Source organism: Heterocephalus glaber, unplaced genomic scaffold (genome assembly GCF_053883595.1).
Source record: "Heterocephalus glaber isolate CG9 unplaced genomic scaffold, H.glaber_assembly_v1.0 deba00000546, whole genome shotgun sequence".
NCBI classification, from domain to species: domain Eukaryota; kingdom Metazoa; phylum Chordata; class Mammalia; order Rodentia; family Bathyergidae; genus Heterocephalus; species Heterocephalus glaber.
The window spans coordinates 22,406,480-22,514,568 of NW_028258147.1; the positions used below are offsets into that span (position 1 = coordinate 22,406,480).

The window sequence follows — 108,089 nt, forward strand, 5'->3', positions numbered from 1 at the left end:
TGCCTGATATGTTTAGAATAGAGTAAAACACAACCATCGGTTAATGCTTTGTGTTTTGAGTGACATCATAGTTGCCACATAACCCATCAACAACATCCACTCCACCTTTCATTTTGTTGTAAAATGTGCCCATTTCTGGTTTCATTTGTGTTCAGGAGTCACTATCAATTTTTATGTTTGTTTGAGATAGGATCTTGCTAAGTAGTCCAGGCTAGCTTTGAACTCACTATGTAGCACTTGCTGACCTTGAACTCACAGTATCCTCCTGCCTCAGCCTCCCAAGTACTGGGATTACAGGTGTGTGCCATCAGGCCCAGGCTCAATCTTATCTTGTAATGTTGACAGTATCAATATCACTTTGTTTTTCTTCACCATAATGTAGTCCAGCCTAGCCTGTAACTCTTTATGTAGCACAGGCTGACCCTGAACTCACAGGATCCTACTGCCTTAGCCTCCTGAGTACACCACCATGCTTGGATTCACTATCAAACTTATTATCATCATGCTACAGTGTTGACAGTATCAATACTACTTTGTTTTTCTTCACAATGCAGGAAGCCAAAGTTATGTCTTTCTGAATGCCAAACGTACTCACATTTCTCTGTTGTGAACTTGCAACATTTTTTCAGGAATCTCTGCTTTGTTCTTATGAATAGTACCTGTGCTGGTCAACTGGTATTCTTTTAGCAAATGTAACATTGTAAGACCGAGGGCCTTACCAAATGCTCCAAGGAGCTGACTGCAGCAATGAACACCTGGGAAGGAACACACCAGACAAGTTGAAAAATAAAACAGACTTTTATTAGTCTGACCAGATGGCACTCCCAAAGCAAAGTAGCTAAGAGAGGCAACTGGCTCAGAGTCCAAGGCTGTTTTATAGGGGGTTGAGGGGAAGTTAACATGTAGATTTTATGAGAAAAGGAACAAAGGTTAGTGGTCGACTGTCATGTACTGATGGGTACTGATGGTCAGCAGACACATTGATGGATTGTTCTACAGATGGTGGGCCCAGGAACATTTATTCTCCGGACAAACAAGGGGTTGAGTAATTTACTTAGGAACTTTGTTTTGTTACAGATTTTATCTATTATCCCAGAACTAACAAGCACATTTTAACCATTAATTTATAAGTACAGTAGAGGCTAGGGGAATAGTTGATTTTGGAATCATGCAGTCCCACATTCCCCACTGATTTTCTGTAATCTAAGTAATCTTACGCATAAATGTAGGCATCCATTGTATACAACAGCATGATAATAATAAGCATATACATATGATTATAATGGCAATGAATAGTTGTCTTAACCATTGTAAATTGGGCAGCCATTTGGTTAGCCATTTAAACAAATCTCTGCCATCCTCATCATGTACCTTTTGAGCCAGATCTTCTAATTGTTTTATCTCCTCCTTAATCTTTGGACCATTATCGGTTAGACTGAAGCAACACATATTTTTAATTTTCTCGCAACCTTGGTGATGGAAGAGCAATAAATAGTCTATTGCTGCTCTATTATCCAAGATTGCCTGTCTCTGTTCTTGTAGTTCTTGGTTAATTAATGCCAAGGCTGATAGAGTAGCATTTAATCCTTTGACCACCTTGCATGCTAATTTTTGTACTGCCTTTTCAGCATGGACTCCTATAGAAGGCAAGGCCACAAAAGATGCTATCATAGTTATCACTTCGGCATCTGTTAATAGACCTACATCATCATCGCACCCTGGCACAGTGTAAGGTGACCACTGTCTAGTTCTATTAGGCACAATCAAATCAGTTTTATCTGGCAATCCTGTGGGGGGCCTTGCCCCCCCCCGCTAGAACTCTTGAGTGCCTTTTACGGGCATGTCTAAGCCTGCTGCAAGTCTACCCGGCAACAAGGAAGTAGCCCCGGAACCCTCCCCTTGCTCCCTCCCTCTAGCCCTACGGTATATATGCTGTAGCAGCTTCCGCAATAAGACTTGATCAGAAACCTGTCTTGTCTCCATCTCTCCTGTCCCCTGTCCTTTGTCATTCTCGCTCCCCCTCTAGGGTCTCCGTTGACTTACCCGCGGGACGGGACACAATACTACAGCTAGACAATTCAAGCAGCAACGAGTCTCGGTTAAGTTTGCTGGGATATAGTTGAAGGTTACTCCTTCACAGGTATAAAACCATCCTATTGGCAGGGAGATATGGCAATTATTATATACAATCTTTTGATTTACACGGCAGGGCATTTCTTTCAGTTCTTTCATTTTCAGACATTTAGTTGTACATCCTTCATATACAGCACATTCAGTCTTATTTGACATAATCACTTTCGGCGCATATAATTTGACAGCATTTTTAGGCTTATGGCACGTGACAGGTCCTCAATTATAACTATCCATATAAGTAAGTTTTTTCCCTGGAATATCCTTAAATAGAGTATAGGACCATATTAATTCTAAAGGGGTGCACATCAGGATAAGACAACTTCCCAGCACATAATGGAAATTTACATCAACATTTAAACAGAAGTCAGATAGGTTAAGTGAGTTTACCAATTGAATCCATACATTTTTTGTATGATCTAGTCCTCTTGGGGGCAATACTGCCAGTGTCCCAGAGAATATTATCAGGAAGGTGAAACATCTCCAACCTGCTCCAATCTTAGCTTTTGGTCACCTGGTTGGCTGATAACCTTCCATCTGTCCTTTCCGACGACTGCGGGGGGTCCTGCTTTCAAATGGTTGTGATATATCCAGGCAGAATGCCCAGCCACCTTCACCACCAAAGGAGTTGACAGGACAACAGGAGCTGGTCCTTTCCAGCGAGGTTCCAGGGTCTTGGAGTCAAACCTGCGAATAAAAACCAAATCTCCCGGCTTATAGGGTAAAGGTTGTAAAGGTTTTTCATTTGGACTAGTCATTTTCTTTCGTAATGTCTCATGTAGCTCTGACTGAAGCTGATGAACTGCTTTTAAGGATTTAAGGAGTTGAAGGTGGGAAAACTTTTCCTTTAATTCTACATCTATTAATGGAATGATTGGGGGAGATCACCCATAAACAATCTGGAAGGGGGACAAATGGAGGGGGGCCTTGGGTGTGCACCTCGTTCGGAGGAGGGCAAAAGGGAGAAGCTCTACCCAGCCTAGTTCAGTCTCCAAGCATAATTTAGTCAGAATCTCCTTTAAAGTTTGATTTGTTCTTTCTACCTGTCCTGAACTTTGAGGCCTATAGGCACAGTGTAGATTCCACTTTATTCCAAGAATATTACTAACTAATTTAGATATCTTAGCCATAAAGGCTGGACCATTGTCGGACTCCAGAGCTAAGGGCAAACCAAAACGGGGAACTATTTCTGTCAGGAGCCTTTTAACTGTTACTTCAGCTGTCTCCCTCTTAGTGGGGTATGCTTCTACCCATCCTGAAAATGTATCCACAAAAACTAGCAGGTATTTGTACCCATACATGCCTGGTTTCATTTCAGTAAAGTCCAATTCCCAATGTTCTCCTGGAGTTAGTCCTCTGTGTCGGACCCCAGGGGGCCCGGTTACCCGATTTGCATTTACTTTGAGGCAGGTTGGGCATCATCTCACTATGTCCTGGGCCTTTTGGGCTAATCCCTTGCTGACGAAATGAGGTTGCAGGGCAGCCATCATCCTTTTTTCACCAAGGTGGGTAGACTCATGTAGTTCTCGCAGCAATGTATCTGCTACAGCGTCTGGGAGCACCACCTTTCCTTCTTTAGTCATCCACCATCCATGTTCTCCTTGAGTCCAATGTTTCCTGTTCATTTCCTTTATTTCTTTTTTTTTTTTTTTTTTTTTTGCTTCTTAATTTTCTTTTTTTTTATTAAATTCTTTTGTTGGTACATTGTAGGTATACAACACAATTACATTTCTCATTGGGAATTGTACCTTTACATGATGCATCTTGGTTCTTTTTTTTTTTTTTGTATTAAATTCTTTTATTGGTACATTGTAGGTATACAACACAATTACATTTCTCATTGGGAATTGTACCTTTATATAATGCATCCTTTACTTCTTTATCTGTGTATTCCGGTTTTTCTGGGAGCATTAGCATGGGAAGCAAAACCATTTGCCTCCCCATTGATTTTTGGGCAGCTTGTTTTGCTGCCTGATCAGCAGCATTATTACCAATCGTCTTGGGGCTAAGCCCCCTCTGGTGCCCACTGCAATGGATGATTGCGACCTCTTGAGCTAACCAGATTGCTTGCAGCAATGCCAATATCTCAGTCTTATTTTTGATTTCCTTTCCTCCAGAGGTCAATAGTCCTCTATTTTGATAAATTTCCCCGTGTACATGAGTGGTGGCAAAAGCATAATGGCTATCAGTGAATATATTTATCCTTTTTCCTTTTCCCAATTCCAGAGCCTTGATCAAGGCAATCAGCTCAGCTCTCTGAGCTGAGGTCCCTTGAGGTAGCCCCTGTTCCCATTTCACCTGTTGGTCCTGGTTGACTACTGCCGCTCCAGCATATTGTACACCATCCCGAACGAAACTGCACCCATCACTATAGAAAGTTACCTCTGCATGGGGGAGGGCTTGGTCCATTAGGTCCAGACGTCCTCCCCTCAAATTTTCAAAAGTCTTGAGACAATCATGGATGGGCATTTGTTCATCTGATTCTGGGAGTAGAGTAGCTGGATTGAAGCTAGCTGTGGTGGCAAACTTAATGCATGGCTGTTCTAACAGGAGTCCTTGATACTGTAACAGCCTGGCATTAGACAGCCATTTGCTAGGTGAACTATTTAGCAAGGGCTCAATGGCATGGGGAGTAATCAAAGTCAAATCCTGTCCAAAGGTCAATTTATCAGCCTCTTGGGTTAAAGCAGCAGCTGCTGCTGCTGTCCTCAAACAAGTAGGCCACCCTCGGGCCAGTGGGTCAAGCCTTTTTGAGAGATATGCCACAGGCCACTTCCATGGCCCCAAAAGCTGAGTAATCACTCCCTTAGCTACCTCGTTTTTCTCTGCCACATACAGGGTGAAGGGTTTGTTTAAGTCTGGCAATGCCGGGGCTGGTGCCAATGCAAGTGCAGTCTTAAGCAATTGAAATGCCTGCTGGCAAGCCTTGGTCCATTTGAGGGGTGTATTTCCTCCCACAGTGGTCTCATGCAGGGGTTTGGCAATCTCAGAAAAGCCAGGAATCCAAATCCTGCAATATCCAACCACCCCTAGGAACTCTCACACCTGTTTCTTTGAGCCTGGCTTCAGAATCTGGAGAATTGTGGATACTCTTGATTCTGCCAGCCTCCTCTTTCCCTTTTCAAGAATATAACCCAAGTAGATTACCTTGGTCCAACAGAGCTGAGCTTTCTTCCAAGACACCCAATATCCCAAGTCCTGGAGGGCTTTCAGGAGGCCCTCGGTGGCTGCAGCACAGTCTTTATCGGTCGAAGTCACCTCTAGGAGGTCATCGACATACTGAAGAATAGTCGCCTGGGGAAGCAATTTTCTTACCTCTTGCAGATCTTTGCTGAGAGCTTCTCTGAACAGAGTGGGGCAGTTTTTAAATCCCTGCGGCAATCGGGTCTGTGTCAGTTGTCTGGTAGTTCCAGTGTCTGGGTCAGTCCATTCAAAGGCAAAGAGGGGCTGGCTTACAGGTGCTAGAGGCAGACTGAAAAATGCATCCTTGAGGTCTAATACCGACTACCACACATGATCAGGAGGAATGAGACTCAACAGAGTATAGGGTTTGGGTACCGTTGGGTGACCCATCTCCACCTGGCTGTTTACTTCCCACAAATCCTGTACTGGTCTGAAGTCTGAAGTGCCAGGTTTCCTCACAGGTAGCAGGGGTGTATTCCAGGCTGATTGGCAAGGGACCAGGATGCTGGCTTCCTGGAGTCAGTGGATGTGTTTGGATATTCCTATTTTGGCCTCCAGTCAGAGGGGGTACTGACGTACACGGGCAGGGGTGGCAGAGGCCAGCAATTGAACCACCATAGGGGCATGGTGTTTGGCTAGACCGGGTGGATTTGTTTCAGCCCATACTCGGGGAAACTTCTTCTGAAGATAATCCCACTTTTGTTCAGGAGGTTCTGAGCCCTCTTTTAGCAATTTGAATTCATCTTCAAGGGGAACTGTTACCATAATGGTAGAGGGTGGTTTAAATTCAAAAGTCCCTCCCTCAGGCTCTAAAGAAATAACGGCCCCCAATTTTCATAGCAAATCTCTCCCTAGCAGCGGGTAGGGGCACTCCAGGATAACTAAGAAAGAATGAGTAACAGTGCCTTTTCCCAGATTTACAGTTCGTTTAGTGGTCCAAGGATAAGAGGCCGACTTCCCTGTGGCCCCATTGATGGAGGACTTTAGGGAAGAAAGAGTGCCAAGGGGGGTCTTCAGGACAGAGTGGGCCACACCAGTGTCCACAAGGAATTGGACATCTGTTCCTCCTATTTCTAAAGTTACCATAGGCTCGTTGGGGTCAAGCAGCCATGAGCCCTGGCCCCATCAATCTTCTTCATCTACCAAGAGAACTCCATCTCTTTCCTTTTTAGTTTCTTTCTGTCTCTTTTTTTTTAACTTTTCACAATCCTTCTTATAATGGCCCTTTTCCTTGAAATATGCGCATTGATCCTTTTCTAGTGAGGGCCATACTTTATTTTTATCCTCCTTTTTGTTTTTTCCTTCCTTCTGGACAAAACCTCCATCTGCCAAGGCAGCAATATTTGCCTTTCCTATCTTTTTGGCCATTCTATCCTCAAAAGGATCTCTGTTATTAAACACCTTCATTGTCACACTCATCAACTTTTCTCTGTTTTCTCCCTCAAACCCCTCTATTCACTGTAATTTCTTTCTAATATCTGGGGCTGACTGAGTAACAAAAGCCAAATTAATTGCCTGTCAATTTACTGGGGCATCTGGGTCAATTGGAGTATACATACGGTATGCTTCCAACAGATGCTCCAGAAAGGCAGAAGGGGATTCAGGTCCTTGAAGGACCTTGCTTACCTTGCTCAAATTGGTAGGCTTTAGAGTGGCTGCCCTCAAGCTGGCTAGGAGATGCTGACGGTAGTTGTGGAGTGCTTCTCTCCCGCCCAAGGAATTAGCTTGCCACGGCGGATGGGTGGACAGAAGTTGTGCCTCAATGTAGGCCTGCTGTTGTTCATTGAGTGGGCCCTCTGATCCTCCTAACACCGATTTTATGGCCTGTCTTCGAATTCTTTCTCTTTCTTCAGAGGTAAAAAGGGCTTGGAGAAGTTGCTGGCAATCATCCTAGGTTGAGTCATGGGTATGAAACACAGATTCTGGGAGGGAGATCAAAGCCTGGGGTTTTTCTGAAAATGGGGGATTTTGATGTTTCCAATTATACAAATCACTGGTAGAGAAAGGGATATAAACATAATGACCCTGTTCTATTTCCCTAAGAGGCAGAAGAGGAACTGAACTAGTCCCTTCAGTGGGAGCCCTGCTGGGACCATAAGCGGCTCCTGTTCACGTGTGAGAAGGTAAGGTTACAGAATCTGGAGATTTTTCTTCTTCAGGAAGAGGAGGATAGGAAGGGTTTCGAGATCTGGGGCTGATTTTATCAGAGGAGGAGGATGGCTCTGCATAAAGTGGAGGTCTTATTTCAAGATCTAAGGGGTCAGGATCTTGTGAGAGCACCAGCTTGGGAGCTCAGGCTTTGGCCTCTCAGAGTTTACTTGGGGTCATAACCAAAATGCGAGAGCTTGTTCATAGGGAACAATGCTGCAACCAAGCTGGAGGCTCCTGACAAGCCTGAACCCAGATATTTATATATGGAAACTGATCAGGATGGCTAGGGTGTCCAGTGACCTTCTTCCATACTGCTTGGCAGAGGCTCGGGTCAAAGGAGCCCTCTTCTGGCCATCCAACTCCACAGGCTGGCCACTCCAATTGACACAGGGAGCGAAGTTTTCCAAGAGAAAATTTAACCCCTTCGTCCTCCTGCTTGGGGGAAAAAGCCAATTTAAAATTAATGAGAAAACAGTCCAACGGAGTATTCTTGGAGCAGGATCCTCCCATCTCTGCCCTTGATGATTTGGAAAGAAATGCAAAATTAAACACACAATGGACAGGACACTGACATATGACGGACAAGACGAACAGGTGCCACAACAGAAACGAAACTGAATCTTCCCTTGTTCCTCGTCAGGAACCTTGGGGTCAGGGAAGGCTTACTGGCCTGTCAGCCACCTCTCTCCTGACAACAAATGGTTGCAACCGGCCAAAAAACTTACCTCCGGAGGTTTTCTGAGGTCTGTGCCTGAGAGTCTCCTGCTGGATCCCGCTACAGAGTCTCGGCTGAATTGGGCTTCCTTACCCAGGGATCTCGCTGGGGCCTCCAAAATGTAAGACTGAGGGCCTTACCAAACACTCCGAGGAGCTGACTGCAGCAATGAACACCCGGGAAAGAACACACCAGACAAGTTGAAAAATAAAACAGACCTTTATTAGTCTGGCCAGATGGCACTCCCAAAGCAAAGTAGCTAAGAGAGGCAACTGGCTCAGAGTCCGAGGCTGTTTTATAGGGGGTTGGGGGGAAGTTAACATGTAGATTTTATGAGAAAAGGAACAAAGGTTAGTGGTCAACTGTCACGTACTGATGGTCAGCAGACACACACACTAATGGTCACGACCATCACATACTGATGGTCAGCAGACACATTGATGGATTGTTCTACAGATGGTGGGCCCGGGAACATTCATTCTCTGGACAAACAAGGGGTTGAGTAATTTACTTAGGAACTTTGTTTCATTACAGATTTTATCTATTATCCCAGAACTAACAAGCACATTTTAACCATTAATTTACAAGTACAATAGAGGCTAGGGGAATAGTTGATTTTGGAATCATGCAGTCCCACAACATCAATGGGTAATTAGTGAATTGTTGAATGTGATATTTGGGTTATTTTTTGAAGTAGGTGCAACAAGTCTGTTCATAATGTCATACGGTTTATTACTGCACAAATAAAGACCTGGAGGCTGAGTTCCAAGATAAATTTCTAAATTCAAAGTGTAAAATGTCTTCACATCTATCAGGGCATACATACATTTTTATGGCATATTTGGAAGGTTTATTTGGCATATATTGCCTAACCCTTCAACAATGAAATAATATTTCTACTTCTTTGTCTGAGAAATGTCTGTTAATTTCAGATGCTCATTTTCGGATTGAGTCTTTAAATTTTGGAGGCCTGATCTTTTTAAGTTCTTTATAGATTCCAGGTAGTAGGTCTTTGTCCAAGGAACAGAAGGTGAAGATTTTTTCCCATATTGTGGGTTGTCTCTTCAGATTGCTCATGGTTTCTCTTGTGGTGAAGCTTTTTTTTTTCCCATTAAGTTTATTGGTACATTTTCGGTATAAAATACAGTTACATTCATCATTGGGATCTGGTACCATATTATCTACACATGAAAAAAATGTTCAACATCAGTGGTCATTCAAGAGATGCAAATGAAAACAACACTGAGATTCCACCTCACTCCAGAAAGAATGGCTGCTATCATGAAATCAACCAATAACAAATGCTGGTGGGGCTATGGGAAAAGAGGAACCCTGCTCCACTGCTGGTGGGAGTGTAGACTGGTGCAACCACTGTGGAAATCAATATGGAGATACCTCAAAGAACTAGGACTGGAAGTCCCATTTGATATTCTCCTGCTGGGTATCTTCCCCAAAGAATTAAAAGAATCATACCACAGTGATATATGGGCACCCATGTTCATAGCAGCACAATTTGTAATAGCTAAAACTTGGAAGCAGCCCAAATGCCCATCAACTGGAGACTGGATAGAGAAAATGTGGGGGTTTTTAAAAATAAAATGGAGTACTACTCAGCCATAAAAAATTAGAAATTAAAGACATTCATCTCTAAGTGGATGCACATTGTGGAGATACTGTTAAGTGAAATAAATAGGACACACATGTATAAATACGGAATAGTCTCTCTAGTGTGAGAAACTGAAAGTGTAAATAAGGACTAAAATGTATAATAGATACTGTGAAATAAGTAAAGGGGGAAAGGGGAAGCGGAATTGGGAGGGGTAGGGCAAAGAAAAGAAGGGACTGGAATTAATATGAGAAAATAGAAAAATGGAAACAAAATCTTTGTAAATAGGGAGGGGCATGGAGGGGTTGAAGGGTGGGCAGGGGAAGGGGGAAAAATGAGAACCAAGAGAGATTATGTAAAGTTGCAAATTTCCAATCATGAATGTCATTATATTGTATATCTAAAATCTACCAGTGATTAGAATAAATAATTGATAATGTGAAATAGGAAGTAAAGGTCCAAAGAGATAGTGGAAGTGGGAGGGGCAGGGGAAAAGAAAGAAGGGAAAGAAAAAATGATGAGAAATGGAAAAAATGGAAACAAAGTCTTTGTAAATAGTGAATGGTGGAGGGGGTGAAGGGAGGGCTGGGAATGGGGAAAAAGTAAGAACCAAGATGCATCATGTAAAGGGACAAGTTCCCAATGAGAAATGTAAATATATTGTATACCTAAAATGTATCAATAAAAGAATTTTTAAAAAACAATGAAATGATACAAGTCGTTCCGCAATTGTCATGTATTTGGATGGTGTATAAATTTCTTGACAGAAATAATACTCTCCAAAAAATGAGCCAATGGCAGCCAAAATGTCAGATTTTTTTCTTTCTTGGTGGGTCTTTTTGTCATCAAAATGTAGATGATTTTGAAGGAAACCAAATCTCTTGAGTGTCATTATTGTTCTAAAAATATCAACATCTGTCACCTCTTCATAAATCCTTTAGATTCTGACAATTAGAATGATAAGGCCCTGCTATGAAGGCTTTTAGTTCAGATAATGAGGTGTCATGATAAATATATTTTAGAGTATTACTGTTGATACATATAGAGGGTTTTACTTGTATCTCACTATTAGTATATTTCAAAGCATCTTGCAGCATATTATCCATTATAAACAATTTCTAATATTGAATCACAGTGTTGGCCTTCTGTCCAATAGGTTTCACTCCTGGCAAGAACCCAATAACATTTTCTGATTTGGTTCTAACATTGGATTGTCCACATACACGTGATCATTTTGCAGCATTTTGACTAGTCAAATATTTATTTACATTATTGTTTTCTTCCTCATCTGAATCAAGGTCTTCATTCTATACTTCTCTGTTATATCTTGCTCCATCTCACTGTTACAACTTCTTTGACTTAAGTGACCCAAGTCATAATTGGTAGCTGAATCACCTGATGATTCACTTTCAACCTCTTCTCAAAGTTGTAAAAACAGATTTTCATGCGACAATGTACTGAATTGGGCTAGTTCTACAAGAAAAATCAAAAGAAAACATTTATTATGACAAATCATAAATACACAAAAATGTAACACTGCACATAACATGGATGAAACTCACTTGTTGACACTTTGGCACACACCTGGATCCACATGAGCATACACCTGCCATTTGTTGTACCAAGTGAGTGAACACAAACATTGCTTACTGTATTCCCAAGTAGAGCTACTGAGATGCAGAGATGAATACAATTATGCTAAAGTTCATATTTTCATTAGAAAAGTATGGTAGAGGTATCTGTTACCCTTATTCCCACATCCTATGGAATCTTTGAAAGAGAATATTAGTCCTGAGCCTACCATCATACAATACTCATTACTTAGTAATTACTCAAAAAATGATTTAGTAAATCCAAAATGCTGTAGGGGAAAAATTGCTTCTGAACTGTAAACGTTCATTTAAATATTTTGAAATTTGAATCTTGAGTTAGCATAAAATCAAGTTATATCTTTTAGTTGCATTGTGTACATTATATATGCTCAACATAAAAACAGGAAAAGATATTTACTAGAGAATATACTTAAAGAGAAAAGATCTATACATCTTTTACAATATCTCAGGAAATTTTCCTTTTTCATTTTTTTCCTCTCATTTTTTTCATAAAAATGAATCTCAAACATGATTAGATAGAGTAGCATGCAGAGTCATCCGAAGATAGCTTTGCTACTCACTAGGTAGAGACAATGATGCCAAAGAAGATGAAAAAAATAGAATCTTCATGTTGATCCATCAACCCAGTTTCAAAAGGTATCACTAGATAGAAAAATCAATGCTTTTCCAGTGAAAATTTGTTTCACCACAATTTATTTAGATCAGGATGGAACTTGAAATACTGTAACACAGATTTCTAGCAATTTAACATCATATTGGGCATAAAATTTGCCTTTTCAAGGAGAAAAAAAATGACCTTTCTAAAATTAAATCATCATTTAGAATACTGTCATTTGGGGTATCTGCTGGGAGTGTGAGTAGCACAGCTGAAAGTGACGCTTCCACATGCTAGTCAGGGCTAACTGAGGAAAGGCAGAAGCTTTTCCCCGTGGGGAGCTTGAAAGGACCACCCATGGCAGAACTACTGTAGACTGAGACATCACAATCCTGCCCACCTCGTATGCCCATCCAGCTTCCTCCCTCCACAATGGGCAGTTTCTGACACTTCCCAGGGAACTTTCGCACAGTTCACCCTGGTCTATTACTAGGAATCTGCTCTAGAACATTGAACAACCCACATATTTCCACTCATCATAGAGGTTTCTCCATCACTCTAGAAAGAAACCATTTACCTTTTGGGAGACTGAAAAATCTCTGAAAAACTGCATTTTCTGTCATGTTTTAGGCAGACATTAAGAGTTAGCTAAGTTTTTTGGCAAAAACTAACAAAAACATTTCATTAGTATTGACACTATTGTCAACATGTCAGGAATTTGCTTCTTAGCATTTTGAAATTAAGCAACTTTGGAGAGTATCTTTGAAGCAACTAAGAAATGCAGAGCAATAGCATACTCAGGAGATTATATATAAACTTGCTAATAGTGTTCATCAAACTTAGGAATTACAGGAAGACTGCCTAAATACTTTAGAGATTCTTACTATAGTGCAAATCTGATCTTTTATTTTCTGTGCTGCTTATAAATTTCCTTTTACTGTATGTCATACAGCCCATAACGTTAGGTAAAATACTAGGCATTTGGGGTTTCATTCTTATTATGGATGCACTGCATTTATATACAGGTGAAAATAATTTGGCTATGTCTTCCAGCTATTTCAGGACCCTATCAGCTCAGCACTAAATGACTGCAGCATCACAATCCTTTAGCCCACAAGAGGCAGGTTCTGGAATGCAAGATGTTCTGGAAGGCAAAGAGACTAAGGGTTGTTTGTGGTCTGTGTATATTTATTTTCCTAGGAAAACAAATAAACAAATGTTTGTCAACCAGACCATTGCCCGCACTCTTCTCAAAGGTCCCACAACTGGTTTAGCTTGCTTCTTTGCGAATATCCTCTCTCTACCCCATACACATTTTTACCTATACTAATATGGTTATATAGCCAATTATTTTCTCCATTATTATCTTTTAATTTTATGGATCTTAGCTTTGCTTCTTGGTTCAGTGCTTTAAAACTTAATAGTAGCTAAGATATTTTACATTGAAATATCATGCATGTTAATATTGCCCATATTCTATTAAGATATTTTTAAAGTTCATTTCCCCAATTTTCTAATTTTACTTTGCAGGGTTGTTGTTTGTTTTTGTTTTTGTTTTTTTTTTTTACTAATTTTAGCACTTGTATCTCATTTTCAAGCTCATCTACTTAAGTTTCTTCTACAGTTTTACCAGATCCTTTAGTTTTTCTTCTTCACAATATTGTATAGTTCCAGATTTCCTTCTTAGTTTAAATATTTACTTTAGGCTCATCTTAACTTTTTACCTTGCTATAAATTTATCAATCTTTAGTTGTTCTTATATGAGTCTAAACTGATCCAGATTTCAGGAGCTCCAACTCTGTAGGACTGATTAGGATAAGGTAGAGGCAAATTCTGTCTCAGCTAGTGACTCAGCAAGTCCTCCAAGGCCAGCTCTGCAGTAGGATGTCTATTCCCTCCTAATCAATGATCCTCTCACCTTACAGGAGGTTTTTACAGAGACCTTCATCTCTGCATACTCATACTCTGGACACCTGTTTTGCTACCTCTCTGGTGGGAGTTGGTCAAATGAGAAGGAGGAACCATCCTGTCAGAATAGATTTAAGAAAAGAAAAAAGTAATATCTCTATAAATACAAACCATCAACTTTTTCCTCATGATTCTTAATTCAATCATTATCACATAGTGATGAGTGCTTCTATTTACTTAAATTCTATCTGTTCCCCTGTACTTCTACTAGGAGGATAGGATTCATATTCCTCTTTATTATTATGAATACTTCACTCAAGGTTTGGTATAAAGTACAAGAGCAAACACCTTGTTAAATGGATAAAGAAAGAAAAATGGGTAAGGAAAGAAATGAATAAGCTAAGTGTCAACTGTCTTTATTAGGCCATAAAGATGCTTTCTCACCTATAAAATTTCTTTTATTGCTTTTGACTTTTAGTTGACACAAAAGCTGCTCCACTTAGTAGTTCTGTAGAAATACTTATAGTGTAATGGAATAAAAAATAAATTGAGAAAAACTACATAAGTAAGGAAAGTTTTATTCAAACTTCAAAAATAGTTTCTCCATATTTAGATTGTTCACAATATTATCTTGGTCTGATAAGTGTCTATTCCTTATCCTAAATTTGTGGTGTTTCTTTTTTCTTGTTATATTTTCTATTTCATTTGTAGTTTTTAAAAATACTTAAATGGAGAGTCAGACATTTTCTAAGTCCAATTTTGGGTGAATACTTACAAATACGTTCTGTTTACTCTTCTCTCCTACAAACATTAGATATTTTAAGTTTGAATATCATTTCTTCTTGACACAGCTATAGAACAAACTCTTAATTAAAAACAGAGATCTTGGGCCCGGGATTTAGCTCAGTGGTTTCGCCGCCTGCTGCGCAAGCACAAGGACCGGAGTTCGATCCCTGGTACCCCCCCACAAAAACCCAGAGATCTTCATGGTAAAAACTGTAACTCTTTTAATTCAGAACAAAAGTAAGGTTTCTGTTTTCAGAACAACTTTAATTGGACACCTGAATGCCAAGTAACTAGTATGTTTTGTGTATTATTGTTTATAATTTAAATCTTTATTGTTAGATACAGAAGAATATTTATAATAACTCTTTTCCAGGGAACCAAACCAGAATATTATGTATTTGAATTTTTTTGAAACATAGTTGAATAAGATTGCATACTTGTTGCAAAAAAAAAGTTTCAAAAGATATTTTCCAAAAAAAGAAATGAGAAATTTTTACATGAATTATTGAAAATAGCAGCCTATGTGTACTGAATCTTATACAAAAACCCTTCTCAATATTAGTTGATAACTATTAATAAAAGTAATATCTATAATATAATAACTAACATATAATCTCTTCCCTACAAATGACTAGACTCTCAACATTTAAGAGGAACCAACAGTAGAAAGAAACTATTTTTATGTTTGACCACTTTTGTCCATAAAATGTAGGTTTGGGTCCCAGGTCCCCTATAAATTTCCTGTTGTATTTATGCCCACAAAGTCCAAGCTTGCTCAATAACACACCCTTTGCTTTGTCACCATGTATGCTCTGGAACTCTGATTATACTGATCAGCAGCCATGCTGGTTTGGTTAGCTCAATAATCAGTTATAGGCATAAACTAGAAAAACTTATGATTTCAGGGAAATGATTACATTTGAAGAGGCTGGAGGAAGATAGGGATTTATTTAAGAGTTTCTCAAGACAGAAACTCCAAACAAAACTACTCTCCCTGTCTTTTTTCTTTTTTAATTTCTATTTTCAATAGCTGAGCATCTGGATTTGGATTAGGATGTTACAACTCAATGACTTTTGTTTGAAATAGCAACAAAAAAATCTTGTGTGGAGGCACAAAAATACCAATGGCTACTATTTGTTTGTATTTTTAGTTTCCAGGATAGAGTTTCAGAAAGAAGAGAAAAAAGTGATACAAAACAAAAATGGAAGGGGAGTAAAAAATTCAAAGGGAAATGAAAATACTGCTAAATATTAGAGTAGTAACACCATTACATAAACTATTTCTGGCCCTCATTATTTTAGAATAGGTGCCTTATAATAATTTGTAGTTCTTATGTATGTAAGAAAGTTCATATTTTCTAAAGTATATTTTGATAATTAGAGTATACTGTCAAAAATTAAGTTATTATAAACTCAATATGATTATAATACAAACTTATTTAAATGAATTCATACCTCCTAAACTATTGAATAACTGAAAAATATGCACTGTCATCTTATGACATTTGTAGCATTAAAGTAAACTTATACTAGGGGGAGTTAAGCAGGTAAGAAAGACTACTTAGGAATATTGCAATGGGGGGTAATGATTAATACAGTGAGAGAGAGGTTGAACTCTAAAATAAAAAGCTGGAGAGTTTTTATATACTTGGATGAACTAGATGAAAAGTACAAAGGGACAGTAGGTACAAAAGTTGTCAGTGTGATTAAACCATGCATATCTGCTAATTGGGCATAACTGAAGTTCCACTCCCACCTTCCTACAGAGATGGGGATAGAGGCTCCACTTCCTTGGTGATTGCCTTTCAATGGGGTAGCTTCTTGAGAAAGGTACCCTTGGATATTAACACTGCAAAAGAATGGGAGTATTTTACACCTCAAGATAAAGAATTTACAAGTGCAAGTCTTCTAAAGTAAAAGATCTAAGGAAAGGAAAGTCAAGGACCTATAATCAGGAATAAATCTATCTAAAGCTCAGTATGCTGAGGAGAACATTAAAGGCCATTTTGGTCAGCAGATAGAAAGAATATTGCAAAAGAACCTGCAAGTTATAAGAACACATATTTGCAAGAATCAAGGACAACTCATAGATACTCTATAATTCAGGGCTGTGTAGGAATTCTCTCAATTATATCTCAGTAATTCTTCCTAGTGATTTCTGAAAGTTGGTTCCATGAAACTCCTGAACGAAGGGAAGTTAAACGTCAAACTCAGCCTTACAGGGTGTATCACCTGGGGTTCAACCAAGAAATAGAACGAGTGGGAGATATATGTTAAAGTATTTGTTGTGAGCTATTTATTTAACAGGATTGTGGGAACTGACTAGATAGGTCGGAAATCTATAGGGCAGGCTGTGGGGAAGGGCAAACTGGAACTGGGAAGTCATGAGCTGAAGCTGCCACACAGGAAAAATTCCTTCTTTTTCTGAAAAAAAATTCCATTCTACTATTAAGACCTTTCAATTTAAGGAATCAATCCAGCAGCATTATCTAGAATAGTATCTTCTACTGAAAATCAATTGATTATGAATATTAATCCCATCCCATCTCCCATCTCAGGTAGTAATATTAATACCTTCATAGCTATGGGACCATGGCTTAATCAAGTTGCCACTAATCATGACATAAGCTGGATTTAGGTGTTATCAGAGAGCTCCCAGAAAGAAATACCAACCCTAATCAAAACAAAGTGGGCCATCCTAAGAATGGTATTTGGTTTATACATGTAGACAAGTTTAATACTTCAATCCATCACTTTTAAGATTTGAGTACATATTTGTCAAAAAGTTTTTATTGATTCTTGGGCTTTATTCCCTAGGAAAAAATCACACACTAATATAATATAAAATATCACTGTCGTCTTCAACATACTCAATATTATATATGATTATTATTAAACATATATTTTATTGCTAAAAGTCTAGAGTATCCTAAATGTTCAGAATTTTGTAATGTTTTTATCTATACCTCAACTACAAAAAAATAGTATGACATCTAAATAAAATCTTGCAAAAATTATTTATGAGTAGCTAGTAAGACATAATAAGAAAAATTATATCCATCTTTTACTTTAGAGCAGTATTCAAAACTGTTGAACAGTTTTATATATATATATAACAGAATAAACATTAATGTTTATTTATCCTCTAATAATAGCAAATTACTTTAAATGCTATTTCTCAACCATATTATACAACTTTTAGGAGAGTTTGGTTAAAATATGACCATTTTCGTCGTTTTATATTTTATTTTTGGTACCATTTTTCTAATATAACTTTTAAGATTTTTGAAATATAAAAATATGACTGAATTGGCATTTTATTTTCCTTTTATGTGTTTTTAAGTGTTAAAAGCTAAGAACTATTAGTAAAATAAAAATCACAAAGAAAAAAATATCTGTATCTGTGAGCTACTCTTCTTTTTCTCAGTCTGCATTACTACACTATAATCCCAATACTCCATAATTACACAGGCAGTTCTGATACCCGTGAGACCTAATAATAAGAACACGGCCAAGATGTGTTATTTAATCAAACGCTCTTGGCATGCAAGAAGTGTTATCCTGTATCTCCCAGATTTTACTGTTGGCTTCAGCATTCTTATCCAACTCATTCAAAACCAAATGTTTTATTAGCTAGATTTCAGTGAATCCTATTCTTTCTTCTTGCCTAAATGTGAAATTTGCCATTTTCCATGAGCTAAAGTTAATTGTCACATTTTTGATAAACAGAACTGGGACTTCTTGCAACCTCCTTGCATTTCCATTTTATATTCTTTAGTTGAAAGCATTGCTGAGCCTCCAGATGTGCACAGAGAAGGAACAGAAAGGTGTTGAAAACAACATACACACACACACACACACACACACACTAGGGAAATAGGCTTTAGAGATGGGTGAGGAAGAGGGCCAGCTCAGGTAGGATGGAAGCAAATAATCAGCCATATGAAGGAGATGAAAAAGGTATATGTAAAGCTGAGGTTGGGGTCCTTCTTACCCTCCAATGTCTGAAAGTTACCAGTAGAAATGAGAAAATTCATCTGAATCACTTTAAACCTCTCAGAGGAAATGTGTTGTAAAAATGACAGTGTTGCCATAATTAAAGATACTATTGCCAAGATTTCTCATAAATGCAAAGTCAGGAAGAGGGGAGGAGCCTAGTAAAGAAATCAGACAGATGATGGAGAGGAAGACTGGCCATTATCATTCAGAGAGGTAATGAAATCCATAATGTCTGACCCCTACAACTCAACTGCTTTGCTACACTCTTTCTTAGATGGTGAGAAGAAGCAACTTTTAATATGAATGCAGGCATTTAAAAGAAATGACTACATCAAAGGGTTGGATATTAAGCTTAGTTCTCATATTATCTATGCTACAATATTATATGTACAGTTTCCATTTAAAGAGAGCATATAGAGGGTGTTTGAAAGTATAAACAAACATCGTGCAACTAAAACTAAAATCCAGTGTATCTGTCCACTGTAACTATACTAAATTCACAGTGTTTAGTATATACATTTTTAGTATTAAACAAAAAAATAGATAAAAATTAAGAGCACAAATACTGTGTTTGAAGATTTCATTCTTAAACACCCCTGAGAGGGAAATTGAAAGGCAAAGAAAATATTTAAAGTAAATAAAGAGGGAAGTGAATCGCACTGGGCTACGGGTTCAGACTGGGCTAGGCTTGTGAGATAGAGCCAGCGCAGAGAGGAGGCCTTTGCTGTGGGTCGGGATCCGAGATAGGTCCGCTTCCGGACTGTGGACGTGGATGAGTACGATGAGAACAAGTTCGTGGACGAGTAAGACTGGCGTGACAGCCAGGCAGGGCCCAACCAGGGCAAGGTGAACTCCTGCCTGACGCAAGGAAACATGACAGCTAGTCTCCAGGCAGCTCTGAAAAAACACCCTATCAACACCAAGAGTCAGGCAGTGAAGGATCAGGCAGACAGCATTGTCTTGAAGGTGCTCATCTCTTTTAAAGCTAATGAAATTGAAAAGGCTGTTCAATCTCTCGACAAGAGTGGTGTGGGTCTCCTAATGAAGTATATTTATAAAGGCTTTGAGAGCCCCTCTGACAATAGCAGCGCTACGTTACTACAATGACATGTAAAGGTACTTGCTGCTGGAGGAGTGGGATCCATTGTTCGTGTCTTGACTGCAAGGAAAACTGTGTAGTCCAAAAGGAACTTGCTATCCGCCATGCGATTGGAAGATGATGGTACAAAGACCAAAACAACCAAAGGCCACCACCGCCCTGTGGGTAGCATCTGTTTCTCTCAGCTTTGCCTTGCTTCCTTTTCATATCTGTAAAGAAGAAAATTACGTATCAGTTTTTTCTTTAATGAAAATTGTGACAATGTAGAGGAAATTTTGTTTCAACAAGAGTATTTCACCTTCTCATAATCATTTCAATGATGTGTATACCAGTCTATATATAATATAATTTACATTCAACTTTAATTGTGCAATTTTTAACTCATATTGGCTGGTTTTTCTGTTGTTTTATATTATTTTTAATTAATGTTGAGAGATTTGATCAGAATTTGAGGCCAGTTTCCTAACTCATTACTAGTGAGGAAATGATTATTTTTAAGTATATATGCAAGACTGGCAGCTATTAACATTAGCACAACTGGACCACATTTCCCTTATTTAAGCAAAATATGTTTTCAGAACAAGTGGTGGGTAAACACCACTACTAGTTTCCAGCTTTATTTCTGTTTGCCTCCAGATTATCTATGCTGAGTTTAAGTATGCTACTACTTTTTAGCATCCAATTATCATGGCCTTTCAATTAATTTGTGGTCACCCAGGGTCCAGAGCAAGAAGTCTTGTTCTATACAAATATATCTATAAAATACTAGAGCCTGTTTGGCAGGAACATCTAACCTTTCTTCCCATAATATGGCTCTGTTTGGGGAAACTACTCCAAATCAGAAAGGATGCAGAGACTATGCTGTAATTCTAATTCTGGGCAGCCTTTGAATGAAATACTATTTTCCTTAGAAATACAGTAGCTGCCTTATGTATTATATGGTATATAATAAGTATTTAATATACCTTTTGATATGCCCTATAGCTGTCTTCAGTATTCTTCAGGGTAATTGGGGTCTCAAAGGATTTGCTTTGGATCCAAATAAATACAGTCTGTTCGTCTGCTCAGTGTTTTTTGAAAAAGAAAATGCCATGCAACAAAAAATTGTTTACTTTGTTGGACAAACCAAATTGGTTTTCAAAAAATGACAGGTGCTTGTAAAAACTTGTTAGTATTCAGTGGTTCCAAAATAAACTACCTGAATGCATATGACCAAGAGAGAAATCAGCCTGTCTAGTATTTACACTGGATACCAGTTTCATAATCACTGACTTATGTGAAAACTGGTGCAGAAATTCTATAAACCCTCTGTTGTTTTTAATACCTGCTTTTTATTTTGTTTTGTTTTATAAAAATAATAAACTTCAGAAAATAAAATGTCAGTGTTGAATAATTTAAAAAATAAAGTAGGCTCCGCCCACTGCACGATGAGGACCCTGGTGCGGCTTAGAGCCCCAGCTCCGTCCCCGTGCACCACTTAGCTGTGTGGTCACCTGCAGGGGCCCAGTCCCACTCCCCACCCCACTCCCCATCGTAGTCATCGTTGTCGTCTCCCCTGCCTCTGGCCTCCTAGCTCTTCTGCTACCTGGTTCCACACCACAGAGGCACAGGGGATTATAAAGGCCCTTGTCCTGATCGCCACAAGATAGAGCAGAAGCATAAAGAGGGCCTCTCTCAGGCTCCTCCATGAAAACTGAAGCTCAGAGGAAAAGTAAAGAGAATCGCTACAAAGGCATACCAGACCACCGTACTTGGTAAGTTGGAGGGATCATCATCTCCCATTGGAACTTGTACTATCCTCAGGGGAAGAGAAACTGGAACCTGCAGTAGAACTTTGCAAAATTCAACACTGCAGGAGGACAAGGAGCTCAACTTGGGACTAGCAGCCAGAAATCTGCCTGAATCTCACAGGTCTGCTACTGGCTTGCTGAGAATCATTGACTTGTACCTACACACAGCTGCCCATGTTGCCTACAGTGACAGCAGAGACATACACTGAAGGAGGCCCTTCATTTTTATTTTTTCGTTATTTGCAAAACAGAAAACTTTTTTCTCTTATTTTTAATTCTTAATTTTTATTTTTTTCTACTCTTTTCAAACTTTTATTTTTCTCTTCATTTTTTCTTTACTTTCTCCTCTCTCTCTCTCTCTCTCTCGCTCTCTCACTGGTTCTCTCTCTCTCCCACATTGCTCTTCATCTCCCTTTTGTTCCTTTCTGGACCGAATTCAGATTTCTCCTTTATTTTTCTTTTCTTCTCTTTTTCCTTCTCTTGATTATCATTAGTTTTAAAGGAAAGTAAATACAGTATCTAGGCTCCCTATTGCTGTTAGGTGGTTCTGTTCACATCTTTGTTCTTTCATTCTGCCGTTTCCTCTTGCCTTCAACAGTTTCTTAGAGTTTGTGTGATCTTCCTGTGTCTTCTGGCCTCACCAGTAATCTTTCCTGATCTTTCTACCTATCTGTCCTTCCCTCCCCAACTACTTCTAATTCCCCATTCTGAAGGGTAAAGTTGCTATATTCAAGAGTTTATTCACTATTAATATATGTTGGCTTGGTCCTTGATTTTTATTTAATTCACACAGTTAAATGTGATAGATTAATAACTACCACAAATTGTTATTTTCTAAGCTGTGCTTGATGCTATGGTGTTGCTGATTGTATCACTTGGGCTAAGATGTTGTGATTGATCTAATCAGTTGTCCTTCCTGGTATAATGAAAATGAAATAGTCTCAGAGTCATTAGAGTCTCAAAACCTAAAGACCAGCTATATCTGGAAGACACCTCTGAAAAGCAATCATTCCACAAGGGTTGTAAACACAAGCAGCAAAGATACCTATAATAAGCAATTTTGAAATATCAACCCAGGAATTAAGCCAAAAACAATACCAAAGACAAAAATGAGAAGACATTCAAGCAAAGCACAAACTCAGGCTTCCACCCCACAAAAGGCAAATTCTGGGAGAAATGAGGTGGAAAAGTCTGATAATCAAACACCTGGACACCCTGAACTGATAGCACAGGAAGTAACAAAACACATGAATGAGGCTCTAGAAAAATTCAAAAGAAAAATAATCTCCCGGATAACTACAGAGATGGTGAGCAGAGTGAAAGACATGATTAGAGGCTCTAGAACAGAAACAGATAAAAAAAAATAAATGAGATGAGAAACATGATTGAAACCATTAATGTCCATCCTGAGAAAGAAATGGAAACCATGATCACCCAATATAAGAAAGAAATGGAATCCATGAAACAGATTGAAACAGATATTCAGGAGATTAAAAACTCCATTGAAAGCATGCAGAGCAGATTAAGAGAATCTGAAGATAGAATATCAGATATAGAACACAGGATTGTGGTTAAGGACCATGAAAAGAGACATTTCTTAAAAATAGTGAGAGACCATGAGAAATCAATCCAGCAGCTGCGAGTTGATGCAAAGAAAAAATAACATAAGACTGATAGGAGTCCACGAAAAAACAGGAGAAAGTACAATTGACATAACAAAATTGTCCACAGAAGTAATAGTAGAAAACTTCCCAGACAGAGGTAGAGAATTGGACATACAGATAAGTGAGACATATAGAACTCCAACTAGCCATGATCAAAAAAATTCTACACCTACACATATAATAGTCAAGATCCCAGAAACCCAACAGAAGAACAAAATCCTACAGGCAGTTAGAGAAAAGAAACAAATCACCTACAAAGGAACGCCCATCAGAATCAAGGCAGACTTCTCAACACAAACCCACAAATCAAGGCAAGCCTGTAGTGCAGTATTTCAAGCCCTAAAAGAAAATAACTTCCAACCTAGACTGTTGAATCCTGCAAAATTATCTTTCAAAATTGATGGAGAAATTAGATACTTCCATGACAAAGAACACCTGAGGAATTTCATAAACACCAAACCAGCACTCCAAACAATTTTAAGCAATATCCTAGAAAAAGATAATGAAGGTCACAACTCCATGAGGCCCAACAGAGGAAAGCCACCAGGCAAGGCAAGAAATTAAATGGAAAGGGGGGAACAATGAGAAATAAAAGAGCCAACAACAGTAAAACATCATGACAAGGATGAGTCAATATCTATCAATTATAACTATCAATGTTAACGGCCTCAATTCACCAATCAAAAGAAATAAACTGGCAGAATGGATTAAGGAGCAAAATCCAGCAATATACTGTATACAGGAAACACACCTAACTCAAAAAGAAATTTATAGACTGAAAGTAAAAGGATGGAAAACTGTTCTCCATGCAACAGGAACCCAGAAAAAAGCAGGTATAGCAATCTTATTTGCAGACAAAGTAGATTTCAAACCAAAGCTAATTACGAGAGACAAAGATGGTCACTACATCCTTGTGACGGGAACAATCCAAGAGGAAGAGGTGACAATCCTAAATATATATGCACTAAATACGAATGCCCCCAACTATACATAACAAATATTAATCGACATGAAAAGCCAAATGACCACTAATACAATTGTAATGAGTAACCTCAATATCCCACTATCACAAATAGACAGATCATCTAGACAAAAAATTAACAATGAAGTTCTAGAACTGAACCAAGCTATTGAACAAATGGACTTAATAGGTGTTTACAGAGTGTTCCACCACACAAAATCAGAGTACACATTCTTTTTGGCTGCACATGGGTCACTCTTCAAAATAGACCACATGCTAGCTCATAGGACATGTGTAAGTAAATATAAAAGAATTGAAATTACCCCCTATATATTATCAGACCAAAGTCCAATAAAATTGGAGGTCAATAACATAAGAAACCACAAAACCCTGACAAACACATGGAAATTGAATAACACCCTCCTGAACAACCAATGGGTCACAGAGGAAATTAAAGAAGAAATTAGACAATTTCTACAAGTAAATGATAATGCCAGTACAACATACAGGAACCTATGGAACACAATGAAAGCAGTTCTACACGGGAAATTCATAGCAGTGAATGCCCACATTAGGACAACAGAGAGAACTCAGATAAATAACCTAATGCAGAACATCAAGCTCCTAGAAAAAGAAGAGCATAACAAACCCAAAGCTCATACAAGAGAGGGAATTACAAAGATCAGAGAGAAATCAATGCAATGGAGACTAAGAGAACAATACAAAAAATTAATGAATCAAAGAGTTGGTTTTTCAAAAGAATAAATAAAATTGATAAACCTTTAGACAACCTTATCAAAAAAGGAAAGAAAAGACACAAATACATGCAATTAAGAATGAAAAAGGTGAAGTCACAACAGACTCAAAAGAAATCCAGAAGTTCGTCAATACCTACTTCGAGAACCTATACTCTAATAAAATGGAAAACACAAAAGAAATGGAGAGATTCCTAGATACATATGAATTGCCAAAGTTAAATGAAAACATAGAAATTCTAAACATCCCAATTACAATGAGTAAAATTAAAAATGTAATAAAAAATTTACCAACAAAGAAAAGCCCAGGTCCTGATGGCTTCACTGCTGAATTCAACAAGACATTTAAAGAAGAACTAACACCATTACTCTTTAAACTCACCAAGGAAATTGAAAGGGAAGCAAGGCTTCCAAATTCTTTCCTGGAAACAAGTGTTACTTTGATTCCAAAACCAGGGAAAGACACAACCCAAAAGGAGAACTACAGGCCAATCTCCCTAATGAACACAGATGCAAAAATCCTCAACAAGATACTGGCAAACAGAATACAGAGGGTCATCAAGAAGATCATACACCCTGACCAAGTCAGATTTATCCGAGGAATGCAAGGATGTTTCAACATCCATAAATCAATAAATGTAATACACTATATTAACAGAGTCAAGGACAAAAACCATATGATCATCTCAATAGTTGCAGAAAAGGAATTCAACAAAATCCAACACCCATTCATGATAAAATCCCTACAGAAAATTGGCATAGAAGGGCTTTATCTCAACTTGATTAAGCTATCTATGAAAAACCAATAGCCAACATCATACTAAATGGTCAAACACTTAAAACTTTCACGCTAAAGTCAGGAACAAGACAATGATGGCCACTATCACCTCTTCTGTTCAATGTAGTTCTGGAAACATTAGCCACAGCAATCAGAAAAGAGAAAGAAATAAAAGGAATAAAGACAGGAAAGGAAGAAGTTAAACTGTCATTATTTGCTGACAATATGATACTTTACATAGAAGACCCAAAAAACTCTACCAAAAGACTTCTAGACTTAATTAACAGATTCAGTAGAGTACCTGGATATAAGGTCAACACTCAAAAAACAATAACCTTCTTATAAACAAATAGCAGACTCATTGAGAGAGAAATTAGGGAGACAATTCCTTTTACAATAGCATCCAAAAAAATGAAATATCTAGGAATCAATCTAACAAAGGAAGCAAAAACCTCTACACTGAAACTATAGCACTCTGAAAAAGGAGATCTTGGAGGATATAAGAAAATGGAAAGACATCCCTTGTTCCTGGGTAGGAAGAACCAATATAGTGAAAATGGCCATACTTCCAAAACTACTATACAGATTTAATGCAATGCTGATTGAAATTCCAACAATATACTTCACAGAACTAGAGAAAACAATCCAAAAATTCATTTGGAACCAGAAGAGACCTAGAATAGCAAAAGCAATTCTGGGCAACAGAGACATGGCAGGGGGGTATTACAATCCCCAACTTGAAACTATACTACAAAGCTACTGTGATAAAAACAACATGATACTGGCAAAAAGCCAACCCAAGGATCAGTGGAATAGATTAGAAGATGCAGAAACAACTCCAGACATACTCAGCCACCTCATCTTTGAAAAAGGAGCCAACCACCCTCATTGGATAAAAGATAGCCTATTTAATAAATGGTGTTGGAAAAATTGGATTTCAACCTTCCAAAGATTAAAACTAGACCCATACCTATCACCATGCATTAAACTAAGATCGAAGTGGATTAAAGATCTAAATATTAAGACAGAAACAGTAAATTTGCTGGAAGTTAAGTTAGGTAGAACTCTTGAAGACATTGGCATAGGAAAAGACTTTATGAACAAAACCTCAGTAGCACGGGAACTAGCAGAAAGAATCAACAACTGGTATCTCATCTTATTAAAAAGCTGCACTGCAAGAGAAGCCACCAACAGAACTAACAGACAACCTACACTGTGGGAAAAAAGTTTTAGCAGCTATACTTCAGACAAAGGTCTACTATCTAGAATATATAAAGAATTGAAAAAAATTAGACCCCCCATATTCAAAGACCCAATTCAAAAATGGGCATTTGAAATGAACAGACATTTCTCACACAAAGAAGTAAAATAAGCAAATAAACATATGAAAAATGTTCAACATCACTGGTGATTCGAGAGATGCAGATGAAAACAACACTGAGATTCCACCTCACTCCAGAAAGAATGGCTGCTATCAAGAAATCAACCAATAACAAATGCTGGCGGGAGTGTGGAGAGAAAGGAACCCTTTCCCATTGTTGGTGGGAGTGCAGACTGGTGCAACCACTGTGGAAATCAGTATGGAGATACCTCAAAGAACTAGAGCTAGAGGTCCCATTTGACCCAGCTATTCCTCTACTGGGTATCTTCCCCAAAGAATTAAAAGAATCATACCACAGTGATATATGTCCACCCATGTGTATAGCGGCACAGTTTGTAACAGCTAAAGCTTGGAAACAGCCCAAGTGTCCATCAACTGGAAACTGGATAAAGAAGATGTGGGTTTTTTTATAAAATGGAGTACTACTCAGCCATAAGGAATGAGAAACTAGAGACATTTATACCTAAATGGATGCATATTGAGGTCATATTCTTAAGTGAAATAAATAAGACACACGTGTAAATACCAGATAGTTTCTCTAGTGTGATAAACTGAAAGTGTAAATAAGGATTAAAATGATTAAAATGAACAATTGATCATTTGAATTAGGAAAAGGTCCAAAGGTGTAGTGGTGGTGGGAGGGGAGGGGGAAAGGGAAGAAGGGAAAGGAAAAACTATGAGAAAGAAAAAAATGGAAATGAAATCTATGTAAATAGGGAAGGGGGGAGGGGGTGAAGGGTGCACAGGTAATGGGGAAAAAAATAAGAACTAAGATACATCATGTACAGGTATAAGCACCCAATGAGATATGTAAACATATTGTATACCTAAAATGTACCAATAAAATAATTTTTTAAAAATTAAAAAAATAAAGTAAATAAAATATAAGTATAAACATATATATGATGACAATGTGAAGACACAAGGACTAGGGAAGAGAATTAAATCACCAGTCTTACTCATGTAAAAATATGTGTTCAATAACTTCTCAAACAAGGTTTTCTTGTCTGTGAGTCAGTCTCAGCCTCTCTCAAATAATTAGATTCCAGAAGGGGGTCCTAAAGGTGTAAGATAAAATATGTTTTTAGAGAAAAATTTTGAGAGTTTAAATCACCAATTTACCTATTTACATTTCTTCCTCTAGCAAAATTTTTTCTGGTTACAAAATGAATAAAATTTACATTACTCACTCACAGTAAATTTCCATTTCTAGGTCACTTTATATCTAAACAGAATGTACTTGCTCATCAAGGCACACTTTGAAGAGCCTTGCTGTAAATAGTGAAAGAGGCAGTTCATCAAGTAAAAGAACAAGCATTGGAATCAAATTCTTGCTCAACACTCCAACAGTGGAGATCATGGATAAATGTATTATCTCTCTTCCTCTGGTAGAATAATTGCAATGATGATAACTTCATTGTGTGTGCCTTATTTTTTTCAATATATTCTTCCAAAATATCCAGGCCTCATTAATGACTTCCCCTCCCTGAATCCACACCCTTTCCAACATAACTTATGGGCTCCCTTTAGTAAGAGGTAGAATCTGTCTCCCCCTCTTTATATCCAAGCTATCCAAATGGCTTACTTTGGCCAATACAAAGAATATGGCAGAAGCATTTAAAAGGCTTCTCACATTCTGTAAACTTCCCCCTGCCCCATCTTGGCTAGCCTGGTAGAGGACCATAGCCATGTGGAGGACAATGAGATAACTCAGCCAATAACTTTCATCTGGCCGTAGATGCATAATGGAGCCCAGAAAATACCAGACCATCCAGCTGAATCCAGGTTGCATTGCCAATGGACAGAATTAATGGATGAACCAGCTGTTACAGTTAGCCTCAGTCTCCTCAACTATTTTTATGAGGACAACATTAGGTCTCTAATGGAGATGTTAGAATCATGTGAGATAACATGTAAAGAACTTATTACAGCATCTTAGCTTACTAAAAGAACTCCATAAATAGTAGCTTCTTACTACTTTTTAAACTAAACGACCTGCACTGTCTTCTGGGTTGTTCCTCATACTACACTGGGAGAATGGTCATGTGCAATGGATACAACCTAATCTACTTCAGCTTTTGAAGGAAAACCAAATAGATGTGACCATGGTCTCTTGAGCACTGTACTTAATCAGGCTGAGCTAATAGGTTCCAGATGACCTTATGATTTTATATATACAAGATCAACTTTAAGTACTTAAATTCTAAACACTGAATGTCTCAAGCTGTGAGCTCCCTTACCCTTAGACCTTTACATGTCTTGGACCACTATAAATAATATTCTCTTTTCCCATCTCTCCTGCTAGTCCCACACTTAACACTTTCTCATTTTAGATGTTGTCTTCTGCTACACCTGTCTTGGCCCCTGGGTCTGGGTCAGGTCAACTTTCTCTATGCTTATGCTTCCCCTTGTCAACCAATTACAATTTATTTGTGTATATCTCCATTAGACTATAAATGTTATGTCTCATTCACCACATCAATAACTTAATAGAGATTTGTTGAATTAATAAAAATATTACTTCATATTTCATATTACTTCACATTTCTCTGAATTTCTCACAGCACTAATTTTCTACCAACACACTTCATTTATAAGCTGCTTCTCTCCTTTATTTGGTTGCGTGACTGGAATATTCTAATTTCTTGCTTATTACTTCATTGTATTATCTTGGTTTTCCCAATATGTTATTTTGAAACACCTTTTCCTTTTTAAGTCTTGATATTTCATGGGAAGCTGGATAAGATTATGATAATCAATAAATTCATGATTTTCAGGTGGATAGTGCAATCATCTAAATTGTGAATGGCTGTTCAACTCCTATTATTCATGCCTAAAATAGCCTAAAAGAGCCAGGATCACTAACAAACAGAAAATCAATCCCTTGGAGTTATTTTGGTGGTCAGTTCTAAATTCCATCAGCAATTTGAGCAAAGGATTGCTTGGCAATCAACTGTCTGACAGAATTAAAATTTTAATAGAGTAAGTGAATGTTCTAGAAATAAGGGACATGAAAAATTAATGCTCATCTAAGACACATAGAAGGACTGGATCACATCACAGGCTAATAGAAAAGTTAGATCTCAGGATTTATGATATTTGACTTATAAGTTAATGCAGATTTTGTCTCTATTAATATCAAATCATTAGTTATATTAGTTGTTGAACTGGTTCAATTTTTTCCTGTCTATCAAATTCAAAATCTACTCCTTTTATATTTCTATCTGTTGTGATTGGTTATGTCAGCACAAATTTCTTGATGGCAGCAAACATACTATACTATGTCTTCTTGTCTCTAACCCTCTGGCAAATCATAAACTCTTAGATGATGAGAAAATGAATGAATTACTGCATCCATCAATCTCTCTTTCCTCTATCCATTCCTCTAACTCAACACAAACCTTCTTAGCAAAGGGGAATGCAAAAACAATTTGTTCAAGTAGCTATTCTTTTTATAAGAAAACAGATCTTTCAGATCATCCTACCTCACTCCATTCTGTAGCACCCATCTCTCATAATCCTAGTGTGAATTTGCCAAACCAAGAATCCATTTTAATTTTCAGCCAGATTAAAATAACCTCTTAAAAATATTTAATTAAGGGCTGGGTATTTAGCTCAGTGGCACTAAGCCTGCCTTGCAAGCACAAGGTCCTGAGTTCGATCCCCAGTATTGGGAAAAAAATTAATTGAAAGATAAAATTGTCATATTGAAAGTGTACAATATGGTAACATAATATGTGTACACATTATGTACCAAATACAATAATCAAAATAATTACATCCACTACCACCTTGGGGGAATGGTAGACAGAACACTTAAATTTGCTTTCTTATTAAATTTAAAATAAACAATGCCTGTTATTAGTTATACTCACCATGCTATACATTAAATTCCCAGGACAACCTTGATTCATCTCAGGGTCATTACTTCCTGGACAAAAATTAAGTTTTCAATGAATCAAAATTCATAAATAGAAAAATAGGTCATAGGTAAATAATACAGTTAAGATTAATTTAGGGGTATACATACCCTAAATTATACAAATATGTATGTGTTTGTACCATTTGTTTTGTGTACATAGTTAAAATTTCATGTTACCCTACCAAATTGTAGACTGCCTACATTTGATCTAGTCAAGTTTATGGTCTTTTTATATTTTGAATATTCACTATTCTTCCCAGTTTTATGTCATTTGTAAATTTGACAAGGATGTTATAAATGTCTGCCTCAAAGTAATGATAATGTTGAACAAAAAAGGAAACCCTAGTTTCTATTCCATAAACTTATAAAAATGGACAGTAGTCACACCAAGGATAGGAAGCAGAATTCATCTGTCACTGATCAAATCTCATTATTTTTTTAAAATCTGCTTTTTCACCCCCCCCCAAAAAAAACCCCTCTTCATTTCAGGTTAATTAAAAATTTCCTATCAGTCTATATGTAGTAATGGAGTTCTACATTATTTAAAGTAGTCAATGTTACTTTCAATGTCACCTTGAATAAAATACATACTTGTATATCTTCCTTCAAGGACAGCACAGAAATTCTGGCTAGCTGCCCACAAACCTGAAGTTCCAGGCTTCAAGATTTTCAAAATCTGAGTTCTTAAAATATCAAATGTCTCAGAAAATCTCCTGGAATTGGTCACAGTACGTACTAATTTTAGAAAGATTGTATTATTCTTTACGCTGTTTCATTCTTTGAACAAATATTTATTAAAATTTTAGTAGATCCTAAGCACAGTAAGTGTGCTTGGGTACATAGACAAAAATTTAAATAAAATGTTCTTTGTCTTCAAGGTTATATCAATGTAGTTAAAAAGATTTTTTAAAATGTAAGTAAATAAATGCAATTGAGTATTACACATATATGTATCCACCTGAAAATGTACAAGATGAAATATATCAATTTCTCAGGCATGTAATTATTGAAAAACATCTATACAGGCAAAAACACTATAAAACATTCTACATAATAGTAGCAATAACACTAGCAGTGATAATTTAAATGCATTAAATCCTCAATGCTTATTTTATTTAATCTCCCCAACACTATTAGGTATACATTATCATTTTCCTGACTTTACAAGTTAAACATTGAGGAGCCATATGATTAATTAAAATGTCTAGGAAAACTTGTTAGTAAATCATGATTCTGAAACTTGAACCCAAGGTTTTTTTACTCAATAATTGGCTTTCTTAAGTATTGCACTATCAGTGATATTTCTGGTGTCAAATGTGTTGTGGGAGAGGGAAATACATTAAGATATTTGAAAAAAAATAAGAGTTACATTTGGGAAACTACAAGAGGTTAGAAACGTTACAAGAATTTCTAAAGCAAAACTAGGGGAACAATACAACTTGAGGCTATGGAAGCAGGCAGAAAGTTGATTGTGATTGGCCTTTATTGTATGCACTGACTTTCTCTCTTAGAATCCAGGTGATGAACATTGACCAGAGGGAGCAATTGGTTGCAGTAAGGTAAGGAAAAGCAAACAATTAAATATGATGCCAGATTTATGGCTTAGACTTTGAGCAGGTGTCATCATCCTTAACCAAAAAGGAATATGGAAAAGAAAACAGTTTTTGTACCAAAGAGATGATCAGACTGAATTATACTGTCAGTGAGACATACAGGAGAAGTTCTAGGAAGCAGAAGATATACGAATTAAACTTTTGGAAACACAGTGAGCTCAAAAACAGAGTTTACTCTGTGGGTCCTGCATGTGATTTGCCTAAATACAGATCTGAAATATGGATGCTATTAAAATTATTCTCTCAATGAGAATATATAGCAGGGATGGGACAAGAATCAGGATCTGAGAAAGAGTATCAGACTAGAGTAGTAGGTCAAAGATCTATTACGAGCTTTCACATTCTGTTTATATACAATTTTTGAATTATGATCATTGATACAAATTTACAGTTATTAAATATCATTTGAATAATCTGATTTGAATAACGCCCTTCCCTTTTTGGACTAAATGGCCCAAAAAAGCAGAACTTTTACTAACTATTGCATCTTGAGTACCTATCATGATGTTGGCACATGCTAGGAGCTCAAAACTGAATAAATAAACTAGGAAAGAAAACAGATATACTCACCAGAAATGTGGAAAGAGGAGTAAAAGAGAGCATCTTCAAGGGATTCCAAGGTTTCAACACTAGAACACACAATAAGAATGGGAATTAGTCTTTGAATATCATTTGACATCATTACTATAACCCAAGAAGGAGCACTATAAGAGCAGAAATTCCTAAGAGAGTACAGTTAGATAAGATTTTAAAAGACCTCAGTAAAAATAGAAAAAAATTTAAAAGAAAACTAGAAATACAATGCAAGATCTATGTTACCACTGGAAGCATCATGGAAGAATAAACAATGCAAAAACTGGTGCTGTTATATTTTGGGGAAAACTTGAAGAGTTTCACTAAAAATACACAGGAAAGGAAGGCATTGAAGCTATGCAAATACCAAGAATAAAAAATAGACATCCAGCATAGTAATTATAGATATTTATTAAAATAAGCAAAACAATTAAATAGAAGAAATATCAAAATATAATTAGTAAATTAGCATCTAAAACTATAATTTTACCACATATGGTTAAGTAAGAGGTAATATACAGTAGTAACATCTCTGAAAATTTGGAGAGAAATAGGAAGAAGAGAAATAACATAGGAATACATGAGAAATGTAAAATTTGAAAGTAAAACATACATTCTGTAGGCCAAATAATTTTCATAAAACAGCTAAAACCTGAGTTAAGTATTTTAAAAATATATCTTATCTTCATAAATACAGTTTTCTCAGTAAGTATGTCAAGTTTTAGTACTCAGTGTTTTGGGGAGTTTTCTTTTCTAATATCCTAAAATTAATGTAGTATCATTGAGATTAAGCTTAGGGAAAAAATACATCTACTGTCAAATAATTTGATGTCTATGTAAGTAGATATAATAACTTAAAATAGATAGGAAATCTCATAATGTCTCAAAAAAAAACCCTATGAAACAAAAGTGAAAGCTAATACTGTAAATTAGTTTAAAAAGAGAAACAACTTTCTAATGAAACAATTCTGCAGTTCATATCAAATATTTACAATAATTATTTCACTTTAACTTGGTAGAAAGTCTTTGGTAGCCAATATTTGAAAATTAGAGCTACATAACAAAGAACCTGGAATTCACAATAAACGTGGATTTCTAACTATACATCAATCATTGTTGATTAAGGTTGCTGTCAGTGTACATCCATTCAAAGCTGAAAGAAAGCTAAGTCATGTTTCTTAGAGATCTGTGCCAATGGATACTTTTATGTTGTTGTTGTTAAATTCTTTTATTGGTACGTTTTAGGTATAAAACACAATTACATTTCTCATTGGGAACTGTACCTTTACATAATGCATTTTGGTTCTTATTTTTTCCCCATTCCTAGCCCTCCCTTCACCCCCTCCACCCTTCCCTATTTACAAAGACTTTATTTCCATTTTTCCCATTTCTCAGTATTTTTTCTTTTCCTTCTTTCCTTTCCCCTGCCCCTCCCACTACCCCTACCCCTTTGGACCTTTTCTTTCTATTTTACATTATCGATTATTCATTCTAATCATTGGTACATTTTAGGTAGACAATATAATGACATTCATCATTGGAAATCTGCACCTTTACATAATCTCTCTTGGTTTTAATTTTTCACCCTTGCCCAGCCCTCTCTTCAACCCCTCCATTCCTCTCTATTTACAAAGATTTTGTTCCTATTCTTTCATTTTCTCATATTAATCCCATTCCCTTCTATCCTTTCCCCTAGCCCTCCCACTTCCTTCCCCTTTGCCCCTTTTCTTCCTATTTCACATTACCTATTATAATTTAGTCCTTATTTACACTTTCAGTTTCGCACACCAGAGAAACTATTCGGTATTTATACACGTGTGTCCTATTTATTTCACTTAAGAGTATCGCCTCAATGTGCATCCACTTAGCTATAAATGTCTCTAATTTCTCATTTTTTATGGCTGAGTAGTACTCCATTTTATAAAATGGTACTGGCAAAGAAACAGACCTGAGGACCAGTGAAACAGATTAGAAAATGCAGAAACAACACCAGACACACTCAGCCATCTCATCTTCGATAAAGAAGCCAAACACCCTCACTGGAGGAAAGATAGCCTCTTTAATAAATGGTGCTAGAAAAATTGGCTTTCACCTTGCCAAAGATTGCACTAAACTAAAATCAAAATGGATTAAAGATCTAAATATTAAAATAGAAAGTCTGAACCAGTTGGAACAGAGGTTAGGTAGAACCCTTGAAGACATCGGTGTAGGAAAAGATTTTATGAACAAAACCTCAGTTGCCTGTGAACTAGCACAATCAACAAGTGTGATCTCTTCTTATTAAAAATCTTCTGCACAGCAAGAGAAACCACCAGCAGTGTGAAAAGACAACCCACAATGTGGGAAAAAATCTTCACCTGCTTTTCCTCAGACAGAGGTCTACTATCTCAAATCTATGAAAAACTTAAAAAGATCAGAACTCCCAAATTTAAAGACCCAATCCAAAAATGGGCATCTGAAATGAACAGGAATTTCTCAGAAAAGGAAGTAGAAATAGCAAATAAATACATGAAAAAATGTTCAACATCACTGGTCATTCTAGAGATGCAAATGAAAACAACGCTGAGATTCCACCTCACTCCAGAAAGAATGGCTGCTATCATGAAATCAACCAATAACCAATGCTGGTGGGCCTGTGAGGAAAGAGGAACCCTTCTCCACTGCTGGTGGGAGTGTAGACTGGTGCAACCACTGTGGAAATCAGTATGGAGATACCTCAAAGAACTAGGACTGGAAGTCCCATTTGACCCTGCTATTCCACTGCTGGGGATCTTCCCCAAAGAATTAAAAGAATTACACCACAGTGATATATGTGCACCCATGTTCATAGCAGCACAGTTTGTGATAGCTAAAACTTGGAAACAGCCCAAATGCCCATCAACTGGAGACTGGATAAAGAAAATGTGTTGTTTTTTTTTTTTATAAAAGTGGTGTACTACTCAGCCAATGGATACTTTTTATTTGCCTAGGATTCTCAGTGTTTATTTTTCTCTTCCATTAGCAGCACCGCATTATCTCTGAGCAAATGAAGAAATAGTGAATCATACATAAAACAGAAAGTGATTATGAAATATTGTTAAAGTCCTTAATTTGAAGCCCTTTTCAGGACTATATGTATATTTTGGTGACCATAGCAGATAAATATTACTTTTGTAGCTATTGTATGGAATTTTACAACGTATCAGCCTATAGGGCTGGAGTGCAGGCTTAACTATAGAGTACATGCTTACCATCCCTGAAGATCTGGTTTTGATCCTAAACAGTGAGAAAAAAGTCAGTATATAAGGAAAAGCTTCCAAAGGTTGAATTTCTCATTTGCTGGCAATATGCCTTATTTTTAGTTATTCAAGGAAATGTCCTTAAGAGAACTGATAAAGACAAACCATCATAACTTTATGGTCCACAGATAAAAGTCACTAAGATTACTGGTTTCCTCTCCCTTCTATATGTTGTAGATAGTGTAAGAACCACACAATTACTGTATCTTGCTTGAACTGTGAATATATTAGGCTATCTGGCAAAGGGAAATTAAGGTTGCAGATGGAATTAAAATTGCTCATCAGATGAGCTCAAGATAGGGAGATTACTCTGGATTATCTGACTGAGCTCAATGTAGTTATATGATTAATTGTAAATGAAATAAAGAGGCTGGAAGTTCCAAGCTAGAGATATTTAAAGTTGATACATTTGCTAACACTGAAGATAAATGAGAGTTGCAACCCATGGTAAGAAAGGAAGGAAAATAGATTCTCTTCTAGACCCTCCAAAAGGAATCCAATACTGCCAATACCTTGATTTTCCCACTGAGTCTAGTGTCTGATTTCTGACCACCAGAACTGTAAAATAATGCACTTTCGCTGGTTTGTTTTTTGCACTGCTAAGTATTTGGTACTTTATTACAACAGTAATAGGAAGAAAAGCACTGATTACATTAAAGCAGGTATAGTAATAAAATTCCTAAAGAACATAACTCTCAGGGGAGAAGTTTGCCTACTCCTTAAATAGAAATCATGAAAAAAGATGAGAGGCTCATAGAGCTATAACTATATGAGAAAATTAAATAATTTATAATGTTATGTGATTAAGTCAAGGAGTGAAAACAGGTAGTTTCATTTTGATAATCAGTCTATATGCTATCAATATAAGGGCTTATCTAAGGTTGAACTGTACATGAAGGGATAGATCTTTCAATTACAAACGGGAATTACTGTTCACTTGAGACCACAGCCATGTTGGGCCTCCTATCAGACTACCTCACAAAGCTTGGCCAAGACAGCTCAAATTTATAGGAGAAATTCTGAAGTGTAGACAAATATTTATTCTAGAAGATTATCCAAACTCATTGATATATTAAAGAACATAAATATGTGGACCTTCAATGAATTGCTTTTATTAGATAATGCTGACTTTTAAAAAATAGTATTATTATATGGGGAAATCTTTTTTGGTTAAACAGATATTGAGGTTATAATTACTAAATGTATTCCATGACCCTCATACAAAATTTCTCATGATAATTTTTACAGAATGTTCAGGAATAAATGTTGTTTCAACTAATGCATGTTTGTTACAACACCATGGACGCCACACAACCCCATATACACTACTGGCCCAGGATTGCACTAAGTAATGCTAAATGTTCCTCCAGCATTGTGTTGGTGTTTGTGCATCCTGCTCTTCCTTTGTTTAGCAATTTTTAACTTTAACTGCTTATTCACTTAATCCAAAATATTTCTGCACTTCTACTGTAAGCCAAGCCCTCTTCTAGGTATTGGATATACAATAGGGAAGAAAAAAATACACAAAACTCCTTGGCCATGAGGAATTTACATTATAGCAGGGTGAGGATTGGAAATAAATAAGATATAGAACATGTAGATAGTTGTAAATGCTATGGGAAAACAAAGGTCTAGACATACAAAGACTGAACAGTGTTGAACCCTGGTAAAGAACTGGAAAGTGGCAATGGAAATAAGCCAGTGTGACAAGACTGGAGAGAATAAAGGGAGGAGTGAAAAGAGACAAAGAGGCCTGGGGTCTTCTACTCTGAAATGGGAAGGGAATGGGACCCTTGAATAGAGAGATAACATGGTAAGACGAGGTATAAAAGGAGAAAGAAAGAAGGGAAAGGGAAAATTATGAGAAAAGGAAAAATTATGAGAAAAGGAAAAAATGGAAACAAAGTATTTGTAAATAGGGAAGGGTGGAGGGGTTGAAGGGAGCACAGGGAATGGGGAAAAAATAAGAACCAAGATACATCATGTACAGGTCCAAGCACCTAATGATAAATGTAGAAGTATTGTATACCTAAAATGTACCAATGAAAGAATTTAAGAAAAAAAAAAAGAATTCCTCTGGATGTGGGGTTGAAAACAATCAATTGTGGAAAGAGAAATCAGCCGCATATCAAAAGTAGTTTGAATCACGCAAAAGGATAAGATCAAGAAGAGAGCTGGATAAAATTTTTAAATACCTGTTGAAAATTAATAGAAAGCTTAAGGTCTAGAAAGACTTGGAAGAGAAAACATCAGAGAATAAGAATGATCTTGGATATCTCAGCAATACTGATGCTAGTAGAAAATGAAAGAATGCCTTCAAAATTCTGGTGGATTTTTTTATTTTTGCAAGCTGATATCCTAAGCTCAACCTGAAAGCAGAATAAAAAAGGATTAATATATTAGAACTGTCTTTCAGCCTTTCCTGGAAACCAACTGTAGAATGTGCTGTAGGAAAACAAGAGAACAAGTTTAGAAAATAGAACATGTGTAACTCAGGAAATGGTAACTGAATCAAAACGATGAAGAAAACTCACAGTTTACAGCAGTACAGCAGTCAGAAAGCAATAGCAATGAATCCAAATTCAAACAGGAAAAAAGAGATCTCCAGGGACAAATTTGTAGAGAAAATGAGACTTGATAAATAGATGATATGGTAAATCATATAATGGAACATATGCCTTAAAAAATAAGTTATATACGTGAAAGAAACAAAGTAAATAAAAGCAGGAAATTTATTTACTGCAACAATATTATATTTCTTAACAAACAGCATTTATATTATCATAATCATGTAAACACAAGTTACCTATTTACCTAAAATTAGTGCCAGCACTGCAGTTAGAAGAGTTGAGAACACTTAATATCTACTCTCAGCAATTTCTGAGTACATAATATATTGTATTAACAATAATCACTATGTTGCACAATTTATGAACTTATTCCACAAAATATGTGAGGTAATACAGATGTTAATTAACTTGATTTAGCCATTCCAAAATGCATAAATATTTCAAAACATTGTGTTGCACATTCCAAATATATACAATTTTGTTCACTTACAAAAATTTAAAAATTAAAAATGATAATCAAACTGGGGTGCAAGTACAAAGGAACTAAATATGCAAATTATAAGAGTAGTCAGTATAACAACCAAAACTAATGAGCAAACAAACATCAGTAAAAATATTTTATATTTCAAAACCAGATGGAAATCACAGGAAAAAAGCTAAAAGCTATTGACTCTGGAGAGTAAAATTTTATACCCAGTCAAGGAAAACATTGGTTTCTGTTATAATCACTTTTTCTATTATTTGATTTGTTTCAAACCTTATGAATGCATCAACTTATTACAACTTTGTCTTAGTTACTTTCCTCATGTCTGAAACATAATACCTAACACCTGCAAATTAAAGGAAGAAAGGTTTATTTTGTTTCACAGTTTGTAGAAGTTTAAGTCCATGGTAGAGAGGCCATAGTGGAGGAACAGCTGCTCAGGTCATGGGGTCCAGAAAGCAGAGAGTGAAAGGAGGATCCAGGAAGGGAGATAGAACCTTACAGGTCACCCCCACAATGACCCTCCTCTTTAGACCAGGCCCCATCTCCTAACAGCAGGTCAACTACTTGGCCACATAATCCAATCACCCTCCAAAGGTCTTGCCTATGCCCACATAAAGCTTTAGGGGGACATCTTGATATAAACCATTACAAATTTATAAATTAGTTGTTAAGAAAACAAACCTCTCATATTTATAAAACCAAGATTCTATTTCATATATGAAGTATTCTATGCTAAAAATAAGTATACACATGTTCTTATATTACAAATTCATACAAATGCAACATATGAATATGTAAACTTAAACACACATTAGATGAGCTACCTATGTATGTTAGTAGAATTAGTGTACTTGCCACATCTGGGTGGGGCACTACTGTTATGGACTCCGCATACATAGGGTAAGCAGAACAGATGACTATGATTCAGCTTCTTCACAAGAAAATAACAGGGTTTTCCTACACTAAAAGCCTGCATGTTATTTTTTTAAATCTCCACATGAATTTCCATTACTCTGAAATGAAATACTGAAAATGTAAGGTTATTATAAGAATGCTACATATCTATCCAGCAATGATTATATATTTCATAATGATATTCAAAAAGATATTACAGCTATGTCAGCAAACTGAGTCATCTATTGAATATCAATGCAACTAAGAGCCTTGCATTTGCCATTCATTGTATAAGAACAAACTTTAGCGATCCTCTGTAACACATCTGACAATCATCAAACACAGATTTGGAAAAATCTCTCCATTCTATAGAAAATTGATTTCTTCCAAATGGATCCTGTGGGTTTTCACACTGTGATTTTGTAAATGTTGGAATAACATAGCTGAAAATAATAGGAAATCTAAAAACAACAATATCAAACAAGCAGCAATTTACAGAATGAGATCATATGAGGCTCACATGCTGAAAGCCCAAAGTGTACAAATGTTCATCAGAAACTTAATGACTCTCTTCTGTGGTCTTACAGTTCTGTTATGACCACACACTTCTCCCTCTCAGTTTCTCCTTCAGGATTGTAGCAAGATTGTAGCATCAATTTCAAACCTCCCATCTCTAAATGGAGAGGCAGGGGAGCACTTTCACAGCAATCTTAGTTCCTAGGAAAAGCTATTAGATGCCTATCATTATGTGTTTCTGATGCTTTGACATTTTAGGGCCTTGCTTACCATGAGATATACCTCACCTCCCAAGGCTGCCAATTCCTGAAGATGGTAAAGGATTCTCTTGCTAGTGTGCCTCTGATATGCAAACCAACTAATCCCCAGCCCAAACATACAAGCACCCACCTCTAGGCCTCTATCTACCTGCCCTAATCACCTAAGGGCCAGGTATCAGACAACTAGCCACATAGTCCTCCCTATTTCCTGAAGTCTATTAAAATTATCCAAACTAGCCAGTGTTAAATTTATTCACTCTGCCTTGTCCTTTACTTCCCATGGAAGCACTTTCACCTTGTTCCCTCTATCTCTTGGCCAACACTGGTCTTTCTCCATGTGATCCCCCAAAGGGGCATGCTCTCTTCTTTTTTATATTAGAAATACATTTTTGGAGCACATAATGTTCCATTCCTTGCGTGGAGTTGGTACATGTACATAATACATCTTGATTCTTTATTTCATCCCCTTTCCTTTCCTCCCCACTACCTTCCAACATCCTTTCAATGGCAGACTTTGATCTATTAGCCTTCCCATACTTAAATAGTAATAAAATCTACATTTTGTAATCTTCTGCCTGCCCTAATTGCTAAAATTAGATCATATATCTGCTCTTGAACAAGCCAATCATTGCCAAACAGGAGAGAATTACAATTAGACATAGTTTCCCAAACCTGTGTGAAAGGGCATTCAATCTTCGGTTTCACAGTAGGTTCCTAAGAGTCCTAGGACACTAAAGAAACTGTTAGCACCAAGAATTTCACAATTTCAACCTTAGCTCCACAGCATTTCTTTCAAAGATGTCACACCTTTGAGATGCTGAATTTCAGAAGTTTCTGTGATTAAAAAAAATCAAGTATTGCATAACAATCAATGAGGTCAAGGTAATAAGAATGGTCATGTACAGTCTGAGCCCACGTTTCAGTTGTTATTGAAGTTGTTATGCACTTCTTTTAATCTAGAGACATCCTGAAAAAATTATGTTGGCTACTAAGGGCACAGGGAACCAAGAGATTTGGGGATCATTGACTTAAATGAGAACTAAGTCTGCTAGGAGTGAGAGGTCAGCTCCCCTGTGCAACATGGGTTCCGGCTGTTCCTGGGTTCATGGGCTCATGGTGGATATCTGAACAGAACCATGGCTATGTTGGTAAGAAAGATAAAAGAAAGGCCTACAGCAGTGCCCTACTTGTGGAATTAGTTATTTCTCTTCAAATTATCACGTCCTAAAAACTTTTCTATAGGTCAAAACTATACTTGCTACTTTTATTATGTGAATTATATGCCAATACTTTATACTACCTCTAATTGCAACAGTAATCCCCTGAACTAGATATTAATAGTTTATTAAAATAAAAAGTTATACAGGGAAAATTGATAAGGCTTGAGAGTCACTGATCAGAATAAATTGTTTCACTAGATGATTCAATTTCACTGAATGATTCAAACTATTCAAGCCAGAATATTGTAACTGTACAAAGATAGTCCCCAAATTGTAGCAAGAGTGTTGTGTGAGGTTTCTTTGACAGAGGACCTTTGCGATCAGACCTAGGGAATGAATCAGATAGTCAAAGACCTGTAGGAACAACATTCCAGGGAGCAGAAATAATCAGTGCAGAAGCTCTGAGTTGGTAAAACCTTGGAAAACACTTTCAAGGAAGAAAAACAGCAGTTGGTCTGGCTTAAATATCATATACAAAAATGAAACTGTGAATGATAATAGAGGAGAAGTAGATAGATTTGAGATCATCCAAGGCCTTATAGATGTGGTATAGAGTGTGAATTTTGTACCACAGGTGATGGAAAGTCACTGAAGGATGTGATCAGGGAAGTCACCTTGAAAAATCCCTATGGCTTCTGTGTGACCATGAATAGGAAGGGAGCAAGATGGGGAAAAAAGACTAATTTAATGGTATGCATTAGAGTTTAAAAAAACAGGTCATGGTGTAATGCATCAGGGTGATGGTAACGGAATTGCAGAAACATGAATATATCGAAGGTAAAATCATCACAAAGTTGCTGATGGATTGGATGTGATGGGGGAGGGAAAGAGAAATCAGAGATGATCCCTCTAATTTTGTAAGCAGCAGGTGGTGCCACTTACTGAACATTAGAGAATCAATGGTGCTGTTTTGGTTACACTAAATATTTTTGAATATACTGAGATGCCAATATGATATGTCATATATCAACTAAGTGGCTAAATAGTGTAACGATGAGAATAAAAACATCTAAGAATTACTACATATAATTCTCTTCATCTATTAAATCATTTACCCCCCAAATTACTTATGAAGTACTATTACTATTATTATCTCATTAAAGAGGAAACTTAGACACACAGAGAGTAAATGACTGAGTCTAACAACCAATAAATCGGGAGCTGGGAACTAAGCCACATGGTCAGACTCCAGAACCCATCATTTTAACTTCTACACATCTTGGTTTTAAGAGTTATTTATTAATATATAAACTTTGTATTTAAAATGTATTTGAGTAACTACCATGTGCCCTTAGAAAGCTCACAATGTGATGGTGATTAATACTATGCAGAAAACTAAAAGATTGCAAGGAAAATAGGAGGGCCTGGATTTGCAGTGAATGTTGTTTTATATAAAACAGGGTTGGCCTCTCTGAGAGGGTGACATTTGAGTAAAGGGATGAAGGAAATGAAGGCATTATCTGTGCCTGACTCTGCTAGTAGAAGTTTCACAGACAGGGAGAACAGTGAGTTCAAAGGACCTAGGGTAGAAGTATGCTGAGCATGTTGAAGATCAGCAAGGGAGACAACGTGGTTGCAGTAGAATAGGGTAGGTAAATATTAGCATGAAGCCAAAAAGATATTGACTCATTAGAGAAGTATAGGTACTATTTAAAGCCATCTGACTAGATAGCATGTATATGGAGGGGGTTCTGAAAAAGAAAGCTTAGATATGAAGTATTTATGATTTAAAAATCAAAAGAAGAAAAAGAGGTAAAGAACACTTAGAAGCAAAGTTTACCCAATCAAGAGAAAAACTAGGAGTGTGTGATATCAGAAAAGCTACCAGCAGAAAGGTTTTTAAGGATGTGGTAAACTGATGTTGCTGAGAAGTCAAGCAAAGTATGGACAGAGTCAGGTCCTGGCTTTGGCAATATAGAAGTTGTTGATGACCTTGAAGGGAAATTTCATTGAAATGGTGGGACTGGATAGGTTATGCTATTTGTCAAACTACTGCCCTTCTCTTGCTTTACTATTCTTAATTTCGTGCACCTTTGACAAGTCCTCTAATTTGAGCCTACTTTTGTTGTTTCTAAAGTGGGGATAGAAACTTCCCTTTTTCAGATCTGTGATGACTCATTCAGTGTGAATAAAACATTAGGCCACAACCTGATCTTAGCTGTAACAGAGCTTCTGCTTGCTTCCAATGCCAATTCTCTTCTTATGTTAGTTAGAAATAGTAGGGGTGCTTTTAAGGAGTGAAAATATGATGGTATAAGATGCAGAACCCAGTAATACCTGAATATTATTATTGGCCAGAATTCTCCCCAGACTGCATCTCTGAGGAAGGAACAATAAAGCATCTTATGAGATGAATCTCTGACCTCAAACTCCAGAGAAGAGTCATGAGGCAGACAAAATAAAGTGGACCCTAATAACAAAATACCCTTCTTTCTCAGGGAAATAAATGGAGGCTTCCTCTACAGTGGTAATGCCATTATAACATTCCTCAGCCTCTGGAACGATCATTTCTCTACGTCAAGCTCTTTTCAAGAGGAAAATGTGTCAGTAATAGAGATCTATCCATCTGTAATAAATTGCCTGGAATTCTGTGCGAAAGTTCGCATTTAAAATATAATTTACAAGTGACAGTTATAAGGGTGGATGTAAGTTCCTGGTGAGAAGTAGTCAGAAGTATTTAGATTATTTATAAATTTATATCACAAGTCATAGAGAGTGGATGTCTTCATTAAATCTGACCAAAAACAGCTAGAATGCATCTGCCTAAAAACTACTCTAGGCCTAAAACATCTTATTGGGTATATGAAGAATAAGTTATCAGCTATTGATGTATAGAAGCTGTTACAAGAATGAGTTGCTATTGTTTTGTTTTTGTTTTTTCCTGTACCCAGGATTGAACTCAGGGCCTTGTGCTTGCAGGATGGGCATGACACCACTGCGCTAAATCCCTGGCCCCGAGTTGATACTGTTTTTAACAAAAGGGTACTCATTCCCCCAGTTTTCTTTTTATAATACTTGTCCATCAGCCATTGAAAGACAGCCACATAATGAGTATTTTGCTAAGTATTAATATAAAAAGGACACTGCCCCTAACCTCAAGATTTCTCATCCTAGCCAAGTAAAAAATTATGATACAATATGATTAATATCTTATATTTTAATAAATTAGCCAAGATGGTGAGCTAGTTTTGTGTTAGACACAAGCAATTTGCTTATTTGAAACTGTATTCCATAATATATGAATTATCTATATATTGTACTTTTCTGCCTTTTCAGTTGCACTGCTCAATTTTCTTATTTCACTGCTTAGTAATATATTCATGAGAAAATGGACTGGAAAGCTAAAAGAGGTGGGAGAAATTATTCTTTACTGATGAATATAAATGTATAAAATGCTTTGTATATACATCAGAAAACAGGTAAAAGCCAAAAAAAAAAAAAGAAGAAAAAATATAAACCAACAATTCACAGAAAAGTATAATTAGTATCATTGATAGTAAAAGAGATACAACTTTAAACAATAATATCCTATGGGCCAGGCATGGTGGCACATGTCCGTACTCCCAACACTTGGAAGGCTGAGGCAGGAGGATCACTGTGAGTTCGTGGCCAGGCTGGACTATGTAATGAGTTCAAGGCCAGCCGAAACTACAGAGCAAGACCCTGTCTCAAAAAAAAGACACTGTCACCTATAGTTATGACATTTTCCAGGAGTGGAACAGGACCAGGAACTCATATATTACTATGGGAATTAAGAAGATAATATTACAGATTTTTACAATATTTTTTACAAGTTTTAAGCACACATACCATTCATTCAGTAATTCAACTTCTAAAAATCCACTGTAGAGATATGTTTACATAATATTTTAGAGAAAAAGATGATCATTTGGCCTTTCTTTCCAACAGTAAACATGGAAATAACCTGAATCATGATAAAAATGGATAACTAAATTATTTTATAGAATATACAGTAGTATGTAGCAATCTCTGTTGTATAGCAATCTAAAGTACAATCTAAAAGCTGTCCTGTGAACCTGAACATTTAGATTTACCTTAACCCAGTTAATAGCTATTTTTAATAACACTGTAGTTCTTTTTTCTCATTCTTAACCAATTTTTTGTCATAATGTTTATTGCTTGACCTATATTTCCATTTTTAATGATACGCAAAAGTGATTCAGCAAGACAACTCTAGGAATCAAAAGATTGAAGTTCTAATCCTGACTTAACATCTCCTAGCTGTGTATTTTGGACCATGTTCTTCAGTCTCAGTTTCTTCATCTGTTGTAAAGTTAATAACTCTCTTTTATCGAGTTTTTGGGAAGGTTCCCTGAGATAAGCAGGTAAAGGGTGCTACAGTCAATGTTCACTAATGTGTTAAAACAACCCCCTCAACCAGATAATGTCATATGCATCAGCTCACACAGCATATTACATTATATATGCTTCATCTTAAATAGGAAGCATAAAGCACATCACACTAAGCGTTAATTTTTTAACTTAACTTACCAATTGTCTGAATGCTTTAAAATAGCTTTTAAAATATGCCTAGATACTTGCCTCTAACAGTTTACATGTTAACAGATGAATGGTAATCTCTGAGTGGGGAATAGAATATGCCTTTTCCTCATGACTCATTTACTATAAATCAGGACTTTCACATTCCCATTTCTTTCTCCCTGGCCCCCAAGCATATTTTCAGTAGATCTGGATTATGGAGTAAAAAGATAGAAGATGAATATGTAAAAATATCAGAAGACTGGGTTTATTTCCAACTCCCAAGCCAGGAGATCACTGGCTTCCTTGTTCAAACACTCCTCCACAGGAATTTTGCCCTCAAGTATGGGACAGAAATGGGAGTTTCCCTTGAGCAGTTGGCCCAGCAGCATTCTTCAAGACGTGCTATTTCATTCTTTGCGAGTGTGGGGTGAAATGTGATACTTTCAGAAAGAAAGGCCACAGCCAACAAGTTCAAAAAATAGAATTTTGCTAAGTAAAATGATATCAGCCTTAAAAATGTTTTTGTCAGTCACAAGATTGTTGCTCCACATTTACCTTCTTCCTGAGAGCAATATAAACCATTGATAAATCTCTTATTTAAAAATGTTTAATAAGTGTTTTCCAAAATTATATTGGATATGCTATAGTAATTATAATAGTTACAATCTTAACATTTATTGTGAGATGATTACTGAATATTAAACATGGTTCCAGGTGTTTTACATAAATTAACTTATTTAATCCTCATAATAAACCTACTAAACAAGCACTATTATAGTTCCATTTTACAGAGGAGGGAAATAAGACACAGATAGGTTCAGTACCTTACCCAATTATACAGCTGGTAACTGCAGAAGCCTGGATTTAAACCACAGGAATCTGGTCTAGCATATGGACTACTAATTTCAAGACCATGCTGCCTCGGTAACTACCAACAAGAGCTATGTGTAGAAATAAAATCCCATGTCAAACATGGCCATCTTAAAACTCACATTTTCTGGATAGTATACAGTTTTGAAATTTGATGCACATTTTTACCTTTTAAAAATACACTAGACATGCATTCATTAAAAAACAGAATTACTCTGAATTATATAAAAGTCCAATATATGATTCTTTACCCCATGTACTTTGAAAACACAAAATAACAGTAATGCTTAAGATCAATTATTCTGACTTATACTAGGACTTCAAGGACATCCGGTTTGGCATGCACTCTTCTCAGCTTTCCAGGACCACTTGGGCGTCTTGGAATGGAGCACTCTAAGACAAGGTTTGCAGACTCAGATGCTGATAAGGTCCAGTCAGGAAGTCTTAATGTGTAAATCTTATGGAGTGTAGTATAATCAGGAGTGGAGAACCTGCAGATCACTGAACAGGACACCCTTCACTTACGAACATGTGCATTCAAGATTAATTACTCAAACACCAACTTTTCACATAAAATATAGTAGAGAATATAATATGCTCTAACATATTACATGCAACGTGTTTTGGTCCAGTATGCTCAGTTTATTCCTAGAACCACTCTGTCTTCTTCCTACTCCCCACCAACCTCAACTTAACCCCAACCTCCCTACAAGACTTCTCTGACACTCAGTAGATGAGGTGACTAGTTATCCATTATAATTTATTATAATAAAATTTATTATAAATTTCATTTGTTTTATATAACTTTTCCATTATACTCTTGCTTATAAGCTTCTTTATTTACTATCAAGTCTCCAAGAAACAGTTCCCCAAGGAAAGGAATAGAATCTATCTCTTCCACCTATATATTTATTTAGTCTTCCCAAAAATAATTATTTCATTCTTAGTAAATACTATTACTATTATTTTAGCATCTGAGAACCTAACAGTATGAAGAAAATGGGGACAATCTCTTTTGTTAGACTCTATTGATTATATTTTAGTGGGATACGTAGAATGAATGGATAAACAAAAGAATGAATGAGGGAAAATAGAGTGTGGTAGAGTTACAAAAAACCTATAGTATAAGTGGATCAGGCAAATTATATGCAGGCTGGGAGTGGGAGTGAGGATCGGTATTTTACTAAGGATATCAGGGAAGATCTCTGTAAGAATATGAGATTTGAAAAAAAGTACATAAAGGAACAATGGCCTATATAGATATCCAGGAGAGAGCTTTCCAGAAAAAAGGAACATTTTACACATGACATTCTAGCAGGAAAGTGCTTCACCTAATTGAGAAAGGACAAGGAGGATTCATTTTGGGGATGTGCTCAATACACCCTTGATAAATGAATGAAGTAATTAATGTGTCATGACAGAACTCCTGAGAAACAAATAAAATTATTTTAATTTTACCTTTTTTCTCTAATGATAGAAATGCAAATAAGGGCCAGGGATTTAGTGGAGTGGCACCATGTCTGCCTCATAAGTGCAAGGTTCTGAGTTCAATTCCCGGTACTGAAAAAAAAAAAAAAGCAAATAAAGAGTGAAATGACAGAAAATAAGAGAAGGAGGTAGGCAAGACCTAGACAATACATAATTAAATAAGGACTGATTGCATGATCATTTCTTTCATATTTGCTCATTCACATAAAAGCTTATACCTTGGTATGGTCAACTATGAACAACAGAGTGCCAATTTATTTTAAAGCCATTTTACATGTCATTCACCTATGTCAAATCACAACTGCTGGACTATTATGTTCACCTTTGAAAACTTATATTTCATATATATAACGTCAAACATTTATATATTAACTGGAGTTATGTATTGTTAATTGATCTTTTTTACTCTTCACATTTCTTATCATTTAAAAATGCACTAGTTACCATGGAAATGATATCATTGGGTAAGGGCAACTGTTGGTGATATGCACAATGAAATATAAGATCAAGTACTACAATGGCTGTGCAATTTATAGTAGTTACTTAGAAAGCGTTTTACTGAGCTAATATGAAATAAATATTATAGAATGAAGAGAAGGTGTGGTTACCGGTCAGAGTTTTCTTCTCCCATAGTGTCAGATAAGTTCTGTCACCAACCACACTTGTAAAATATTTGCATTATTTTGGGTACACTTTGCCACAGAAATCATCTTGTAAATGGTTCATCATTTCAGACATGTTGAGAAAAAAGAGGTGAGGAAATACAGTGACCCATAGTCTCCGCACTGCGGCTCCATTCCAAAATGCCTGTCTCCTTGCAGCTGCCCCTACACCAAAGTGCCACTTTCTCCACCCAGTAACTCTGGATTGAATAAGTCTGTCCCAGTTCAAAAGAAGGCACCAGTTAGACAGCTACTCAGGTGGTGAGATTTTGGTACAAGAAGAAAGGCTGTCTTTACAGATATTACCTCTCACCTTTGGTATTTTATACATGAATTTGACCACTCATTTTTGCAAATTGACCATCATCATTCCCAAAAGACACCATTTAAATTGCAGACCTGAGCTGCACAATTTGAGACTAGAAGACATCTTAGAGAGTCTCATATTTTATGGATAAGAAAACTGGAAACCTTCAGTGAGGAAGCAGTTTTCTAGAGTTAAATATCAAGTAAAGAGAAGAGCTAAACAAGAAGATTTTTTTCCCCCATTAAGTTTATTGGTACAATTTAGGTATCAAATACATTTACACACATCATTGGGATCTTGTACCATTACATGAGTATCTTGGTTCTTATTTATTTTTCCCCTTCCCCTGCCCTCCCCTCACCCCCTCCACCCTTCCCTATTTGCAAAGATTTTGTTCCCATTTTTTTCCTTTTCTCATATTTTTCCCCTTCTTTCCTTTCCCCTACCTCTCCACTTCCCCTGCTCCTCTAGACCTTTACATCCTACTACACCACATCAATTATACATTTTTATAATTAAAATATCAAGACCTAGGAGACATTACCACAGATTTTACAGAATTTAAAAGGATACAGAAAGCATATTTCAAAAATCTTTTTTGAAATAAATTTGACAACTTCTAAGAAGTACCTTGGAAGACAAATTAATGAAATTAACTCTGGAGGAAATGTAAAATTTGAATAGCACCTATTAAAGAAAGTATATTCCTAGCTTGAAAACCTGCCTATATGACAACAACAGTCTCATATACATTTTGACTGATAAATTATATCAAACATTTAAAGCTGAAAAAAAGAAGGAACACTTCTCCCTTCATTTTAGGAAATCGACATTGTACTAATCCTAAAACTGGATAAAGATAATAGAAGAAAAAAGTATGAACATAGATAGAAATTTGTTTAACAAAACAAACTATTAGAAGTCAGATCTGGCAATATGTAGAAAGTGGTTTTATTATAGGGATGGCAGTGTTGGTTCAGGATTGGAAGATCCACCCCCAAAAGTCATCATTTTAACAGAGGAGAGGAAAAAGTCATATGATCCTGTCACTAGTTGGAGAAAAAGTATTGGACTAAATTCCACAGCTGTTCGTGGTAAAAGCTATCAGGAAACTAGAAGTAGAACAGAACCTTCTCAATAGATTAAAGACATGTACTCCATACTTCCAGTGAGAACGTCTTATATGAATGGAGAAGATACAATGCTTTCTCCTTAAGGTGGGGAACAAGGGCAGATATGCTTACTCTTTATCTGTCCATTAAACTTTGAAACCTAGGCCCCACCAAAATACTCTGGCAATAAAATGACACAATTAAGATAAGATTGGCAAGGTAGAAACAAAATCTTTATATGTAGATGAAATGAGCATCTGCAGATAAAATACTAAGAAATCTCTAGGAGGCCCTAGAACTTATACTTGAATTGAGCAGGATTAGAAAACACAAGGTATATATAAAAATTCAGGTCTATATATGCTTACTATAAATGAAGAATTGGATATTGAAATTTAAAAGTTATGTAGGAGTACAAAAGACCTAGAAAAGTAAAAAGAAAAAGAAAAAAAATGGTGTTGGAAGATGTTTAGTACCTAATTTTAAGACTTCTTCTAAAGCTACAGTAATCAAGGCAGTGCTCGTGTAAGGAAAGACATATAGATCATTGGAATAAAACAGAATCTAGAAATAGAATCACACATATATGGTCCACTGAGTTTTGAAAGATTATTTAACATTAACATTTTATAGAATATAAACTCAATTCAAGAGCAGAGGAAAAGATAGTGTCTTCAGCAAATGGCACTAGAACACCTGGTATCCGTATATAAAAAATTAACCTCAACCCTTTATTTCCATACATGAAAATAACTTGAAGGGATCTATGAACCTAAATGTGAAAGCCTAAAAGTATAAAGCTTTAAGAAAAAATTATAAGGGAAAATGTTTATGAATTCAGGGTAGGCAAGAACTTCCTAGGATACAAAAAACGTGATGTATAAAAGAAAAAAAATTAAATGAGATTCCATCAAAATTTAAAACTTTAAATGACATCATTAAAATGAAAAGTAGTCCTTAAACAGATCATATTTACAATGCATATGACCTATGACCAGAATACATATAGGACTCTTAGAGCTCACTAATAGACAACCCAATTCAAAAGTAGACATAAGAAGATAATAAATAGCCAGTACAACACAGGGAAAGGTGTGCAACTCTAGAATCAGAAAAATACTAATCAGTACAATAATAAGATTGAATTATACACTCATTAGGGAGATGAAGTTAAAAGTTTTAAAAGTCTTGTCATGACTTTTTCTTTTTGTTGGATTCTCCCCCTTTGCACTTAATTTGTTACGCCCAATGGATTCATTCTGCTGGGCTTCCTGGGGTTGTGATCCTCATTGTCTTTTCCTAGGATGTTGTCTAAAACTTTTTGGAGTGCTGGTTTGGTATTCATGAAATTCCTGAGGTGCTCTTTATCATGAAAGTATCTCATTTCTCCATCAATTTTGAAAGATAGTTTTGCAGGGTACATCAATCTGGGTTGGAGGCTGTTTTCCTTTGGGGCTTGAAATACATCACTCCAAGCTCTTCTTGCCTTGAGGGTTTGCATTGAGAAGTCTGCTGTGATTCTGATGGGCTTTCCTTTGTATGTGATTTGTTTCTTTTCTCTCACTGCTTGTAGAATTTTGTTCTTCTCTTGGATTTCTGGAATCCTAACTATTATATGCCTATGTGTAGATTTTTTTTTGATCAAGGCTGGTTGGGGTCCTATATGCCTCACTTATCTGTATGTCAAGTTCTTTTCCCCTGCTTGGGAAGCTTTCTGCCATCACTTCTGTGAACAGTTTTTTTATGTCATCTGCACTCTCTCCTCTCTTCATTGACTCCAATCAGTCTTATGTTATTCTTTTTTGCATCGTCTAGCAGCTAGTGGATTGATTTCTCATGATCCCTTACAATTTTAAAGTAATTTTTCTTTTCTTCTTCACTAATTGAAATCTTATCTTCTATATCTGAAATTCTATCCTCACATTGGTTCATTCTTTTGTGCAGACTTTTGATGGAGTTTTTAATCTCTTGGAAATCTGTTTGTATCTGTTTTATGGTTTCCATTTGTTTCCTATGTTGAGATTCCAGCATATTCCTCATATCCTCTAATTTTTTTATCTGTGTCCTCTCTAGATTTATTAATCATGTCTTGCACCATGAGCAAAATCTTTGCTGTTATCTGAGTAGTTATTTCTGATTTCATTTTTCCCAGATCCTCTTTTGTTGCCAGTTCAGAGAGTCTAGGTGGTTGAGTATCAGAGTGTTCCATCTCGTTTCCCTTTGGGGTTGCTGTAGGTGATCCAGAAGTCTGTTTCTGAGGCTTGTTTATGTGTCTTCTCATTTCCACGGCGGAGGGGGGGGTGCTTCTGGTGCCCACGTGGCTCATCTTCTCTGCCCTAGGAGCTTGGGATGGCATCAGGGGAGCTTCCTTCTAGGTGCTGGGACTGGGTCAGCTTCTCTGCCCTCTCCTAAGTTTATCTTGAAGTTCTGGTTAAAAATAAATTTATTCTTGATCCAGGAGCCCAGAAGCCTTTCTCTCACTATACATCTATTATAATTTTGTTTTTTTTATTCTATGATAATTAAGAGAGGGCATATTCTAAAGTAGATTTTTAGCAATAAAAGTTTCCTTTGTCAATGCTATACTTATCCTTTAAAGAAAGGCTCAACAAAATATATGTGTTCTTCATGTTTCAAGAAAGTTATTTTTTACTAACAGGGAATCATTTCTGCTTCTACATGGAGAAAAATTTAAATGAACATGTTCATCACTTCTCAGCCAATTGTGTAAAATTGCTGGATGTGATTGATAAACAAGGTTGACTTTAAAATAAGTAATAATCTCACTTTAGATTTCAGCATACAAGGAGTTTCATTGTGACTTCTCAGAGGAAACATAAACCAGCATTACAGTTAGCATTATGCTGCATTAACAAGCAGTGGCTCAAAAGAAAAATCAAGCTTATTTTTCTTCAGGCTAAATGTTGACTGTGGACCACAGGAGTCTTCTCTATGCTGTTCTAACAATGCTCTGGCTAATCAAACACCACCCTTTGGTCTGCTTCCAACCATTTTGGGAAAGGAAAAAGGAGAGTGTGACAAAACGTCCATTGCCCCTAGCAGCTTCATCTGAGAAGTCTTTGCCTGGACTTTATCAACTAAAGCAAGTCTAATGGCAGCTCCATGGAGGCAGAGAAGTGAAATCCCAAAATGCCCTGAAGGAAAAATCAGAAATAACAGGTAAGCAGCACTCTGACTACCATCAGACATAGATTCCTACACTGTCCTCATACAAATCTATAAGCTTTCCTCCTCACCATCTTCTCATCCTTCCCCACACTACCAATACAAGAAAAGTCCTTCCTGACTAGGACTGACCCTCCCTCTTCTGCTCCTATCATCTCAGGAGCAGCTCTAGAAATTATCCCCTCTCTCCTTTGTCTTGTGCTTAGTGTTCTCCTACCCATTCTCATAAGAAACATATTGGTTTCTCCTATCCTAAAATGTGAAAACTCACTTAATACTTTCCCATTTTTTCCTGAACATTTCTGTCTTCTCACCTTTACAGTCACATTTTTGCAAAAGGGAGCAACATCTTACAGCCATCTTCTCACCTCTCATGCTTCAACCAGTGGGCTTCTGTCTTCACAAGTCACCAATGATTCCTTCTGGCTAAATCTCATATGTACATTTTTTTTTCTCGTATCCTTAACTCTCAGAAGAACTGTCCAGTCCCTCTTACTTTTTCAAATGGTCTTTCACTTGACTTCTCTAGTACTACTTTCTTGGCTTCTGCCTACTCCTCCATGAGGTTTTGTCTCAATCATTTAGGCTCCTAATCTTTATTTTCCTCTCAACATTTGTCTCACCCTACATGGATAAACTCAACCCTTCCCATAATTTCAATTATCATTTATATGCTGATGACTCTCAAATCTGACTCCAAAGAGCTGACATAGTTCTGATCATGCTACCTAAGATAATATGCTTTTAGTCTTTGCCTGTTTCCTTGTAGTAACTATCATCTAACTCCCAGATATAGTGGACTTCAGAGAGGAAAGAAAACAAATCTCTTTGAAGCCAAAATTAAATTAATAAATTAAAAGAAATAATGTATTTTATTAATAAAGTCTGTTACATGCATTTAACTCAGTTGTAATAATATAAACACTAACTTATGTGTTTATTTGTTTAATATTTCTTGTCCTCTGGCCTTTGGGTTGAAAGAGAGTACTTGCTTCTTGTTACAGTAAGTTCTTAACAAATAGCTGCTACACATTGTTGAAATTTCACTTGATACCTTTTACCCAAGGTTCACTATTCTCAAGCATTCTTTCTAGAGAGAATTTGTAATGTTTGATTACATGTTCATGCACAGGAATTCAGTATCCTAAGGATGTCCTGATTCTAAGCAGGAGAATAAGTTGTTGCTCAACTCAGAGAAAATATAATCCACAAGTACTAATAGGGACGATTAGATTGAGCTTAATTAACAATCAATCCTAAAATATCAGTGCCTTATAAAAATCAAGTTTATTTTTTGCTCAGACTATATTTCTACTGATGTTCTTCACTAACAAAAGCTGCCTGGAAAGTGTTATGAATTGAGTTGTGTCCTCTAAAGTGCATATGTTGAAGGTCTAACTTCTAGTGCTACTTAAAGGCAGAGACTTCAAAAGACAATTAAGGATAAATTAGATCTAAGGGTAGAGACAGTTTCCTTATAAGAAGAGGTAGAACCAAAGTGGGTGACATACTCCTGTAAACCCAGAGCTCTGGGAGGCTAAGGCAAAAGGATCCCAAATTTAAGCCCAGCCTCAAAATATAAAAAAGGACTAGGGATGTAGCTCAGTACAAAGATCCTGGGCTCTTTCCCCAGTACCACACACACACACACACACACACACACACACACACACACACACACAGTAGAGATAGAAAGCATGTTCACTTATAGAGAAAAGAACATGTGAGGACATAACAAGCAAGTGACCATCTGCAAACAAACAAGTGGCCATCTGCAAACCAAGGAGAAAGTCCTCAGGAACAACCAAACTGACAGGCACCTTGATATTGGCCTTCTATCCTCTGAAACTGTGAAAAAATAAATGTCTACTGGTTAAGCGATCCAGTTATTTTGTTAGGGTAGCCCTAGAAAACTAATAGCAGAAGTAAAAAATAAGAAATCACTTGTGCCAACAAATTTACCCATGTAGGATGATGCCCTTCTGTGAAATTCCAAGGACCAATCAGAGGTGTAATTTTCATCCACTACCAACTGGCAAGAACGTGCTGAAGGGCATGGTAGATGATTTCCCTCTCCAGATGGGACCCAAGTCCCTCCAAACAATCACTCTCATTAGACCAGTCCTTTCTTATGTGCTTGAGTGAAAGATTGAATAGAAAGTGAATAGGACCCAGCAGCAGGTCAGGAGCAGAGCTTTAGGGGTATAGAGAGTAAAGACTTTATTCTCCTTAAAGATTTTTAAATACTACATTTCCTCAGTACAAGGAGTAATGGAAGTGTTTGACCTTTTCAAGACATTCCTCTCCTGGTCTCCTGCTTCTTCACATCTTCCCTAACTGTTCCAGCCCTGCACTGAGGCACACACTGCAGGAGTGGAACCCGGAGAAAGCCTGCCTCACTGATATTTTCCAACTCTGGATTAATGAGTTACTTTTTCCATGCTAGATTTAGCAAATCACAATCCTAATTCAGGACCCAAATATTTAATTCTGTCATTTACAAAGCAATCTGTTATCATAAGGTCCTATGTGTTTTGCACATAGGACCTTATGTGCTATGTGAAATATGACTTTAGTTTTATAATATGAAAAATATGACTTTAGTTTTTGTACATTTATATACAAGGCAGGAATATAATTGTAATTATGCTATAAAGCAGAACAACTCTATTGATACATCCTTAATAAGCTTGGCTATATTGAACAACAAGAAAAATGCTGTGACAGATCATTTTTTTAAATCCTGTGGTAGACTGGCAGAGTTTATTATCATTTATATTAACAAAAAATGAAATCTGTAGCTGATTTCCATTCCATGCCTTGGTTAAACAGAACAGGAATCCAATCTAAATTCTATCTGCATGAAATCCAAAGACCACCAGCAGTTATCATGGAAATTCTTCAGTGCTAGCTCCCATCTGGCTTAATGAAGTCTCCAGTTAGTCCAGAAGGTATTATTGTATCCCGAAGCAGACTCAGGAAACTCCTGGACCAAAGAAGCTACAGTTTCATATGGAACAGCAGCTTTGGGGGTGGGTTACCAGGGAAAGCACCAAGCTGCCCTGATAAAATACAGCATTTATCATCTAGCTGTCATTGGCACATCTTTACCCTTTGGAAAATCATCCAAGAATTGCTTCCAATCCCAATGGTTCCTGCCCTCCTCATTCCTCTTGCTGTTTATCTGCTTTCCCATCTTGGGTACATGACTACATCACGGAGTGTGCAGCCCATCTCTGAGCCCTTTTACAAACTTTCTGTTGTAAGAGGTTATACAGTGTGTCTCCTGGATCACAACTGAATTAGGCAGAGTCCAACCACTCACAATGAATCTGCTTTGCTCCAAAGTCACTGCTGATGCTATCTTTACAGAGATTCGCCATTCACCACATTGTCTTGGGCAGCAGTTGTTCATCCCCATGCCTATCCCCACCTCAGAAATTCTACTAGGCAACAGAAAAAAAGAGGATGATTTTGTTTTGGCTGAGTTTAATTTATGTCTTCTGGTTTCCACTCGCGGCATTCTCCTCTAAGAAGGAGTGGCTTCAGACATTTTTGCACTCTCACCAGTCATCCCAACATTTCTGGTTCACTCCCCACACCTGATGCCAGCTGAGATCACACAACACCTTCCGGAAGGTCTCTACTCCTGCCAAAATGCTTAGCCTTATCTGCCCTGAGTCCTGTCAGTAAAAATTAGCATAAGATTGAATTTCCTTTTGAACTTTGCTTACATCAGTGACTTTCTATTTCTCTAAACGTTTTTTAAACTCTCTTGTATTTAAACCCATGTTGTAATATTGTAAGTCATTAAATCAAAGCAAAACAAACCAACCAACAGCTGTGGGATATTTCTTTGTAACCTCCTATAGGAAAAGGCAAAATCAGTTTCCAGACTGGCCCCTTGGGAGGGATCTGACATCTGGAAGCATGAGTACACTGTCATCCCACAATAGCTCCTCTCTCTGCTACTACTGCTCCCAACAGTGGCCCCCTTGCAATGCTGTCTGCTGCCAGGCTTTGCACAAACTTGGAGGAGGTTTTTCCTCCTTTACTGGGAGACCCTCAATTTAGATTGGCTCACACGGTGACAGAGGAGTTCAGACCCTTCTCACTTACCCCGTGCATCCAGGTGAGTGATTATGAATGAATAATATAGACCTTCCAGATTCTGAATTTGTTCCATGAAGGTCAAAAACCCTTGCACAAAGCTTCTTTTCTCAGACATGTGGAAATAACTTCTGTTTATGATCACTCTTAGTGAAGAAGAGGTAAAAAAAAGAGGAAAGAAAGAACATATTGATCACAAATCTGAAACCAAGCAGTATGTTGTGTTTGCACTGTATTTGTATTTTTGCAAAATCTGACTATGTGATTTGAGCACTGTGTGATTCCAAAATCCAGGTTCTTCCCAACATCATGCTGCTGTGGGCCACATAGAGGTGGTTTATTCATAAAAGGTAAAGGAAGAAAAAGTCATGAGATGAGCAGCCACTGTGCTAATAAAGAACATCTGTGACTCCTTTGTGGTTGCCCCAGTCTCTCGCTGACCTTGCCCCACCAAGTTTGTCCTTATTGATATAATATAATTTGAGAGATCAAAAAGGTCTCTCCTGCTTTTCAATGACAACACCAAAAACTGTAGCTTTCATCTTTCCATCCATAAAATAAAGGTTTTGTATTCCTCATGAATTCCCATTTAAAACAGAATTGCTGCTTGATGCCTGAATATAGCTACTGACAGCAGACAGATACACATAGTAAGTGTATCAGCTGAATATTTACACGATTTACTAGTTGTTAGAGTGAATCACTGTGATGTGACATAGTTTAGTTTTGGTATGGTGGACAAGCAAGAAAAGGAGGAGGAAAAGCCCAAGACACTAACAAGAGATGGCCAGTCCACTGAGAAAGTCAAGGAGAGGAACAAACTATTGGTAAATCAAAGGCAAACACCTGATACATACAAGACTGCAGGAGGTGCAGAAAGAGAAAAGTACAAGGGCATCTAACCCCATCTGTACCTACAGGCAACCACACTTAACTTGGAAAGAAGAGCTAGAACCAATGCTGAAAAACAGATAAAATCGAAGAGAAATTGTCCACAAGAGGATCCTGAGCTTATTTCTACTATAGAACACATAGCACTCTCTGTCAAAAGTGCCTGCTTACTTGATTACTTCCTTGCTTACTCACTTACTTCCTTTAAATCATGAGTTTCAGAAGATAGGCACTCTATATCTATTTTGCTTTTGTAGGACCAGAGCCTAATACATAGTTCAACATATAGCAGAGGCTTGCTCATGTTTGATGGATGAATGAATTAGATTAGTTTCCTTTCTTTTCTATTCCTATATATAAAATCTTCACTATAAGGAGATGAATGTACTTCATATATGATGGCACTTCAGCTGTGGATCTAGGATTCTTAGAGGTATGAAGGCCTTTGAAAAGTATAAACTGTGTCATATGCATTACTAGTAACTGTGATATCTTACTTATTTTTTTCATTGGTGGGGCAAAAACTTGACACTCAAAGTTAGAGAAGGAAAGGTATATTTTGGCTTCCAATTTATAGAGACTTCAGTCCATATTTGGATGGTTCCAAGGCAGAGTGGCATGGCAGAGGGGCATTGTAAAGGAGAAATAGTCCATGGCAAGCAGGCAGGAGACTATGAAGCAGCAAGCAGCAGCAGCAGCAGAACCCTGCTTTCCTTCTCTCTCTTTATATTCCATGCAGGCTATAAGCCTATTGATTGGTGCCATCTAGACCCAGAGCAGGGCTTCTCTTATCCACACTCTTAATTCTATTATCACACCCTTAAACACATACCCTAGTCCAGCCACCTTTGAAACTCCTCCCATGTGAAGGTTTTTGGGAGAGACATTTAGATACAAGCCATAACATGTGGCAAACATGTTCAATATCTAAGAAATACTATTAGTTGTACTACGTAACTATTTGTTTTCAGGGGCCTATACTTAAACATGCTTCTTGACATATTCTATTTTTATAGAAATTATTTAAATCAATCTCCATCCAAACTTCTATATTATACTTCAATATATGTATGACAGATTTAGAGGAAATATAGCTAATGATTCCAAAATATTTTCTCTAGATGTATTACATAGCTTAAGTTAATTTAATTTCTTGCTTATGTAGCCAAGGAAAATGTATGAGTTTTTTCTCCCAAGCTTCTCTTTCCTCATTATCAAAAGTATTCAAACTAAATTATTTTTAAAGGCAACATTTAGTATTCAATCAAATAATAAGGAGAACGTGTTCTTCCCAGTGGTTTAATAATAATTCTTGCATCACCAACCCTGAATATTCATGTTATGGAAATGTGCCCTACTTCTATAGATTTCATCACTGTCAGCTGTTGCCACAGCAGAATTCTTAATACATTCAAGATTTCAGCAATTACCAAAATGTCTTCTTTGACTTACTATCAATAATTCAACTTTTGAGGAATATAATACTGAGACACAGGACACTGACCAATACATATTCTGCTGTCCTTAGGAAAACACAGACCTAACTGCATAAAATTGTTGTATCACTTGCCAGAAGTCTTGCTTCAGCTAAAGCTGCATGACATAAAGACAACTGATCTATTCAGTGGGACAATCAAATCAGTCAAACATGTATTAATCATGCCTTCACCTCAATTCTATTAGTGGTATGACTTTGGTCTAGTCATTTAATCTCTCTAGGATTCAACTTCTTCAACTGGAAAATGAGGAAGTCTGATTAAGTTAGGGTCCAAAACCTTTTTCTGCAAAAAGACAGATAAGTATATTAGGTTTTGTGGAACAGATGGTCTCAGTTCCAGCTACTCAGTTCTTCTATTTGAATGCAAAAGCAGCCATAGATAATGAGAAAATGAATGAGCATGTCTGTGTTGTCATAAAACATTATTACATAAACGGGCAGGTGGCAAGACAGATTTGGCTGTGTGTAGTAGATTGCTGACCTCGCTCAAGTCTTTTCGAATCTATGATCTTATATGCTCAATACATTAAAAAAAAGCACCTGAAGAACTCAAGAAAAATAAGCAAACCAAATTCCTCAGTTACCTATAAAGAAAGTGGCATAGAAATTCTCCACTACAGAGAAATCCTGTGAAATCTTTCAAAATAATTTCTACATAAACCAAGTTGATAACAAATTAACAAAGGCTATTCAGTTCTGGTCAGTTGGCATGTATCTTATTGGTAGCTCCAACACAGATACTACACATCTAGTCATTTCTGGATGAGGGGAACATATGAACATCAACTTCTAAGAATGATAGGGTTTCACTCCAGATCTTGTTGCTTTCGAGAGTACTAAAGAAATTAATCTGTACTAAGAACAATATATCAAGTCACACTGCACCCTCAAATTTAGAGAAAAAGAAGAAATATTTTTGCATTCCTATGTAAAGTACCTATTTCACTGAGCAGCTAAAATGGAGAAAATTGCAAAAGTGAAGGTCATGTGTTACTCTTTTGAGAAGCTCTTTGGAGATCTACAATCTCATTCTGCCTTCCTATCTTGGAATATGTACACACAAACATGTACAGAGGAGCCATAGCTAGAGAATGCTAATCTCCAGATACCTAGTGAGTTAGTTGTTGCTAAAAGATGAATCTGTTATGTTCAAAACAAGTTTTAAATGTTCATAGGGGTATTACAACTTCCCAAGAAATACATTTGCAATGACCAAAATATCCTAGGAAAATAAAAATAATGGAGAAATCACTTGGTTTATAGCAGGGTATGTCAATCTAAGCACTAATGACATTTGGGTCAGATGACTCTGTGATGTAAGGAGCTGCTATGAATTGTCAAATATTTAGTAGCATCATGGCTTCCACGCACTAGGTGGAGTAACCATAACTCCCCTTCCTCTTCCTTTAGTGCCAACAAACAAAAATGTCTTCAGACTTTGTCAGGAGATGGAGAAGGAAAATTACACAGCAGAGAACCTCTGAATTTTAGAAATTTATGATATTTGATTGGCCCTAAATCATTATTCATGACTCAGGAGTCAGCTACTACTCCAGACCAAATCAAACATTGACAAACATTTCATCATAATGATTTTCTAGGTCCTTTCTAACTAACTCCAACTAGTCACTTAAACAACAGGAAGAAAAGTAGAGGGATTGTTACTTGGAGAAGGAATATTATCTTAGTTCTTTGTCCTTAGCAGTTTCTAACTCTTTCTCAGTGACAATGTCATGATTTCTAAATTTTCTACACAGGAAAATCAGAACTGACTCACTTATAATGTATCTCACTTCACTCCTAAATTATTGTCCATTATTTTCCCCAGTTATTAGTGAAAAGATCTACAGTGTCTTAAATGATAACCATAGCTCAATAGCCCAGGACTGAGTCAGCCTGCATGAGCTTGAGCTCTTAAGCTCCAACTCTTCCAAGACCCAGGTATTTTTTATTCCTACTCTACATAAATCCGACCTGGCTTGCTTAGAGAGTTTTTATCAAAAGTACTTCTTTTTTTCCAGATCCTACTACTGGGTCCCTACTACTGCTACCCACTTCCCAGTGAGCCATACATTACTCGTTGAGTTTATTGGGTCATTTCCTGCTGATATCTTTCCCCACCTGCCATGTAGGTAAAACCTTGGAGTTCTATCCTATCTCTGTGTTCCATTAATCTCTGTTTTATAGGGTCTCATTTTTGGATTCTTATCCTAAAATCTACTGTATACTTATTTATTTGAAAGAAAAAGTAGTCATAGAAGAGAGAGGAAGAAGCAGTGGTTACTTCAAAGGCATTCTTCCTTGAAAGGCTTCCTAGTGTAACATGACAACCAGAACTCAGATTATGAAAAAGAAATATCATCACAGGATTTCCAATTATACTATGTTACTGTAAGGTTTTCTAGCATTCTGAGCCATGCAAATATTTCTACTGTTCTCTAATATTTTAAGTGGAGCAAGCAAAACCAGAAAGACATTAAAGATGTGAGGCGAGATAGCTAACATGGCCCATGATTGGTTTGCCTCTGCATGGAAGAAGATAGTGAAGTAGAAGAGAAAGTGAGGAAAGAGTAGAGACAATATCAAGGTGAAACTAAAAATTTTGTACAATATTGTGTTTGACCTTGATTTGGGAAACAATAATGATGTTTAATTGCAAATATTGGCATGTATATTACTATATTCTGTCAATTGTCACACACTCAGGAAAAGTTTATTTATGCATAAAATTAGCCAGGGAAATTTTATTTAAACAGAATACTAAGGTGAGGTCAAGGAGCAAGTCTGTTTGCTTGGCTTGTGCTGCATATAAGGAGAACCAATGAAAAATATAGGAAATATAAACATTTCAAATTTTGCAGTCTTCATAATGAGACATATAGGAACTCCCAGACTGGCAGGGTGAAGAAATGATCCAGGATCCTAGATGTTCTAAGGATCTAAAATGGGGCAGATACAGAAGAATCTCACCGAGCTGGAAGTCTAGAACTTGTATGAAAACCCTAATCACAAAGACACCTACCCTAATGTTCAGGGTGAGGCTGATTCCACAAATTTATAAGGTAGTAAGATCCCTTCATCAAGCAGAGACAATGGTAATATCATTGTCCTACTTACTTTTCTCATTACTGAGACAAAGTACCCAACACCCAAAGTTAAAGAGGAAGTTTATCGTAGCTCATGGTTTGTAGAGGTTTCAGTTTATAGTTGGCTGGCTCAAAAGCAGGGTGCCATGGCAGAGGAGAAACATTTCATGGCAGACAGAAGGCCGCAAAGGAATTAAGCATCAAGTTATGACAGCAGCCCTCTTTCTGTTCCTTATATTCTATCCAGGATACACAATGTTAGGGCAGGTAATACTCACACCCAGGGTGGACCTTCCCATTCTCCACACCAAAAACTATGCCAAACCAATAGTGGACTAATTTAGTGGACTAATCACACACCCTTAATCCCAGCAACACACATCTAGTTGCAACCACCTCTGAAAAACCTCACCTATGACTGCATGAGGCTTTCGGGGGACATCTAGACACAAGCCATTACAGCCTGGTTTAAAGATGGTCTATCTGGTTGGAAGCATATCCCTAGTCAGCAGCTCAAAGAGCACAGAATAGTGAAAGGAACAAGAAATGGGAAGTTGATAGGTTGTAGAACGGCTGCCAGGCCTCACTCAGACACGCTGGATTTCAGCTAAAGGCTATAGTCCAGATGAGAATAGAAATACAAATTAGCAAGAAGGCCAGAAATTTAGAAGGTTAGGTTTCAGAATCTATTCACTATAAAAGATGAGGCTATAATATTTCTGATCATTCATCCACTCATTCATTCACCCAAATCTTTGTTCCACATATGCACACTTATCACCTACATGGCACTGCAAGAAACTATTTCTGGCCCTGTAGATTCGATGGGGAAAAAATAAACATGTTCCCACTCTTATGAAACACTTTGCTGAAATCATATTGAGAATGGATTGATACTAAATGTACAGGTTAAAAAAATCATAAATACAGGGCTGATAGATACTGTCAGTGCTAACAAGGTTAAGCTGCCCCTACCTTTTAAAATTCTACTGGAGCTCACAGGTAGTCAGATTGATATCAAGGGAAAAAATATCATGCATATGTATTCTACCAACATCAACTATGACAAATGTGACTCTCCTACTTTATAAGCACTTATTGAATAATAAATGGAGATGATGATGATGATGATAATTACTAGTAATAGTTATATAATTGTCTCAGAGTACAGCCAAGAAACAAAAATCATAGACTACACAGAAATAAATTAATATAAAAGTGTTAATTCAGAAAAAGTTTTTAATTAGGTATGAAAAGGCAAATAGAGAATGCTAAAGTATCCCAGTAGCTACTGTAAGATCTCTGAAAAAGGAGAGCCAGCAACCTGTGCTGACTCTGCCAATGTTGGGAAAATGACAAAATGGACTCTACCGCTGCTGCTCTTGAAACAAACTCCTGCGGCAGGGGAAAGACATATCGATGAAGTAATGCTCATGAGAAAAGAAAGCCAGTAGAAAGTAAACAGAAGGAAAAGCAGAAATAATAGCAAAAAAAAAAAAAAAAAAAGGAGTATGTTTCACCCACTTCAGCCTGCTCACAGGCTTCCCTCGTACCCCTGAATGACAGAGTTTATTCCACTGACAAAGTAAAATATAGACAGTCAGGATGGGAGCTGAGAGATGATAGTTTTATCATCAACATAATAATCTTATCATAGTAAAACCAACAAAGGCAAACTCTTTACCTTTCTGAGACATTGTAAAATAAGGACAATAATGCCTACCACAAAAAAATGTTCTAAGAATTAGACAATAATATATATAAAGCAGATCAAATAGTGCTTGACAAACATGCATTGTTTCACAACAATTAAAGATTTCCTTTCCTGATTCATTCTCCCTGGACATTTGGCATCCCCAGTGATTTTTTTAGACAACCACATTGTAGAACTCCATTTGTGGCTTAATCTATTTTTCCCATTAAGTTTATTGGTATATTTTAGGTATAAAATACAGTTGCACTCATCATTGGGATCTTGTACCATTACATGAATATCTTGGTTCTTATTTTTTTCCCCTTCCCCTGCCCTCCCTTTACCCCCTCCACCCTTCCCTATTTGCAAAGACTTTGTTTCCACTGTTTTCCTTTTCTCATATTTTTCTTTTCCCTTCTTTCCTTTCCCCTACCCCTCCCACTTCCCTTGCTCCTTTAGACCTTTATTTTCTATTACACCATATCAATTATACATTTTTAAAATTAGAATATCAAGATCTAGGAGGCATTACCACAGATTTTACAGAATTTAAAAGGATGTAGAAAGCATATTTCAAAAATCTGTTTTGAAATAAATTTGACAACTTCTAAGAAGTACCTTGGAAGACAAATTAATGAAATTAATTCTGGAGGAAATATAAAATTTGAATAGCACCTATCAAAGAAAGTATATTCCTAGCTTGAAAATCTGCCTATATGACAACAATAGGCTTAGATACATTTTAATTGATAAATTATATCAAACATTTAAAGCAGAAAAAAGAAGGAACATTTCTCCCCTCATTTTAGGAAATCAACATTGTCCTAATCCTAAAACTGGATAAAGATAATAGAAGAAAAAAGTATGAACATAGATAGCAATTTGTTTAATAAAACAAACTATTAGAAGTCAGATCTGGCAATATGTAGAAAGTGGTTTTATTATAGGGATGGCAGTGTGGGTCCAGCATTGGAAGATCCAACCCCAAAAGCCATCATTTTAACAGAGGAAACAAAAAAGCCGTATGATCTTGTCACTAGTTGGAGAAAAAGTATTGGACTAAATTCCACAGCTGTTCATGGTAAAAGCTATCAGGAGACTAGAAGTAGAACAGAAACTTCTCAACAGATCAAAGATGTACTCCATACTTCCAGCAAAAATGCCTTATATGAATGGAGAAGGTATAATGCTTTCTACTTAAGGTGGGGAACAAGGTCAGATGTGCCTACTCTTCATCTATCCATTAAACTTTGAAACATAGGCCCAAACCAAAATAGTTTGGCAATAAAATGACACAATTAGGATAGGATTGGCAAGTGAGAAGCAAAATCTTTATATGTAGATGAAATGATCATCTACAGAGAAAATACTAAGAAATCTCTAGGAACCCTAGAACTTGTATTTGAATTTAGCAGGATTAGAAAACACAAGGTATATATAAAAACAGGTCTATATATACTTGCTTTAAATGAAGAATTGAAAATACTGAAATTTAAAAGTTATGTAGGAGTACAAAGGACCTAGAAAAGTAAAAGAAAAAGCAGTGTTGGAAGACGTTTAGTACCTAATTTTAAGACTTCTTCTAAAACTACAGTAATCAAGGCAGGGCTGGTGTAAGGAAATACATACAGATCATTGGAATAAGAGAATCTAGAAATAGAACCACACATATATGGTGCACTGAGTTGTGAAAGATTATTTTACATTAACATTTTATAGAATATAAACTCAATTCAAGAGCCGAGGAAAAGTGTTTTCAGCAAATGGCACTAGAACACCTGGTACCCATATATAAAAAATTAACCTTCAAAAAAAAATTAACCTCAGCCCTTTGTTTCCATACATAAAAATAACTTGAAAGGATCTGTGAATTTAAATATGAAAGCCTAAAAGTATAAAACTTTAAGAAGACATTATAAGGGAAAATGTTTATGAATTCAGGGTAGGCAAGAACTTCCTAGGATACAAAAAACATGATGTATAAGAGAAAAAAATTGATAAATGAGATAACATCAAAATTTAGACATCATTAATAGACAACCCTATTAAAAAGTAGACATGAGAAGAAAATAAATAGCCAGTACAGCACAAGGAAAGGTGTGCAACTCTAGAATCAGAAAAATACTAATCAGTACAATAACAAGGTTGAATTATACACTCATTAGGGAGATGAAGTTAAAAGTTTTAAAGCCTTGTCATGACTTTTTCTTTTTGTTGGATTCTGCTGCTTTGCGTTTAATTTGTCACACCCAACAAATTCATTCTGCTGGGCTTCCTGGGGTTTTGATCCTCAATGTCTGTTCCTAGGATATTGTCTAAAATTTTTGGAGTGCTGGTTTGGTATTAATAAAGTTCCTAAGGAGCTCTTTGTCATGAAAGTATCTTATTTCTCCATCAATTTTGAAAGACAGTTTTGCAGGGTACATCAATCTAGGTTGGAGGTTTTTTCCTTTAGGGCTTGGAATATATCACTCCAAGCTCTTCTTGCCTTGATGGTTTGTGTTGAGAAGTCTGCTGTGATTCTGATGGACTTTCCTTTGTATGTGATTTGTTTCTTTTCTCTAACTGCTTGTAGAACTTTGTTCTTCTGTTGAGTTTCTGGAATCTTAACAATTATATGCCTATGTGTAGATTTTTTTTTTTGATCAAGGCTATTTGGAGTCCTATATGCCTCACTTATCTGTATGTCAAGTTCCTTTCCCCTGCTTGGAAAGTTTTCTGCCATCACTTCTATGAACAGGTTTTTTATGTCATCTGCACTCTCTCTTGTTTCTTCATTGACTCCAATCAGTCTTATGTTATTCTTCTTTGCATCAGCTAGCAGCTGCTGAATTGATTTCTTGTGGTCCTTTACTATTTAAAAAAATTTTTTTTTCCTGGTCACTAATTGCAATCTTATCTTCTATATCTCAAATTCTGTCCTCACATTGTTTCATTATGGTGCATAGACTTTCAGTGGAGTTTTTAATCTCCTGGAAATGTGTTTGCATCTGTTTTGTGGATTCAATTTGTTTCCTATGTTGAGGTTCCATCATGTTCATCAGCTCCTCTATTTTTTTTTATCTGTGTCCTCTCTCAATTTATTAATCATGTCTTGCACTTTGAGCAAAATCTTTGCTGTTATCTGAGAAATTATTTCTGATTTCATTTTTCGCAGATCCTCTTTTGTTGCCAGTTCAGGGAGTCCAAGTGTTTGAATATCAGATTGTTCCATCTCATTCCCCTTTGGGGTTGCTGTAGGTGATCTAGAAGTCTGTTTTTGAGGGTTTTTTATGTGTCTTCTCATTTCCACGGGGGGGGGGGGTGCTGCTGGTGCCCTCACAGCTGACCTCCTATGCCCTGGGAGCAGTGGAATGGCAGCCTGGGAGCCTCCTTCTGGCTGATGGGATTGTCTCACCTCCTCTGCCCTGGGAGAAATGCAATCTGAGGCTTAATCTATTGCCAGAATACATTTCAGAGGAAAAATCTATTTATAAGGCCCCAGCCAACAGGGAGTTCTTCTAAGTTGATGGTCATATTTGGATCTTGGATTTTTTACTTCCATTCCCCCCATCCTTGAAATATGTCAAAGAAAAAACTACTCAGATCTCCCTCTCCCCTTTCCACCATCAACTAAATAGGCTAATTCTCTGTGGTGTATAAAGAGACAGTCAAGCTCCTTCTTCCCTCCTCTTGAATAGTTCTAACAAGATTTCAATCTTGATCCAACATCCCTCACCCTAAAAATTTGTCTAACTGTTGGGTGAAGGCATGCCTAAAAATGTAGACATAGCAACACACCAATGTTTTTATGTTCTCAGTCCAGCATTTATTTTCCTTTAGTATCAGTCCAGCTAGCAGGGACCCTGTGTTAGTGAGCTTTCCTAATCCTGGGGCAAAAATTTGATGCCCACAACTTAAGGTAGCAAAGGTTTAATTTTGGCTCATGGTTTCAGAAGTTTCAGTCCTTGGTTGGATGGCTACAAGGAAGAAACATCAGAAACATCCCTTGCAGGGCCATGAGAGAGGAAAGCTGTTCACTTGATGGCAGCTGGAAGCACAGGGAGAGCAAGAGAGCCAGAGAGGGAAAGGACCAGTGAAAAGAATAAATTCTTCTAGATCATTCCTCTAATGACCCCCTCTTCTAACCAAGCCCCACAGTATAATAGCACATTCACTTAGGAACTCATCAATAGATTGATTCCACCACTCCTGTTCAATATGGTTCTGAAAATTTTAGCCACAGCAATTAGAAAAGAAAAAGAAATTAAAAGAATAAAGATAGGAAAGGAAGAAGTTAAACACTCATTGTTCACTGATGATATGATACTTTACATAGAAGACCCAAAAAACTCTACCAAAAGAATTCTAGACTTAATTGACAGATTCAGTAGAGTAGCTGGATATAAGGTCAACACTCAAAAAACAATAGCCTTCTTATACACAAATAGCAGACTCATTGAGAGAGAAATTAGTGAGACAATTCCTTTTACAATAGCATCCAAAAAAATGAAATATCTAGGAATCAATCTAACAAAGGAAGCAAAAGACCTCTACACTGAAAACTACAGCACTCCGAAAAAGGAGATTGAGGAGGATATAAGAAAATGGAAAGACATCCCTTTTTCCTGGGCAGGAAGCATCAATATAGTGAAAATGGCCATACTTCCAAAACTGCTATATAGATTTAATGCAATGCCGATTGAAATTCCAACAATATACTTCACAGAACTAGAAAAAACAATCCAAAAATTCATTTGGAACTGGAAGAGACCTAGAATAGAAAAAGCAATTCTGGGCAACAGAGACATGGCTGGGGGTATCACAATACCCAAGTTGAAGCCATACTAAAAAGCTACTGTGAAAAAAACAGCATAGTACTGCCAAAGAAACAGACCTGAGGATCAGTGGAATAGATTAGAAGATGCAGAAACAACTTCAGACATACTCAGCCACCTCATCTTTGACAAAGGTGCCAACCATCCTCATTGGAGGAAAGATAGCCTATTTAATAAATGGTGTTGAAAAAACTGGATTTCAACCTGTCAGAGATTAAAACTAGACCCATATCTATCACCATGCACTAAACTAAGATCTAAGTGGATTAAAGACCTAAATATTAAGACAGAAAAACTAAACTTGCTGGAAGATAAGTTAGGTAGAATTCTTGAAGATATTGGCATAGGAAAAGACTTTATGAACAAAACCTCAGTAGCACGGGAACTAGCAGAAAGAATCAACAACTGGGATTTCATCTTGTTAAAAAGCTTCTGGAGGTCTGCAGACATGGTCCCGAATTGAACAAATGAACTTAGCAGATGTTTACAGAGTTTTCCACCCCACAAAATCAGAATACACATTCTTCTCAGCTACACATGGGTCATTCTCAAAAATAGATCACATACTCACAAATAGAACATGTTTAAGTAAGTGCAAAGGAATTGAAGTTATCCCCTATATATTATCAGACCACAGTGTGATGAAACTGGAGATCCATAGCAAAAGAAACTGGAAAAATTTCATAAACACATGGAAATTGAACAACACACTTCTGAATAACCAATGGGTCATAGAGGAAATTAAAGAAGAAATCAGACAGTTCCTTCAATTAAATGACAATGATAACACAATGTATCAGAATCTAAGGGATACAATGAAAGCAGTCTTACAAGGGAAATTCATAGCTGTGAATACGCATATTAGAGAAACAGAAAAAGCCCAATTAAACAACCTGATGCTGAACCTCAAGCTTCTAGAAAAAGAAGAGCAGGACAAACCCAACGCTCATACAAGGGAGGAAATTATAAAGATCCGAGGAGAAATCAATGCAATGAAGATTAAGAGAACGATACAAAAAATCAATGAAGAAGCCAAGAGTTGGTTTTTTGAAAGAATCAACAAAATTGACAAACCCTTTGCCAAACTTATTAGAAAAAGGAAAGAAAAGGCCCAATCCATGCAATTAGGAATGAAAAGGGTGAAATTCCAACAGACCCAGCAGAAATACAGAGGGTCAGCAATACCTACTTCCAGAACCTATATGACAATAAGATGGAAAACACAGAAGAAATGGACATATTCCTAGATACACATGAATTACCAAAGTTGAATGAAGAAGACCTAAAAATGCTAAACAACCCAATATCCACCAATGAAATTGAAAATGTAATTAAAAAATTAACAACTAAGAAAGGCCCGGGCCCTGATGGCTTCACTGCTGAATTCTACAAGACATTTAGAGAGGAACTACTGCCACTACTGTTTAAACTCTTCAATGAAATTGAAAGGGAAGCAATACTCCCAAATTCATTCCTGGAAGCAAGCATCACCTTGATCCCCAAAGCAGAGAAAGACCCAACCAAAAAGAACTATAGGCCAATCTCACTAATGAACACGGATGCAAAAATCCTTAATAAGATACTGGCAAATAGAATGCAAAAGATCATCAAGAAGATCATACACCCTGATCAAGTGGGACTCATCCCAGGGATGCAGGGATGGTTCAACATACGCAAATCAATCAATGTAATACACTATATCAATAGAGCCAAGGACAAAAACCATATGATTATCTCCATAGATGCAGAAAAAGCATTTGACAAAATCCAACATGCATTTATGATAAAAACCCTACAAAAAATCGGAATAGATGGTCTCTACCTCAAACTGATAAAAGCCATCTATGAAAAACCAACAACCAATATCACACTAAATGGTCAAAAACTGAAATCCTTCACACTAAAATCAAGAACAAGACAAGGATGTCCACTATCACCACTCTTGTTCAATATAGTTTTGGAAACATTAGCCATGACAATTAGACAAGAGAAAGAAATAAAAGGAATAAAGATAGGAAATGAAGAAGTCAAATTGTCATTATTTGCAGATGACATGATACTGTATATAGAAGATGCCAAGAACTCCACCAAAAGTCCTCTAGACTTATTAACCAAATTCAGTCAAGTAGCTAGTTACAAGGTCAACACACAAAAATCAATAGCTTTCCTCTACACAAATTACAAGCTCACTGAGAGAGAAATAGGGCAAACAATTCCTTTCACAATAGCATTCAAAAAACTAAAATACCTAGGAATCAACCTAATGAAAGAAATCAAAGACTATTGTTTTCTTCTCTGAAAACTATAGCACTCTGAAAAGAGAGATTGAAGATGATATCAGAAAATGGACAGACATCCCCTGCTCCTGGGTAGGAAGGATGAATAGAGTGAAAATGGCCATACTTCCAAAACTGTTATATAGATTCAATACAATTGCAATTGAAATCCCAGCAGCTTACTTCATGGACCTTGAGAAAACAATCCAAAAATTCATTTGGAACAAGAAGAGACCTAGAATAGCAAAAGCAATTCTAGGTAACAGAGAGATGGCAGGGGGTATCACAATCCCCAACCTGCAACTATACTACAAAGCTACTGTAATAAAAACAGCATAGTATTGGCAAAGAAACAGACCTGAGGACCAGTGGAACAGATTAGAAGACGCAAAAACAATGCCAGACACACTCAGCCATCCCATCTTCGATAAAGGAGCCAAACACTCTCACTGGAGGAAAGATAGCCTCTTTAGTAAATGGTGCTGGAAAAATTGGGTTTCAACTTGCCAAAGATTAAAACTAGACCTATATCTCTCACCATGCACTAAACTAAAATTGAAATAGATTAAAGACCTAAATATTAAAATAGAAACTCTGAAGAAGTTGGAACAGAGGTTAGGTAGAATTCTTGCAGACATTGGTGTAGGAAAAGATTTTATGAACAAAACCACAGTTGCCTGTGAACTAGCACAAACAATCAACAAGTGGGATCTGTTCTTATTAAAAAGCTTCTGCACAGCAAGAGAAACCACCAGCAGTGTGAAGAGACAACCCACAATGTGGGAAAAAATCTTCACCTGCTTTTCCTCAGACAAAGTGGACTATCTTGAATCTATAAAGAACTTAAAAACATCAGACCTCCCAAACTTAAAGACCCAATCCAAAAATGGGCATCTGAAATGAACAGGAATTTCTCAGAAAAGGAAGTAGAAATAGCAAATAAATACATGAAAAAAATGTTCAACATCACTGGTCATTCGAGAGATGCAAATGAAAACAACACTGAGATTCCACCTCACTCCAGAAAGAATGGCTGCTATCATGAAATCAACCAATAACAAATGCTGGTGGGCCTGTGGGGAAAGAGGAATCCTGCTCCACTGCTGGTGGTAGTGTAGACTGGGGCAACCACTGTGGAAATCAGTATGGAGATACCTCAAAGAACTAGGACTGGAAGTCCCATTTGACCCCACTCTTCCACTGCTGGGGATCTTCCCCAAAGAATTAAAAGAATCATACCACAGTGATATATGTGCACCCATGTTCATAGCAGCACAGTTTGTGATAGCTAAAACTTGGAAACAGCCCAAATGCCCATCAACTGGAGACTGGATAAAGAAAATGTGTTTTTTTAATAAAATGGAGTAATACTCAGCCATAAAAAATGAGAAATTAGAGACATTCATAGCTAAATGGATGCACATTGAGGCGATACTCTTAAATGAAATAAATAGGACACACATGTATATATACTGAATAGTTTCTCTGGTGTGAGAAACTGAAAGTGTAAATAAGGACTAAAATGCATAATAGGTAACGTGAAATAGGAAGAAAAGGGGCAAAGAGGAAGGAAGTGGGTGGGGTAGGGGAAAGGAAAGAAGGGTATAGAATTAATATGATAAAGTGGAAAAATAGGAACAAAATCTTTGTAAATAGGGAGGAATGGAGGGGTTGCAGGGAGGGTTGGGCAAGGGTGAAAAATAAGAACCAAGAGAGATTACGTAAAGGTGCAACTTTCCAACAATGAATGTCATTATATTGTCTACCTAAAATGTACCAATGATTAGAATGAATAATTGATAATGTGAAAATAGGAAGAAAACGTCCAAAGGGGTAGGGGTAGTGGAAGGGGCAGGGGAAAGGAAAGAAAGGAAAGGAAAAATGATGAGAAATGGAAAAAATGGAAATAAAGTCTTTGTAAATAGGGAAGGGTGGAGGGGGTGAAGGGAGGGCTAGGAACTGGGAAAATATAAGAACAAAGATGCACCATGTAAGGGTATAAGTTCCCAATTAGAAATGTAATTGTGTTGTATATCTAAAATGTTCCAATAAAAGAATTTAAGAAAAATATAAAATAAAGATAAATAAAAAGCTTCTGCACTGCAAGAGAAACCACTAACAGAGCTAATAGACAACCTACAATGTGGGAAAAAATTTTTAGCAGCTGTAACTCAAAGGGCTACTATCCAGAATATATAAAGAACTGAAAAAAATCAGACCCCCCAAATTCAAAGACCCAATTAAAAAATGGGCATCTGAAATGAACATACATTTCTCAGGCAAAGAAGTAAAAGCAGCAAATAAACATGTGAAAAAATGTTCAACATCACTGGTCATTTGAGAGATGCAGATGAAAACAACAGATTCCACGTCACCACAGAAAGAATGGCTGGTATCAAAAAATCAACCAATAACAAATGCTGGTGGGGATGTGTAGAGAAAGGAACCCTTCTCCATTGTTGGTGGGAGTGCAGACTGGTGCAACCACTATGGAAATCAGTGTGGAGATACCTCAAACAAGTAAGACTAGAGGTCCCATTTGACCCAGCTATTTCCCTGCTGGGTATTTTCCCAAAAGAATTAAAAGAATCATACCACAGAGATATATGTGTATCCATATTTATTGTGGCACAGTTTGTAATAGATAAAGCTTGGAAACTGCCCAAGTGCCCATCAACTGGAAACTCGATAAAGAAGATGTGGTTATTTAATAAAATGGAGTACTACTCACCCATAAAGAATTAGAAACTAGAGTCATTTATAGCTAATTGGATGCATATTGAGGTCATACTCTTAAGTGAAATAAATAAGACACACATGTACAAATACCAAATAGTTTCTGTAGTGTGAGAAACTGATAGTGTAAATAAGGACTAAAAGGATTAATAACTAATAATTGATACTTTGAAATAGGAAAAGGGCCAAAGGGGTAGGGGTGGTGGGAGGAGATGGGGAAAGGAAAGAATGGAAAGGAAAAATTATGAGAAAAGAAAAAAAAATGGAAACGAAGTCTTTGTAAATAGGGAAGTGTGGAGGGGTGAAGGGCGCACCAGTAATGGGGAAAAAATAAGAACCAAGATACATCATGTACAGGTACAAGCACCCAATGATAAATGTAAATGTATTGTATACCTAAAATGTACCAATAAAAGAATTTAAGTAAAAAAGAAAAAAAAGATTGATTCTCCCATGGCCCAGTTACTTTCCAAAAACTCCACCTCTGAACACATAAGCCTTTAAGCAGATATTTTAAATTGTACCAGAATAGATGTTAGAAGGAGACTTTTTGAAAGTAGAGAAATATTAGGTGTTATATGGAAATTTATAGAAAGAAGAGCTACCATGTCCATGAATGGCCCACTAAACCAACTCCTGCAAAAAAGGAACATATAGGTCTTCTGGTTTTTCATCTGAAATTATAGAGTATTAGTCTATTTCCTTTCTGACCCATGTTTCATTGGTTCTGTATTAATTATCAGATCTTGGAAAAATCTTCTTAACCTGTAAACCTCATTTAATTCCTTATAAAATGACATATCTAATAATATCACACAGATTTTTAATAGAGATTAGATAAAAGAATATATTTCCACGATGAAGGAAAAATGGGGAGTTGTTGTTTATGGGGTATAAAATTCTGGCTTTGTGAGATGAAAAACTTCTCAGACTCTGTTACACAACAATGAATATACTCATCACTATTGAACTGTACACTTAAAAGGGATAAGATGGCATATTTATGCTGTGTTTTCTATGCCAATTTTTAATAATATACTGCAAGAATGAATTAATTAAAAATTGCAGTATGCCTGTGTGCGTGCACACACACACACACACAAACACACAAGAGAATGTGGTCACCACTATCACAGTGACTGGCTCATCAGATGCATTCAAATACTTATGAGGTTCTGTCTCTCTCATATTTGAGTTTCCAATCTTCTGACTTCAGCCTCACCTGCATAAATTTCTAATTTCTCTTCCTCTGAATACTGTGGGGACTTAATCACATTCTCTCCAGTTCTGCTCCTTAACTGTTCTGTACAGCCATGTTTTAATCTTGCCAAATAGAGTATCAGCTCCTGCTGAGAAAGTATGGCACCTTCTATCTCTTTTATGTTCTCTTTCATGTTCAAAGCAATATTTGCATTAACTCTTCACTGGGATTTTACTTCAAATGAAATGAATCCTCACAGATCCAAGGTGGTTCAGCTGCCACTGAGGCTTCCTGGATCCTACTCATCTTTATCAACCAACATTTATTTATTAATCTGTTCTTCAAATAAAAAGTTCGATAAGAAAGAGAGGGAATGTAATCATTATGTACTATAAATATGTACTAATAAAAGCACATAAAGAAAAAGATATATAAGAATGATTATTCTTGGGCCAGGGATTTAGCTCAGTGGTTCTGGTGCCTGCCTCAAAAGCACAAGTTCCCGAGTTCAATCCTCATTACCAAAAATAATAACAATAATAATAATAATAATAATAATAATGATCAATAAATGCTTTATGAATGAATGGCTTGTGTAATGGGAAGAATCCATGCTTTGGAACCAGACAGATGGATTCAAATTGAGCACTTCCTAGCTCTGCACCCACAGACAAGTAGACTAATTCTATGACACTGTTTATCTCTAAAGAGGGATAATTTTTTTTTCTATGTGAAATCTGTTAAGGTGCCTGAAGTGTTGTTATCATGTTCATGAGAAAATAAATAATAATTTTATCTTAAAGTAAGGGTTAGTAGACATATATTTTTCTTCTGAAGAGACATTTTAAGTCTAAAGAAAATACACTTAGTTCTGGTGCTTCTCTAAAGCTAATGTCTAGTTTAATTTCTCTAAAGTACCCATGACTTTTCGAACTCTTGTCTTCCTTATAACACTCAAAGGGCTCTTGACCTTTTTTCCCTTGTGGTCTTTTCCTTGTGGTGTTAAGTTTGTACAAACATGTTGTGTGCATTTTGAGAATAATCATTCTTTTTTTTTTGGTATCAAGGAGTGAACTCAGGACCTTGTACTTGCGAGGCAGGCGCCAGAACCACTGAGCTAAATCCCCAGCCTGATCATTTATTATAAGCAAGTATAAAACACAATTTCTTCTTTCAGTCTGGTGAGGGGGCCATTTCATAATGGACAATTCAGCCAAAAGGTAGTGAATCCAGGAATCTGTACCAGAAATTATGCCACACATAAGAAGGAAATACAACATATCCTTGGGAATTCTGCATTTCTTAAAATTCTTTATGAAGTCTTAAGAATAAAATAAACATTAATAGCTTGCATGAGCATACTTACAAGGCAGATACTATTGTTGGCCTCACTTAACAAATAAGAAATTTGAAGTACAGAGGGACCAATAAACTTTATGAGTTTAAAGAATCTATAGGTAATGGTAGAGTCCACGAATGAGCATGTTACCTTAGTCTCTGGAGTATGTTGTATAAGGGTAAAAGCTTATTGGAAAAAGAAATGGACAGAATAAGAACATTTTTGCAACAGGAAAATTCAGAACAAGGCATAAGATAGAAACTTTCACTATTTGAAACTATATAAAAATCCAATATGACTGAAGCAGGAAATAATAGGACATAAAACTGGACAATTAGAGGCCAGATCATAAAAGTCCTGTCCCATGCTAAGAATTTTAGAAATTATTCCATAAACTATAGAAGAACATGTCCAATGTACACATTGACAAATTATTATTCACTTATCTATGGAGATGAATTGGATGGTTAAAATTAGAAGAAGGGAGTCCATTAAGAGCAGTTCCAGTAATGCAGCCAACGGAAAGAAGATGCAAACCCAAATGTGGGTAGAGGATGATGGAAAGCTTGGAAAGAAGACATATTGGTAGAACTTGGTGATAAATTGGTTGCATTTACCTTCCTGACTATCAGACTTTCCTGTTTTAAATAATTTGTTCAGGAAAAGAGAAAATATAAATATGCATATTTGTCATTTCAGAAGTGACTAGGCAGGGCGCCAGCCGGAAAAGCATTAAAAATGAGTAAGACACAGTTCTTATCCTAGAAGGACCTACAGTATAGTCTGGAATCTAGGTAAAGAACCAGGACAAGTGCAACAAACATTATGCGATTGTGAGAGAACCAGGTGCCCAAACATCGAGGTTCCAAGGCAGGGGTGGTTATCTTTAACCAGGGGAAATCAGAGTAGATTTTTAGGAAGGAGATGATCCCAATTAAATGTGAAGAAATAAGCATAGATCCTTAGATCCTTAGGATCCTGTCGACCCTTAATTACCTAAACTGAGTGTTTCTTTGGCATAGAGTGGCAGGAATTCAGAGGACATATAGTTTTGATGAGTTGTGAGGAGGAAGTGAAGGGGGAAAATGTGAGGACACCTGAAGGCATCAAAAGTAGCGCAGGAGGTGGTAGCTGCTCGTTTCTCTATTGAAATGGTGAGCAAAAGGGAGAAATTGGTCACAGAAGGATGAAAACAGGATACAAGATAGTGATCTACAATAAAATTACAGACACACTGAAGTTTGACAGCACTGTGGTGTCACACCCTCACTCTCTGTCTACCCTGTCTTGGGCCATAGAGTTGGCCTCAGTATCCCTGGGGTGTGAGTCTATTAGTTCTACCCTAGGCACTAATATTTCTTATGTTGTAGAATGTCACCTTGAGATTCACAGTTAGAGTCTGTGCATTAGGCAATTCCTACTGCTTTTCTAACAGATTTTTTTTTTGGTACCGGGAATTGAACTCAGGATCTTGCATTTGTGAGGCAGGTGGTGGAACCACTGAGCTGAATCCCCGACCCTAAAGGATTTTAAATTACTTCATAATAAGGTATGTTTAGAAGCCTCACTGCTTCAGTCACAAATTTTTATCTTTGTTAGCCAAAGTGTTTTTTTTAATGAATGTGTTTATAAAGACCTGATTTTTTTCTAAATGCAATGCCCAATGCCGAAAGGACAGTATTATTTATGAATATAGTATCCTACTTAAAAAAAAGCCTTTGTTCAACCTGTTTAATATGCACATAATTCCTATTTCTCAAATGTCTTCCTGGAAATGGCTATTTACTCACTTCTAAGTTCAAATATCTACTGTTGTCCCTAATAATCAAATAAGTAAAAGGCAAAATCAGTTACTATAATTGATCAGACTTACCAGATGGTCAAGGTATTAAATGCACTTTCATCAAAATGCTAACACAAGCTTTAAACCCAGTTCTTTGATTCTGAATAGTGTCAATATTCTTTATGGAGAGACTAAGGATATTTTTCCTTAAGGCAAATAAGACTATTTAGTTGAAAATGTTTAATAAAGTCATTTTAATTAGATGTGCATATTAATCATGAAATTGTGCAGAATGACTATTGTTATATTCATTCAGTCATCTTAGTGAAGCTCGTAGTAAGAATGTTTAGAGCACAATAAACAGAGTGGAGAAAATATGCTGGTCAGTATTATTTGAGGTAATTACGGCAGGTAATAGTAAAGATTGTGTCTATCAAAATAAAGCATATTATTCTGTACTCTATATAACCTATTCTTTTCTTCTTGTTATATAGTAACTTAACTTGGAACTGGGAACTAACCTTGCTCAGTATTAACCACACCAATCCCCTCCAAATCAAGAATTATCAACTCCAAGCATACAGTCTGCACATACATGGCTGCAGAGCTTTCACATACTCAGTACCTGCAATAAAATAAACTGGAGTTAGATCATCAGAAATCAGAGAGTTAAAGTGAGTCCGACCTTTTCACACATAATACATAATGTATTTATTTACCCTGTGCGTTTCTCCAACTTTCCCAGGGAAAATAAAGTATCTAAATTTTCCACCAGGAAAGTTTACACATCCTGAGACTTTGCCAATGCCTTACAGTAGCTGAGGATTGGTACTTGTATCTTGTGTGCTAGGCAATACTCAGGATGAAATGAGGCAACAGAATTTGATAAAAAAGAAAATAAATATTTCTATAGCGGTCAAATATTAAAACAAATGTGTATCATAAATCTTTCTTTTTAGTATGTGGTATATATATATTTCAATTTAAGCCAATGCAAAATAAAAAGTGTTAATTATCAACTGGCCAGTTTCAAACTTGAAAAAGTACACATTAATGAGAAAAAATTTGAAGGTAATCTAATGAGTCCAATAAATGTCACAAGGAAAAAATATTACATCCTCCTTACCCAGGAAAGAAACATTTTCTGGTGACAAATCCTATCTGATAATATTTTGATAGTGGTGTTATTTCTATTGCTTTAGAAATGATCTTATCCTGGTGATTTTCTAAAGCATACTATTAATTTACACTCTATATAATCTATTCTTTGCTTCTTGTTGTATAATAACTGAAAGAAATCAGAAAATTGCCTTTTCATAGCTATCCCTCAACACAGGTAATACTATTTCCATTGCTAAAAGTATTCAACATATTCACCTGTATATCCCATGAGTCAAGTGTTCTCTACAAGCGAGGTGTTTTCACTAGCAATATGATTCAAAAGAACAAGAAGTAAGGACTGCCTTTGCAGGTACTCAAAACATGACGGGAACTCTCTCTCCCTCAAGTTGATTGCTTCTAGTAAGGAAAACAATACTGCCTGCATCTATTTAGTGTTAAAAGTACCTCCAAATGCCTTCAAAAAATATAAGGGCTTTTTTCTTGTCAATTCTAATCAACCTTCCTTCCTTCTCTCCTTCCTTTTTCTTCCCTCACTCTCTCCCTTTCTTCATCTTTCCAGCTTGTTTTTTATTGGCCAAATAGTGAAAAAATTTAAAAGATACTAGTAGGTTAAACAATCTGTATGTACTTCAATTCCTATCTCATTCTGCATCCCAAGGCCAATGGATGGTCACACAAGGCAAACCTGTTACCTGTTCATGCTACTCACCCCAACGGGAGTAAAAATTATTCCTATTTCTTATCAATCTGGGTGTCTACTCAAAAGCATAGTAACCTCTTTACTTGTCACTACATCACATCCAATAAGTTACCAAGACCTGCTATTGATTTAATTTTCTTGCTAAAGCTCTCTCAAATATGTGCACTCCTTGCCATTTCCACCAACTTCACCTCAATCCATTCCCCTACAAACTCTTCCTTGTCTCCTTGCTGGTTTTGATGTCTCCCCTGGTCACCCTTTCAATTGCGGTCCATCTGTTTTCCAGAAGCAAACCTGATCAAAGTCTTCCTTAGCTGAAACATTTCAATGCTCACCAGATTCTTAGAAAAAAATCATATAGACCTCCCAAGTAATATTTTTTCAATTAGACCACTGCTTACCTCTTATTCTCCTTATTCTCACAAAATTAGCCTGTGTTTTAGCAATCATAAACTGTAAACAAGTTGGCTAAGTCCTTTGTACCCATTTCCCCCTCTTACCAGAAAACTCTCCTTGATATATTCCTGCCTTTACTCTGATTGATTCTTACTCAATTTATAGAATTCACTTCAGGCATTAACCCCTCCAAGATGACTTCCACCCTTCCAGCCTTGATGCTCACACAGGAAGTGATCATCATCAATGTGGTCACTTTTAGCTGCCTCAGAAATATTTGAGGAAAAAAATGAGGAAATCCATATCACTTTGTTGCATGACTGCCTTGGCTATAACACTTGTGTAGAGGGACCCAAGGTATTAACAAGTTAGCTTCACAGGCCACATTTAATTCTTTGGATACCCATACTTTAACTATATACTCCCAGGCATTCACAAAGGTCCTGTTATCACCAAAGTCCAGTCTTATAAATACAAAATATTTTTTTCCAAAAATCTTAGACATGAATTTGTAAGGAGATCTATTTTTATTAATATAAAAATCAGCATCTATTGTTGCACAGTCCCAGCGACACATAATTGCCTGAAATTGCCTGAAAGCCAATCAACTGCTTCCTTGTCACAGTGATTAGCAACTGTCTGTGTATCAACGAGTGGAGCGTCACACAGATTTAACATGCTTAATGTTATCTACATCTAAATAAATAGGATAACTGCAAGTAAATCTAATAGAAAGAAAAATTACTATTTTCTTAATGATTAATACAAAACTAATTATAGAAGAAAAATAATTTTAGAACCCACTTAAGGTAACTCAAGACACAGAAGTTCATAATATTAACACTGAATTCTGTTACTAGCCAGCTGGCATCAAAACAAAGCCTATTGTCTATTCAATTTAGAAGAATCTCTTGAATAAGGAATCTAAGTTTCACCTTTCAAACATGATCCCTAGTGGGACATGTGGAGGAAGGGCCAATATGTTAGTATTCTCTGCATACTCTGGGGTTCCAGAGATGGCAGGTACGGTGAATATAGTTCTAATTTATCTTTCCAGTAGCAGAAGACCTGCTGCTAACCTGCTCTTCTGTTTCTTATATGGTTGACTGCAGAATACTGTGCCACCTTTACAAGTATGTTGGTACTATGATGATCATCAAGATTCTTTCCTCGGGGTTTTGGGAATGCTGTCTATCAGATATGAGCTCTCTGAAATTACCTCACTTATCCTTAAGTCCTTCTTAGGGGAGAGCCACAGTCAATGGCCAACTCACATAGAGGAATAGAAGTCACCTTACTTCAGTTTAGAACAACTGTAAAAGGACATCCCAGTTCCATACCACTCTCCAGGTTCTTCTGAGGCCACGGTTGCATGATTAGTCTGCTTCTCTGCCCAAATCTCCTGTTTATTTTCTTACAAGAACATTTACTGAGGGCTCTTCTCAAAAACCTTTTACATGAAACTTGTCATCTCAAGAATCTATTTCCAGGTATTTAAATCTAAAATCCAACTGAATAATTGCCTAAAGCAAACATAGTAGCATGCAGTAGTTTTGCTGACTTAGTCATTAGCTGATCTTAGTACCAGTGTTGGTCTTTCAGTAGAGATGTGAACTTAGTCATTGACACAGTGACAATATCTATAATATAATCCATCAGTACCTCACTCCAGTGCCATTTAAATGAGACAAAACTTAGGAAACAATGCATTAGAATTAAAAATTATCTCATTGCTATGGTTTATCCTGAATAATTTTGAGTGCTTGGCAAAAATTTTTGGATAATTTTATCATCACCTAAGTATAAGAGGAGTAATTAGAATTTCTAAGTGAAATTCAAACTAAAAGAGCACAAAAAGAAAAGGACAATAAAAATCATCTATCCACAACAGATTGCCATGACTCAAAGGTATGGAAAATGCATTTAGTTAAACTTACAGAGATCCAGGAGGACTTCTCTGATCAAAATGAATGAGCACAGTAGCATCTTTTTTTCATGTGCTCAGTCTCTTAAGATCACCTTTTGAAATTAATGAAAGGTTGCCATGGAATCAAGTGATTATTTATCCCATCCACTTCTACATTCACAGAGTCTCCACAGATCCCAGGTTTGGGATTTGGGCGGCAGGGCAGGTAGTCTTTGTCGTTGCTGTTCTTGTTTTGACAGCACCATTTTGAAAAATAGAAATCAAGTCAGTTGGTCCACCTAAGGATTCATTTGTCTCAGTGGCAGGCTAAGCTTCTTTTCTAGAAAGCACAAAGGAAACACAAGGAAACAAATAAGTCAAGGCACAGCAGAAAAAAAATGATGATTTAAGAAAATTTATTATATTTAAGTTAGCCATTTCCACACAGAAATAAAAAAAAAAAGGAGGCTTGCCCATGAAATGAATCGCGTTTCCAGTAAATGAAAAACTCTGTCAAGTAAAAACAATTCACTAAGTTAACAGTGGTTTCCTATAACTGATCCTACTCTTCTTGGGGAAGGGACAAATGTAAACGCAGAGGGGACTCATTGGTTTTGACTTTCCTGAGCACAAGGACTCTGGCATTAAATTAGAAGTTAGCTCTCAAAGTAGGCAAATTTTGAACTCCAGCTGGATAAATCAGCTTCTGATTCACGCCAGCTATAGAGAAGCCAGTGAACCTTGTCTCCCCAGATTCCTAACAGTATTCTGTTCATTCTTTTCTGAAATTTGTAATCATGACAATATTTTCTGTCAACTGACAATAGGAGGCTTCCTTTACAAGATGAAAAACATTTCATACAATCAACACTGATCATATTTATTCTTTGACTACATCTAATTTTAGGTTTTACTTCCCTCGGTAGCAAAGCAAATAGATAATGTGATGATCATTGTCGACATACTTTTAGATCTTTATACCGCACATATTTTGGTACTCATACACTCAAAAATTAAACATCCTTTTATATACAATGTTTAGAGAATTTACTATTGCAAAATTAAATCAAAATAGCTCATTTCCTAGAGAATAGAAATATGAAAATCTACATTCGCCTAAGATTTAATCATCCAGAAATATACAATAAAATGACTTGATTTCCAAGTCTATTAAGTTCATCGCTACTAATGGTAGAAAACATTTTGTCGGTATTCCATAACAAATCTTTTTTTTACACTTGATCTTAGCCAAAAGGCCAAGAAGCGATAATAAATCTTTTTCTAAGGACATATTACCTTCAAAAACTTAATCATTTATTTTTTGATCCTCAGATTATATTTTTGTTTATCTATATAAAATACACAGAATCCATTTCTTCTTCTATTCACTTTAGCTAACAAGATAGTTTATGAAATAGCATTAGTTACACAGGATAATGGTAAAATATGAAAATGATATTAATATATCACAAGATATACATATGTATAAATATTTTTGAAATATTAAATTTTGTCTTTTCAGAAATAAAAAATGGCCATTTGTCCTCCTACTTTGGAATAAAGATATCCATTCTGAAATTCTAAAAGTAAAGCTTTAGAAAGATAAACAGCAGTGTGCAGGCACTCTTGAAAGAAGCCTTGTAATGAGCACCAGACAATTAGCTCAGGACTTTGGGATGGCTGAAAGAAGGAAAGAGATTCAGAGAATATGAGATTCCCAAGCAATCTTTAAGAACATCTAATTCAACCATCTTTTTAAAGTCTGAATTCTTTCTACCACATCCCATCAAAGTGTTCATTAAGCCAACTTTCCCATAGATCAGGAGTTCACTGCTCACCAAAGTAGAAAATTCCTTCCCTTACAGGGGGCTAAAATATCCTTATTACTTTTATCAATGGGTCAAAGTAATCTAGAACAGTCTGATTCTTTTCCTTTAGGGTCTCATCTATAAATGGAGGCATCAAAAAAAATAGCAAATGTTTTCAATGAGTCTTCTGGTTTATATTCCAGAGTCTTTCAACTATATCTTTCACTGAGTGTTGTAGTCTCTGCACAATACTAGTTAATATCTAGTTTTTAATGTTTGGCTTAAAATAGAGAACCCATAAAAGAACTCCATACTTCTGAGCCTGTCCAAAACTGAAAAGAGCAATATTACACTCTATTTCTAGATCCCAAGATCACACTCACTGTTTTGGTGGCTATGTTAACCTATTGATCCAAAATGACCTCTATGCTGACTAAAACCTTAAACTTTTAGTCTTTAATGTATTCAAGATGTATTTATGGAATGCCACTCTGTGAGTATTACAATAGTAGGAGCACTATGGGAAATCAGTGTGACTTCACAAAAAGAGATAGGATCCTAGGTTCAAGCCCTCACTTTTTGCTAGTTAGAGCTGTACGACGAAAACACTTGTTAGAGCTACTCAATTTTCATAATAGAGTAATTATCTTGCTACTTGCTGGTCTCAGTTCCAGAGTATATGGATGCTCTTTCTGCCAGCAATTTACAAAGTAGCACTACAGGTTTTCTATGTCCTTCCAAATACCTACTGACAGAAGAAATCTTTAGGAAAGATAGGTCCAGGGCTTTATAAATTCAATCCTTAGTTAATACTATTACCAGAAAAATAAACACTGGTAAACCACAACATAACACCTCTTTGATAACCTCTATTGAATTGCATTTAATGCTTTTTCCTAATCTTTGACAAAAACTTGTTAAAGGAAATAACTATGCAATTCATGACTGCACTGTTACTTTTTAATAACTGAGAATAGTGTCCATTTTGTTATTCAGAATATCTTTCAGTGCTATAGTTTGGTATTCTTTGAGGAATCAGGTGTTTGCATATTTCTAACTATAGAAAACATTAGAATGGTTTCATATATTTAAAAAATTATTTTAAAGAGAGAAATGTAAAGCTATAAGAAATAATGAAAAAATGCTATTCATATTTGTACAAATAACATGAAAAATCTACATTTCACTTTATCAGTAACTGAAAAGTGGTCCTTGAAAGCATTATGGGAAATTCTAATTAGATCTTATTAAAGTACAGTTAATCAATTTAAAGAACATCATTCCATTCCCTCTAGAGCTATTTCCAAATAATCTGCCCAATAATTAATTTTTCCCAAGTAACAAAGGTTCTAAGTTCCTGTGAATTTAAGAACTACCTGGAGAACTTGTTTTAAAGTTGTGCATTTAAAAATAAACTTTCCATATAATTGGGATGCAAGCAAACTACAGAATACACTTGGAGGACAATCTTGCAGAACCAATTTTGGATAACTTGAGTCAACTCTGCCACTCCTTCCTGGGTCCTCTACTGTCTCTATACATCCCTTTTAATAGCCTGGTGACAAAAAATAAGTAGAATATTTATTAAGGGTCTTACTGAGCAAATGAAAAGATTATGTTCCTGCTCTTCCATAGCACACCACATATCACTTGTGTTAACAGGCACACTCACAAAAGCAGTGCCTCACTCCGGATCTCAGAGTGAGGGCAACCACTTATTTTCACTCTTCTGAGAAATGAGAGCTCAAGATGCATTAATGTGGGTCCAAATTACAATCAAATGAAATTGTGAATAGCATTATATGGGACTTTTTCCTCAATTGAACCACTTGCAATCAGTTTTTTAAAAATCCTCTATTCCACTTTTAAAGAATTTTAAGTGGAAAATCTGATGACCTCCTTATTTTTCCAGAAAGTAAGTATTTTTTTCACATTTTTATTACTTATGAACAATTTTAATTCATACAACACTATCTTTAGAAGATATACTGACAAGGAGTCTGCTGTCATAATGAGCTCAGGGAATACATGTATAAATAATTAAATATTACAGGCAAGAGTGAAAAACTTTATTTTTATTTTTGCTCTCTACCTTACCATTTCACAGATTTAAAAAAAATCATTCCATGACACAGAAACTGATGTTCATACCACAAAGTTCTCTACCTGGATCATCTACATGATTTACCAAAAGCAATAAATTTAGAAATCACTGTAACTGAAATTTACAATAAATCTCTGCATACAAGATTCAAATATTCATTCAAGTTTCCAAGATCAATTTAAAAGTCACCCCTTCAAAGACATAAAACTTGGTCCCTACATATATTCCTCCATGTCTAAATTGGCTCTACATGAAAGGCATTATCAAATGAACAAGAGGAGGTATCCAAAGTGAAAATTCAGCATCTCAAAATGAGCAATTTTACTCAGAAAGTGGCCAAACAAATTTCATAAGTCTTAAATTTAAGGAAGTCAAGCTATGACCAGTTGAGGCATGATTCATTTTCCTATGTTATTTGCATTTTCTATCTAGTGAGTTTTAATTTTATAAACTTCATGCTCTGTCTCCATGGTTACCACTTTTTTATCATAATGAACACCTGGTCTATACAGAGGAATTAATATTTCCTCGTGACCTGCACATACTAAATTGTTAATAACCTGTCTATATTTTTGCAGTGACTAATTTAAGCTTTTAACTTCTAGCAACAATTTTCAAAGGGTCCCTGTGACATTTACTCACTCGCCAAACTCAGTTCCCTAGGTAATGATCATCCTTCAATGAATCACCATGAATAGGCTTCAAAGAAAAGTAGACCAATGTTTGAGCCTGTTAACATTTTCCACATAACAGCATGTAGACAATGGTTTAAAAATATAGAGAGATTTTATCATGTGTCCTGGATTGATAGCCTATCACTCACTTGTTTTTTTGTTGTTGTTGTTTTTTGTATTAAATTCTTTTATTGGTATATTGTAGGTATACAACACAATTACATTTCTCATTGGGAATTGTACCTTTATATAATGCATCTTGGTTCTCATTTTTTCCCCATTCCTAGCCCTCCCTTCACGCCCTCCACCCTTCCCTATTTACAAAGACTTTATTTCCATTTTTTCCATTTCTCATCATTTTTCCTTTCCTTTCTTTCCTTTCCCCTGCCCCTCCCACTACCTCTACCCTTTTGGACCTTTTCTTCCTATTTTACATTATCAATTATTCATTCTAATCATTGGTACATTTGAGGTATACAATCTAATGACATTCATTATTGGAAATTTGCACCTTTACATAGTCTCTCTTGGTTCTTATTTTTCACCCTTTCCCAGCCCTCCCTTCAACCCCTCCATTCCTATTTACAAAGATTTTGTTCCTATTTTTCCATTTTCTCATATTAATCCCATTCCCTTCTATCCTTTCCCCTAGCCCTCCCACTTCCTTCCCCTTTGCCCCTTTTCTTCCTATTTCACATTACCTATTTATAGCTAAGTGGATGCACATTGAGGCCATACTCTTAAGTGAAATAAATAGGACACACATGTGTAAATACCGAAGTTTCTCTGGTGTGAGAAAGTGAAAGTGTAAATAAAGACTAAATGTATAATAGGTAATGTCACTCACTTGTTATGTGACCTTGAATAAAGTACTTATCCATGCCTCAATTTTTTCATCTGTAACAGAGGATAATAGCAATATCTACATCATTGGATTATTACATTTGTTAATATGTAGAGTAGTTCCTGGTGCCTATTAGTCACTATTTTAAGAGGTTTTAAATTATAAATGTCAATCAATAAATCTTACCCCATGCTATCATTTGGATATGGTTTATATCTCCAGAGGGACCACTGTGATTAAGGGCTTTGTCCCCAGAATGGCACAGTTGGGAGGTAGTAGAAACTTTGGAAGGTGAGGACTAATGGGAGATCCTTGGGTCATGGAGAGGGCATGCCATCAGAAGGGATTATAGGACACTCATCCCTCTTTCTGACTTCTTATTTAGCCATATAACTTCTTTCACACATGTGCTCCTCTGCCACAATATGACACAGTCAAGAAGAGAGATATTCCTCACCAGAACTAAGCCAATGCCAGCTCTACAACCTTGAATCTCCAAACCTGTGTGCTAAACCAACCTTTTCTGTTTTATAAAGTAACCTGCCTCAAGTATTGTATTATAGTAACTAAAAACCTATATACCACATGCAGCATAAAACCATGTTTACTAAGAATTTTTTCCATAATAAATTTGTTCATGCTCCCATAAAATAAGCTAATCTTGACTTTAAATTTCCTGTCCACTACTATGTATTATTTGATACCCCTATGTTTCTGAAAGTTTCATTCTTTAAGCATCTTTTATTTTTATTTTTTAAAAAAAGTTACTCCTGAATTTCTGAAACTTTTACTCTGATACTAACCGCAGGCATTTTACATGTCCTCTCATTTAATCTCCATATGAAATCCTATGAAAACTGGTAAATCCTATGAAGACTTCCTAAATATAGATGAGAAAACTCAAGTTTTTAAGAAGTCAATACTTTCATCTTTCCCTATTTGAAATGCCTATTATCAGAAAGAAAAAAAATTTTAAATGCTGCTGAGAATACAGAGAAAGGGGAGCTCTTATTTCCTGTTGGAAGCTAACAAATCTGATTGCATAAAAGTGAAGAATAGAACAGTGATCACTAGAGATGGAAAGGAGAAAGACAGAGTTTGAATAATGGGTGCCAAAATACAATTAGATGGCAGGAATTAGCTCCAGTATTCTACAGAATAGCTGAGTGGCTATGGTTTACAACAATTTATTATGTATTTCAAAATAACTTCAAGAGAAGAGTCCAAAGGCTGTCAACACATATATGTGACACATGTTTTAGGAGATAGAAATGCTAATTACTATGATATGATTATTGCAAAATTATATGCATATATCCAGGTATCATAATGTTTTTCATAAGTATGTACAAAGAGTGAAGTTAGATAATATGTATGAGTTCATAAAACTAATAAATAGCAGGTGTTAATTTTAGGTCAAACATTGACAGCCTCCAAAGTCTATGTTCAGCCAAGCTCATTACCATGGATAAAGTGCTAAGTAGAGAGATAATCTTACATCTTTTTAAAATAATGTTTGGCCCATACAGCATTCCTAACTGACTCCCACAAGACAAGTAATATAATACTATATTTCTGTGTGTAGAGTTCCTCTGTTTTTCTGGATGATACAGGTTTATGAGTGTAATTGACTTTCACATAACTGAAGCTCATTGGTGTTAGTCAGCACCGCATCCCTCTACGGGCTCTAGATTGTGCCCAGACTCATCCCAAAAATGACTTTTTTCATCTCTCGTAAGCACTGTAAAGTACTAGCATAAGAGTTATTTAGCTTCAGTAGGTGTTGGCATTTTTTTTTAGCAACTGAATGAAACCAGAAAATATGGCTTATGCTATCCTATTAGCCTAATGATTAATTAGCCTAACATAATACTCTCCGTGGCCCATGTCCTATTATTTATAGGAAATACTGACTAGCTCCAGGTTGGTCCTTTTTCAGTTCTAAAGCTCCAGTAAAATGTCTCTATTCACTTGGCTTGCTTCAATTGCTAAAAAGGAAGACTGCGGTTTGTTAATCCTTGACACTCACCAGTTTCTGCAAAAGCCTGATGTCAGCCTATACTGCCTCCTCTGATGGATTCCAGGGGTGCCTTCCTTCAGGATCTAGCCCTGACTCACTTCCAACAGTTATAAAATGAGAAGAAGCCACTTCTTTCTTCTCTGAAACCACCTCTAATTTAGAGGAAGTTAAGAAATTTTTCCCTTCATTTCTCAGACAAGTGATTAAAGTAGTGTTGTTTCTGAGTATCACTGACTACCAGTGATCTCTATTTTAGTGAAAGACGGTATTAGCTTAGATTTTCTTCATCTAAAAAACTAAATTCTCAATTTGATCACCCTAGTATTTAATGTAGTGACCCAGGGATCTCAATCAACATTTGTTGTCAAGATTCTGGGGTCTCAGGTAGGAAATAGGGAACATTATATCCATGTTTCTGAACAAAATACATTCCTTTTTAGATGTTACTGCCTCTTATAGTTACATAGACATAAAATCTTGCTAGAAAAATTGTTATGGAAAAGACGTGAGATCGAAATTTTGAGTAAAGATTCAAAATAAATTCAGTCTAAATATCTTCATAGTTTGGCCCAAAAGCAGAATTTTTTCTTATGTAGTAATTTCTACTATGAAGAAAATATGAATGAGTACATATTGCTCAAACTCTGATCTTACACTAACTTCATTCATCCATGATTTAAATAACAAAATATCTACTAAAGTATCGATCATGCTAGGAACTGTTCTAGTAACTGAGAATTCATTAGTGAACGAGATAGTAGCACTTCCTACCTCTCAGGGAATTTTCATTTTAATGTATTTGTTTATGTACTAAACACATAAAAATACTTAATGTAATTTCAGTTATTAGTAGACAGTATTTGCAAAAAAAAAAAAAAAGGAGGGGAAACTAAAGAGTTTGTTTTGTTTTCAATGAGACATTCAGAAAAGGAAGTAAGGTTTGAATGGAACTCAGCAATGTTGAGAAAAGCAATCATGACAATGTCCATGGAAAAAGTATTATTGGCACAGAAAAGATCAAGGGCAAAGTCCACAGAAAAAAAAAATCAGCATTATTAGCATGCTTAAGGAACAACAGAAATAGGGAGTGTGGCTGGAATGAAAGGAGTGGTGCGATGGCATCACAAAGGCAGGCAGAGGCTGGAATATGCGGGGACTTGTGAGTCTTGGCAAGGAGCTTGGACTTCTGCCTAATGTGATAAAATTGCAGGGTCATGAGGAAAGGCATAAATGACTGGAGTTTTCTAAGATGACTAGTTAGGGTGGTAAGACAGAAAACTGAAAGGTAGAATACCACCTGATTTGAAAATGAGGACTGTCAGGAAGCACACAAAAGCACATACAGCACTGCCTTTGTCCAATTGCCTGACTGGGGTCGGTACTGATTAGGAAAACTTAAGCAATTTTACTTTAATACTATTTGGGTTCAAAACATCCCTGAAGCACTTCTGCCACACTTTTACAGATGGGCTAAATCACTGATTGATCTCTTACTACCCTAATTTAAAGAAAAAGCATGTTAACTATCCATAGATTCTTCAACCTTGAAACCAAACCATCAGTGTTGACAAACCTAGAAATAAGTCTTTAACAATACTAACTTTAGTGTGCAGACTTTAGCTAACTGTAATAAACAGAGAAAAATAAAATCTCCCAAATGTTAATATTAAGATGTAAGAGAATATTTTGGAAGACACAAAAAATTGTTTCTATTTTTTAAAAAAGTAGTTGATTAGAAAGGTACAAAACCAAATGTAGCACAAGACGGATGAGGCAATTAATGAGAACTTGTTAAAATAATCAAATTTAAGAGAAGAAATATTGGTATTACTGTGCAATTATCCTCAGACTTCCAACTTGTTGGACACATTGGTTTATTTGGCACCTCTTAGTCTTTCATAAAATCTTGTTGGCATATTTATCTAATCAAATTACTATTAGCTAATGTTACTCAGCACTGTTGACTATATGTTAGGCACCGAGAATATAAAACTTTGCCATCTAGAGAGACCAAGAATGTATATGAAAAAGGATCCAACAACACAAGAATACATGATGATTATGGGCATTGAAATAAATGTACCTGCAATATCTGCAAGACTTTCAAGCAGGGCAGGAGACTACCACTAACTTGCCACATAATTTTCAATGTGAGAGGTCAAATAGTCAAGTCCCTAAAATTGAATAAGCTCAAAAGATAAGATGACTAGAAAGATATAGTAAGGACTTCACAAATATAACTTCGAAAGAACCTTTCAGAATGAGTTAAGGATTAGATAATTCATTATATGGTTTAAAAATGATAACCTGACATTTTATAAATATTTGGGAATATCTAGGAGTGGGAGAGGTTATCTCATAAAACCAAGATGGAGGGCTGGGGATTTAGCTCAGTGGTTCCGGCTCCTGCCTCTCAAGCACAAGGTCCCGAGTTCGATCCCCAGTACCAAAAAAAAAAAAAAAAAAAAAAAAAGGAGAAAGAATCACTGAACTGCACTGCACTCTTGCAAAAAAGAATCTCAGAATTCTATAACCTGAGTCCTCAGAAATGTTCTGCTTATGTAGCTTAAATCTTTTTTGCTAAAGTTTGTCTTTTGCACCACAAATATTTTAAATTATTTTCCAAAATGTTTTATTAAAGTGTATATTTTCCTCATTGGTTCAATGAATTAACAAATACCCTAAGGCACATTAGAAATCTGGTGACAGGAATTTCTCTGCTTCAGAAATGTGGGAAGCCTCTGGTTTAAAGGCATCAGAAATAGTTGACTCTACTAGGTTTCCCTCTCCGCGTTAAGTCTTCATTTCAGTCAAAGAAAAAGGTATAACTCCTTGTGAATGTAGAAGCCCTGAGAAGGGGGAGAAAACATGTGCTATCATTACCTTTAGCAGAGCTTTTGGATAAACAATATCACCACTCATTTAACACCAACAAAGAGCTTCCAGTAAGGAAGCCCCGGGAGCGGGGCTCTGTGAGACTCCTAAGTACAGAACCCTCACACCCTCAGCCAGTTACAGCCAAGCGCGCCGGTGCATCGCGGGAGTCGTAGGCAGTGGGGATTCTGGGAAATGTAGTCTGGAGACTCCACCCTCATCGCCATTCCTGTAATGGCTGCTTCCCAGAAGGTAATGTACCAATTTAGCTCTGAGGATACTTGGATTGTCCCATGTATTTGTAAAACGGGGCAAATTTGCGCCTTGCTGGGCCAAAGGAGGGATTCTTTTTCAAATCTTTGTACCAGATCCTGGAATAAACTCGTTTCTCGGCTCAGTTCCTTTTAGTTTTTCTATGTAGGAGAATTGATCAACTTTAAATCTAGTTCCCCTCTTCTTGGACAAACTGTTTTCTCTACACATTACCCATTTCCCTCTTTTCCATACAGTTTCTCCGCTCTGTACTGACTGTGGTTTTCTCTTTAAAACAGTAATTTTTAAATCCTTCCCACCCTACTGTAATAGGCGGTGTCACGTATCACTTCTTAGCCTCAGCGTCCGGAGATCCCGAAAGGGAGAATTTCAAGTCAGATAGAATTTTACATATATCATTTCTTTGGTAAGTCTTAATTACTCACAACTTCACAGGGCTATATATTGTGTAACTTTAGCCAGATTTGTGTCATTTCCTAGACGAGAGAGACATTAAGAAAATACAATTTTTACTCCGTAGGATATTTTAAATTTCCGAGTATTTTGTACATTTTTTTCTGTTCTTAATTCCGTTCTGCTTTGTAATTTGTTTTATGCATACGTTCTTGGCATTCCTATTGAATTGCAGGAGCCAAGGTACTGTCATGAGATTATCTTCAAATGACTGTCTTTTTACTTTCTCGGTTGGGTTTTTCATCTGTAAAATGAGATGTACAGTATCTAAAATGATTCATAAACTTAGAGATTGGGTGGACTGTTATTTGTCATTTATTGTTATTCGAAAAGGTAAGAATTTTTAATGGATCCTTTTTGTTTCCATGTTTAATTTCTAGGAACCTTCAGCCTTCTGCATCCCGACATCATGACCGCAGTTTCAACACAGTTGTTCTTAGTGGTCATTTCACTACTTCTGATTCTGCCTGTTGTTGAAGCAGTAGAAGCTGGAGATGCAATTGCTCTCTTGTTAGGTGTGGTTCTCAGCATTACAGGCATTTGTGCTTGCTTAGGGGTGTATGCACGAAAGAGAAATGGACAAATATGACTTTTAAGGGCCTCCTGATGCAAACTCCACCCTGAAAACCTTTGTACTACTGAGACCCAACCTGAGCTTTGGTCTCTAAAGTTACCAAGAAATAGTCAGTAGGGTTTTTCACATTCTTGGTTGTTTCTGATAGAAGGTAAACAAATCAGTATTTGTTAAGTGGGGAAAAATGTTTTCTTTATAACAAATAATGCACTGAAAAATGCAGCCAATAGTTTGTTACTTAGAAAGCAGGTCAAAGATTTAACATGGCTTTAAAATGGATAAGTAATATTTCATAGTTTCAGAATTACTAGAGCACATGAATTAGGACTAAAGAAGCTTTTGCCCAGAATTTCCCAAATCATCAGTGTTTAGCTCCAATCACTGCCTCCTGAAATGTTGAGTCTTTTTCTTCATGTTTTCAGATTTTTATTTTATTTTGCAAGTTAATATTGTACTTAGACATCAAACAGCCAAAAATTGAAATTTTTATCTCTGGGGGAGAAAGTTTAGAAAAAGAATATATTCAACTTATCTAATATTGGAATGAAGAAAAGATTTAATTTTTTTTTTACAAAACCCTTTATATTGACAATAAAATGGAAAAATAATTTACTGTAATAATACCTTTAATATTGAGTGAAATCAATATTCACTGAGAAGTACAGTACTATATTAAATATAAATCATGTTGTAAGTGTGTGGTGTTTATTTCTGTTTATTTTGGGTAATTTTTATCTGTGTACAGTTTGTATAATCTGAGTACAGAAGTATGGGTTGCCTTACCTTATCACTAACTTGAAGAGACTATCAGTGAGAAGTGGATAATATTGAGGTAGGAAAGGGCCCTGGTAGAAAATCTACAGATAACAGAAAGAAGGAGTAATGACCTGTGCTAATTTGCAAACCAGCCAAATAATACATGAATATATACCTTCTGTGACTTAGCTGCTTATAGAGCCCTCAAACCAGCAACATTGTTTACCTGGGGATTAGTTAGAAATGCAGACTTTAGAACCTACTCATAATTGGATCAGAATCAATTTGTTGAGCCTAAGATAACTTGTGTGTTATTACAGTTTCAATAAGACTGCTGCAACTTACTAGAACTCAGAAATCATTATAGGCACTTGACAAACTTTTGATTCCCAAAACCCTCTCCTGGGATACCAATGGGGTAAAGCCTGGAATTCTGTTTAACAAGGGTCTTTCAGTGATTCATTGAATTCCAATGATGGAGCCAGCATAAAATAGTCTTAGTAAATCAGACTGATTTATGGTTTCACTGGTAATAGGAAGTTAAATCTCTAGCTCTCTAGGTGACATTAAGAGCCTCAGTTTTCATCAGAAAACAAGCAGCAGCAAATAAAATCCAATTTACAGTGTGTTTCTCCAAGAGTAAGCTGACCTGGTTTGCATGGGAGATATGGCAAAGAGTATAAGGAGTGAAGAACACTCAATAAAGATAAGGTTACTAATGGATCAGCTTTTGTCAAAGCTGTTTTTTTTTTTTCCATCAGAGAAAGCAGTAACACTCAGATAAATTGGCAGTTACAAGTTATAATTAATAGAGCTTGATTTTGCATGCTTTTTTTTGGTGGGAGGAATGGTGCAAATTGTAAAATCACTTTATCTCCCTTACAAGCCCACTGGTACTGATTTAGAGAGGCTATTGGTTCTTCCCAAGTATAAACTTTTTCACTGGAATAGGTGATATTTTAAAAAAAGTACATTTTAAATCACAGTACAGTAGTCATTCAGTCACCTGGTTTTTAAATCTTCAAAAAAAACAAAAAAACTGCAAACATTCTTTATTGAATGTTTATTTCCAGAAGTTTCTAACTGGAATTAGAAAACTCATTTTCCTGTTTTCCCATTAGGGAGTTCTTGGGAAGCCTGCAAGAATTCCTCATGGATATGATAGGAATAATGTCTTCTAAAAATATCTTCATTTCTTGCCTAAGTTGAATTACATGGTTTTGGCTGAGGATTTAGCTCAGTGGTTCTGCTACCTGCCCCGAATGCACAAGGACCCGAGTTAGATCCCCGGTAGCAAAGGAAAAAAAAAGAATTATATCGTTTTGCCTCAAAATAGCAGAAACTCTTAAAACTTCTAGTGATCACCTCCCTTGAGAATCAGGAAAGCTGTTGTATTTTTTCCTAGAAAAGTAGTGATATATGCTAGCATTTTTTTAGATTAATTTCAGATAATTCACAGAGCTGAAGTCCAGGAATCCTGAAATGGAAATTTCTTATATTCCTTTTTTTCCCAACTTTTCTAGATTTTTTTTTTCAATTCTAGAATTCCTAGATTTATTTTGATAGGTAATACCTGCTGTGGAGCAGTTACAAGAACATGATTGCTAAGAATCCCCCACGTATTCAGCAGAATTTGTAAATGTATATAGTAAATGGTCTCTGTGTGTTGGCTTAAGTTCAGTTAAAAAGGCGGAAGACTAACAGATGGAATCAACAAATGAAGAATTTAAGATCCTTGCCAGTAGTTAATATTTCTTTTTTTTTCTTCTTATTTTAACCTTCCTTTTCCCCTAATGCCAAAAGTGCATCATTTCTCTCTGTTTTCATGACTTTGTCTCTAGTTTTCACACATTTGATTAGAATATATCTTGGTGTGATCTTTGTGTTTATCTAGTTTGGGGTTTGCTCGGTTTCTTGAATGTGTAGGTTTGTCTTTTCTCAAAGTTCGTAAATTTTCAGCCGTCGTTTCTTCAAATACTTTCTCCGCCTAACTCTCCTCTCTTTTTCTAGGACTCCAGTGACCCAATGATAGATCTTTTGTTATAGACCCATGTATTCCGAAAACTCCTTTCATTTCTTCAGCCATGTTTCCATAATTTGTGTTCTATCCTCAACTTCACTAATTCTGCTGTTGTATTTTTTAGTTCAAAATATATCATTTGATTTCTCTTACCTCCCTCTATTTCTTTACAGAAACTTTTTTTTCATTTGGTTCAAGCATGTTTGTGATTGTTTGTTGAAAGACCTTTCTGATGACAATCGAAATCATTGTCAGGTAATTGTAACATCTGCGTCATTGCCATGTTAGCACTTGTATGAATTGAACCATGGATCTTTGCTAAGTAACATGAAAAAAATTTAGTCACTGCTTGCATTTTTTAAGGAGATTCAGGGAATTTAGTTTTGCCTCTTCACGGGAATAACAGATCTGGTCCATAGTCTACCAGAATATTTGTCAAAAATATTCTGACATATCTTATTAAAAGTCATAAAACTTATTTAATATTTGTCTCCTACATTGGGGAGTGGAAAAGAAGCTTCTAGTTTGATTGAATAATCCTAGATAGAGTTTTCACACTTAACATGAAAATGGTCAAATCAATGAATATTTTCAGAATAATATATTTAATTTTTTCCTTATATTAATAACTTCCTAAATGTAGTAATTTTCCTAAATGTGTTCTGTGATTAAATAATATACATCTAATATCTAAGTGCAAAAAACCAAAGAGCAGAAAAATATGTGATTGATGCAAAAATAAAAAATGTGGTCTAATTTCTCATTGAACTGTAGTATCAGCGCTATAATACCCCTTTGATATTTCTGCTGAATCTTTTATATATGGATAATTAAAAATTTGAAAATATTAGTAGTTCATAATCTGAAATAATAAGAAGAAATGTTATATACAAGAGTGTTAATTATTCGTAAAGGGCTAATCATGTAGCACTTTGTTAAACACTGGGATTGTAAATACCATATTCCCCAATATTAATCAAGATAATTAGACTGGATAAATGTGCATAAATCACTTAACAAAAGAATTTAGAAACAGCCATGATTAAGAACAGAAACTATATCTTAGTACAGGTCTGTTAGAACAACTTTTTTATTTTGGCACAAATTATCAGGGCATTTTGATAAAACAATTGTATGAGTCTTGGTGTGATGTGTGCTAACTTGCTTTTTTTAATCAACACTTTGCAAGACATCAACAATTCTCTTTAGGAAAAAAAAAGTCAGCTATCAAGCAATTGACCTTGAGCTAATAATTTAACCTCCATAATTCATCTGTAAAATTATGTCAGTAATCTCTAAAAGGCTTCCTAGTGATAGAATTTTGTGGCACCGTAAAAATATTTTTTTTAATTTCAAAAATAATAAGGTCTAATGTATTAAAAATATTATAATTATCCATTTTCAGTTAGAAGCTATGAGGAACTGATTTCCTTTTTGAATTCCTCACTGAAAACTAGTCATTTGGTACATTTTGGGGTTTCAATTCAGTAAAGCAGGGGCAGCTCATTTTCTGTACAGAACAAATAGGATTGTCTCAGGAAGAATAAAAACAAACCAAAATCCTGCCACCCCTGTTCACAACAAATAGCCCACGTACTTATTGGTATCAGGCCAGAGGTTGCCGAGAACAAGCAATCTTACAGTACATATTCAGTCTTTTATGGCAGGTACTACCGGTAAGATTCAACAAACAGCATCTTTCCAGTGGCAAGACAGACATTTTGAGAAGATCCCTGGCATCTTCAAACCATCTCTAAATCCGTGGAATCCACCTCCAAATTATCCCTAGGATCCACCCATTTCTCTCCATCTTACTGTGTTCCTACTATTGTGATTATGTAGGTAAGATCCACAGCAGCCCTTAGCTGGTCTTGTAATCTCTAATCTTATTTCTCTGCAATCTTCTAAACACAGTGATGAACTGCTTTAAAAGCTGGGCTCTCACCATGTTGACCAGGCTAACCTTGAACTTTAGGGCTCAAGCTATCCTTGTACCTCAGCCCTCCAAGTAACTAGGATTACAGATACACTCCACTAGCAGCACCACCACCACCTTCTCCTGCCCCCACCATAGTGAACTTCATCAAACATAGATTCCATCTTGTTACACTCCAGTTCAAAACTTAATCAGATTTCTTCTTTTTGTGAACTCTTAGGAAGAAAGCATTGTTTGATCTACCCTTGTTTCCTCCTCATATTTCTCCAGTCTCATCTATGTTCACAACCCCTAAACTATCTTGCATTAAATTGTTTTAGCTTTGTAGGTAATACTATGTGTGTTCTTTCGCCCTCCTACCTACCCCCTAATCTCCCTACATTCCCTCCTCTCTAAGTGCAGTGCTTCTTCCTCTGCCTGTAGTTGTTTTCCCCAGGGCTCCTGCCTTACTCCTACCTCCTTTGGCTTGAACAGGACTTTTTTTTTTCCAGCCTCTCTCACCATGCACTAAACTAAAACCAAGATGGATTACAGATCTAAATATTAAAACAGAAATGCTGAACTGGCTGGAACAGTGGTTACGTAGAACTCTTGAATACATTGGTGTAGCAAAAGATTTTATGAACAAAAACCTCAGTTGCCCATGAACTAGCACAAATGATCAACAAGTAGGATCTCTTCTTATTAAAAAAAAAAAAAATCTTCTACGCAACAAGAGAAACCACCAGCAGTGTGAAGAGACAACCCACTATGTGGGAAAATTTTTTCACCTGCTCTTCCTCAGACAAAGGTCTACTGTCTTGAATCTATAAAGAACTTAAAAAAATCAGACGTCCCAAATTTAAAGACCCAATCCAAAAATGGACATCTAAAATAAACAGACATTTGTCAAAGAAATAGAAATAGCAAATAAACACATGAAAAATGTTCAACATCATTGGTCATTTGAGAGATGCAAGTGAAAACAACACTGAGATTCAACCTCACCCCAGAAAGAATGGCTGCTATCATGAAATCAACCAATAACAGCCCTGCTGGCAGGGCTGTGGGGAAAGAGGAACCCTGCTCCACTGCTGGTGGGAGTGTAGACTGATGCAACCACTGTGGAAATCAGTATGAAGATACCTCAAAGAACTAGGACTACAGGTCCCATTTGACCCAGCTATTCCCCTGCTGGGTATCTTGCCCAAAGAATTAAAAGAATCAAACCACAGTGATATATGTGCACCCATGTTCATAGCAGCACAATTTGTAATAGCTAAAATTTGGAACCAGCCCAATTGCCCATCAACTGGGGACAGGATAAAGAAAATGTGGGGTTTTTAAAAAATAAAATGGAGTACTGTTCAGCCATAAAAATAAGAAATTAGAGATATTTATAGCTAAATGGATGTACATTGAAATGATACTCTTAAGTGAAATAAATAGGACACACATGTGTAAACACTGAATAGTTTCTCTAATGTGAGAAAGTGAAAGTGTAAATAAGAACTAAAAGTTAGATAATTTGAAATAGGAAGAAAAGGGGCAATGGGGAAGAGGAAGTGGGAGGGGTAGGGGAAAGGAAAGAAGGCAATGGAATTAATATCAAAAAATGGAGGGCTGGGGCTTTAGTTCAGTGGTTTCGCCGCCTGCTGCGCAAGCTCAAGGACCCGAGTTCGATCCCCTGTACCAAAAAAAAAAAAAAATGGAAACACAGTCTTTGTAAATAGGGAGGGATGAAGGGGTTGAAGGGAGGGCAGGGAAATGTGGAAAAAATAAGAACCAAGAGAGATTATGTAAAGGTGCAAATGTCCAATGATGAATGTCATTATATTGTATACCTAAAATATACCAATAAAATTAAATCTAAAGAAAAGAATAGATGAGATGAATTTTCACTTTTGCTTTTATTTGTGGAAAAAACAAGAAGAAAGCACAACAAAAAAATATATACTATATCCAGTTAGAATCCATGCCAGCTTTAACAAGCCTCCTCGCTACCATGCAGTCTTTTTAAAATTTACCCAACATACCTTCTTTGAGACTAACACTTCCCCCTCTCTCTTCAATGCCTCAATTTCTATCCTCAATAAGTTAGTTCATTTAAATAAGCATTTATTGGGCAAGATTTAGTTTCACTGAAATTAAGAGTCAAAATGGAGAGAGAATAGGTATAAAGGTAAAGATGACCTGGCTCACTACCTACTTGGACAGAGAGATGCTGCCTAAGGGTTGCTGCTCTCTACCTCTAACTTCTGACAAAGTCCCACACTTCCCAGAAGGATATTCCCCTTCCATATCTTGGACACTTGTTTTGGACTAAATGTTCATTTCCCCCTGAAATTTGTGTTGTAAAAAGTTCATGAAGGTGGAGTCCTCATGAATGTTATTAGTACCCTTATAAAAAGAGAAGACACAGCAACATTTTTGCTTCCTCTCTTTTTCTCTCTGTCTCTGTCTGTCTGTCTGTCTCTCTCTCTGTCTCCCTCCCTCCCTGTTTCTCTTTCTCCTCTTTTTCCTTTTCTCCTTGCCTTCCTCCTTCTCTCTTCCCTTCTCTCCCTCCTTAACCTTTCTTCTTCCATCCCTCTCTCCCTCCTGTCTACCATGAGAGGAGGGCACAAGGAGAAGACCTCCATAAGTCAGGAAGAAGACCCCCCTGCATCCTGATCTTGGACTTTTCAGGCTATAGAACTATGAAAAATAAATGTCTGTTGTTCAAGCCATGCAGGCTATGATACTGTGTTATAAGACCACTATCTTACATCATTCAAAACTTTGTTTAACCCAACTTCCTCAACTTCACAATCCCAAAACACACACACACACACACACACACACACAATTTTTCTGATTATGTGATGATAATAACAATAACACCTAACATTTATGGGACATTTATTATGTAAAAATATTGTGCTAAGATATACAAACAGTTATCTCTTTTAATCCCTATCATAAACCAGTGAGTTAGGTACTACTTTTCTCCATAGTATCCATGGAAAACACAAGCACAAAGAAGATGTAATTTCTCCCAATCTGACGTAGCTAACATTGATGGGGCTAGATTTAAACCATTGCTGTCTCCACAGCCCATGGATCCCTCTTTCCCAAATGCATAAGCTTGGGGAGGGCAAAGAACAGTCACGCCTTCTCCTACCATCCAGTTGAGCCATTTTCCAGTGTTTTTTTCTTGGTCATGGTATACTGACATTTTTAAAATTTACTACTTGTGTTAGTTATTTTTCTCTTGACACCCAAAGCTAGAGGGGAAGGGGCTTATTTGGCTTACAGTTCATAGAGGTTTCAGCTCATAGTTGGATGGCTCCAAGACAGAGATGGGAAACAGACATTGCAGAGGAGAAACAACATGGTCTGCACAAGTTAGCAAATGCAACAAGGGACTCTAACAGCATCTTTCTGCCTCTTTTATCTTATTCAGACTACTGGGATTAGGGCCCTGCCAAACTAATCACTCACATGTAGTAGTTTAGTAATCACATCCCCTTAACCCTAGCATCACACATTCCAGATTCAACTACCTCTGATAAAGAAAGTCCCACCTCATTCCCATGAGGCTTTGGGGTAACATCTAAACACAGACCATAACACTGCTCATCCTTTCTCTTTCCTTTTACTTCATTCATTGTTATTCATTTACTTAGCTATATTAATGTAATAAATGATGAGAATACAGATACAAAAATCACAATACAGTTTTCAAGGTACTTACTGCAAATAGAGAAGAAAAGATATTTATAAATATTACTAAGTGTGATGTATTATTTACCATTAAAAGTACAGGAACAGGCCGGGGATTTAGCTCAGTGGTCCTGCCACCTGCCTCAAAAGTGCAAGGTCCTGAGTTCAAGCCACAGTACCAAAAAAAAAAAAAAAGTACAGGAACACATCTAGGGAAGTGCTGAGAAGCAAATGTGAATAAATCTGAAACACTTCTGACTTTTTGTGCGGAAAGAATACTGGTAACCTAAAGGTCACTCAAATGGCCTCTCCCTAATTCATTTCCTTTGTGGTCTTTCTCAAGTGCTTGACACTTGATCACCTTCTTGGAGCCACCTGCTCTTTTTGTCTTTGGTATTACATTCTCTCATTCATTTACACAATGAGTATATATTAAGCACCTATTCAATGTTAAACTCCCATATGTGTGGCTAAGACAGATGTTTAAAAAAATAACTATATGTTGATGATAGTGATACTGAGACCAATAAAGTGTCATAAGGAAATAGGAAGGGATGAGTGGGAAGGAATGCTGTTTTACTGAGGATGCTCAGGGAGGTCGCATGATCAGGTGATACATGCAGAGAGATCTGAAGGAAGAAAAGGACTGAGCTAGTGTTTGGCTAAAGGAAATGTGTACGCACAGAGAGAACAGCAAGTCCTGAAATAGGCTGTGCTTAGTGTATTTAAAGAACAGCAAAAAGTAAGGAAGCTACTGATGTAGATGAGTTCAGAATGTTACCCAAACACCAGACTGGGAAAGTCATGGCAAGGACTTTGCCTCCTGTTTTGAGAATGATGAGAAGCTTCAAGGGGTTTCTGGAAGACAATAGATGTGCCCTAATTTGATGTTTTAAATGAATCACTGTGCTTTGTAGGATTAGCTACAGACTGGCAAGGATACTAGACAGAGACCCATTCAGAGGCTATGGCAGTGGCTTTAGGAAGAGAAGGTGGTGGTTTTGTCAAAGGAGCTAAAGGGAAAGGGCTGAGGATGTTTGGATTCCTTTCCTTCTACTTCTCTACTAATCCTTTGTTTTCTTTGTAACTGGCTTTTCTTGATTTTCTGATACCTTAAAGTTCATTCATTCCTCAAGTCTTGGACTTTGATCTTCTCTTATTCCCATACTCTCTCTCTTAGAGAATTTATCTATCTCTATACTACCCTTCTGAAAATGTGGTCCTAGCTCTTCCACTATGAAACACTTCTATACACTAGCTGTGACTTTTTCCAGATTTACATTTGAAAGCAGCTAGTGCTTATAGATGATGCTATGTGAATGGCCAGTTGTGAACTCATATTTATTTACTAAAATTAAACTCAACTTTTGTCAAAATTGAATTCCTTGTCAGATTTCTTTGTGTGTATGTAACCATCAAACTCCTAGCCAGCCAACCTTAAACTTGTTCTAACCCCAAACTGAGCCTGTAATTCTGACCTACCTTGGTTCTTTCTCTGTACAGTAGTTATTCCATTGGCTGTTCTTTAGCACTTGTGCCTGGACAACTTTTCATAAGCTCAGGTGTCTTAGAATTATGAAAGTCTCTGGCTGTCATCAAACTGGAAAGGAGAACAAACCACAGGTACTAAATCAGTGTTTCACAACTGTGTTAATTAGATACCTCAGTTCTATAGAGAAATCTCAGCAGCTGACAAATGAAACAATAAAAGACCAATAGAGTTTGGCTCTAGCCTCCACCTCCAGTTCCCCTTCATCCCAAGCAGCTCCACTGTTAGTTGTTTTATATGTAATTTCAAAGTATTATCAATATGGAAAAAAGATTGTACTACTTCTTTAATTTTTTTTTCAAAAAACACTGTTAGATAAGATCCTTATACTGCAAGATACTTCTTGCTCTAAAATTCAAATTCTAGACACTCTAGCAACACTGTTATGAACATAGTATTGAAAAAGAAATTCTTAAATTAGACTTCTACTTAAATTCATCTTACATCAATTCTGGCTCTAGCAATGTGAAGGATTTCAGTGAATTTAAGGTAAAAACTTAGGAATCATTCTGAGTTTTCTGAAAGTCAACAGGGGGCAATGTAATAAACCTATAAGGATCCAGAGTATCTGTAATGAAGTTGGAGAATGTTTAGAAGTTTGTAGAATCCCAACCCTCTTCCCAAACTGAAGCACATTATGGTAATTTGTTTTCTACATCCCTTTTGTAGGTAAACACAGAAAATCTACAAACAGTGAGAGTTTCTGTGCTACTATGTTCCCTGGTAATTTGAACTCTTTGGCTTTTTCTTTTTATTTCATGCAACACTGCAAAAGTAAGTAAACAAATAGTTTTTAATATTTGTTCCAATTACAAGTGAAACTAGCGGCTTTGGCCTTTGTAGTGCAAAAGATGCAATGCAGTGTAATGAGTTGTGGTTAGGTCTAAAGGGGACAGGCTGATGAGAAGAACTGTGCAGAAGAGCTATGCCTGACAGAGTAGCTCTGCTGCGAACTTAACCCAGGCTCAAGTCTTGGAAACTGATTTTTCTCTTCAAGTCTGGTAACCAAATTCATTCTCACACAGCTGATTAACTCCAGACTGCAGCAATTTACTTCCTTGGCCTCATTATTCTTATCTATACCCAAAAACTTTAGACTTGATGGGATAGAGCTGGTTTGAGAATTGGAAATATAGGTAGTTTGAATTAAAATGCATTGTAAATCTCATAAAAGGCACACTGGATTTTAAAGATCTAGTAAAAATATATAAAATATCTCTTTAATACTTTTGTACTGATTATATATTGGCATGATAAACTTTTCAATACATTGGTTCAAGTAAAATATATTAAATTATTTTTATCTATTTCAATGTTTGTATTTTGGTTATTAGAATATTTAAAATTACCTATGCGGTTCATGTTAAATATCTATGAACAGCACTGGTTCAGATTCTAGAAGCACTATGGCATACTACAAGTATATATGATCTTTCAGATGAACTTAAACCCAGATCTGGTTTACCATTTCTTTACCACTTAGCACAAATCTCAAATTTCCCATTGACCTTAGCAAATTACTACATTTCTCTGTACCTCAAATAAAATAGATTTTCTCATCAATAAAATGGAATTATGGAACTTACCTTACAAGGTTTCCTGAAAACCAAATATTTTGATGCATGAAAAAAATAAAACTTGTCACATTGTTAGCAGCATGTAACAACAGGTGCTCCACAACTTATGGTGGAAATACATCACGATATACCATTCAAATACTGAAAATATTGTTTTGAATATATTTGAATATTGAATTGAAAATATTTTAATTATTGTAAATAAAAATTTAGTAACTTACCTACCATATTGATAGAGTGCAGTGCAATCTAGACCATCAGTTGCTTACCCTTATGACCTCTTGGCTGACTAAGAGTTGCAGCTCACTGGTACCACCCAGCATCCCAACAGAGTATGCATCACATATCACCAGCCCAGATAAAAATTCCAAAAAAAATCAAAATTTAAGGTATAGTTTCTACTGAATGCATATTACTTTTGTACCTTCACAAAGTCAAAACATTTTAAGTCAAACTATCATAAATCAGGGACTCTTCTGGATTAATTCATAGCTCGTAACTTGGTTTTTATTAAACTAAAAGGTTAATTGTACCATCTCTTTGGATAATGTTAGAATACAAAGAAATAATATACCTAAAATAAATTTATAAATCATAAAATCTAGGCAACTATTATGTTTGGCTCTAAAATTCACTAATTCTAGTCAACCCTGATGATCATTACAAAGTTCAACTCCTGCCACAGAAAATAGAGGTTCAGTTTTCACATCTATTCACCCTAAAGTATCAGTAGGTTACAGAACATATTCAAAGTGAAGTTTAAGTAAAAAGTCAAAAAAGCTGAAGGTAGATGCCAATCTCATGCTCAGACTTGTGT

At 36.3% G+C, this 108,089-nt stretch overlaps 1 protein-coding gene, 2 long non-coding RNA genes and 1 pseudogene across 3 annotated transcripts; 2 read left to right on the top strand and 2 right to left on the bottom strand.

Moving 5' to 3' along the window:
- Nucleotides 1-8,038: 8,038 nt before the first annotated feature.
- LOC110345904 (actin-related protein 2/3 complex subunit 5 pseudogene) lies at nucleotides 8,039-19,865 on the top strand (annotated as a pseudogene).
- Nucleotides 19,754-49,377, bottom strand: LOC147829646 (uncharacterized). The gene is made up of 5 exons (XR_015448673.1): nucleotides 49,279-49,377; nucleotides 33,220-33,278; nucleotides 30,990-31,045; nucleotides 28,074-28,172; nucleotides 19,754-19,994 (listed from the first exon to the last, which is right to left on the bottom strand). It is a non-coding gene; the product is annotated as an uncharacterized LOC147829646 (long non-coding RNA).
- A 31,148-nt stretch (nucleotides 49,378-80,525) lies between these two features.
- LOC110345901 (uncharacterized) lies at nucleotides 80,526-105,775 on the bottom strand. Its single transcript, XR_002389533.2, has 3 exons — nucleotides 105,629-105,775; nucleotides 84,161-84,469; nucleotides 80,526-80,630 (listed from the first exon to the last, which is right to left on the bottom strand). It is a non-coding gene; the product is annotated as an uncharacterized LOC110345901 (long non-coding RNA).
- Smim30 (small integral membrane protein 30) lies at nucleotides 94,615-95,958 on the top strand. The gene is made up of 3 exons (XM_087204651.1): nucleotides 94,615-94,705; nucleotides 95,039-95,132; nucleotides 95,560-95,958. Exon 3 carries the CDS (start codon nucleotides 95,589-95,591, stop codon nucleotides 95,766-95,768), a length of 180 nt encoding a protein of 59 aa, XP_087060777.1. The 5' UTR covers nucleotides 94,615-94,705; nucleotides 95,039-95,132; nucleotides 95,560-95,588; the 3' UTR covers nucleotides 95,769-95,958.
- Nucleotides 105,776-108,089: the final 2,314 nt, after the last annotated feature.

Excerpts from the sequence above, each read along its gene's own strand:
- Smim30 (XM_087204651.1), top strand. The coding sequence starts at position 95,589 with ATGACCGCAGTTTCAACACAGTTGTTCTTAGTGGTCATTTCACTACTT.